The 144,179-nt window shown below is 40.8% G+C and overlaps 1 protein-coding gene across 7 annotated transcripts; it reads right to left on the bottom strand.

The window, feature by feature from the left end:
- Window positions 1-57,349: 57,349 nt before the first annotated feature.
- PIK3R1 (phosphoinositide-3-kinase regulatory subunit 1) lies at window positions 57,350-143,215 on the bottom strand. Of its 7 annotated transcripts, none has more exons than XM_069492584.1 (16): window positions 143,180-143,215; window positions 131,880-132,599; window positions 88,429-88,521; window positions 87,901-87,975; window positions 82,419-82,550; window positions 81,422-81,623; window positions 81,155-81,234; window positions 69,841-69,943; window positions 69,007-69,105; window positions 68,727-68,907; window positions 68,349-68,474; window positions 67,560-67,702; window positions 67,147-67,323; window positions 66,986-67,054; window positions 66,149-66,319; window positions 60,991-65,023 (listed from the first exon to the last, which is right to left on the bottom strand). In XM_069492584.1, the coding sequence occupies exons 2-16, from the start codon at window positions 132,211-132,213 to the stop codon at window positions 64,834-64,836; spliced, it is 2,175 nt and encodes a 724-aa protein (XP_069348685.1). In that variant the 5' UTR covers window positions 132,214-132,599; window positions 143,180-143,215; the 3' UTR covers window positions 60,991-64,833. The 7 variants fall into 7 exon arrangements, with proteins under 7 accessions (XP_069348688.1, XP_069348689.1, XP_069348690.1 ...); XM_069492583.1 differs by lacking the exon at window positions 143,180-143,215 and adding an exon at window positions 142,846-143,123; XM_069492587.1 differs by lacking the exons at window positions 81,155-81,234; window positions 81,422-81,623; window positions 82,419-82,550; ... (2 more) ...; window positions 131,880-132,599; window positions 143,180-143,215 and adding exons at window positions 57,350-57,376; window positions 71,402-71,947 and having other exon boundaries at window positions 64,852-65,023.
- Window positions 143,216-144,179: the final 964 nt, after the last annotated feature.

Genomic DNA, 144,179 nt, shown 5'->3' with positions numbered 1-144,179 from the left:
AAAACCACTTTTGATGGAGGAAGATACCCAGTCACAGGCACTTAGGAACTGAAACTGCAGCAGGACCGGTGGATACGCAACCCTAGCTTGCACACACATTAAGGCTTACACCAACCCTGGGTGGAAAGCCAGGTTCTGGGAGGAGATTTGCAGTCATTGTAAGATACAGTGTACAGAGCCCTCAGGATTAGGAAAAACATAAAATTTGCCTTTTTCAAACCTGTTGCTATGGGTTCTAACATATCGTACAAGTGGGATCAGTTTCTCACCTGGTCTCAGGGTCCTAAACCGAAGGACTAGGTCTCCTGGGAACTATCAGTTCTGACCTGTCAGAGAGGTGAGCCAGACTGGGAAGAAGGAGGTCTTTGACGTGCCAGGTACAAAATCCTCTGGCAGGTTAGCGCAACACCCAGGTCCACTCCTTTTTCTGGCCTTGATCAGATTACATGGGCAAATGTATGGTTTTCAAAAGATCTCAAACCTTGAATTTGCTGTAAAGCCTCTCGTATGTAAATGAAGTTGTCGGGTTGAGTATTTACGTTTAATTCATTGTTCTGTTCCATTTAAAAAAATGCTTATTATGAGATTCCCAGCATTTTGTCATTTGTTGTATAAAGGCGAGTATTTTATGTTTCTCTTCTAATTCACTTACCTCCCTTCTCACTGTTCTGCCATCAGATCAGTACATCTAAGGCAAAGAGGAGCCTCCCTCAAGGGACACTAATGACATCACAAAAGCTGTGGCGGTAGGAGTAGAGATAGGTAGGGATCGGCCTTGGAGGGTCAGCAAAAAGGCAATTTAACAGGATCTCAAGGAGGAATTTAGTGGGATCCCACTGGAAATCAAGGGCCATGATGTCATCGATGCTAAGGCATCGCATCAGCAAACGCAGGCTCTCCAGTGAGGTAGGGTTCCCAGACACAGGGTCCCATTGTTATCCAGCAGAAGCAGAGATCAGCCAGCAACCCAGCAGGGGAAACCACTGCAGGTGGGTGAGTTCACTCTTTGCTTGGGCCTCATTATGATGCAATTGCCCATTAATGGTGTCGGCATATGAGACAACTGCCTCTTCCTCCACAAAGGACTGGTAGAAGGATGGGCCTTGGCCTGAGCAGGAAGTAAAGTGGGGTCAGGGACTCAGGGAGCCTGCCTAGCCCTGCCTGATCTCAGAGGTTATGGGCTCCTCCTTTAAAAAGATGGGCGACCTGAATGTAAATGGTGCAGCTGCTATGAAAAATAATATGGAGGTTCCTTAAAAAATTAAAAAGAAAGACATAGGGTCCAGCAATCCTACTTCTGGGTATACATCCAAAAGAATTGAAGGCAGGATCTTAAAGAGGTATCTGCACTCTCATGTTCCTGGCAGCATTATTTACAATAGTTAAGAGGTAAAAACAATTTAAATATTCTTCAACAGATGAATGGATAAACAAAATGTGGAATATACATAGACTACAATGGAGTACTACACAGCTTTAAAAAGGAAAGAAATTCTGACACATGTTACAGTATGAGTAAACCTTGAAAACGTTACGCTAAGTGAAATAAACCAGTCAGAAAAACACAAATACTACATGAGGCACTTAGAGTAGTCAGATTCATAGAAACAGAAATGATGGTTTCCAGGGGCTGGGAGGAGGGGGAAATGGGCAGTCGTTGTTCAATGTGTACTGAGTTTCAGTTTGGAAAGATGAAAAAGTTCCAGAAACGAGATGCACAGCAATGTAAATGTACTTAGCACTACTGAAATGTACACTTAAAAATGGTTAAAATGATAAATTTTGTGTTTTTGACCACAATTAGAAATTTTTTAAATGACAAAAAATAAATTTTAAAAACATAAGAAATCAAACAGTGATAAAACAACAACAGCAAAAATCCCTAGTCTTACCAGCTTTGAGATCAACTTCCCCTTCATTTTCCCGGGAGAGAAGGCTTTTGGGAATATCAGCACATAAGTAGGATTTCTTGGAGTGCCTGCCCTGAAAGGCACTGAGTGTATTTAATCAGGTTATTCTGGAAGCCAGCCAGCATATAAGAATTACAATAGTTTAGATACAAATGCTCTGTTATGTTTCCCTCTTTAAAGAAAAATGAATGAATGACTAAATAAGCAAAAGATGACTCAAAACGCCCTAGCCTGTTTCCAGGATCAAGCCTGAGGAACTGCACTAAAGTGCCCACTCTGAGTTGCACCCCACACCTACACACTTCTTCGTTCCTGCCAGGTGCTGCCTAGGAGACTGGGAAAGTTAGTGCGTGAATGGACGATGATGGATAAATGAATCAAGCTTTCTCTTTCGCTTCAAAAGTACAGCTCCAGCTTCGTGCTCTCTAGGGAACCTGCCCTGCCCCTCTCGGGCTGCATTAGACCCTGCTGTGTGCACCTCTGTGCTTCTATGCATACTCGTATCTCAGCATCTCCCCTCCTGTATCGTTTTAATAACTCAGTATGTCTCTCTCGCCCACAAGTCTGTGAATTCCTTGAGAGCAAAGGGTTTTTGACCATTACCGTAATACCTAGAAAATGATTGATGCTTAACAAGCAAATGTCATATATTGATGACATCAGTGATTGCTCTTGCACTCTCAGGATGATGATGGCCTTTTTGCACATGGAATATCTTGGCCCCAGTGCTGTGTCCACGTTCAGAACATCTTTGAGCTTCACCTTCCATGACCAGCCTCCTTTCTCCAATCACTCATCCCCTCCCTAAATATGCATGTGTGGTTTCTGTTTGATTTGTTTTGGTGCATATGTCTTTGTTAGTCATGTGTGGGTGTTCCTATGCCTCTATTATCTCTCGATTATCTTCTGAACTTCTCAAGGACAAAGTGTCCAACACATTCTTTGCATTTTCCCAAAGCATCACACACCGAGACACCAAGGTTAAAAACCATCACTGTTAGAGGAGTGTCTGGCATGTTGAACCGCCGGGTTGACACCTCCCTGGCATGTTCTGCCAGGACCTCAAAAGGCAAACTCATCTTTTCCCCATCAACCAGGTCATTTTTCTGAATTCCTTGAGTGGTGGTTTATATGTTTTCCTTTTTTGAGAAATCGTGCTTTTCTTAACTGTGAAAAATATTTTACTTCCTACAACTTGAAACATTACTATGATCTCTGACCCTGACTTTCTTCATGCTTGCCCTGTTGTGCCCCCACCAAAAATCTAGATCCTGACTGCTATTGATAATTTTCACAAAATTTTCTGCATAGCCCCTCCCTTTTCACCTCCATTATCATTGCCCTGTAGCAACTGACACCTACACCAAGAGTTTTGCGTGGCAGTTTCTATCTGTCGGAATGGCTGTCTAGTTAGAGCAGAGTTTTGAAAAGATTTGGATGCGTTGTCTGGGATCAGCAGGAGGGACTACTTTGATCAATCAGAGATGTCGATCATGGGTATAGGGGAGAGGAGTTGTGGTCCAAATGTTGAGATTCTGTCACCTCTGGCCAAGATAAATGTAATAGTCTTGTTTTTTTCTCTGACTCCTAATTCAGTGCATCCCATATACTGACCCAAATTTGACACTTTTAATACAGCACTATGACATCTTGCCTCCTAAAGAATAAGTCATTCCCCACTGCCTGCACCAACATCTGTCAAACGTCACCCTTCTTGCCACTGGCAGGGAGGGTCTCCAGTGCCTTTCCCCTCCAGGCTCATTCGTGCCTAGGTGCTGAGTTGGTGTAGATGAAGAAGGAGATGTATCAGCTGCCTCAGCCCCTCCAGATGTGGGGCCTGGAGTTTATCTCAGCTGTCCACAGACCTGGTATCTGCTGTGCCGAGCATAAGCCCTGGGTGCCAATTTAGCCTCTAGGTCACACGATTTGTTATCTTTTTTCCACTTTCCCTTTCCCCACACCTTCAGACACCCTGGCCCACGGATGGGTCTGAGCTTCTGCCAGGTTACTGTCTGCTCTTACATTTATGCTTTAAAAATGACCCACTTATTTGGCTGTCAGGAATTTAAGAATTGTCTAGGCTGGGTTCTGGCTGTAGGTGAATAGATTGCCCAAAGTGACAATGAGGATTACAGGAATCTTCTCCTACTGGGTGGGCCACATCGAACTAATCTCCTTCATACTATTATGAAGCACAGCCCAGTCCCTGGATGAGACCGCCACACACTCTGGACACTGTGGATAGGACCACTCGGCTCAGCTTAAAGAAGCCAACCATTTCCCTACTCTCCTGGCTTACATTCCTTCCTTTTCTCAGCAGACCTAGCATATCCTGTGCTTGAGCTGAGTAATTATCAAGGTATCATTTATTGAGCACTTACTATGTGCCGGGCCATTGAATAAATACTTTGTACGCGTTACCTCATTCCACTTTCACAAGGAACCCATGAAGCAGGTACTTATTATGCCCATTTATACAGAAGGAAATCAAGGCTTGGAGAAGTTAATTTTGCTTTGAGGTCACTCTCATGGTAAGAAGAGCTGGAATTTGAACTTATACTCTCTGAATCTAGAGCTTATGCTTTTAATCACAGTTAGACATTGCAAACTAATAGCCCATGGTAAAATGTTGGTTACAGTTATTCTTGGCCACCGGAGTATTTTTTGTAATAATGGCCAATACGTAATCCGAAGATATCACATAAAAATTCAGATGTGTGAATTCTCTTTACAGTATCGGAAGGTCTGGCCACATAGTTTCCATATCCTATAAGGCAAAAATCAAATGAGCTAAAAAATGTCTGCCCTTGACATGGGGCGTGAACACACCAGTTTGCCTGTTTTCACCATTCCTTACTGCAGCAGTTCTCAGACGTTACTATCAATCAGAACCATCTGGAGACTGCTGGACCCCAGCCCAGAGTTTTTGATTTAGTAGGTCTGGATAGGGCCTGAGAATTCACCTTATTAGAGTTCAAGTGTCAGTTGCCATTTCTCATCACATTAATGCCATTGCTATTTTTTCATTGAGTCCACCCACCCAGTTCTTTTGCCTTCATGCTCTTTTAGGCATTTGAGTTTGAATCCCAGGCACTGTGTTACACTAACACCAAGGAACTCAAGGCCTTCCCATCTCCTCCTAAATAAACACTGATCTCTGACATGAATCTTAAAGCTAATCTGGATTTCTTATTGTTTTGACTACTTCTTTCAACTCTTTTAAAATGTAATGCAGCTTCTTTATTCAATTGAACAAAGGCAGTAGAAGACTTAATAAAAAGCATTAAAGCAAGCGTGTTACAATAGCTTCTTCCCCTGAGCTGGAATGGACCAGCAGAAAAGAGACATCTCGTGTATATAAAAGATAAGAACTTCTACTGACATAAACCCCTGGCAGTTTTAAAAGCCATAGAATTCAGACAGAGGCAGCCACTTCATTCATTCTGTTTTTTTCAGTAGCACCTGCCGCATAGTCTCAACAAGCTTTCTTCTCTGGTTATAGAAAGTCAATCTAACTATTTCAGGAGAAATCTATTTGAGCAGTTATTTAGGAATCACAATGCATCAATTCAAAAAATTTTCATTAGGTTTGCACTCTGCCTGGAATAGCCTACTGTAATCTTTAGGACCCATCTTGGATGCTATTTGTTCAGATGTACCCCCCCCACCACCCCCCACATTAGGTTAGGCAGATATAATCCCTTCTTCTCTCAGAACTTATATTAAATATTATGGCCATTTCCATGACACTCATCCAGTACCTTGTTGAAATATAAAATAGTTAGGTTGTTTCCATATCTCCCCTAAGAGATGATAAGCTCTTTTAGCACATAAAATGAGACCTACACAACCTACACAACCTTGCAGGCTGCACTAGGCCAAGCACAAGTGCCCTCAGGCAACACTTAGGTCAGACTGGTTATTTGGACTGGAGCACAAAGTCATAGGAGGGGCAAAGAGCAGAGCAAAAGTTCAGAGAGATTGGACCACATGAAGTTCTCAGTTGTTAATTGAGCACCTATTATGTGTCCAGCACTAACTCAGCCACTGCTAAAAATAAGAATAGAAAATAATGGTCATGGTAAAGCTTGCAAGAGAACCACACATGACAAAAGTGGGGAGCCATCTACAATGTGAATGCTAAACTACATGGTGGTAACTAAGAAATGGAGAGAGGTGCATAATCAGAGTGCACTAGAATAAAAGGAGACAAGTGTGCAGAGCAGGTCAGATATAAACATCTGAGCCAAATATTTAAATAGGGTGATGTTTCAGTTTTCTGCTGCTGAGGTCATGAAGATATTCTCTTTTGTTACGTTTTGGAAGCATCATTGTTTTACCTTTCACATTTCACATTACCCACCTGGAATTGATTTTCATATATCTTGTGTGACACATGTCAGGGTTTAGCTCTTTATGGATATGTGAATGACCAAGCATCTTTCACTGGAAAAGTTCCTCCTTTCTCCCACTATGGTGCTGTGGCCTCTTTTTAGTAAAAATGTTGCCATCTATGTATAAGTATGTTTCTGGACTCTATTCCTTTCTTCATCTATTTTTCTATCTTGCACCAATACCACGCTGTTGTTTTTGTGTTTTAAATAACTGTAGCTTTGTACTACTTTGATATTTAGTAGCTTAAGTCCTCCAACTTGCTATTTTTCAAGATTGTCTTTTGCCTTTAGTCCTTTGTATTTCCATATAAATTTTAGAATCTACTTGTCAATTTCCATAAAAAAAGCCTTCTGGATTTTATTGAAACTAAAGATTAATTTAGGGAAAATTGACAGTAGTGTAATCCAAAAGTTAGTATATCTTCATTTACTTAGATCTTCTTAGTGATGTTTGGTATTTTTCTCTGGTGATGTTGTGCATAGTTTATATTTAAATTGTTTCTATATATTTAAAATTATATCTTCCAATTGTATCTTGCTAGGATATAGAAACATAATTGAGCTTTGTATATTGATATTGTATGTAGGGGCCTTGCTAAATTAATTAATTTATTGTAATATTTTATCCTTTGCATTTTCTTTTATTTTTAGTTGACAGGTAATAATTGTACATATCTATGGACTGCAGAGTGATATTTTGATACATGTAGACAATGTATAATGAGCAAATTGAGGTAATTAGCATATCGCTTCAAACATCTATCATTTCTTTATGTTGTAAACATTCAAAATTCTGTCTTCTAGGTTTTTGAGAATATACAGTAAATTGTAGTTAATCATATTCACCCTACAGTGCTGTAGAACACCAGAAGTCTCCTCCTATCTGGCTGTAATTTTTTATCTGTTATTATGTGAGTTTTGCAAAAGATATCCTTTATGGATTTAAGGAACTTTGTTCTATTCTTGGTTTACCAATTTTTTTAAAAGAAAATCATGATGGAAGGTTAAATTTTATAAAATTCTTTTTTTTATCTAGCAAGATGATAATCACATAATTTTTCTCCTTTATTCCATTAACATGGTTAATTTTATTGATTTTCAAATTTACGTTCTTAGAACAAGCCCAACTGGTTGATGGATTTAATATGTTATTATTTTCTTTAGGATTTTTTGTTTTCTGTTTGTAAGAGAGATTTGATCATAAATTGTCCTCCTAAATTTTGGGCATGAGGCTTTGGTGGTCTCATAAAACTAGTTGGGAAATGTCACTTCTTTTTCTGTCCTTTGGGAATGTTTGTGTAATGGTGTTATTCCTTAGATATTTGGAAGAATTCATGGGTGAAGCCATGTGGGTCTGGAGTTTTCTTTGTGGAAAGATTTTTCATGACAAATACAATTGCTTTAATACATAAAAGATTTTCTATTGCTCTTGCTGTTAGTTTTGATACATTATATTTTTCAATGAATTTTTCCATTTTATCTGAATTTTCAGATGTATTGACATACCATTGTTCATACATACTTTCATCTTTCAAATATCTGTATTAATATCCCATATTTAATTTCTTTTATTGATGATTTGTGTTTTCTCTTTAATTTTTCTTGGTCAGTCTTGCTAAACAAAAGTTGATCAATTTTATCAATATTTTTGAGAAACAAGCTTTTGGCTTTTTAAATTTTTCTATTGTACATTTGTTTTCTACATCACTGATTTCTAATTTTTATTATTGCCTTCTTTCTATTTTTGGATAGTTTAATTTGCTATTCCTTTTCAAGCTTCTTGAGATAAAAACTCAGATCTTTCTTCTTTTCTAATACATGTATTTAAAGATATAAATTTCCCTCTGAGCACTACATTAACTGTGTGGTATATTACCAAAATAGCTACAGATTTTTCCCATCTTTTTCTGCATGCCCTATTTTAATAGAACTTTGCAGTTTCCTTCATTGAGAGGTGTTTAACCTTGAGTCTAGGTTTGGCCACGTGATATTAACAAATATGAAGCAGAGACTTAAAAGCCTTTTAAACACTGAAGCTTATTTTATCTTTCTGTACTTTATCTTTTTATCTTTTCACCATGTGAATGAGAGCTAGCTAGCTTGCTGGAAGATAAAAGGCCACATGGAGAACTAAGGCACCCTGACTGAAAGCCTGCTAAGTGCTAGACATGTGAGACCATCCCAGATCTTCCAGTTTCCAGTCAACCCTTCAGCTGACCCCAGACCCAAGATAGCCCAGCAGAACTCAGCCAAGTTGGAACAGAAGAACCACCCAGCTGATCCACAGAATGTTGACATAAGTAAAATGGTTGTTTTTAAGCCACTAAGTTTGAGGATGTTTGTTACATGGCAAAAGCTAGCTGAAACAAGCTATAACCCAGAAGTTTTGATATAAAATATAGTCCCATTATCATTTAATTAAAAATGCTTCCTAATTTTCATTGTGATTTTTTTATTTTGATCAATACAATATGTAAACTTTACCACTTAATTTTCTAGCACTGGACTTTTTTTTTTAAGTGATTTGTGTGTGTGGCTGATTTCTAGCTTAATTTCCCCTAAGATCAGAGAATAAAATCTGTATTTCTTTCAATTCTTTGAAATTTGTTGAGACTTTAGCCCAACATATAGTCAATTTCAGTAAATGTTCTATATTTACTTAAAGAGAGTGTTTATTCTGCACTTGTTAGGTGCAGGGTTCTCTATATGCCAATTAGGTTAAATGTACTACTATCTTGTTTTTAAAATCTATATCTTCATTGATATTTTAAACTACTAGTTCTATCTTTTTTATGAGAATTTAGGATTTGTCTATTTCTACTTTTAGTTCTATCATTTTTTGCATGTATTATATATTGCATGTTATTAGATTCATATAAATTTATGTCTTTATCTCTTATACTTCCTTCTTTAAAGTCTACTTTAACTGATATAATTATAGCTACCAGTTTATTCAGCTTGTATTAAATGGTTTATCTTTTATCCTTCATTTCTTTTGAATCTTTCTCTGTCCTTATAGTCCTTTATAAGCAAAATTTAATTATGTTTTTTATCCAGTCTTTGTCAATTACTTAGAGTATTTAGCCATTTAATGACATGTAATTATTAACAAAATTTTGTTAAAGCTGATCATCATACTCTTTGTTTTCTATTTGTTCTATCATATGTTGTTTCTTTAATCTACATTATTGTCCTTTTTGAATTAATCATTTTTATTATTTCATTTTTGTCCTTTGTTATTTTGTAGTTATACATTCTTTTTTTTCTTTTCCTCTTAGCAAGTTGTGATGTGAAGTTTACACATTCTTTTAACTTTTTTTTTAGTTATTAGCATAGAGATTATAAGAAGATATTTTGGATTATTGTAGAATAACATAAATTAGTACTTTTACTACTTCCTGGACAATATAAAACCTTCCAACCTTCCAACACACTAGCTCTGCTTACCCTCTTCTGTGCTTTTTGTGTTATTTTTGCCATGTTTTTAAATCACACAAGACACTTATTGTTTTTGCTTTAGACAATCAATATTCATTTAGATTTACCTAAGTTTTTACCTTTTAGAGAGCTCTTCATTCTTTCTTATATTACCATTCTTCCATCTGGAATCATTTTCTTCTGCCTGTAGAATTCTCTTTTGTTTATCTTTTCATATAAGAATGTGATTACTCCTGCTGGTTTTTGTTTTAAAAGTCTTTATATCATCTTAATTTTTGCAGAATATTTTTGCTGGGTATAGAATTTGAGAACAGCAGTCGTGTTTTTTAACACTAAAAATATTATATCATTATATGCTGGCTTATGTTGTTTTTGTATAAGAAACAGTTGTTAGCCTTTTTGTTGTTCCTCTGAAGATTATTCATCTTTTTCCTTTTTTCCTCCTGTTGTTTTAAGAGTCTGTCTCTCCCTATCTTTATTTCTTCCTACCTTCCTCCCTTTTGTAGTATTATTATGATATGCATAGCAATGGTTTTCTTCATAACTTCTAGTTCTCTGGTGAAATTCTCCATCTTTTCATCAATATTTTTGAATATATTAATCACAGTTATTTTAAAGGCTGTGTCTGATAACTCCAAGAGCTAGATCACCAGTGAGTCATGTCTATTGTATATTTTTTCCTTAAGTGTTTTGTCTCTTTTTCTCTGGCATATCTAATGATTTTTTGCTGGTATGTCTATTCTATTGCATCCTGGAAATTATATGTGAAAAATTGCAAGGGGTTTGGATGATGCTATCTTCCTCCAGAGAGAAATCGTTTCTCTTCTGGCAGCCAGAGGTAATCCAGAAAGATCACACTGATTCAGTCAAGGCCCAGTTTCAGGCTTTCTGAAATCTGGTAATGTAATTTGTGTTACTCTTGGGCATAGCTGTTTAAGAATCTCAATTGAAAGTGTGTGGTATCAACTGGGACCATTCCTCCTTGGCAGGCTGTGAACAACAGTTTTCCTCTTCCCTGCACTGTGAGACTGTCAAAATTTCTGCTTAGCATTTTAGCCTCCCAGAAGCTGCCTTTTGCTTGGATTCTCAGCTCTTGCCCTACAGGTGTACTTAATAATCAGCAAATGTTTCAAAAGGAGATAAAGGGAAAATATCGGGCTCACTTCTCTGTGCCTTTTCTCTAAAATCTTGGCACATACACTCTTGGTAGCCTGGAATTTCCAGATTTTTATCTCTTCAGCCCAATGAGACTGTAACAATCTTTAGGCTATAGTACTTGCTCTTCAGCAAAGGAAAAAGAGCTTCAGTGAATGACTCACTTCAATGCATTTCCCTTTTTCCTAAGACTTTGGTCTTTGAAGTCCTAGCTGCCTTGGTTGCTTTCTGGTTTCTTCAAAGAGCTGTATTTTTTGGTTTAATTTTTATGTAGGTTTATATATTCTCAAGGTAGGATTAATCTGTTACATGTTATTTTATCGTAGCTAAAAATGAAATTTTCCTATCTGTAACATTTTCATATCTTTTTAAAATATTCATATGTTCCTTATGAAATTTAAAAAGAAATTGGTAAGCATGATCTGAACAGCTTGAATGGAGCAAAAGGTGGGTATAAGGAAGTAGAGGGTATGCATTTTAAACATGCCGTGTGCCAATACATACCGGCAATATTGGCCTAGAGTTCTTCAAAATATCTTGCTTTGATACAAATGAATGAGACCATCACCTCAATCGAAGCTTTTTTTTTTTAATATTAAAACCCTTTCCATACCTTTGTTTTTTAGTTTTTGGACCATTCCACTCGGCCTTACAAAGTACATCAAATCACAGCTACCTTGAGAATGAGTCTCAACCACAGATCTCAACAGCAAGGAATGACTTTGGAATGACTTAGTGATGAAAGCCTAAGGAAATTCCTTTTGTCAAGTTGAATTTTTTTTTTTAAACCTTAAGCAGCTGGTACTATTTATGACTATTAAACTATCTGATCATTTACTTATTATGATAATTTGTAATAATTCTTTTTTGGGGGGTGGTGGGGACAGAGTCTAGCTGTGTCACCTAGGGCCAGAGGGCAGTGGTGTCATCATAGCTCACAGCAACCTCAATCTCCGGGGCTCAAGCAATCCTTTTGCCTCAGCCTCTTGAGTAGCTGGGACTACAGGGCCAAGCACCACCACACCCAGCTAATTTTTCCATTTGTAGTGGAGACCAGGTCTCACTCTTGATCAGGCTGTTCTTGAAGTTCTGAGCTCAAGCGATCCTCCCCCCTTAACCTTCCAGAGCACTAGGATTATAAGCGTGAGACACCATGCCTGGCCATGTAATAATTTTAATACTATAAGCTTTTTTTTACTTCATTTCTAAAAAAATAAGAATTCTACTACCCAGAGTGGCTAAGGGTACAGGACTATAGGCATTTTATACATTTGTAAAGCTTTTTGAATGTCATTAAAAATATATACAAAAAGCTACAGAATTTTGCTTTGAATTTATAATTTTTTATATAACAATTCTACTTTAATGTATTTACAATAAGGAAATATACATGCAGAAAACTATATAAATAGAAATAAATTTTTAGTCCCATTTCTAATAGCAACATACTGGCAATAATATTAAATAATTTTAAAACATCCAACAACACAGAGCATTGTATTATAAAAGTTTCACATCCATGGGATTGAATTATATGGTACCGTTTAAAAATATTATTCTAGAAGAATATTTAGTGACATAGCAATTTGTAAAGTAGAAAACAAATCATTTTAAAGAGCTACCTGGTGTTTGCACTGTTGGGCCAGGACTTGGGTAGGATTCCTTTTAGAGTGAGACTTTCCTACTGGTTTAGGAAAACACCTTAAAGGGCTTATTTCACTTTGCAAATTGTGGCCTTCCTCCTGGGCCTGTCCTGGAGAGAAGACATTTAGACAAAGAAGAGTTCTATCCCACTGCTTTTTTAAAAAGCAAAGAAATTTGGGGGTGGCCCTTTGCAGCGCCCTGGTAGGAGTCAGAAGGGTTTAGATGAATACAAGAAGAGCAGAGTGCGTTTGGGTGGGTGCGGTAGCTCCCTACTTGGGAGCAGGTGGGGCCCAGGGGAAAAGTTGGCCAGTGTAAATTTTCCTGTGGTGGGAGTAGCCAAGAAACTTTAGGACATGAATGTCTAATATTAAACTTTATGTTGTTTTCTATTCTGGAATGAGAACCACACACAGTTTGTTCAACTGTTAACCTAAGTATCACCAGCAAACTACAAATAAAATAATGTAGTTCTGATGGTAACCCTTGCTATCTCTCCACCAAGTGAATTGGTGAAAACCCCAAGCAAGTCTGGCTTCAAACGCTGTCTCAGCGCTGGCCTGACCAGCAGCCTTCTCTTTCATCCTTCTCGTTGTCTGACACTCTTCTTTTCTGACCCGTTTCTATTCTTCACGGCCACATGGAATTTCCTTATTCTGAGACTGTAACACCAATTGCAAAGAACTCTGTCTTTCCACCCGCAATCATTCAAGGTCCACAAAATGTAGGATTTTGCTGCAGATGATCTCTCTCTCTTTACTTTTTTTTTTTTTTCTTACTTGTGTGCATGCTCTAGCTGAGAGAGGAATTGTATCCTGTGCTTTGGCTTTTGACTGGAGGGAACAGCATTCAAGTTATATCCATCCTGAAAAGACTCTTTCAGGAGTTACTGACTCTGTGCTTCTGGTATAGCACAATCAGATATTCCCCTGGCTGCAATCCTTTGTGCAGGTCTCGTGAGCACAGAGCACGTTTTAATCCAAAATAATTTTTTGAATTAGTTGTTAAACTCTAGGCTCTCATTTCCTTTCCTATTTGGACTTCTCTATTTCTGATCGTATTTATGCTATAGTTACTACACATGCTGTTGCTGGTGAAGCCTTAGCCTCTCTTTCTTCTGGAAACGTTCAGCTGTTGCCTGGCCCTGAGAGAGAACACTGGGAAGTGTCAATGACCCATAGATAAATGCAAGAAAAGGCACTCACTTAGAAGGAATGTCACATCTTTTTTCTGTCATCCTTTGTTGTAAAATATTACAATCACACCCCACATCACCACCTTGTTTTCCAACAAGAATATTTTATTTAACATACACTGATAGTGTCCTTGCTAATTGAATTCTTTTCAATGGAAGGGAAGTTTAATTCATCACATCACCTCTATATCCGGTCCCACCATGTTCTCCCTTTCAGGATCTCACTTCTCGGGGTTTATTGCTTGTATTTTTAGCTGGATTCTGCTTTATTTCTTTTAATGATTTTATCATCAACCTCCTGATTATAATTCTGCATGCTGCCCTGCTTTTCAGCTCTCTCTCCTTAAATGTAGTTTAGACACATCCCCAAGTCCCCAAACAACAAACCAGAGTAAATATCCTGTAACTGGTAATTCACTTTGGAAAAATCAATTGTTATACAAAGGGCAATTCCGCCAGAGAACTTCATTTGAATGAGATCTGAATATGCGTTTCTGGGGATATAATGGCATCACCCCAGTAACTTAGCACATTGCCTTTGCAGCAATCCATACCCAACACTGTTGACCTGTTACTCCTTTGAGATTTTTAATAGCAGAAGCTGTCACTATCGGGCAAAGGGACGATTTGTAAAGTCTCTGTTTGCAAGGAATCCGCTGGTATTTAATGTATCAAATTAGGTTTCTAAGTTTCAAGTATAATTTTTAGGCAACATGCTGCCTTTGTGCCGCTTGTCTAACATCAGAGGCTTTAAAATGCGTTATGGACCGTGGCTTGAGTACACTGCTGGTGAGGAATTAGAGAGCATATTATACATTATTAGTAATTAATGTTCTTCCAATAACAAAAAAGCATCTACTATACAATAGACACTGGGCTGGGTACGAAGGCCACAGCCAGCTACATAATTTGCAGGGCCCAGTTCAAAGTGGAATGCAGCGTTCCTCATTCAAAAATTATTAAGACTTTCAAGCTGGTGACACCAGAACTTTGAACCAAGCAAGGGGACATTCTAAGCACTGGGCCCATGTGACTGCACAGGTCACTCGCCCCTGAAGCAGGCCCTGACTGGGGTTATGCTTGTAAAGTCCTCAAGGGATCCAGTCTGAATCAGATTAGTTCTTGCATACTAGACTGGTGAGATGCAAAGTGTTCTAGAATCCATTTAGGCAGAGCCTTTAGGCAGCCATTTGACTGTGGAGTTTACACTTTACAATCAAAGCAGGCCCTCCCTTGTCTGTGGTTTTACTTTCCGTGGCTTCAATTACCCGTGGTACAGTACAGTAAGATGCTGTGAGAGAGAAAGACCATGCTCATATAACTTTTATTAAGTATATTGTTATATTATTCTATTGTATTAGTCATTGTTAAGCTCTTACTGTTCCTAATTTATGAATTAAACTTTATCACAGGCATGTATGTATAGGAAAAAACAAAGTATAGGGTTCTGTACCGTCTGTGGTTTCAGGTATCCACTCACTGGGGGTCTTGGAACCCATCTTCCCCATGGATAGGGGGGGACTATTGTAAGTAAATCTAAATACTAATGGATATTATCTGGGTTTTAAAACTTCCTTTTTTTTTTTTTTTTTAAGTGTTAAGCAAAAGTCATAGACTCGAAACTGCCGGAGGTGCTATTCCCACTCTCCTAGCCAGTCAAGTTAGCCTTTCTCACTCTCAGGCAATTCTTTGTACATAATGGATCCAGCTTGAGAATCTTGCTTGAAAGCCTTGAGGGTGTCATTATCTCCGTTCCTCAATTTCCTGGCCTTGGAAAGCCAGGTGGTCTCCAGGAGCTTGGGGAAGGGCAGGGATGGGTTGCCGCCTACTCCATAGGCCAGGTGTATCTGCTAATTGAGCCCTTGCTTGGCGACAAATTGTAGACAGAGTGAGTAGAGTGAAGTGTGGGTCGCCCTCCCTGACCACACAGATCAGTCCCTGGCCTCCCCTATGCTTCTCCAGGGGATTTGCCACGAGGGAAATGGGAATTGCAGGGTAAGGGCACTAGATGAGCTGCCTCTGCCACTGAATGTCACAGGAACCAGCCTCGTTATTAATCAAAGCTACCACTTATTAAATGCTTGCTCTGAGCCAGGTGTTGTGCCAACCTGTGTCACTGCAGTAACTCTTTACGAAGACTAACTGCATCCTACCCTCTCTCATCATAGCCGTTTCCACAGGGGGAAACAGGCTGAGCAAGGTGAAGTAGCCAAGCGCCTCAGCCTCAATGCCTGTATTCTTCACCACCACACGATTCTCTCTGACGACACTGGAGGGGAAGCTGGGTGTGCAGGGGTTAAATCCCCCCTGCTGCGGTGAGGCTCAGTCCCCAAAGAGACAGGAAAGCAATTTGCTTTCCCCAGTGCAGAACACACTCCGGACAAGACACTGAATAGAGAGGTGTTGGCTGTCACAGCTCCCTGAGGTGAGAGTTCACTGCGCTGGGCTTCACCTGCCAAGGGAAGTACAGTCATCAGCAGAGAGCCAGGGCTCTGGACGAGGGGACGGAGAAGAGATGGCCCTGGTGGCAGAGCCTAGTGAGGGGTCCTGAGGAGCCTGCTCAGAGAGCCGGGGAAGGTGGCGTGCCTGGTGACCACGACAGCAGGATGTGAAGGTAGCAGGGCCAGCAGCCTAAGGATGTAAGGATGTGCTGAGAGCCCAGAAAGCAGGGCCAGAGAGAGGGAGAGATTGTGATGGATTCAGCTTGGGAGAACTTATCCCAAATTTGGAAGTCAGGAAGTTTAAAATGATTTTATTTCAGTGTCGGCATACATGTGGGTTTTGTGTTTGTTTTATAGTTTAGTAGAAGTTTAATAAGCATGTTTATTATGAAGTATATGGGGTATGATGGGTATTAAACTCTTATAAGCACTTGGGGCTCCAGTGGTCTTCATCTGGTCCTGAACACCCGGCAGCCCGTCCCATCCTGTCAGCCATCAGCTCACACGAAATCCCTCCTTGGACGGTCTTTGTGCCTAAAACCCCACATAGAAATCCCTCTTTGAAAGGTAAGAACTGTAGCTAGTACCTCTAGGCTGATAATTGGCTCTTCATGGTTAAACCAGTTTAGGGGATGATTGTAGACACCAAAATGTTCAAGCTACAAGCTAAGGGCCTGTGGCAGGAGGGGCCGGGCACGGCAGGAAGGTGCTGCCCCGGGCGGTAGCGGCGGGGGCCGGGCCACTGGCTGGAGCCGGCCTGCGTGCACGTGCGGTGCGTCTCCTCCTGCAGTTTAGGCGCCGTCTCCTTAGTTCCACGTACTTCACCTGCGTGCTCACCCTTCACCTGCGGGCGAAGCTCAGACCCCTCCTGAGTGCAGAGACTTGATTCCACATCTGACCTGCGGTTCCTCCCACACACCACACCCCCTCTAAGGGGGCTGTCACAGACACTGAAAGTTGTCACTTTGTGGAGGACATAGAAAACCTCTTGAGTATGATAAGGTTATGCTGAAGTGGTAATAATGTCTTTTATTTTATACTACCTTACATTAAGAACTTGACATATAATAACTCACTTAATTCTCACAAAAGTTGTATTCTTCGTACGGTGTATTTTAATTAGGATGTTGCTATAGAACATTCTTGAGGAGAAATGGGAGGGGGTGGCCCATGAATATGAAGGAGGAAGACAGGGTGGGTGCTGAGAAATCAGTTCAGCAGAGTGATTCCTTACCACCTCACCTCCACCCCAACAGTACGGGGGAATAAAACCTAATCATCTGTTGTGAAGAGCTGTTTCCAACTGCAGTGAGAAAGGCTGGCCCCCTGGGAGCAGAGAACTCTCGGGAGGATTTTACAGAATTAATGAAAAGGTATTTAAATGGGAGGATGAGGGAGATAATGAGGAAGAAGCCTCCATCAAGGTGAGCTTAAGCACTGTGTCTTGCCTCACAGAAAACCCACATATATACTTTTTGAGTTGAATTGAATCCAGTTCCTTGGTATGCATTTTCCTCTTGAACAATCTAATGCCCATTCAGAAGTCAAAAAAACAGCCTGATTTCTAAAACCTGTAGGCTTTTGCAAGACTTAAGGTCCTTCAGCCTCCTATAATTACCCTCACATTATTGCTACATACCAATTTAGTGTCCAAATTGAAAAACGGAATAAATGTTTACCAGAAACCCATTTACTTGTCAACTTCAACAATGAGTCTGGGATGAGAAACAATATTCTCTGAGCTAAGGGGTGTAATTTCACCACCCAATGCAGCTGTCAATGCTTCATCAATTGAAAATCAATAAACTTCAATCAGTTCCCTGGATCCTATTACCTTAATCTTTGGGTTCCTGAGAACTGCGGGTTTTGCCTTTTTCATATAATCAGCAAAGCTCAACCTGCTTCCTGATTGAAGAAAATTGCTCAGCAACCCCTGGCAAATGATTAGAAAGTGTTTTCCAGTTTCCAACAATGACCAGGGGAAGTGAATGCAACTGGAGGGGGCCAGGCTGTCTGCAGGCCCTTGCTGTTCTTTTCTTCTTTTTCCTGTCTTATTTTATTTTTTAAAATTTTTCGTATGCTTACTGGGTGACTTAAAGTTACCTGGGCTACTATCTCCTCCAAGGGACAGGGTGGCCCCCGATGGAAACCTGCATCAGCAAAGACCTTGCATTGCAGCCACCAAATACTCCATTGTCGCCAGCCCTGCCCCCAGCCCCTGCTGCTCCTGCTCAAGTTCAGGTGGGCTTTTCCTTGTAGCAGCTAAATCTTCTTTTTTTTTAATTCAAGATATTATGGGGGTACAAATGCAGCTAAATCTTGAGATAGTTGGTTCTTCCATCTAAGTGCTCTTATGTATGCTGTTTTGCCAAATTCTTCCCAGTTACTGGTCTAGTTGATAGCACTCTTCACTGTTTTTCAGAATAATTTTTTAACAGTACTCTAAAATATGTTTTTGGACATTTCCGTAGGAACTTGGGAGGAGAGGGAGTAGTTAAATATGCACACTCAAATTGCCATCTTAGAACGGAAGTCTTGACATCCTTTTCAAAAACAATTACTAATACAATTTATAGTCCTGTTTATGGCATAAGAGTAAAAAGCCCATGAAACTACTCGGTGCTGTAGGAAATGAATGGTTTGTTAAACTGTTGACTGTGCTCTAATCCTGGCTTCAGAATGATTAACTAACAAATCCATCATCTGGGGGAAAGCTGGCTTGGCAGAGATTAACTCTTAAACTATTCTTATTTGGGAGCATTGTCATTTGGATTTTATTTGGGAGAACTTCCAGAATTCTTAAAGAATATTGTATGTGTTTCGTTTTAAAATTAAAATAGAAAAAAAAAAACTGTGTTTTATACATGGCTATAGATATAGTCGATACATTTTAACTGATTTTGATTTTTCCTTAATAGTGAAAAGGACCAGGATTGTAACAAGAGACTCTGAAGATATTTCGTTAATACCAAAAGAGAGGGCAGGTGTTATCAGTTAGGGTTCAATTGATGGCAGGTACCAGAAGCCAACTTATATTAACTTAATATCAAAAAGGGAATTTATTTTACAGCTATGATGCGGATTGGCAGGAGAGGGAGGGAGGTCTCTGCAAACACAGGTGAGACTAGAGAAGGATCTCAGTTAAGTGTTTTCAGCTGCCAATCACAGCTACCTAGATATAGTGGACTACTACTTGTCTCAAGTAAGTCCAGAGGTAGGAAGGGCTCTGGGTTGGTTTGATTTAGTAGATCGGTGATGTTATCAAGTGTCTTCCGGCTCTCCACTTGACTCTCACAATACCTGCTTCGTCCTTGCCCTAGTTCCCACAGTCACAAGAGAGCTACTGTGGGGCCAAGGGAAAACTTCCCTTTGGCCCTCTGAAGGTTTGCCGAAAATCACTGACAAGAGGCAGATTAATAGGAGAAATGGCACACAAATTTGTTTGATCATAGTTTTACTTGACACAGGAGCCTTCGGAATGAAAACTCAAAGATACAGGGGAAATTGTCCATTTTTATGCTTAGATTCAACAAAGTATGGGCAGCCATGTAGAGAGACGATTGGACAAAAAGGGTATTGTCTAATGCTCATGGGCTGAGTGGGGAAACCCAGCAAGGCCTGTCCGTCTAGATTCTTCTTGGCCTTTCTGAGCATGTATTCCTTCCTTCTGGGTATGGGGCAGGACACTCTCTGGCATGGGGAGCTTATGACCTATAGTCAAATAAGGTAGGTTGAATAATTTCTTTACGGTCAGTTTTTACACAGAAAGATTGGGGGAAAGTTAGAATAATACTTTTAGGTTTTATGGCTGGCTTTGGGTACAGAGGATTCTGGTTTCTAGGACCTGCCCTGGGGAAGAGGGATTTGGGTTTCTATGGCTAGCCATGGAGGAGAATGGGACTGAGACACAGGAGGGCAGGAGGGCAGAGAAAAACTTTTCCTTCTGAAGCTGCTTCTGAGGCCTTCATTTTGGGATATTGTTTTCTGAGTCCTAACACGACCAACAAACTGTGAGGTTATATCTTCCTTGCCTGTCTTAGCTTGGGTTCTCAGAGTCTGAGGCAAAAACTGATTGGTTAACACTTAATTAAGGACCAGAGTGTGATTTGGGGACAAAGGAAAATGCACCCATCTGTGTGGGTGCAGGAATGGAAAGAATTTATGCATTAGAAACTTCCTGCCTTTGGTTTTCCACTAATCAGAGTCATTCCCATGGAGCCAAACTCCCTCCTGCTTTCTGGTTATGTCCCCAGGTTTCTCCAGGCAGCTGCTGGGAAAGCCAAAGACCCCACAGCAGCAGAAGAGCCAGCATATAGGCACAGTGATCTCTGCCAACCTCTCCATCTCCAGAATCTTGGGAATGGCATGACTATTACTGGAGCCTTGTTGGTCCATAAACAGATCTGGGTTGGCATATAAAAACTGAGTCCAATATATCATCCCCACCTGGGGTAGGGGATCTTTTCCAGAAGCTTCTACAAGAGTAAGAAAGCTTCTTTCCTTGAGTACCCCAACAGTTATCTCACCCTGTTTCATTGATTCTGGAGTCTGGAGCCCCCTTTCGTCTCTGAACCAACACCTGTGCCCCAGCAATAGGGTCATGATGTGCACCAGAAGCCTGAGGGTCACCTTTTGTTGAGCAACAGGGTCCACCCAATCTCAGATCACCATTGGTGGCAATAGGTAGGTTACCAGGAAGGATAATACACACACCTGCTCCTACTGCAATGTCATGGATATCAGAGTTAAAACTGAGGCAGTTCCCAAAAGAAGGAAGAATAAATGTTGAGGAGACAACCATAACATCTGCTTTAAGAAAATGCTTAGAAGCAGAACTCAGTAAAGATAAGACTTTGTGTTTCTCCCCCATAAATATTGATTTCATTTTTCTCATTCTAAAGTCAGACTTTCTTTGGTGCCCAGGGCATAAAATATGGCCTGTAATAGCATGAAAGTTTAATTGTTCCAAATCTAACCACAATCAAAAGGACTGAATCTTTTCTTTGTATTTAATTGACTTGAGTTATGTCATCTCCTAGACCAATCCAACTGCAGCCAGACAGACAGGTACACATAAAAATGCCTGAAACAGGCTCACTCCCACACAAGAGCCATGTGGATGGGAGAAGAGTCTTTATATAACAAAGTCTTTATATAACAAAATATTCATAACATTCCTCAAGAGGACCATTTTTATAAATTTTAAGGATAAATAAATTAAATTGTATATTCATCTCCAACATTGTCTAAGTATGATATCTCTGACCCTATTTAAGCTTTCCTGGGGCAAACCAATTGTGGCCAATACCACTGACCTGTCGCTGGGCAATATCTCCTCAGTTGCTGTTACCTCTCCTATTTTCATTTCATGGGTGGTGACAAAGCTTCCACCCCATTCCTGAAGATACTTAACCTCAAATTCAAGTTGTGACAGTGTCACTACCTCTTGAAGTATCCAGGAAATCATTCTCAGGCTAAGTAGGCAATTAATTGTGTAAATGCAGGCATGCCATCTTAAAAATGTATCCCACTGGCTTTAGGTACATATTCAAGTACCAATTGCCGATTGGTGTAGTTATACCACCAATACTGCAGCTGCCAACCAAACACACTGGAAGTCCTGTCATTTTCATGTTGGACTAGTATATAAATATGCTAATATAAAGAAGTAAGAGATTTATAGTTGCCTATTAAAGATACCAAGTGGAAGTAAAAAAACAGTCCTGAGGATTAATCAGAGAACAGAGAAGTGAAAAAGAAATGGGGTTCCCTTCAATGTGCCAATGGATAGACAATCTTTGATATATTCATACAATGGAGTGTTATTCAGTGATTAAGAAAAATGAGCTATCAAACCACAAAAATTTATGAAAGAAACTTAAATGCATATTGTTAAGTGAAAGAAGCCAGTCTGAAAATACTACATACTATAGGCTTCTAACTGTGATATTCTGACAAAGGTAAAACTATGGAGATAAAAAGATCAGTGGTTGCCAAGGATTTAGGGGAAGGGAAGATGAACAGGTGGAGCACAGGGGATTTTTAGGGCAGTAAAACTATTCAGTATGATACTGTAATGGCAGAGATGTGACATTACGTATTTGTCAAAACCCATGGATCTGTACAACACAAAGAGTGAACCCTAATATGAACTTTGAACTTTAGTCAATAATAGTATATCAATATTGGTTCATCAATTATAATGAGTGAAACACACTAATGTAAGATGTTAATAATAGGGCAAACTGTGTGGTGAGGGGAAGGGGTATGTGGTAGCTCTCTACTTTCTGGTTTTAATTTTCTATAAGCCTAAAACTTCCCTAAAAAATAAAGTCTGTTATTTAAACAAACAAACAAACAAAAGCAGAGTAGGGAAGATTGAAATTCCATTGGATAAACGTGAAAGAAAAGAAAAGGACCAAGCACTTCTAGCCCTTGACAACGTTCCCCCTGGATGTCCAGATGTGGTGGCTAGTTCCCTCATCTCGGGAACTGCATCCATCCCCCATCCACATGGCTGTTTGGTGAGAGAGGGCTTCTGTCATTCTGTCAGCCTCGTTCTTTATGTGACTCTGTCCCCCTGGCTGTACTTGGATTGGTCCAGAAGAGGACATATGGCTCAAGTTAGGCCAGCTAGACTCGGGGGAGAGATTTGGTCTCTTTGATTGTGGGTGAACCCTGTAATTTTATAAACAACAAGAAAATACCCCAGCCAAGAACTCTGTTAGCAGAAAATAGATCTATGCTACACTTTAAAGACCATAATTTGTTTCCTTATAGAATTTTGCCCAATCTAGTTTGGTAATAGAAGAAATATTTTAATCCAGTTCTCCAGAACATAAACTTCTTAAGGATGAGAATTCTGTCTGCACAATCAACCCTCAAAAAAATATGTGTTGTCCATGATAGCAATGATGATCACAATGATGATGATAGAGGAGGAAGGTATTCAGCAAATCTTAGACCAGTCCAGTCACCTATAAAATAACATCTTCCCCCTTTGTCTATTCATAGATGTCAAGAGGATGAATCAGGAATGTCTGTCCATTCCCCACAAAGCTTTTGCTCTGTGAGTGCAAGCCGCAGTTAATGATGTGTGCCCAAAGAAATAGGTAGGTTACCAGAAAGGATAATACACAAACCAACGTCATTGTTACACTTGCGATTGCACCTTCTCTTCCGAGGGCTGAGAGTGCTTCACAATACACAATCTCTATTCTTGGTCTTCCTGTGAGGTAGGCAGTTAGAAGAAATTGGGAAATCTTAGCACATCCGAACAATGGTAAGTCTTTCTTCATAGGGTTGCCTGAAGAGTGTTGCTTTGTGACATCAGCAGCCAGATTCGCGCCCTCCCCCACACAAGGAGGCTGAGTTTCTGTGCATGGGTGAGAAAGAATCTTATGAGCTGAACGATAATTAGGAAAACCATTGAGAAAATGGAAGTAAACGTCCTGCAAATTAAAGGCAGTCGAAATATAAAAGGAAATTAAATCTTCCCTTTTTAAAAAACAAGACAGTTTTGCTTAGCAATATTTTGACCCTTTTTTCTTTGTTTCTTCCCAATCCATGCTTCCCTTTATCTTTTCCTGGGCCCTTGTTCATTTTCTGAATGGAGTTGATATTGCTTCAAACAGTTTTGTGGTTTCTGTAGGTGTGTCATTAAAACAAGGACACGGCGTCCGGGCATCTGTGATGACTCAGCGAGTTCGAACTCTATCCACTGTGTTAATGCTGTAGATCAACTTCCTCTTGCTGAACAGAGCCTGCCAGATGTCCAGGTGCATGGTAGCGCTCTGGCTGGGCAGTCATTATTTTATTCAATCAGATATGCAAAGGATGACCAGTCACGTAGCATGGCATCATGCCGCTAGTGAACGAGGTGGGGAGGGCTGCCTTAAGAGGCTCTTCTTTCTCTGCAGTGTGGGGACAGAAAGTACCACTTAGCATAGCCCCAACTCCTATAACCCTGGGTTGTTCCTTTTGGAGCTGTGTGGTTAGACTCACCTAAAGCCTTTGTGCAGTGGCTTAGTTTGGTGATTCCTGAATATTAACATTCATATACATCACCCTGGATCTTGTTAAAATGCAGATTTGGATTCAGTAGGTGTGGGGTAGGGCTGACAGTTCTTCATTTCTAATAGGTGCTGCTGTTCCATGGAATACACCTTGAATAGCAAGAGCCTTGCTAATCATAGCTGAGCACACCATTTGATGACAGCCTGCCACCATTAGCAGATAGGAGAATAGAACTGCATGTGCTTCTGGACTTTTCCAACCTTATGGTCTCCACAACGGGGCTGGGAAATGGAACTACCACTGACGGAGCCTCTCTTATGCCCCAGACACGAGCCTGGCTGCCAGCATTTAATTCTATTATTTCAGTTGACGAGAACCTAAGCACCTTGAATAAGAAAGTGATTTATATAATCTTGGCTTGTGAATCTCTCCCCTTTCTGACATCCAGACTAGCTAGTGTTGCTAAGGCAACTCAAAATGCCCAAGATGCCAAATCAGAGAGGAGGGGATGTCAAGAGAGACTGAGAGCTTACCACACAGCACAGGAAACCCCAACTGCAAGAAAGATCTACCCAAAATAGAGGTGTGCTGATGCAAATCAGTAACCACTGCTGCTCTGGGGTGTAAGAACAGGTTGGAAACCTCTCTGGTGACTCATCAGCCTCCAAAGTTGCCAGGAGTTATCTCTAGCCCTAGTCAGGCAGCCTGTCCCTACCTGGCAGAGGGAAAGCTCCCTGTAAGCTTTTTGTCAAGAACATTCTGGATCTGAGAAAGGAGCCAGCTTGAGCTCATGCATCGGTGGCATGATGGACTACACCGCACCCCCTGGGATGGCCTTTCTGTGGGCATGAGAGCCATCCCAGCTTACTGCAGATCTCTACCCCTTCCATCCCAATCCTGTATGTTGAGGAGTGTGGGTGGTGGGCATGGGGCTCTCCAAAGCCAGGTAGAGACCCATTTCTCTGGGATTCTTTGTTTGGCCAAGTGGGCGAGGACACCCCCAACCTGAAGAGTTGCACGCTTGGCATCATTGGGCTGGTCCTATGCACCAGAGTCCCAGGTTGGGCTCTCTGTTGGAAGCAGAGGCCTTGAAAAGTTTCTCAGCTGAAAATGGCACTAGCATTCATTTGGGAAATGGTCTTCCACACCTCATCCACCCACACACAGTATTTTGCCCTTCTTGATCATTCCAATTCACAGAACTTCCTCTGCCAAGATAGGGCTCCTTCTAACTGAAGAAATTAAGAATAGGCAATTAAGAATGATTTTCAATGATGTCAGGGTTTCTGAAATGTTTACTTCTCTGGAAAGTATTCCCAAACTCCAAGCTCCTGGCCTAGAACTATTAACAGAGCAGAATGTTTCTTTGGAGGCTTGAAGGGAATAAGCATATGAGAGAATTACCAGTGTTGGCTGGTAACATATTCTGAGGATCACCGTGGGTGTGACATCATGTGAGAAGCTGTGAACAATAACAAAAATTAGATCTCAAGCCTTTATGATCTGATGTGGAATAAAAGTTGTATGTTCTGGCTTATTAAAGAATAGATTTTTTCCATAATGAGAGCTATGGAGGAAGGAAAAATTTCCCTCTATTGTTTGCGAGTTCAATAACTGAGTCTACGAAATGAACTGACAGCAGGCACATGAACAGGAGAAGAGGTATACACATGTTCATGATGTACATGGCGGCGTGGCAGGAAAGAAAAGTGAAGATCCAAACCCCCAGTGAGATCTATTAATAGAAGCTTGCATGGCCTCTTCCTAGGGGAGGGAGGATGCAGGCAACTTAGAGGAGAGTAAATGATTTGGGGGAATGATGAATGGGCAGCAGATGTGATTTGGGGTGGGGGGAGGGATTCATGACGATTCAGTTCCTTTTGGAGAGTCTGTCTTTAGGCAGGTAAGGGAAGATCTGAGAAAGCCCCTCCCTGCATTTGTTGGTCCCTGGGTGCCCTGGGTTTGAAGTCATCAGCATACCAAAGCAGCATATTTTGGCATAGTATTTCCTGAACTCCTTCAGAACAAACATGTATGGCACATTAGAGTTCATCAAGCACTTTCTATAATTTTGTCACAATCTGTGTTCTCCTAAATTAATAAGGACTACCTTGTCTTGCCAATGGATCACCTGTGCGTAGGCATTTCAGATACGGGATTGTGTTTTATTCTTCCTTATGGTTCCAACTCCTAGCAGACATTCAGGTAACAAGGGAGAACCTTAGGAAGTGTTTGATTATAATTGTCAGAAGACAAAATGAAAACAAATTTAGTCTAAAGATTTTAATTGGCTTTTATTTGCCCTTCTAGCACCAAGCAACACCTCACTCTGTAAAATAGAATGAGAGTTCCAATGAGCCAAGAGGAGAAGTTCGGTTTTATAGACAGAAAAGGGCTGAGGAAAGCAGAAACAGAAAACAAAAAGCGAATTGGTATTTTCAAAGTTACTTTCCTTGTAAAAGTTGAAGCAGAGGGGACTTACTTATCATACTGGCTAAAACTGGCTCATCTGGGATTTTGGAGATTATCTTTGTGTCTCCTGATTTCTTGGCACGTCAGATAAATGACTTCGTTTCGGCTGGTGGTGTGGAACTTCGGCAGGAGTAACTGCCTTTTGGTTTGGTCTGTTGGGCCTAGTGCAGGAGCTCAGTTCAAACCAATGGCCTTCTATAAATTTTATTTTATAGAATATAGATTTTACAGAATAATCCAGGTATTAAGAAAAAGCCTGGAAAAATTTTCTCTTTGTCAGAAAGTATCCTATCCTCCAGAATTCTCTTCTGTAGGGGGATAAAATTTGCAGAGCATGGATTGTACTCTGTCCTCGGGAATGCAGAGGCAGGGGTTCGCCACTGGGGCGTGGGGAAGGCATTCAGAGGTACGCTCTGCTACCTACCCTCCATGGAGTCTCATCCCAACCGCAGCATGGCCAATCCCATCAACCTCTGGACCAAGAGAAGATCAAGGTCGCAAATTCCCACCTGACCGCCATTCAAGAAGTGCTGGGTCTGTAGATCTGGATGGAGCCTAGCTACATTTATTTTATAGGCACCCAAGGTGATTGTGACTCAGGTGGCTCCCATGCCACAGTTTGAGACAACATTGTGTCAAACAGACATTGCATGCAGAGCTCAGGGCTCCATTCCTGTGGGGTGGGAGAAAATCTCAAACCTGAGTTGCACAGCAGCAGGCAACCAAGAGAGACATTTCTGGGTCATACAAGGACCATTCTGTGGAAATATGATGCTTCTCCTCTATCCCGGAGCCACAGCGCATGGCCTGGGACACCCCAGGCTTTCTCTAGTGTATATGAGAATGTACTCACCTCCTCTCCCACCCAATCACTCCATCACTAGCTACGAAGAACAGCATGTATTAAGTGCTTTCTGTGTGTCAGCCAGTATGTTGGGTCCTACACATGGTCCAGTGAATCCTCGTGATAACTTGATAAGATTATTTCCCCATTACAGATGACAAAACTGAGGTCCAGAGAGGTTAAGAAATTTGTCTAGCCACAATGTGAGAGTGGCTGTATTGGGATGTGCCCTCAGAAGCCTGGTTCCATGACCCTCTGTCCTCTTACCACTCTGCTGTGCTCTCTCCCATCGAAATCGAACAGGCCTGGGATCGGGGAGCAAGACGACTCAAGGAGGCGTCTCTCTACCTGAAGACATTCTTTCCTCTACCTCCATCACGTTTCCATCCTGTGATCTAGCTGGAATTTCTTCCTTGCACGTTTGTTCAAAGGACTACAATAAAGGCTAAGTGGGAAGTCTGGTGGGGAGGTTGGGAACCAGAGCATTTACCAGCAAAGTCAAATGAGCCTGCTTTTCTGCCATGAAATGTGCCTTTTGCCCTGCACCCGAACCTGACCTCGGCTGACCCAAACTTGACCAGGCTGACCAGGGCAAGGTTCAGCGGGAACACAAGCTCAGACCACCCCATGGATATGTTGGTTTTGGCAGGATCTGATCCGTGTCATCCTGTATGTAACATTTCTCTGTATCCAAGTTAAAAAAAAATTGGAGAGCAGAAATGAAGAATCAGCAGTAAATACAAGTTATTAGGAATTGGTGCAAACTCTTTGGGACAGACCCACAGGCTATCTACTTGTTCTTTAGATAAATCAGTAAATTTATAAATGAATCCAAATAAATAATTATAAATTAATAACATCTTAGTATTTTTTTCTATAAAATTCAAGACAGAGAACATGGAGTTTGGATTAGACATATCTGGATTCTTCTTCTGCCACTTCCCTGAGCAAGTTACGGAGCCTCTGGGCCTCAGTTTCTCAAGATTTAACTGTGGACAATAATATCTGCTTGAAAGAATGAGATGGGAGGGTTAGAAATACTGCAGGCACAGGGAGGCACTCAGGAAACGGTAGCTGGTACTATGATGACTACTCTAGAGCTCATTTCCAAAGTTAATGGAATGTCTGAAGATGAACATAATTGCATGAGAAGTGTAGACTTTTGGTCTTTATGATTTCAGAAACAATCATACAGAGGAGTTTTGATTTGTACATTCTTGCCCCTGTGCACTGAATACCCCCTATGTAAATAGCAACTTTGCATCTGTTACTCCATTTGATCCTTATAACTATCCTGCAGCATACAATGGGTATTATTTTCTTCATTTGAAAAATGACTATGTTAAGGATTAGCAAAGTCAAATGATTTACCTTCATAATTTACAAAGAGAAGAGCTGAGACGCATACTAGTCTTGCGAAACTAGAATTTATGCCATTCATCTTTGAAGTGCCCAATAAAAATACACACTCTTACCTTCTCTCACATTCAATTATTAGAAAAATTGTATCCCACAGATGGAAAGAAAGTTTATTCAGAGCGTATAGAAAACCAGCAAGAGGGATGGGGCTTTGTAAAAGGAGACTTTAGTAATGCATTAGGATGCCCAAGGACATTGTGAAAAGATATGGGCGCCAGTACTTGCTAGCTGTGCAACTTGGGCAAGTTAAGCTTATTAGACTGAAGTTTCTCAACTTCCCAAGTTCTGAACTGAGAATAATAGTATCAACTTCACAGTGTTGCTGTGGAGATTAAATGAGATAATAGAGGTGCAGCTGGCAGACAGATGCCGCGTAAATGTGGGTTTCCTTTACCCCTTGCCTTTGCTTGACAAATGAGCACTTGGCAGAGTCTAGTAACTGAAGCTCTGGAGTCGTGAAGCCTTCTCACGTCGACAGACCAGCTATAGTGGGTACTTGGCAGGGTGGTCAAGCATCTTTGCAGTTCTCAGCCTCGGCTTTCCAAAAGTAGAGCTGTTCCTAGCAGGGGCGCTGAGGATATGTTGGCCTCTGTGAGGAGGCTGATTCCTTTCCTAAGTGGTTGCTGGGTAGGGTGCTATTGCAATCCAAATGTTGGAGTGGTTTGCCTGCTCTGGGTGACTTAGGGATAACTAATAGGTGTGGGAGGCACTAAAGTTCAAGCTTCACATGGACACGTGCTCACCTAAGAACAAGACTGGAGCCATTAGCTCATGGTATGAAGGCTACTGTGTCTCTCTACAATGATCGCAGCACTCACTTGCTATGCTTCTCGGAGCAACGATGAGTTCCAGGGTCAGAGCCTTATGCCTCTGGCTCTATTTGTATTCTACCTGCACATGGGGGCAATTCCCAAAGGTCAGAGGGGGAATCCATTTGATGCTAAGGAGGCAAGCCTTTCCTGCTAGTGTTCACTTCTTCTTGGAAGACAAAGTCATTGAAGTGACTAAAAAGTTTCAGCTTTGTCCATCTGTGTGTGTCTGGGTATGTAGGCAAGCTCACAAAATAACCACAAAGGAATACTGTTTTCATAATTGTCTGCTTTTGTACAACCACAATATAGAACACACCAAGCACCAACTCATGTGAGGATTATTAGCAAAATCACCTTTCTCAAGTCCAGGTTCTATGCATGCCTCTCAACTTGGGCTCATTTACCAGATCTGTGGGTTTGGCTCTGACTTCTTGGGTTGTAAAGTTCGAGTTCTTACAATACCCATCCCAACTTGTCCTGGTGAGAAAATGTCCAGTTGCTTCTTTGTGTTTTGCTTTGGTTTTAGTATGTTCTAATTCAGTGTCTATATTTTCGGTGAGAATGACAGTCAGATGCTGGCTAAACTCCCGACTGCCTTGACCCCAGGGAGGACACCATGGGTCAGGAAGCTCCTTGTTCTCTAGTGCCCTTTTCATATTTGGTCTCCTTTCCCATCCCAGGAACCATGGCATCTGCCTGCCTTGTCTGGCCAGTGGCTCTTTCATCTCTGGAGGTCAGCCTAGGAGGTCAGCCTTGGAGGTCTCCACAGCCCAGTCCTCATCCTGAGGGGCTCAGTCAATCTAAACACCTCTGTCCTCTGTGCTTCCTGTTGGGGGGGGTGCTAAAAGCCTGAACCCCAGAGTATTAGTTTCCTTTTGCTGCTGTGACAAATTAAAGTAAATGTAATGGCTTAAAACAGCATAACTTTATTATTTCACAATTCTGGAGACTAGAAGTCTCACAAAGGTCTTATTGGGCTAAAATCAAGGTGTTAGCAAAGTTGTGTTCTTTCTGGAGGCTCTAAGAAAGAATCTATTTCCTTTCCTTTTCCAGCTTCTAGAGACCACCCACATGTCATGGCTCATGACCTCCCCATCTTCAAAGCCAGTAAGGTCAGGCTGAGTTCTAATGCTGCATCTGTCTGTCTGGTTCTCTCTCTTCTGTCTCCCTCTTCCACTTATGAAGACACTTGTGATTACACTGATCCCACCTGGACAGCCTAGGATACTCTTCTCATCTCAAGGTTAGCTGATTGGCCACACTAATTCCATCTGCAACCTTAATTCCCCTTTGCAATGTATCCTAACATAGTCACAGGTCCTGGGCATTATGTGGTAGACACCTTTGGGGGGCATTATTTTGCACACCACATACAGTCACCCTTTTTCCATGAGGCAGATGTTCAGGACTCTTGCTGAGAGCAGGCCTGGTCACATGCTGGACTCAGAGCAGCCTCGCCCATTGAACTGTCTCCTGCTGGTCATTGATAAACGATCATGATCTGCCTCCATTGGCAGCCTTCCCAGGCATGTGATCTGAATTGGCTTCTAGGGATCCCAGTGTCCTTTCTCTCTCCGCTGACACATGCTCTATGTCCTTAGTAATCACCCTGTGACCAGTTCATCAAACTTGACTTGGATGGAAATTTCACTTTGGGGGAAAAATTTCACTCTTTCTGAGGCTTTAAACATCTGATTGCTTAGTTTGCTCCAGGAAGAGTGTCATCCCTAGGCCTAGTCCTGGGCTTTTGGTATCTCTAAAGTAGTTGAGCTCCCCCCCGACCCCCAGTCTCAGGGACAGCACATGGCCTGGGACCAGCAGTCGAAGCATTTAATCCTCTGGCCACAGCTCTGATCTACAGATGGACATATGACTCAAGCCAAGTGTGGCAGGAGTGGTGATACTTGCCAAACATTTGAAATCCTCCCTCACATTCCTAGTCATCTTGCAGTTAGGAAGGGCTATGAGGCTAATTCTGGACAATAAAATGTAAGAGAAAATGCTACTGGTCACTTTGGGGTGGAAGCAGTGAAAAACCCAGCCCTAATTCCAGTCTTTTACTTCCTCTGCTGTAGCAATAAAGGAAATATTAAGTTCCAGATGGTGCAGCTACAAAATGGTGGTGTGTCCATCATCCTGGGTCCCTGATGTCCAGGGGCATGCATTGGACATGTAATGTGAGCAAGAAATAAACTTGAGTGTTAAGCTTTGGATTTGGGATTGTTCCCACAACACAACCAGCAATCCTGACTAACACACCAGCCCCATAAGAGGGCTTCCTGAGATGTCCCAGAGCTTTCAGGAAAGATTCTGCCTCTTTCTGACACCACAAGCAGCAAAGACATTTTGAGGTTGGAACTGCCAACAGTCATCTTGCCACCATGAGGAGAGGCCCTATCTGAAAATGAATCCATTCAGAAGCAAGTAGGACCAAGAGCTAAAGAAAAAGAACACTGTTGACCTCATCTGAATCCTTGGCTATATCTGGGCACAAAGGCTGCTTGATCTTTTGAACTCTCAGTGATGTTAGAGAGATATTTCCATTTTTGTTTAAGCTAATTTGAATTGTGTCTGTTGTTGGCGATGCTGAGTCCTCACAGTCATAGCCCTTTCTTCTGATTGACTTGTGGCAATCTAGAACTACCTTTCTTCCTCTCAGGGGCTCCTTCCCATGGAAAGCAAGACTTCTGAATATCAGAGTTGGTGCCCTCAACACATTTTTCTGTGCCCAGAGAATATAATTCTCCTATATTCTATATGCCTATCCCCTGGTTGAAGTATAAGTTCTTTCCCTTTTTCCATTTCCTGAGAGAGAAGGGTATGTTAACACCAGCAGCAGGGTCCCAAACTGTTCCTTAATTAGAATCACCAGATCACTAAAGGGAACAATTCACCAGTGATCAAAAATAAAACAAAGGGAAAATGAATATTGATGATTTTGACTTGCAGAGAAAAACAATACAGGGAAAATGGTGCCGCCCTCGTTTTGCTATAATACTCTCTCTCTAGGCATTGATTTGCCTTTAGACATTTACCAACCACTGGTTTGGGCCTTTGGGAAAAAGACCAAAGGTTTTGAGGTTTTCCCCCCAGGAGAGATGATGAGTGTGCATTGACTCATCCACAGTGTCTCTTTTGTTCCCTGTTTGAGCCAGAAAGGAGGCATGTAGGAGGCCACTGCCTGGGAAGAGGTTAGGTCTGTGGCTATGGAATTACACCAAGATAACAGGTTCACTGAGGGGTCAAATCACCAGAGTTGACCTCAGCTCCACGCTTTAACCAACTGTACAGAATTCTGACCAGCTCCCTAGGCTGGGATGAACTACATTTTGATGTGACTTGGGCTGACCACCACTCGCCACAAATCCTAGCACATGATTCCTCAGAGCTCCCTGAATGAAGCAAACAGAACCTCCACACTTAAAAATGGTCAGTGGCCTGTAGGCAGAAGATTCAGAATTTCTTCAACTTTGACTACAACTCTGAGTCAGGGAAGAAAACTGAGTCTTCCTCAAGTATCCCTCATTGGATACTAAGGAATTCAGCAACATCAATAAGGCAGATGGCATTTCATTGAGCACAGAAAGTTAGGTTCAGGTTTCAAAAAAACCCCACATTATTAACACGTTGTTTTTGTTTAGAAAGGGAGTATAAACGCACACTCCTGTGTACTGTTGACCTGGAAATCGGCCTGGGAAGAGTCTGTGAATCTCACTGCAGAATACACTGCCTGACACCAGCCTCTGGTGCAATCTTCAGGCAGTTTTCCCCAACCAGCTGACCAAAGCCAGCACCTATTTCCAAAGGATTTAGTTCTCCAAGTTATAATGTTAACAATATAACATATTTAATAGTTAACAAGATATGATGGTCCCCATGGAATTTTGCTTACAGAATTATAGAATTTTATGTGAAGGAAGTATTCAGCCTACATACTCCAACCTTCTCTGCAACAATCTCCACTAACTAGTCTTTCACCCTTTAATGAAAGGTTAGTTAGAAGGCTACTCCTAGAGGCAGCCTGTAGCAAATATTGCTAGTGTCCTGGCACATCACCTTGGCATACCTCGGATTTCAGGCACAGCCCAGACCGGACTTTCTTTGAGCTGATGGTGTCTCACATCAGCTACTGGGGTCCCCACATATTTCCACATCTGCCCAGACCTTCTCCCAAGCTGCTGACTGTGCAGGTGCAGCCCAGCAGTGGGGTGGAGCTAAAACCTGGGGGCCGACCCTCAAACAATGGAGCCCCCAAGTCAGTGTGGCAGCCTACTTTCCTCTGGATGGATGGTCCTGGGAGGCTTTCTGGAAGATTCTCAGAGGTCTCTGGATAATGCACACTTACACTGGTTCCTTACCTGGGGTCACCTCCCAAATAAATGGCCTGCATTCAAGCCCTTGCCTCAGGCTCTAACTCTGAGGGAACCCAAATGGACGTACAGTCTGTTCCACTGTGGTCAGTAAGAGCATGGCCTGGCGAAATACTCTGCCTGACACCAGCTCTGTGACCCTGGGTAAGTTTTGTAAACCTCTCTGTGCTTTAGGTTTTTTTCATCTGTAAAATGGGGATAATAATATGACCTACATTCTCGGATTATTATAGCAGCTATTGTTTAAGAGCTTTTCTTTATGGTAAAGTGAAATCTGTCACTCTGTAGGTTTCATCCTTTGGACAAAAATGGCCAAGAGCTTCAGATCACAGCCTCTCGGTTGGTTAGAGACCATTTGCTGGGAACTCATGGGTCACTTTGTAAGTCATTTCTCTGGGTCTGGCTTTGTCGTAGGCACTAAGGCCATTCGCAACAAAACATCCTTCTCCTCTTAGAGCTTTAGTGCAAAGGACAGTGATGAGGCAAATAGGTTATTTTAATAAAACCTATGAATGAATAGCAGCTAATTGTTACAAAAATACTAATGCAACTGCTATTTAATGCACTGATTTTCACCTTTTCTTTTTAGAAGCAGGGTCATAAATATCTGAATACAATATCTAGCCTCCTGACAACCTGAATGTATTACTGTAAATTTTCTTCTACTGGTAACTCCTGCCTCCCTTTGATACAGAGCCTAACATAGTTTCGATTTAGTCTGCGAGCATATAAATTAAGTTTTGAGGAAGTGATAAAAATCAGAGACTGAGAGGCCACAATGGGTATTCGTTGGGGTCATTGAGTAGCAGATGGTGTGTGTGAGAAGTAATATAGGGAAAAAATACTAAATTGAAATTTCAGGCTCCTAGGCCCTTCCCTGACTCACTCCTGCCCACACATACCGACACGTGAGTAGTAAGGCCTCTTTGCCCCAAGTGTGGCTGGTGAACAGAGTGTCAGCAACATCACGGAGCTCAGCACACCTGCACAACCTTGGGCTCAGCCTAGACCTACTGAATCTGCATCTGGACAAGATCTCCAGGTGCTTCAAAGCCGCACTCTAGCCTGAGAAGCTCGGCCCGGGGCAGGAGAACATTTGATGGCAGGGCCAGCTGCCCGGTCCCAGCTCGTTCCAACTGGGATGAATTCCCCCATGTCCCCACATCCCACCCCAGAGTGGCTGAAGGCAGAAGTTGAGAGCAGATCAGACTGCTTTTCCGTGCGGGGAATAAGGAGAGGAAGAGAACTGGTACATTAAGGGGCAACAGGACAGAGAGGAAGGGAGAGAAAAAGAGAAGAGAGGAGTGGCTGTGGTGACAAGTGGGGCTTTCAGGTGTCCCTCAGGAGAATTTTTAGAAAGTTATGGCTGCAATTGGTGTTTCATTCCTTCTTTTTAGCTTCCCTAAGAGGCCTTCGGTGAAACTTTTATTTTTTTTATTTTTGTGAAAACTAACAGAAAGTTGCAAATGATATTTCCAACATTTATGTATTTGCCACCTACAATTTGTAAATTTTAATAATCTTGCCATGTTTATTCTCAATTTTTTTAAAAAAAACAAAGCCTTACTGATAAAGCTGAAGTTCGCTGTGTTCTCCTCCCTGGGCCCATTTCCCTCCCACCTGCCTGGGTGTCAATCCCAGCTGCTTATACACTTTTACTACGTGCATATTTCTAAATAATGTAAGGCATTGTGTTACGTTTTTGAATTTACATAATTATTATATTGTACAAACTATAATATCCTATAACTTATGATTTAAAAATTTATCGATACCAAGAAATATAGATCTAGCTCATTCTTTATTTTTTTATTGTGGTAAAAGATAGATAACAGCATTTACCATTATAACCATCATTCAGTGGCAGTAAGTACATTCACACTATGTGTAACCATCATCACTGTCTCTGTCACTTCCAGAACTTTCTCAGCAACTCCCCTTTACCCCCTCTCCCCAGCCCCTGGTAACCTCTGTTTTGCTTTCTGTCTTAGCTCATTTGTTTTTAAGTGCTATATTGCATTTCTTAAAAAAAAAATTACACATATTATCCATTCCTCAATTGGGCTGAGATACTATATGTGTTTTCTATTACTGCCAGAACAAATTACTACAACCTTAGTGACTTAAACAACATGAATGTATTATCTTATAGTTCTGTAGTCTCACAGTCCAGTACAGGTTTCACTGGGCTAAAATGAAGGTATAGGTGGGGTCGTATTCCTTTCTGAAGGCTCTAGGAAAAAATTCCTTTCCTTGTTTTATCCAGCTTCTAGAGACTGTTCTCATTTCTTGGTCTGTGTTCCCCTTCCTCCATCTTCAAAGCCAACAACATGTCTCTGGCTCTGCTTCTATCGTTATATTTTTTCTCTTGCTCTCCCCTTTTGCTTCCCTGTTCACTTGTAAGGACCCTTGGGATTGCATTGGGCCTACCCAGATAATCTTCCTATTTTAAGGTCAGCTGATTAGTAGCCTTAATTCCATCTGCCACTGTATTTTCCCTTTGCCATGTAACCTGCCACATTCACAGGTTCTGGGGATTAGGATATGGACACCTTTGGGGGAGCCATTATTTTGCCTATTGCAGTTACATGTTGCAGTTGATATTCGTATATATACATTCTCTCTCACTCTCTCTCTGCTCACATGTGAGAGCTCTCTGAGCAATGCATCTACAGTGGAATTTTCTCTTCCTCCTTTGCCCTTCAAGGTTTTTTTTTGGAGTCAAATTTGTCTTCATTTTGGATACAGCCTTTGCTGAGGCTGACCCTAGGGGAGTCCAGCTTTGTTCAGGTTGCATATGGATAAGGAGTGACCTCTGCCTTTCAGACCTGGTCTTTGTATTTACTCCCTCACAAGTTCAGACTGTGGAAGCTTTGAGGTATATAGTGATGACTGAGAGGGAGGCTAGGAAGCTCCACAGAAGTCCAGGCAGGAGTTTGAAGCAGAACTGTCTACGCCATGTGCTAAGAGAAGAGCTATCTCTGGGATACAGGAAATCAGAACCATCAATGTGGGGAGGAGAGTTGGCTAGGGGCAAAGAGGGAGCCCTGACAGCGGGCTCGAAGGGAGACTAGAGATCTCAGGCGCAGGCGTGTGATGTGCAACAGATCGGGCGTGTCCAGAGTGCTCCCCTGCAGAGCTGACATATTACCAAGATGCTGCTGTTGGTCAAAATGCTTTCGGAATTTTATTAAAACCAAAACACAGCCAGGCGCAGTGGCTCATGCCTATAATCCTAGCACTCTGGGAGGCCGAGGCAGGTGGATCGCTCGAGGTCAGGAGTTCGAGACCAGCCTGAGCAAGAGCGAGACCCCGTCTCTACGAAACATAGAAAGAAATGATTTGAACAGCTAAAAATATATGTAGAAAAAAATGAGTCGAGCATGGTGGCACATGCCTGTAGTCCCAGCTACTTGGGAGGCTGAAGCAGGAGGATTGCTTGAGCCCAGAAGTTTGAGGTTGCTGTGAGCTAGGCTGACTCCATGGCACTCTAGCCCGGGCAACAGAGCAAGACTCTGTCTCAAAAAAAAAAAAAAAAAAAAAAAAATACCACCAAAACACATTCTTTTGACTCAGAGCAGGGAAGTCATCTTTTAAGAAAAGGTTTATTTTAAAGATAACCAAAGATAATTACAAGTCAAGTCTTATTTATAAAAAAGGAATTTATCAGCTGAAAAACAACATTTTTGGTCACCAAATGACTAAAACTGATTTTCTTGTGTGGCTCTGGAGCCAAGTTGGTTACCCAGCCTAGCTGCCCAGGGCTGAGTTCTTAACGGTTATGAACAGCACCCATTGTCTTTCTCAAAATTCCCAGTTTGTGTGACAAATTATGATACCCCATCCTGAAGGCAATTCTACAAAAGGGGGAACAAACATACAGCATGGACAGGATTTGGGGATTAGGCCCAACTTGCTAATGTGACTGCTTTGAAGAACATATTGCTATAAATGTATAAGTTCTGATATGTTTCCTTCGTTTGCTTTAAAAATAAATAAACTGCCCTCTACACTTGTCTTGGTTTTCTTGTAAATCCATGAACATACAGACAACAGGCATTAGAGCTATGGTGACAATGACGGGCAGCAAACCACCCTCCCCCCCTTTCACACACTGTCAAGGTACATTTTTATGACTTTCCCTCCTGCAGATTGTCCTTGATATTATTTACTGTAAGACTTATCTCAATAATAATGTGAGGAGAAAATAAAGGCGCTTATGGAGTATAATGTGTCCTGGGTCCTGAAGTCCCACAGGAATGGCCTTGGCAGGTGGCATGACTGTCCTCTGGGGACCAGGATAAAAGCAGAAGGGTGGGGTGAACCGTGACACTGTAACAAGGGAGTTGTGGGGAGAAAGTGTGAGAACTATTGTGCTAATGGGGGCAGATGACTCTTGTGCGTTGCCAACAGCGTGGTTCCGTACACACTCTATCTTCCTTCTCACATGGAGGGAAGATATACTGGCATCACTTCATAAACATGACCTTAGCCATTATCATAATATGCTTTCCCGAAAGCTGGAGAGGGCGAAAATACTTCACAGGGACTTGTGACTATTGCTGTAACATCGTAAAATTCTATTAGAAACATGAAGACATAATAATGACATTTCAGACTATTTGGGGCTAAAGAATGTAAATAGACAATGTTTCAAACAGAAATATTCCCCAACCTTCTGATATCAAAAATAACAACTTTGCAACAGGTCATATATCTGGAGGTTCTGGCAACAAAGCCTTTCAGAGTGGAATCACAAAACATAGTGATGAAATACAGAATCAAAATAACACATTTTCGGCTATTTTTGGAACTCTTTTCTTCCAAGGAGGTCAACCTAATGAAGACGTTTGATCATTTTCCCAAGCCTGGCTCTATTTGAGAAGGTAGAATAGGCAAAACCGGGTCAGAGGAGGGGTAGGAATATCAGTTAATTGACGAGCGAATATTCCTTGCGAGACCACTGTGTGCGGCACCCAGCCCAGTGACTGAGCACACAGCACATAGATCTACCAGCTGCACCACTTACTACTCTTACATGAGTGACTGACCTTTCTCCGTCCTAGTTCCCTAATCGAATCATAAGTTTGTTGTGAGAATTAGTCCATATAAAGCACTTACAACGTAAGTGGCATAGAGCAAGCACCAAAATACTATAGTAGGAGGAAACAATATATCTGCAGATAAAAATACAATTGCCCAAATAAGGCAGCATATAATTAATATGAAATAGTAACTCCGGCACATGGAAGGGGAAGGATCACTGGGAATTAGGGTGGGGGAACGTGTCACGGGGGCACTCCACTCCACTCCACTCCACTCCGCTGCACTCGAGTTTTTCCCAAGTCTTGACATACAGCGGGAGGAGGGGTGCTTGTTCAGAGCATGTCAGCAAGGCCGGATGCAAGTGCACCATGTACATGTGAGAAACGAGCCCTTCTGGCTGGAGCAGAGGCTCGAGCAGGGGAGAAGTGGGAGGAAGGGTGGTAGAGGTGGTTGGGAGTTAGTTAGCAATAAACTTAGTGTTTAACCACCGAAGGCTTTTTGGACAAGCTCACGCCTTGGTGCAAGTGGTGCTGTTGGAAGCATCATGGGGGCAGGGGACAGCCAGCTGGGAGGAAAGATGACCTGTACCATGAGGACCAACTGTACTGAGGCTTTTGTACTACGGCAGGGGTCAAGTGTGAGGGTGTGGGCTGGTGGAAGGCAGCAGAAAAAGGAACTCTTCTGTGAGTTCAGCCAGACAGGAGAGGCCCCTGCTTCACTTGTGCTAACTGACCCCAAGGGGCCTTCTGGTGCTAAGGGAAGAACAAAGGCCAAGGTCCAGCTCAGGCTGCCAGAAAGGAGAGGTCTTAGTAAAATGACCAGTACTTACACTTTCTTTTTTGTACTGAACAAAACTACCTTCAGAGTGACAATTCTTATTCATCATAAAACAATATTTGGTCCTGTGTGTGCTGGAGACATTCAGAAGAAATACAAAAACCAGTTCTCTAAGGTCCCTAAGATCTCAAAATCAGGCTAGGGGAAAGGGAGAGGTGGTGTTTGGGAAGAGGTATTTGTTCAGGAGGGGGCCAGATATGTGATTTCCAGTTGTTCAGTGAGTATCAGGTGAATCATGTGGATAAAGTGTGCTACTGAAGGCCAAAAGAGATTCCGACAGGCTGCAGTTGGTGATAGGAGGCTGATTTGGTTATTTATTTTATTATAAATCAAGATATTTCTATTTTGAGAAAGGAAAAAACCATAGCAGTTGGTTAGAGACCAAATTAGAAAAATAAAATAAGATTGAAAAATGTTATTCACATTTTTCCTCTTTTGCAAAATTCCATCTGGGTCACAGATTTGAATGAGTAAAGAGATTTAATAATAATAAGTAACATTTATTGAACACTTTGTGTCAGGTACTATGGTACACTATTTACCTGTCAGCTTTTGTAATCCTTATAAACTCTGTTAAATAGGTATACTTCTATTAATATTTATTGCTATATTATATTCATTTACAAATGGGGAAAGAGAGGCTTGGGAAAAGGTTATATTTCATTCCTTAAAAGGCTGGCTTTGCTGGAAGCAGTGCCCCACGACTAGACTCTGATATGTCATTTCTTTTCTTTTTGCCACCATTTCCACCACTCTTTCGAGACTGACAGCCTATGTCTAGGTAGCTTTGATTGCTGGGCCCTCCCTTAAGCTCCAGCTGAGATGGACCTCAGAGGGGCTCACACTGCAGTTTCAATATTGAGAATGTCGTGCCAGCATAACTGTCCCAGAGTCAGTCTTCGTGTGTCGTTTGAGCACTCCTATCAGCCGCTGCTCCCAGCGCTTCCCTTCCGCTGCGTCGGTTCTAGCCTGGCCGCCAGGTCTGCCAGCGAACACCTGCGTGGCGGTCAAGCAAGCAGAGGGTTAGAAGTTAATGAGGCATTTGGGGTCTGCTTGGATCTTGTGCCTTCCTCAGCTCCTTGGTCATTGTCAAAGGGGCTGACAGCTCTTAATAGCTTAGTCACTTCCAGCTCTTCATCATACCAGCTGTGTGATCTGCATAAGTTGTTTAACTCTCCATTGGTTCCCCTACCTATAGAATCATGATAATAATGGTACCTACCTTGTAGAGTTGTGAGACTAAATAAGTAACCGTAAAGCACTTAGAATAATGCCTGACACATAGTAAGTGCTCAGTCAATGTTTGCTTATTATCATTTCCAGAACTTCTCAAGTGTTCATTAGGGACACTGGGCACGAGAGTCAAACCACAAATTAGAAATGATAAATAATTACATATAAAAACTAATTGTAACATGGTTACAGAACAAGACTGAGAAGTAACTATGTTACAAGTTAAGTACCATTAGGTCATTGAGCTGTAACCTGTTTCTTTACCCATTAGGATGTAAAGCAAAAGGAAGGACTGCCAGGGTGGCAGGGAGAGAGCCCAGCGCCCCTGATTTGCATGTGAGCAAAGTTGTCAGAAGTGTTGATAAGAGTGAAGTTTGAGGGCCACCTGCCTGGGCAGTTTTAAAAATGTAAATGCTTGGATCCTACAGATTCAGAAGCCCTGGGAATCTATTTCTTTTTCTTTCTTTTTAAAAACAAACAAAACAAAACAAAAAACAAGTACCATAGGTGATTGTTAAACGCTTGAAAGTTTGGTTACCATCCATGCAAGGATTGAGAAAGAGCATCCCACGAGGGTCAAAGTGGAGTCACAGCTGGACAAAAGCAAGCCTGGGTGTTTGAGGCTTGACAAAATGATCTGAATTCCTAGGGCTTCAGGACATCAATTGACCAGAGAGATGATAATGAACTGGCTTTGTGGGACACTGAAATTGAGTAAAGAACACTTATCTTAGGATCCAACCTTGCCTGATGCCAGCTCTGTGGGATGCCCAGTCTAAGGGATGGGCTTCCCAACGACAGAGCAGCAATGGCAAAGTCCACTTTCCTCTCAAAACTCACTCGCTTAATAGCAAGAATTACAAAAACAGCAATGACACTAGACTTCCATGACACTAGAAGCCAAATGAAACATGAAATATGAATACTAAAAGCAGCTAGAAGATTGCTCAATGACTTAACCAAACAATACAAGACAAAACTGAGAGTCTACAGAGGAAGAACTGAATTAAGCCAATTCACCTGCAGCACTCTAGAAAGGTATCAAAATTGGTGACATCAAGTATCGTAAAATATGGGTAGAGATTGGGGGCAGGGAAAGTTGGAAAAGGTGAGAGAAGGTGTGACTAAAAGCTACATAGCAATTAGGTAGACTCCCTGGGTTCTACCCCCATCCTGCACAGTCAGAAGAAATATACTTCCGGGAGAAACAACTCATCTCCCCATCTCCTTTTTCAGGGAACTATTGGATGATGTGCTAACCAAAATAGGGAATAACCTAAGAGAGAGGAAGACAGGAATTTTAGGCAACAGGACATCGCACAGGAAGAAGGTGAAGGGAAATCCCAGGATGATGGCGAAGGGAAGTCCCGGAACAACAGCTGTGCAGCGAGAATAAAGAACAGTCAGCCCACAGCGGAACAGAGCAGAGGGCTCTGGGAGTAATGTTTCCAGAAAAATGCACTGAAATTTACAGTTATCTGAAGAGTTTGAAGATGTAAGAAGATCCATAGAAAGCCATTGTACATAGCTATAGGAAGGCATGCTCTAGATTAAAAACAAACCTAAACAAATAAAAAGTTAAGTAACAACCCCAGGAAAAACAAAAGGTTATATAATATGGGAAATGTAAACAGTCTACATCACTTGGCTTAGAAGCAAATGATCATTAAAAATAATGAAAAAATTCACTAAATATGGATTTAGCCAAAAATTTTAATTATATTAAAGGAATAATTATATTAAAGGGATTAATATATTAATTAAATTAAATTATAATTATATTAAAGGAATATGAGGACTAAAATTCTCATCTACCATAAGAATAGATTATGCCAAAATTATAAACCAAGAGATATAAGTATATGAATGTTATTTAGAGTTATTGCAGTAAATACCCAAAGATACACCTCAAAGAATTGAAAGTAGGTGCCTCTGAGGGTGGGACAGTGAGGGCTGTGTGTACACTCGTGTGTGTGTTTAGAATCTGCAGCTTTTTTTTTTTTAAGACTTGAGACAATAAAGTTTTATTATAAACTTGTCAAGGAAGAATACTGTAACGTTAAGTGTCTTGATTCTGAAGAAAAACTGCCCGAGTTCGAATTCTAGTGCCAGTACTTACTTCCTGAACTTGAGAAAGTTACTACGCTCAGGGTGCCTCAGTTTTAACACTAGTACAGTGAGGACGACATGAATAGTACTTAACTCATGGGGGTGCTGAGAATTAAATGTGATAATCCTTCTAAAACATTAGCTTGGTGTCTGGCACATAGGATGCATTCAATACCTTTTGTCCCTTATCATTTTATTTTTAAAATTATGTTCATGTATTACTTTGAAAAGGAAACAAATAATTTGAAAGAAAGCTGGGTAGAGAGCCCTGACAAGGGAGCTTTTGGGAGGCTTCCTACCCACACCGACACCAAGCCCAAAGCTGCATCCTGCTTCACCATGCCCAGAAAAGGACACTGAGTTAGTTGTAGTTCCTGTGAACTGAGAGGGAAGGAAGCAGTGTGTGTGTGTGTGTGTGTGTGTGTGTGTGTATGTGCGTGAGAGAGAGAGAGAGAGAGAGAGAGAGAGACTGAAGCTTCCTGATTAACGTTGCTTTTAAAAAACAGGCTTATTTACTAATGTTATTAGTTTTCCTTTAAGTTTTCCCATGTATGGAAGTATTCCTCTTCCAGCCCTGTTTCTTTGAGAGTAGGAAAGAGGACAGTCTGAGGATTGCTCCTGATGACCCCGGCAGACCTCGGCGTGGTCCTCTCTCTGCCTTTCTGGCGGGGCAGATGCATTCACAGGCTTGAGGATGCTGAGGTTTTCCGCAGTCCTGTCTCTCCACTCGTCTAGTTGAGGAAAATGACAAGACTGGAGAAAGGCTGAGCTCACTCAGGTTGCTTCCCCGACTGCTGCTAAATCCAAACAGCTAATTGGTACCCTTTCCAGCTCACTGTAGGTGCAATTGGCTGAAAATCAACCATAATAGCTGATACAGCTGGAACTTGATTTCGTTTCTCCTCGAGAGGTCTGTCTGCAGGGCTCCTATTAGCAACAAATCGCATCTGCTGACTCATTCTGCTCTGAAGCTTCTCAGGCCAGCACCCCCATAAACGCTGCCCTCCTGCGGACCCACTCAACTCTAGGTAGCTGGAGTACAACTTCTCTTACCACCTTCCAGGAAGAAGTTCATTGATGGCCCCGACCTCAGAGGTAGAGCGGTCCCAGAAATGCCACCCCCTTCACAAAACTATAGCCAGCATGACCACTGGAGTGTAGATGAGTTCCTTACTTCTTCCTGTCTGGACTTGGAACTTTTCAGTCCTCCTCCCTCCTTCCCCACCCCAGCTGTTCCCTTAGCCTGGCTCCCCACCCTTTGTGCACTTACCTGTGACCTAAATGGGCAAATTCTTTCTTGTCTATTCACCATTTAATGTTTATTTTAGGCTCAGTGACCTATCTTGTCCATGTCTTACATTGCGAACGCCCAAGGGTCAAGGGTAGCATTTCTTTATAATTCTCTTGTTGCAGCAATTGATACAGCGATACAATGGTCTGACTGTTTGTGTTCCTACAAAATTTGTATTGAAACCAAATCCCCATTGTGGTGGTATTAAGAGGTGGGGTCTTTAGGAGGTGATTAAGTCATGAGGGGCCACACTTGTGAATGGGATTAGTCCCCTTATAAAAGAGGCTGGAGGGAGTCTGTTTTCACTTTCTGCTATGTGAGGGCACGTGGAAGGTGCTGTCTGTGAGGAACGGGAGATCATCTGATACTGAATCTAGTGGTGTCTTGATCTTGGACTTCCAAGTCTCCAGAACTGTGAGTAATAAATTTATACCATCTATAAATTACCCAGTCTAAGATATTGTGTTATAGCAGCCCAAACGGACTAAGACAAGCAAATAGCTCTTTCCGTAGCTGCTTTTGTAAGTGAAGGGGAAGACTTTTAAGGTCTAATAGTGTTTGGAAATGTAGAGAAATGCCTGAATTTGGACAAAAGAACAAGATGGTCAGCTTCAGGGACCATGCAGCATTTTGTAGTTCGTCCTCTGCAGAGTGAAGTCTGTGTGGAGAGTGACTCATTATATAGAGTCCAGGGCTGCTGAACTTCTTGGGAGGATGAGTGAGGCTCACTTGCTGACCTTTGGTGAGTCACCTGTCCCTAGTCTTTTGGTTTCCTCATTTAAAAATGACAAGAATAATAGTAAACTATAGAGGGGTGAGATAAGGCTGAGAAATGCTTTGAGAGTCTCCAAAAAATGAAGGTTTAAACCTTGGTACTGGAGTAACCCTTTGGTAACCGTGAGAGGTCATCAGAGGTAGGGTGGCATTTACTGGTTCAACCTGGAAGCTGTAACACCTAAGCCAGAGGAGAGGTTAGAGGGAATAGAGGAGTCAAGACTTCTGCTTTAAACTATAGAAAGCCAAAAAATGAGACTTTTCACAAGAAGCAGCTTTTTAGATCACTACTGTATTCTTTCCCCCAGTGTATGTTTTTGTCTGTTTTGTCAAAGATCAGATGGCAATATGAGGATGGTTTTATATCTGGGTTCTCAGTTCCTATCAGGTCTGTGTTTCTGTTCTCGTGCCAGTACCATGCTGTTTTGGTTACTATAGCCTTGTAGTACAGCTTGAAGTCTGGTAAAGCAATGCCTCCCAATTTGTTCTTTTTGCTTGAGGTTGCTTTGGCTATTTGAGGTCTTTTCTGGTTTCATATAAAGCATAGAATTATTTTTCCTAGATCTGTGAAAAAATGATATTGCATTGAATCTGTAAATCACTTTGGGTAGTACAGACACTTTAACAAGGTTGATTCTGCCAATCCATGAGCATGATATGTTTTTTCATTGTTTTCTCCTCTGTAATTTCCTTCCTCAGTGTTTTGTATTAATAGTTCTCTCTGTAGAAGTCTCTCACCTCCTTGGTTAAATACCTATATTCCTAGTTATTTTATTTTCTTTTTTTCTCTTGTGAAAGGTATTGAGTCTTTGACTGGATTCTCAGCTTGACTGTTGCTGGCGTATAGGATCGATTCTAAAAATCTCCCCAGATTGGGCTCATGTGAATTCTGTGAATCACTGGCGTGGAGCCTCACCACTCAACATGAGGTCAGAGACCAGAGCATAGGCAACACGTGGGAGCTTGAGGGATCGTCAGGTCTCAGGCCCCTAGACTTGCTGAATTAAATCCTGAAGATTAACAAGCTCTTAGGTGCTTTGTATCCACATTAAAGTTTGAGGAGCATTGATCCTTCGAGGGCACTGCTCTTTCAGGTGGAGCGGTGGTTCTCAAACTTTGGCCAAGTACCAGAATCACCTGGATGGTTTGTTATAACATAGATTGCTGGGTCCCACCCCAGAGTTTCTGATTTGGTAGGTTTCAGAGTCCAGGAATTTGACTTTCTTACAAGTTCCCAGGGAACCACAGCTTGAACATTAGAGAACAGGAGAGAATTTTGAAGTAGCATCAGTCCTGTCAGAGCAAACCACTCCATACTGCTAGTGTATCCATTGCACTGAGCCCATTGGTCTTCCAAGCAATCCCCAAACTCTTCAGGACCACCTTAAAAATAGTTGCTTTTAGCCAGGCAAGGAGATTATCTTGAGGGCAAGGACGCAAAATGCATCTTGAGCAGAATCGATCAACTTGGCCACCTCTCTAAAGTCTTTTAGGATGCCCCACTCTTTGGGAGGCTTTCCTGGGAACAGAAAGCCAATGCCTATTTCTTCTGAGGTTGGAGAGAGTGGGAATGAAGTCCACTGACATGTGAAGTTATCTTAGCCTTTTAAAATTTTTTTCTCTTCCTTCCCCTCTCCCTCCTCCCTTGGAGAGTCCTAGGTGAATCACTGATGGCTGACATTTAACTAACACCTGTTATCCTGAGGCAATTTCTCTTAACAGTTCGCTGACCCATACTCCCACCCTGGGATACCAGCAGGGTAGGGTTTTATTAACTGCATTTTATGGATGTGGCATCTGAAGGTAACTCGCCTGCCAAAGTTACTTAGCAAGGTGGTGCTAAGACCTGATCACTACCCACAAATGTCCCTGGGGCTTTTCAACAAAAAGCCGTCTATTTAGTGTTTCTTGCTTCAGCTATTCTCTTGGGAGAAAGTGCTACTGAGGTAAGTGGAGGTGGGTGAGCCTGGAGTGTGGCTTGCAGCAGGGGACAGGGAGGAATGGGAGGCTTCCTCACCCCCTCTTCCCGCCAGGCCCCACCGCTGCACAGGGCGAGGTCTGACAGCCCAGTGGAAGACGGCGTGGTTACGCCCAGGCTGAAAGAGAGTGGGGAAACCCCAGGGCCCAGGGCCTGCCTCAGCCCTGCACCTGCTTTGAAGGGAGTGCTGGTAATAGGTGGGTAGCCCAGAGATTTCACTGACCACGCAGTCTGCGTATCTCCTCCATCTCTTCCTTGGTCACGAAAGAGCTGACCTAGGCCTGCTTTCTCCGGGAATTTGGGAGATTAAAGGACTGGGTTTTTTTTTCCTCCTCCTCTACAGATGCACAGGAGAGTTAAATGTAACATGTGGGCCTGGTTCTCCTTTTCTTTTTCCTATCTTGTTCACTTTTGTCCTCCTTCCTTTTCCCACTTGCTGGCTTTTTCTTCTATCCTCCCCTAAAAATGACCTCTATTCTTCTCCCGTTGGCCTGATGCAGCCATTTCATAATGTCAGGTGGCCAGCATGACTTTTGATAAGGGCTTCACTTTCGAGGGATGGAAGCCAATAAAAGGCAGTATGGAGCGGTTTGCCCTGGAAGAACTGATGCTTCCTCAGAACTCTCTCCTGCTCGCTCATGTTCTACACTAGTGCTTCTCAAAGTGTGGTTCCCTGGGAACTTGTAAGAAAGTCAAATTCTTAGACTCTACTGAGACCTACCAAATCTGAAATTCTGGGCTGTGACCCAGCAATCTAGGTTATAACAAGTAATTCAGGTGATTCTGGTGCTTGGCCAAAGTTTGAAAACTACTTCACCTGAAAGACCCTTGCCCTCCTGAAAGAACGCTTTCCTTCATGGTGAAGGTTATTACTCTCCAGGAAGTTTTCTCTGATTATCCTTAGTGATGGCTAACATTTACTCAAGGTTTTCTGCACGTCAGTCTCTTTACATAGATTCTTTTTTTCATTTAGTCCTCTTAATAGCTCATGAAACACATATTATGCCCATTTTATAGATGAAGAAATTGAGTCAAAGAGAGGTTAAGTGAGAGTTTATAGTAAATGTGTTGTGTTCCAGAATGCTATAACTGATTATCATTAAGGAGGTCCCAAGGCAGGTCATTCCCAAACACCCAATGGGGTCAATCCCTAAACCAATCTTCAGGTAGAGTGTTGGAAGAGGAGAAAGGGTTCTGAATTATCTGTTAGCAAGGGGAGTAGGTTACAGGTGAGGCTGTGTGATGTCTGGGGAAGGAGCACAAGAAACAAAGCTACAGTCCTGGCTCTGCCATCAACCCTGGGTGCTTCTTTTTAGCCTTTAGTCCTGGGTTTCTTCATCTGTAGAATGCAATAGTTGAGCTATATTACTTCTAAGGACTTTTCTGACTATGACAGCCTATAATTATCCAAGGGCAATGTGCTTTAGAAAAGCTGAAGCCCCATTTGGTCCTAGACATCTGTTCCTGTTCTATATGTGTAAATATGAAACCGAGCCTGCCTGTTGGACCAGTGGGGGACTTGACCTGGTGTGGTCCAGCAGGCTTGGGCTGGGTATTCCCTACCACGATGTCAGATCTCAGCGGTGGGAAGGTGGTCGAAGTGGTTTAATGGTTTGCTATCATCCATATGCCAACTAAATTCATGTCTTATTGTCCTGCAGACACGGGCTGCTCCAAGCTCTTGTGTCTGTGCTCCTTCTCTCCTTGACGTGGTCTGTGCTGGGTAAACATGCTCTACATACAAAACCTGGAGAGCTGCCCTCTAACTAGGGATTTATAAAGTGTGGACATAATTAGTGGCCACACAGTGGTATTTCTTATCTTCTGAAACTAGAGATCCTCTGGAAGTGGAGGTGGTATTAGAACAAAAGCTATGATGGGGAGAAGATGGCAGGAGAAGTCATGGAAAGCATGGGAGGTTTTTATTTAATCCAAAACTTTTACTCCAAATACCTGGGAAGCTCTTGAACTATGTAAGGGTGACCTACCAAAAATGTGACTGTGGACTAAGACCAAACATCTAGAGTCATCATTTTCCCCTTGTTACTTCAAAATCCTCTTTGGAGAGAAATAGATGGTCAGAGGAAGACTGAGGTTTGTTTAAAGAGGGAGGAGGAAGATAATTTTTGTTTAGAGCAATCATGTGTATTTCCCTCACCCCGATCAAGGAGCATGGCTCCCGAGCTGGGTGGGAAGCTGAATGTCTTTAGAAGCTGGAGATCTAAGCTGGTACCAACTTGAATACAACTTAGTCTAGCAGTGAAGCCAGTGATTCCATTACTCTGGGACAGGGAGTGAAGTGAGGACTCTGTCACTTTCCGTATACCCCACTGGTAGAGCAGAGGGCCACAGTAGAAAATATCCCAAACTCAGAATCAGATGACCCGGCTAGGCCCCGACATGTATTGGCAACGTGATCCTGACCGAGTCGCATCGTCTCTTTGAGGCTATGTGTGTTCGTCTGTGGAGTGTGGATTGTTACACCTGTTCTTTCCACTTCATATAGGGCAGTGATGAGGATCAACTGTGAGATCACGAGCATATTAGTGGCTTAAAATAACAAATATTTATTTTCTCACACAGTTTCAGAAGGTCAGGGATTTGGGGGCAGTTTAGCTGAGTGGTTCAGGTTCAAGGACTCTCATGAGATTGCAGTCAGGATGGCTGCCAGGGCTGCAGCCAGCTGAAGGCTTGACTGGGGCTGGAGGTCCGCACACTCACGTGGCTGGCAAGCAGATGCTGTCTTCTGGCAGGAGGCCTCAGTTCTTCACCCTGTGGACCTCTCTGTGGGGCTGCATTAGTGTTCTCATGACTTAGAGCAGGCCTTCCCTTGGCCATAAGTCAGCCCTACACAGTGCAGCATGAGTAGCTGGAGTCAGAATCATCAGGGGCCATCTCTGAGGCCATTCTGTAAGCTGCCACCGCGGGTGTCGTTAGATTTATTCTACCTGGAATGTTGCTGTAATTTGGAAATACTTCTAGCTTGGGTGATGACATTGGCTAAAAATCAGGCTGTCTTTCAGCCCAGCAGTTCTTTCTGGTCTCTGAACACATGACTCTGAAATGCATTTTTCCAAAGGCCATTTGGGAAGCATGGGTGGGTAGGGATGAGTGTAGATGGTAGGAGTGAGAAGGCAAGGAAGTGCCATGGATACTTAAAGAGCAGCGAGCAAGGATAGGCAAAGAGGCTCAGGAAAGCTTTGGGAATGCCAAGCCAGCCGTGTCGTGGTCAGCCCTCATTGTGCCTGTTATAAGGCAGAGGCAGTAACACAGTCTGCTTTATCTAATAGTTTCAAATTTCCACCCTCGCAGCCCTTCAATCAGGTTTGCCAACAAAAAGCAAATGCAAGCTTGGCTTCCTGTGCCTTTTCCTGCTCGGCCTCTGTCAGGGGTCAGCCGTCATGGAAAGGGACAGAAAAGGTGGACAAAACAAAAAGCATCAGGCTCAGCAGCCAGACTGCTTTCTGCTCCATGTATTGTATTTTTTTTTAACAGTAATGAAATCAAATTTTGACATAATTTCCAAGGTTTTCTTTCTCTTTGTGTGTCTCAATCAAGATTTTATCAAAGTATCAAAAAACCCCACTCCTTATATTTCTAGTGTATGTGTTTTATATTTAATGAATTCAACTTTATAGGTATTTATCCAATACCACCAACGTGCCCCCAAACTCTGTAATAATGATGAGAGTGGGGAGGGGCACAGTGAAGAGTCTATTTGGGGTGACAAGGCTTAAAGAGCTGAAAGATACTGCAGTGACAGAATGGCAGACACCGTTGACTGGTTGGCCCGGCAGCCGTTCCGGTCCCTGCTCCCTGTCCGTCTCCCACTCTGGTTGCAGAGGAAGTGAGGCATTTGCTCTCCTGGCCTCATTGGAAGCCAGGGCTGGCTGCATAACCCAGTCCTGGCCAACGAAGTGTAAAGTGTTCTGGAGGCTTTTGGGAAAGTTGCCTTTTCCTTCGAAAAGAGACAGCTGTGAGAGCAGAGCTTATTGGCACTGCCCCTTCCTCTGCTTCCTGCCTTGAGCATGAATGTGATGGCTGGAGTGGGACAGTCACCTTGTGACCATGAAGCAGCGAACATTAGACTGAAAATCCCATATGTAGGGCAACGCGTACAAGGAACCTCAGTCTTGGATGGCGTTGTTGCACTTCCAAACCAATTTCAGCAACTTCCCACCTTCAGACTTCTAGTAGCCATTCAAATCACTTTCAGGTGGCTTTTCTTTTATTTACAGATTGTTCCTAATGGATGTTGAAGATAAACTTTAAGGCCAAATGAGGGTGTTGGAGAATAAATGCACTGAAGGATTAGTGAGGTGAATTTAGTGAGAGCTGGAGAGGGCAGGGGAGGGCTGGTTGGAGGAGTCCAGGTCAGAGGGAATTGCTTGAATTGATGGAAATGTACCAGGTGGGATGAAGAATGGCATTCTAGAGTGGATGCACCAAGAACCTCTATTGCTGTCACTGAATTCTTATCTCTAAAGATAAGGTTGGTGCGGGTCCCTGTTCCCTAAGATGTGACACGTGGCCAGGGGCATGTTGTGTAATGGTGGGCAGCACAGTGTCATCTGTCAGAGCCAAGGCTCTAGCACTGTGTAGACATGGCCTGGGCCCCAGCTTTCCCACAAACTAGCTGTATGATTTTGAGCACTCTGCATAACCACCTTAAGCTTCAGCATCCTCACCTGTATGTTGGGGGCACTAAAAAACATAACATGTAAAGCACTTACAGTGTTTGATACAAAATAAGAATCCAATAGCATGTGTGGTAGCTATTACCATCATTATTGTGATCAGATACTAATCATCTTGTCCATCTCTACATGCCACCAGAGGGATGCCGGCTTAACTCTAGAATCCAATTATTGCGTCTATCTTATGGGAATGCTATGCCTCAAAGGTATATTAAATGTTAATGAGGATCCTTGAGAAATTTTCACTGAAGCCAGTTTTCCTGGAGTCTGTAAATAACTCATAGCATTTTGTTTTTTTAAGTACGTTACATAGACTTTCAAGCTAAAAATCACTATGTGAGTGGTTTTTTCCCCCAGCAGAAGATACAAGAATTATGTAAGGCAAGAAGGTGAAAACTTTAAGCAATGACCTTTAGACTCAGTGAAGATTTCAGGGTTGCCATTGTCTGGAGTAAACTGGCTTCTACTTGCACAAGTTCTAAAGAAGTTTGGACCTCGAGGCACTCTGGAAAATTCAACAGCATGAAACTATCTCTTTTGGTAAAACTTTTTATAGTGCACTCGGTCTTCACTATCAGCAAAGGATTTGGGGCTAGATGGAAAGGCTGAGGTAGGGCAAAGATACAGCATCAGGAAGAAACTTGGAAGCTGTTGTCTGAATGTGCTTTTGGACTCTAAAATTCCCCCACAGTAACCCAGGTAGTGGGGCCATCATCAGACCCCTCCGAGCCTGCTGTGAGCAGAAGCACACACCTCCACACCTTCCTTCCTGCTTCAGTCTGGGTCCCTTTCAAAACTCTCTCCTTTATTCACGATATCATAAAAGACTTTCTGATAGTCCCAGTTAAAATTTACCACTCCTACGCTCCCTTAGGCATTTGCTTTTAACTCTTCAAAATTCCCTAAGTGTTCCATGCTCACTGAGGGGGAAAGATTAGACACACACATACAAAGTCAAACATGTAATTTCAATAACTAAACATAACCCAATAGTCTTCTAGGATTTTTTTTTTTTAGCAAACTATACTTCATAAATATCTCTAGATAAGATATAGATGCATATATACATGTTGAATACAATGGTATTATATTTTTGTTAGACTAAAAGTATATAAATATTGTGAATATATAAATATGAATATCTTTATACACCAATGAATAGGACACAAATATATAGCTCTTAAATTGCTGATTTCCTTCTGATGTATACCATACATACTTAATAAATTATTGGTCATTTAGTTTAACTCTATTTATTAAAAGAAATGCATCAAACATCCTTGCTCATATGTATTTATACACTGTCTCAGTTATCTATTCTCTCCCCCAACTCTCAGTATTATTGGAACAATTTGAACTTTCAGATCCATATTCTTTTAAACCTTAATTTATGTCTGTATACATTCTCTTTTAATAATTATTTTGTCTTTATTTTTCATAACAGTGTTAACTATTTGGATATTGGCTCTGTTGTTACTTCTATCACTGTTCTCTACATTTTTTTCAAGACAATTTCCCCATATGTGTGCTTTCTTTTGATTTACTTTTTATTTGGCTGGAAGATTTGTTTCTAGTAATTTTTTTCAGAAAAGGTAAATAGTGGTCACTCTTAGGCATTATGTCTTAAATTCCTCTTGCCTTCAAACAAGGACAATTATTTGGCTTATTATATAGCTGTGTCCAATCTTTTCAGTCATTAAGTGCTATAAAAGAAAGTCATTTTCAACCTTATTTTAAAAAATATTTTTCTATTTTTTAGATATGGGGGGCTCACTATGTTGCCCAGGCTGAACATGAACTCTTGGGCTCAAGTAATCCTCCTGCCTCAGCCTCCCAAATAGCTGAGAATATAGATGTAAGCCACTGCTTAAAATAAATAAATAAAGCAGCCTGTTTTTGTTTGGTTATTTGTAAAAAATATGTTTTTTGAGCCCCAAAAGTTACCAGGTAATTTGAGGCTCTTATTACTTTACATTACTTAGTGGGCCCTTGGTATGTTCAGGCTCAATCCTTATTCGGCTCAAAGAAATTTTCTATCACTTCTTTCATTAGGACTTTATCTGGTCTGTTCTCTCCTGGAATTCCTAGTATATATGTATTAGATCTCCATCAGTTCTCTAAGTCTCCTAGCCTTTTCACTTATCATGGTCATCTCTTTTCTCTTTTTCTCTGAATTCTGAGAGGATATCTTGAATTATTCTTCTAATTTACTCATTTATTTCTATAGCATCCAATTTTTTTTTTCTTTAACCACTCCATTTTTAAGTTTGCTAATGGTATGTTTCATTTGATAGCAATTAGACCTGAGTTCAAATTGTTACCTTTGTATAAATACAAGCTTCTCTCAAGTTTCAAAGAAATTGATTTAGTTTTTTTCCTGTGTTCTGGAGTCAATTTGTTTTATGTGGGAGACATTTGCTCTAACCCTACAGAAATGTCCCCTTCATTTTAATTACTAGAATATTTCACATACCCTGTGAATGGCTGTAGAATTTCTACAGCAGGAAGGTTGTGTGATTCAGTATCTGGAGTACATAAGGATTTTTCCTGAGATTATATAGGTCTCTGTTCAAATCTTTTAATCCCAGATATGGTGGGGGATGGGGAATTAAGAGTATAGTTTTAATGATTTAAAGCTTTTAATTTTGAAAGATATTAAAACTTTGAAAATTTTTTTTTCTAGATTAGGAAACCATTTTTCTATGTTGGGCTAAGGCAGACCTTCTGATAAAAACAGTCACGGCTCCGACTTGTTTCCCATGTTTATTGTGACAGCCCTAAATGCCAGGACACAGTCTGCTCCTCCTAATTTTGTTAGGAGCCTGGTGTGGAGCTACATCTGCTTTTCTTAGCGACCTTCCTTCCAAGCAGAAGCTGGATGTGAGGTCCACAGCCAGTTGGTGTATGTCAACATCCGATGCATCTCCCAAAGCATCCTTAATTTTAAGATTTGGCCCTTTCCAACTGCCAGGGTGTGCTGGAGCTGACTCAAATCAGCTGGGAAGAGCCAAAGGCTGCATTTTCAGGTATCTTGTGAGCTAGTTGTTATAGATAGCTGTTACTAAAAATTAAATGATACAAACTTCAAAATCATAAATTATACACCAGAATTAAAAATTAAATCATAAACTTACTATCAAATACCCCAAACTCATCACTTTCTAAAAGCTTTACTACATTTTGTTATCAGTACTCCTGAGGTTTTCACCTATTGCATCTGTATGGTGGCGATACTACATATTGGTGTGCTGCTGTGCACCTCTTCCCAACTCTGCGTTCAGCAATGTGCAGAAAAGCTGCTGGTTGAAAGTTTTCCAGCTCACCCTTACCTTGAGCCTCAATTTCCCTAAAATGGAGAAAGTAGGGTGATGTGCCGTAGTTCTGCTAAGGATTTATTGTCACTTACTTCCCAGAGACACTGTCCCTTCAAATATCTTAAATCATAGGCTGATTCAAACTTCCTTCATCCTATCCTGTGCTCAGATTTTTGCATGAGTTTCTCAAAAGATCCATGTACTTTTTATTAGTCCTCCCTTTTTAAATTCAGAATATTATGGGGGCACAAACATTTTGGTTACATGAAATGCATTTCCCTCGCCCAAGCCAGGGCTATAAGTATGTCCTTCCACCATACAATGTGAAGATCCATGTGTTGATGACAACCTCTCCCCTTAGAAAAAAAGCCAGAAAACTTGGACTTCCAGTTTCATGGGTGTTATTAAAATGTATCATTGAAATTTATTTTGGGAAGATGAAATGTTAAAAAAAGAGAAAAAAAAAAAAAAAACCAGAGCTAGTATATTTCATAAGAAAATGATGAACAAAATGTAATGCCACATTAAGTCAGGCTCCCAACCAAGCCGATGTCTAGATAACAGAGTGTGGTGTCCAATCTTCCATGGCTCTGAGACTTGGCACTGCCCAAGATGTCACAAGGACTAGAAAAGAGATTCGCCGCTGAGCTGCTGGCCTGGAACAGTCTAACACATAAGCAGCTGTCCTGATTTTGTTGGCCTTTCCTCCTGCCGAACTTGCAGAGCAACTTTCTCAGACATGAAGTGGGTGCAGCCCAAGGAGTGCTAGGAAATGGACAAGATGCAACTCAAGCAGGGTTCTAGAGCCAAGCCACAGAACCTCCTTTCTAGAACAATATTAGATTTCCACCACAGGGTGAGTAAGAAAGCACCATATGGAGAAGATATCTGAAAAAAAAAATTTTAAATCGAGAACATTGTGTAAGAGGTACTATCATTTACAAAGATCCCTTTGATAGAGTCCTCTCAAATACCAGGGCAAGAGAAATTATTAGCTCACACTAACAAGTTTGTCCTATTAGAGCATTAGGACTATGAAACCATTGTGTGGTCCTTTTTTGCCTGGCTGAGAGAAAGCTCTGTTTTCCTTTAATTATTGAAGCTTTCCTTAGACACAATTTGTTTTTATTTTTGATAACTTCTCCTTTCTCCTCACATACTACTTGTTTTGCATCTATTTTATATGGGTCATTTTTAAATCTTGTCATACCTGTATTTAATAAAATGCTATACACTATTTTTTTATGGAATAATAAATAGAATAGCTAACCATGCATGGATCAATGATTTTAGTGTGTTGGATTATGAGTAATCCAATGCTGTGGACCTAAGAGCCAATAAAAGTAAAATAAAATATTTTCTGGAAGAAAGTAAAGATATGAATAAGTATAAATATTTTTATGTAAAATATATAACATTTTAAAAGTTAAGTAAATACATTTTGATTGGTCTACCGTATGTCCATCCCTATACTAAGAACTACAGCAATTCAAAAGTTGCAGAGACAGTCCTTGGGAACATAGTCTTAATATATAGGCAGGTCTTACCTACAGCCATATTTATTGGGTTCCATGTATTAGATGCCAGTCACATTCCAGGTGCATTCTATACATCTTATTTAATCCTCACCCCCAGAGACTCCAGTCCAATAGGTTAGGTTTCCTATTAAATCGATAGCCAAGTGATTCTAATGTGCAGAGAAGGTTGAGAATTCTCATCTAAAATAAAAGGAAAAGGTGCAACTGCGCACAGATCACATCTAATGTGCCAAGGAGATGAGCCAAGTGAGGTCCTGGCATCTGTCCCTGAATAGGGAGAACAGCGGCCTGCCTGGGGCTGAGGGGTGTGATGTCAGCTGTCTGAACCACCTGCAGCATGGGAACCACAGATGGGGACATGCAATTCCAGGGGAGAACTTATAATGGAGATTATCCTTTTGATGGTACTTGAAAAACCAAACACTTCACCTGCAAAGGGATGGCATTAAAGACTCACAATGGTCTAACCTCAACAACACGAGCTCACACGAAGCCTGCGAAGGAGCAAGCAGCAGGAGTATATGGACTGGGAAACATTTGAGGTGTCCTCATCTCTCTGAAGCTCTGCCCAACTCCTCCCTCTGGCCTCTTGATGTTTAGAGTTCATTTCTCTCTACCGTATGTCTTGTACTAGAGGGCAGTTGTTTCAGAGTTTGCCTTTAACAAATTGCAATCTTTGATTTCTCCTGTCATGTTTATCATTGGACCTCCAGAAGCGAAGTACAGTGTCCAGCACATAGTAGGTGCTCAAAGCTTTGAATGAATCAGTAAATTGAATGTCTCATCCTCACAGCCCCAAAGAAACAGATCATCACCACTGTCAACAAAACTAAAGCTCCAAGCCAATTGGCACAGGGCCTCTGTTAGATGACAGTAAATATGCAATCCAGTGACCAGCACACTTTCTCCATTGTGATGAAGTTATCCGTATTTTTTGGTTTGTGCGGGCTTGGACTATAAATCACCCAGCTCTGAAATGAGAGCTCCATAAATAAATTGGTTCCAGTGGGTTAGTCATGCAACGTATGGTGTATCTTCCAGTCAAAACCATAATTCTAATGAGCAGTCCCGGTGATGAATGGAGCTCTCTTTTAACTTTGTCCTCAACATGATGAGTGGTGGTAGAGGTTGACTGTCCTGTTCTCGTGTTATAGGCCAAACCTTTGCATGTGTCAGGACAAGGATAGCTTTAGAATTTTTTTATTTAACAAGTGAAGCCTGAGGTGGTGCTACAGAAAGAAGGCAATTTCTACATTTCCTTCTGGAAAGCAAAATGCAGATAAGCATGTTGGTGGTTACTCATTTATCTTGTTTTTTTTTTTTTTCTAAAGCATCTCAGCAGTTTTCTGTTGAGCTGATTTATGACATCAGTACCAAGCTGGAGATTACAAAGTGCTATCTTTTGAGAAGATTATCTGAAGTTTGGATAGTGAACAATCAATTATATCTATTTACACTTGAGATATTGCAACAGATTCTTATTTTTAGGTAGACACTTTAAGGGATAAGTTCAGGAAAAAAAGGTTTTTTAAATGGTATGACACTATCGGGTCTTAACAGAGTATACTTACCCACCTCCCACCATGTCCCAGAGATTTCGGTAGGCCACGTTCTGTTAGTGCCTCGTGCTTTGGACAGATGTGCAGAATGTCCTTTCCAAGTGTATTCCCCTCCACACTGGTAAGAACTAGGCTGACAATTTTGATTTACTTGAAGTGTAGCCTTTAAGATGTCAGCAAGAGACGTGGGCTCTGATTCTGTGAATGCTTTGACTCGGACATTGTCCCTGGCGGCCCACAGGGCCACCAGTTGTGTTGTGGGTTACAACTGTGGCCAAATTGTCTGTGGAGAATTGGGGAACTGAGTAGTTTCATTGAGCACACCAAATCACAGCTTATGTGCTAGAAGGAATCCCAGAGATCGTCCAGACCTACACCTTTATTTCACAGATAAGAAGTTAGAGGCCTCAAAGGTGCCCTGAGTTTGCCACATTCCCAAGCTGGTTAAACACAGAGATAAGACCAAGGCCGGATCTCCTAAACTACAAATCAGTCTATTTTCTTTTCTTTTTTTTTAATAGAGTCTATACTGTGCGCATAAATTTTATCAAAGTAACATATTGCTCATTAATGGTAATGGTTTTTAATTGAAATACTAGAAGTACTGTTTCAATAATCAGGTGATCTAAAACTTTAGTATGCATTAAAGTCACTCAGAGCTTGTTGAAACAGATTGCCAGCCCCACTGTGTGTAGGGCAGGGCTGAGGACTGGGAATTTGGACCCCTAACAGGTTTATGAGGGATGCTGATGCTGTTAGTCTGGGGACCACACTTTGGGAACCATGAATCTAAAGCAGGCCTGTGCTATTTCTGCCATGCATCACTGGCCACCTGTGCACTAATTAAACGCTATATGGTTAGTTCCCCATCAGGAAGAATTATGAGTGAACTTTCTCTGCACTCCCTGGTGCATTTTCCACTGGAAGGCCGTTGCATTCCAGCACAAGGGTGAAGAGCTCTGCCTTGAGTCGGATCACCTATGCACTTTACCCTTCTCTAATACGCTGCGTGATCTCGAGCAAGTCACTTCATACCTACGCTTCAGTTTTCTCATCTGTAGAATGGGGATAATATCTTCCACTTACATAATTGCGGAAGGATTAAATCAAATAAGGCATAGGAAGAGCTTAGTGGATAATAATCACTTGCTATAGCAATCAGAGTCCAGTCAGGAATAAAGAAATTAGCTCTTACAGAGAGAATTGAGTAAAGAGAATTAATTACTCAGGTGGACGGAAGGGCTCAGAAACCAAACAGGGTGGTAGGGAAACCAGAGGTTTAGCACTAGAGTAAAACGGGAAGAGGCAATGGTGCCCAGGCCCTCTCCTGAGAGCTGGGGCAGGCAGGGAGGGTCAGACCTGGAAGGAAGGGTCCTCTGGCAGGAGCTGGAGCCATGGAGGAGACTTACTACCTAGAAGCCAGAAGGCAAAAGACCCAGGGAATATTGTTCTCCGCGATACCACCCAGAGCAAGGGGAAAGCAGGAAATGAATCTCAGAGCTACTGCCACAGTCAACAAACGGTAGTTATTGTTTCTATGACAGCAATTATTTGCATACCCCTTTCCTCGTTACTAGCCCATGTTTTCAGGTCTGGGACCCTCACTGTGCCTGTATGTCATGTGAGCACCATATACATGCAAGGTGGCATGGCAGTAAGTTCATTTAGCAATCAAGGCAAATGGAAGTTATTTCACAGTGAGACTTGTGTATCTTGACTAGATGATACAATGTCAAACTTGCACCTGGAGTGTAGCTTGTTCCCCGACTACAGCTCTAGTCACACCTCTACAAAATGTCGCAGCACTGTGAGTGTTCAAAACATGCAGCCCATACAATGCAAAGACAAAACTGGATACCCTAGCAAACCAGGTCCTAGAGGATGACTCTCAAGGTTGGGGGATGAATGTGGAGGAAGGGGGGGAGAGAAACTGAGGGATAGTGGGTACATCTTATGGATGTATCTATATAATAGGTGTATTATGTCTATATAATCTGGCTTTCTTATAGTAAGCACGTTCTTTGAAATAACATCACCTAGAGGAATGTCTTTTTGTAATTAAGGATACAGTGAAATTATGTAAATAACATTGAGCTGTCATTCATGTGACCACTAAATATGCTCACGGTATAAAAATGAGATAATGGGATAATGTTACAGAATGGAAGGGGGTGGGTGGGAGATGACAGCAGCAAGGGAGCCACTTTAGAAATATTTCTTAGCTGATAATTAGTATTTCAAACCAAAACTTAAGTTTCAAAACAACCTTTATTCTGTTTGGAGACCTAATACAATGCATTAAAGCAACTTAAAACAACAAGACATGGCTCCATTGAATCTATAACTTGAACAAAATGTCAAGGAGGCATACTCCCCCCACCCCCATCCCAGTTGCCTTGTAAAGGCAAAATTACAATTGACCATGACATCCTCCCTCTCGTCAAAAGACCACCTTTATTTTAACAATGTCATATAAACAGATTTGTAAAAACATTGAACAGATTGTAGCTTTAAAAAATACACAGGTATAAATGAGTTTTTTTTTTTGTTTGTTTGTTTTTTGTGGTTTTTTCTTTTTTTTTTTTTTTTCTTTTTTTTTTTTAAATAGCAGCATCCTGGGCAGCTAATGCTATCTCATGGTGACAAGTTTAATGTTACGTTGGATAGTCTGTCCAATTGACTCACTTATGCTATTTCCTCCCCACCTATAATTATAGTCTTTTACATAACTAGATTTTTAAAAAACAAGAATTTGGCATTTTGGAACTGTGTCCCATGTGAGGCATTGTGCTTTAAACTGCCCCTTTCTTTAAATGACCCTAATCTTAAACAGGGTCTGCTTTCCAATGGACTTGGATACCATGTATAGCAAAAGCACAGTTGTTAAAACCAGCAGAATTTTTCTCCCAATAAGGAACATCAGTAGGACTTCCCAAACACGTTACTAGCTCATAACCAGCTATATGACAAAGCAATTTGTTCCCCACAGTGACAGCTCACATAAACACATTTTGACTCGACACACTGAAAACAAGGATTTCCAAGTTAGTTAAGTCATCCGGACCAGCTCCCTAAAAGGAGTAACTTTTAAAAACACAAAAAAGCCAAAGAAATACGAACTTCTCACTTCACTTGCAAACAATTTTCACCTTTACAAGACAAAACAAAGCAACCTCAAAGGAAAATAAACAATCCATACACATACATAAGAATTGTACTCGACATTTGCTTGTTATGTACTTGAACTCAATGACTGTGGATCTGTTTTGGTTGAAAGGTGTACTGGAAACACAGTCCATGCACATATACATATATACATATATGAAAGGCCATGAAATTGTCAGATGTTACAAACACATGCTTTTTGCCTTTTCAGGTGGTTATGATCTCTCTTGTGTATAATATGAGGTCCCAATGCTCCCACTTCTATGCCCTACCACAGCCTCTCTGCAGCTTAGCTTCTGGCTTTAGGATGCTACGTTGGGTGGGAAAAACTGATGCATGGATAAAATTATGTATCAGGAGTGCCTCTGCTGTATCCATTCATACTCACGAGCCACTCAGATGATGTTGTTAAGAGATGACTGATTGAACCCAAAGTGCCCTGCTGGCCAAACATCTAAGAGGACAAATGCAGCGGGCATGCTACACTGCAATCAAAAAGGCATTAGGCAGAATAGGTCTGGTGTCACTCACTGTGAGATGGAACAATGAATCCTGCCTTGCTCTTCAATGAAAAATCTATTGCACGTATGCTTGTGAGATGCAAAAATAAGGCAACTGCCTAAATACCATGTCATCTTGCAAAGAGTGTTGAAGCAAAAACATTCACAAAACTGTAGCTTTGAATAAAACATTCAATCTCAGATCTTGTATTTTAGAAATTAAATGAAAACTATTTGTATTTAATAGCATACATGATGTGCTACTAAAAAAAAAAAAAACCCCACAAACCCAGTCTATAAACTACTATTAATTAACTGTTAGACTTCTTTGTAATCTGGAAGGATATCACCATCACAAGTTTTAAAGCAAAGACAGACTAAAACCAGGGAAATCATCAATTGTCTGGTGATGAGAGGGAGATGGTCAGATCAGTACAGTCAAGTTTGAGGGCTGACAGTCTGGCTGTCTGACTCTTGCTTGAGTATGAGTAGCGTCATGTAAAGAAGGAAAATAATACATTCTACATATGATTAACTCAGCTGCAAGACTGATCCTTTCAAAAGATTTTTAAAAGGAACAACATTAAACAACAACAACAAAAACCCTTCACCCTAGTACTTGAAGAGAAATACAGCTGTGGGTGAATCTGTCTAATATTGAGAAAGGGAAACTGAAATTGCAAGATTCCATTTTAATCTAGGGTAGTGACCATGATTATAATTAGTATTCATTCCTCCCAACACATGTACAATTCCTACTGAACATAACAGCTTTTGCATATGTAAATCAGGGAGAGACCTCTCACTCTTGCCCTAAATTAGAAAGATTACACTAATAATCCCCCTCTTCCTTTTCTCCATAGTGAAGTATAACACACAATTATTTGGATGAATGAAAAGGACCTCCCTTCGGATTCCTGCAATGGCCTTTAGCGCGCTCCACACAGTCTAGAGCAGTGACGGTATGATTGTGTCAATTTGCTTTATGTTCTAAACTGAATGGAAAGCGAGGGAAGTAACAAATATCCAACTAAAAATATTTTTTTCAGATCACATGCTTTTTCTAAAATGAATGTTGCTTGGTTATAATGAATAGTCTAATGTTAGAGAAAGATACTTTTTCTAAAGGCAGAGATTATACCTTTAAATCAGTGTTCTAAACAAGGCTGAGCTCTGTTCCAGGAACCCAAAATTGGTTAAGAACTGAAATACCTGACCAGCTACACTGTTAGTTACAGTAGGTCTGTAATTGTCATTAATCAATAATAACTAGCAAATCAAAGTGAGAAAAGACTGAAGTATAAGCAACTTCCCTTTGCAGTTATTCACTTCTTCTCTGTAATCATGAGAAAGTGCATACCACCTTGTCACCCCTCCCGCCACCCCACCTGTTACATCCCTTGGCTACGACCCCCCTCCCTAGATTCAAGAAGTTCACAATTCTTTATGAAACAAACATTGCCAGGTACCGTATTTTAAGAGTCTTAAAACATTGTTGGACTCAGTGATACTTTGTCATATTCATCTCTTTTTCTTTTTTTATTGAATAAAGCAGCTTTGAAGCTTATCAGGCACTGCCCAACAAAACATTTAGTCCAAAAAATCTGTTATGAACTTTTTAACCTTGGGCTAACACCCAAGTACTCTGTACAAGAAAAACTGTAAAATATTTCATAGTTTTCATTCTGAAGCCTTTTTAACTGGCATCCTGTACACATTTCTTAAAAAAAAGATAATGACAAAAATGAATATTAACAAAAATCAGGGACAATATTTTCAAGCAACAAAAATGGGGGGAAGCTTATTCTGAAGGTACATTTAAAACTGAGATAACAACCTAATGAAAATTAAGAATTGCATAGCACTGTGAATTTTAGCCTTCAGCAAAACAAAACAGAAGCTATTTGGTATTGGTACAAATCCATCTATTTGATAGTTAGTCATCCAATATTATGTACATATTTTATATACTGAATGTCCTTTAAAGTCCTGTTTTCCAAGTTCCATTTTTCTGTTGGTGGGTTGTTTTTTTTTTTTTTTGACAAGTTTAAACAAAACACTTTCCGGCACTTTGCTATGACATTATTTCTTCTGAACACACACGAACTGACGTTCTTCCAAAGTGTCCCTCGTGAGCGGAAGTGCCTTTCTGCTACATATCGTTCATTTGTTAGAAAATGAAATAATCCACAGTGCGATGTGTCTGGGCCGACCGTGCACAGCAACACCCAGGCTAAACCAGGCTGGACCCAGCATCCTCAGGCCAGGAGGGCTCTTCAGCCCTCTACACCCTCTGGTCTCCAAAGTCCCAACTTTTAGCTGGTAAAGCTTCAGAAAGCATTAACAAGCACCATGGTTAAAGGCCTCTTTGTCCCTGCACGCAGAGATTTTTGCATTTCTTTTTCTCTTTGTGGTGTTGTGGCTTTAAACAAAACAAAACCAAAAAAAAAAAAAGGAAGAAAGGAAGGATAAGCACTCCACATTAGACACGTGTGGTCATCACACAGCCCTAGGCTGCATATCTTCCCCTACTTCTTTTTTGTCAAAGAAAGCTCTAGTCCCATCTGAAGACAGACGGCTTCGTTTCTGCAGCTCAATTCACAGGTCAGGCTGGAGAGGAGCCCTGTGCTTTCCAGAGGCCTCAGGTGGTTGAACTTCAGGAGAAGGATCCCGAGGGTAAGCGCTTCATCGCCTCTGCTGTGCATATACCGGGTAGGCTAGTGTGACGTTGAGGGAGTCGTTGTGCTGCACAAGGGAGGTGTGTTGGTAATGTAGCACCAGTTCCTTCAGAGAGCTGTACAAGTTATAGGGCTCGGCAAAGCCATAGCCAGTTGCTGTCTTGTTTATGACACAATGCTTTACTTCACCATCCACCCTAAAGAAGAGAGAAAAGATAACAGCCTTTTGAGTTTGTCCAGGACAACTCACAACTCCATGGGTGTTTTCAATAAAATCATCATCATGAAAGTGTACTGTATACAGGCCAGTCTCAGCTTGGGGGGGAACAGTCCTACATCACTGCAGACCCTCAGCTTTGCCACTTATTTGGCTGAGCATCTTGGGTAGGTAAGCCAGTGTCACCGACCTGCTCTATTTTCAATTTGAAAATGGTTTAAAAGGTAGACAATAGTAACATATATAATAAGGTTACCTTGAGAACTGAAATGAGACAGTGCATGCCGTGTACTTGACTGCCTGGCATGCAGCAAATGGTAACTTCCGACCACTGTGAGTACTACCGTGAGTGCTGCGGTGCCACCAGCACTGTCACTATAGTTATCAGCACGGTCTCTTCTTTCAGGCTATCCTGGAAACGTCTACACAACTCTTCAGCTGTGCATCTCCTCTGTGTTCTCCTATTTCCTTGTCTCTACTACTTCTCTGAGCAAATGGAGATTGATCATGGAGTATAACATACTTTTAGAACCTTTCCCTAGCAAAGGACATTACTTTCTCCGAAACGGCAATGTTAGTGATCACTCACTTTTCAAAGTACTCCCTAAACTATTAAAAGAAAGAAATATGTCTTCTCTTGAGACAGTAATTCGGGTCTTTTCTCTTGCTGTTTTGATCTGTTCCTGATGGGTACTTTACCTGTGGGTGGTGTTCTCACATGAATTACCTCAGATTCTAACTGTATTAGCCTTGGGAGGCCGGAAAAAAAAAAAAACGGGGGGTGGGGGGTGGGGGTAGGCAGTGCTACTTTCATTTTAAAGATGAGAAAAAAAGACTTGAGGGCATCTCATGATTAATTAGTTGCCGAATTGGAACCCAAAGCCCAGTCTTCCAGCTGAACAGCACAGTGTTTCTTTCCATTAGACCCTATTAACAGATACATCTGGCCAGACTTTAACATGCTGTCATGTCTGTGTCAGTTCCCACCCTACGTTGTTGTACTGAGATGCTCCAAGACTAGAAGTTTTTTTAAAGAATCCTCGCCCCCCTCGAGGCCGAAAGAAGGAAACATCTCGCGAGACTTGGGCGCGCGGGAGATACGTACACTACGGAGCAGGCGTAGCAACCCTGTTTACTGCTCTCCCGAACAAGGAAAGTGCCGTCCCGTTTCCCTCGCAGCAAGTTTTCGGCTTTGTTTCGGTTGCTGCTCCCGACGTTCCACGTCTTCTCGTCATGGTGGGGCAGATCTTCATCATCTTCCACCAGTGAGTATTGGCTGAGGAGGCAGGAGAGAAGGTTTCCCAATGAAGATGCATGCGGGAGCCACCAGCCCGCCCCGCTGTGTCCCCGAAGTGGGGCCCTCCGCCTCCCCAGCAAGTTAGACCAGCCACCACGCGCCTGCCTCGGCCTGAGCTCTTCCTCAGAGCGTTCGGCCTCAAGTGCACGCTCCCCAGGACAAAGAGTGAGCCATAAGTTATACTATTTCCAAGTCAGCAACCACTCTCAGGTACCCGGGCAGAGGGGAAGGCAATTAAACAATCTTGTTTATCCAGTTTAGATCAGGAAATTGATTGACTAGGAAGGCTGCCAGTTTTCACATAATCAAACAAAGCCTATACTTAAGCTTCAAAATACACTAAATGTAATTTTTTCTTTGATTGTTCCAAAAATACTTTGGGATTTTTCAGACATACAGGGACATGATTGTGGACAATAGCAGGTCATTTCACAGCATTAGGGGTAAAAAAATAAACCCAAGTTCTTTTTAGCTGAGCTTTCCTTTTTAAAAATTCTGGATGACAGTTTATACATTTTCTCCTCTGAGTTGCTCCAAACTCAGTAAAATTCCTCACTTGTTCTAAAAACAATGCAAGTCCTACGTTTTCCTAAGATGAGAAAAATCTCGGGCCTTTAAGTATCCCCGTCTTTGGTAACTACTTACTCTTCAGTGTTTTCATTGCCCAACCACTCGTTCAGCTTCTTTTGCCGCACACCTTTTTGAGTCAACCACCTGGGAAAGTTTGGAAAAGAAAATGCATTAGTAACTCATCCTTCATGCTGGAAATTATTGTCCACGTACAGCGTCGCATCTTGAGTACTCACATCAGGTATTGGTCTCTTGTCTTTCTCAGCTGAATGAGGTCTGGTTTAATGCTGTTCATACGTTTGTCAATCTCTCGGTACTCAGCTGCCTGCTTCTTCAAGTCTTCCTCCAGTCGTCTTCTACTGTCAATAATTTCACTGATTCGAGACTTCAACTTATCATAATTATGCATAATCCTATAGGCAAGAGAAATGCATCTGTAATTACCTGGGTGTATCATGAAGAGTCCCCAAAGTTTATGAAAAGTTTCACTACTGGCTTCCCAGCAGTTTTCCTCAGGTAAAGAATGTTTTCTCTTCCTGTCATTTTAAAATTATTCAAAGCACAGAAAGCAAGATTATCTCTAAGCAGTTTTAGAGGATTTTGGTCATCTCTAGCACAAAGACAATGAAAATACTCATGGTTTACCAACCTTTGTATTTCTTTCTCATTGCCTTCACGTTTAAACTTTTCTATGTATTCTTTACTGTACCGCTCCTGGGTTTGGCACTGTTCTTCAAATATTTTTATGGTTTCATTAAATGCTTCAATAGCTGTTCTTTTCATTTGGATTTCCTGCAACACAATTTTAATAAGACAATGTCATACCTTTCATAAAACAATTTCTTACTTCAAGATACTACCCAGGACATTTGATCTGTATTATTATCTAGCATGTGTTTGCAGGCTGGGACTTGAATTAATGGGTAAAACCCATTAAAACCAGTATCACAGGAATGCACCTTTACTTTGGAGAATTTTCTCAATCTATGGAAAATGATTGTTTGGCAATATTCCTACAGTTTTTTATCTTTTTAAAAGCTATTCCAGCTTAGAAGCATACATGTTGCCTTGTACTCCCTGTGGCAGTCCCAGATACATGATGGCCCAGAGATAAGTAGCTAGGAAATGACGGAAGTAAAGGTAGCCTCTCCTTTTTATGGTAGAGATTAGAAAAGTCTGTGAAACTCCCAGTTATTATTAACTTCCAATTCTTCGATCAGGAATTATGTCAAATAACCTTAAAACTCAGTTGACCTCTTTATTTTGTGAACTTAATTTAATAGACTGACTTCATTTAAAAGGTTTAGAGATATGCTCAAATAATCCACAATGATTCCCAGAAACTGAACTTTTTTTTTTTTTTGAAGCTACATATAACATGTTAGGCTTTAATAACTAAGAGTTCTGAACTTTTAGTCCGATTTTCACGAAAACTCACCTGGGAAGTACGGGTATATTCTTCATATAATCTATCATATTCTCGACTTTTTTCTTGAAACTGAGTGTTATATTCATGTAATTTTTTCCCTACAGCTTCAATATTATCTTCTTTGACAACTTGATCCTAGAAAGATTAAAAAAATCACAGGGGAAAAAAATAAATTCAGTGGACAGGTATTTAATCAAATAATTAACAAAACTGCTGACATGGAAAAATCTTTAAAATTAGTATTTTATTTAGCAATTATAAAATTGCAACTTTGTGATCACAAGTATAAAGTTTTTCAAACTTGATTACATGTAATTCATCTGCTTCAAAATGTTTTGAAAGTATTTTGTCTAAACAATATAACGTTGATAATTCAGTTTTGATTACCTGTTGGTATTTGGATACTGGATAAAGTAATTTCACATCCAATTTGGGATTATACTGAGCTAGAGATTCATTCCGGTAGTGGTTTATTAGTTCAACCACGGAATTGAAGGTTAATGGGTCAGAGAAGCCATATTTCCCATCCCGGTGAAATATTTTGATTAATTTGTTATTTCCTCCTTTCCTGTAAATACAATATAAAAGTAATGGTATTAACATTTTCTAATAAATATGTTTAATATCAACCCAAACACTGCAATTCTGGCTATATTCCCTGACTCACCTTAGTGTAAGAGTATAATCGCCATGCATTTTAGTTGATGCATCTCGTACCAAAAAGGTCCCATCTGCTGTATCTCGAAGTTTTTCATTCACTTCTTCCCTGAAAAGAACACAAGACAATGCTCACTCCAAGGATTTAGTAATCATAGGTTTACATCGTTTTTTTAACAGGCTTTTCTTAGAGCAGTTTTAGGTTCACAGCAAAATCGAGCAGACTATACTTCCTGTACCCACAGATTTATATTTATGAATTACATTTTCAAAGCTTACCAATTTCTTGTTTATATAGAAATATTATAAACAGGTGCATAGGAGTTAAAAAAGAAAAAGTACCCACTTTCACTACTGGCATATCTGTGGTACAAAGTTTTTATTTATTTTTTAAGCAAACATTATAATCTTTCTGACAAATCACAGAAAGTCATGACCTCAAAAAGGTTTCCCCAACCCCTTACTCCTCCTCAAAAAAGCAAAGAAAACAACACCATTTTATGTTATTGTGTTTAAGACAATAACATTAATTCTTAGAGTTTGACTTAATAGAGTGCCTTTACTCTCTGTTCTTAGGCAGTGTCATTTCACCCCAGTGTTTCCCTGACATCTCTGTCAGTAACGAAACTTCCTGGGTATTTAATTTCCTGTGGCATCCAGCACCCACAGTTCTCCAGTACTCAGTGACTTTTTCTGGTCGTCTTTGGAAGAGGACCAACTATGCTTCATGCTTATGTTGGATGATATCCTAAAAATGGAACTTAGCAAGCTGGTGCTTTTCTTTCTCTTAATCTAAAACTCTCTGGATCTAGCGAAAACGAATAGTTTCTGTATGTAGCCTTACCTCGAGATATCTCCCCAGTACCATTCAGCATCTTGTAAGGACATATTGTTATTCATACCGTTGTTGGCTACAGTAGTGGGTTTTGGTGGTTTAGGAGGCAGTGCTGCAGATGAAGGAGAAAGAAGAAGTTGTTTGTAATCCCAACTACAATTGAACATTTCAAATAGGACCTACATTTCTTTAGATCAATAACATTTCTGTTTTTTTAAAAAAAGAAAAATTAGAGTAACTGAAATATACAGCAGTGATTCACAATTCCATGCAACATGGACGATAGTGTTCTTTAAAAAAAAAAAAATCTTTCAGAGGATGGCTCAAAAAGAAATGAAACTAAAAAGGAGAGAGAGAGAGAACCTTAGAAACTAACAAATTGGGCTGGCTATGTGAATAATTTCAAAGTAAATCCAGAGTCATGACATTTTCTACTTCTAGATTCTAGTTATATTAAACTTTCATGCCTGGTCAAATCCATCTAAAGTAAGAAACTATGAACATATGAGCAGCAGGAATAACATGAGTTGGCTTTAATTTCCTCTTCTTATTTAATTACGAAAGACAAATTCAGTCTCTGTCCTCCACAAATGCTGTTGCAGTAATAAAAAAGCTCATCTATAGCAGTATGTTTTAAGAGGAGGAATGGGGTTTCTCTAATCTTAGTATTTCAGGCACTGTTCTGCCGAAAGCCACTTTAAGAAACTCATCTGTGCCCTAAATCTCTTTAGTATTCCTGTTAATATTCTGTTGGATAAATTGTCTTCTCTATGCCAGGACTGATTAAAAATCATATCCCCCCCCCCAATGTCAAACCAGTATTCAGACATATGAATTGGTGACCAATAAAAGACTACACTGTTTCTGAATTTCTTAATTGGGGGGAAGGTTAATATGGGAATAAAAGAATTTGGGACCTAAATCCAGGATTTTTGGCTAAATTCTAAGTAATAAGTTTTCTTGTTACTCTTTTAATTTATGCAAAAATGATTTCAGGTGTCTATCAAGAATATTTTACAAAGATTAGCACTAGATAATGAAAGTCAACTTTCTTCATTATAATATCTTAACACAAGAGAGAGCAAGCAAAGTGTTAACATCTGATTTAGAGTAGTTTCAGGGCATAGAGAACTGAGTTGCAATCACTGCTACATTTTACATGCTTTCTAAACCACCAAGTGTTATCACTGCAAAGTACCACACTGTTCTCATCCACTGTCAACAGAGAAAAGCAGCACAAAAGATGCATCATTTTAATTACAGGGACACTATACAACACTATAACCCAACTAGGGAAGGACCACGATTAACAAAAGACACTAGTGAAAAACTGGAATTTAATTCCTATCCATTCAAGTAAGAATAAGCATGTACCACACACAGCCTGATCTGCTTGCTTCTACAGGCAGTAAAACGATCTGTTTAATTTTTAACCTACAAGCAAACTAATTTTTATCAATGAAACAAATTAATAAAAATAGAAATCTAAAGAGGATCTGTTACAGTAGCTTTCAAAAAATTAAAAAGCCACAAAATTAACTAGCTCTCTACAATAACACCGCAGTATTACCTGGTGGATCCATTTCTATATAAAACATCAAGTCTGTGCCACAATTTATATCTGTCTTGGCATATTCTAAATCCAGGTCTTCCATATTCCAAACAGTGTTGTACATTTGTGCGAGAGTTTCCTTGGCTGAGCTCAGTTATAAGAAAAGAGTCCGGCTTTCTTTGTAATGGTGTCTTGGAATTCATTTTAAAACCTATAAGGGGCTGCACTGAAACCTATTACATCACACACCCCAGCCAATCAAGTCAGAAAAATGTCACCAGACCACTCCTGCTTCATCAGTTCCCTTCTATACCAGCCTTAACACAATCCCAATCTCACTAAGAACCTACATTTAATAGAACTGCAATGTATACATGCTCATCCTTTCGAAAAGGTGTTTAATTTGTTCTCCTCCAGCAGTGAGTTTTCTAATTCTTTATTTATTACTCCTTGCAGCATGGTACGCTCCGCTGTTGGCAGGTTGACAAAAGCTGATATGCTGCAGCTCGGAGTTCCCCCCCCACCCGGTGCATCTGGATTTATAGATAGATAGCCCAGTTATTTCTTGGTTTAAAAATCTTACCAAGGCATCAAAATCGTATACCTAAGCTATATTTTGCAGTCCTTAAATATCTCCCATGTATATTAAAAGCAGAAAGGATCAACTCTAGGTATTTAATTTCAGTACCCCATAATTTACTGAAAACTCAGAATTTAAACACTGTCACAAATGCACATTAGAAAGAACAATTAAAAGAAAAGGTATAGATAAAATTTCCTCCTCTACCAAACACTGCAAAGTTAAAACTAGACTTTTCTGAATAGGAATGCAGATGCCTACTAGCAGAAATAATAAACATAATTGTCAACATTATTAATAATTTTAAGGTTAGTGTCTAACAACACTGGGCAAAGTGAGATGCTTCTTTCAAAAAGAAAAAGGCTATATATATAAATATCAGAAAGCAGAGTAGAGATATAGTTACCTTTGCAAATTATTTCACTAATAACCCCATCTTTGATGCTAATATTGCTTGAAGGGGAGGGTGATGTAATCACTTTTTTTTTTTTTTTGGCTTCCCCCCTCCCATCTCAAATGCCTTACTCTGGGGACAAACATTCCTTCTTAGTAGTATTTAATATAAAGAAATCAATTTCTCTACAAATCTAATGTCTAATTTTGGTTCTTCAAAATCATTCTGCATATAATCCTGTTACCCTTACTGGAGCCTAACATACATTCCCACTGTGAATCAATCTCTCTTTACATTCGCAATATTATCACGGGGGGAGGTTTACCCCCCTTATGTAAATGTGGCTCATCTTAAAAACTATAGTGGGCTTTGTGATCTATGTACATGTGTATGCCACATACTTGTCAATTTAAAGAACACAGAAGCCCTTGACATTCATTCTTCAACTTTCTATCAAATTTGGAATCATAAAATATTATGAAAAAAAGACAAAGGCAGGCAGGGTATTCTGTTTTCTGGGCACTGTTCACTTATGTCCCCTCTCTAGTTTAATTCATTTTCCCATTACTGGGGAAGGCAGGCTCATCAGATCCTCTCCCACCTTCTCCCACTCATGCTTTTCTATTTGCTTAAGGGTTTAGATAAACCTAAACTCAAATTCAAATAAAAATGGTAAAAAGGTGGTGGGGTAGGCTCTCAGATAAGATGCAAAAAAAATTTTTCTTAGTTTAATAAAAATGTCGACCCTCTCTCAAAAGGAAGGAGACATCCTCCAAGCAGCGGTGGCAAGTCTAACAGCCCAGAGGGCCAGGCCCTGCATTTGGGAGCCCCTGGTGCAAACCATTCCGGCTGCTGGATCTCAAGTGGCAAACTGACCCAGGAGGAGGCAGGGAGACAGGTGATTTTCCATGGTCTCTCTAAGCCCTGGCCTGAAACCAACTTCCAGCCAAGCAGATCACTTTGTAATTAGTACCTCCTTCCCGAACTTCCAACATCAACCCCACCTTTCCCTCGCTCTGTCCCCCTGGAGGACATGGGGGAGTGCCTCCCTTAATCTTCCATCTGCCCTCCCCAGGCAGCGCTTACAGGGGCGTGCGCGCGCACACACAGACACACACACCAAGCACGCACGCCCCAAGACAAACTACAGAAAGGAGCCGTTCAGATTAAAAAAAAAAAAAAAAAAAAAACCACCCCACAGGGAAGGGGCAGAGAAGTGCACAAATTCAAGGCAACTTACTTTGCAGGTTATGCATTTCAGCGGTTTCCCTTTGAAATGCCTGTCTCCGACAATGAAAAAAAAATCCAAAAAGCTGTGCTTCCATCAAGTGGACCAAGTCCTCGCGTCTCCCCCCACCCCCTTCCTGCTCCGGTGGCAGTGCGCGCGTACCCGGCAGCCGCGAGTACGCGCAGGGGTGGGGGCGCTGCAGGGCACCCGGCCACCCGCCGGCTCTCTGGGCTCTGCACCGCTGGTCCCTGCGCCCCGCCCGGCCGGCACAGCAGAGTGTCGCGGCCGCCGCTCACGGCTGGCTCCCCAACGAGAAGCCAACTGGATTTCGCTACTGTACCGGGGAGGAAAAGAGCCCGGGCGCTCGCACGTCTCCCTTAGATAAAGATCGCAGCTTCATGATTAACTTGGGCAGGTTCAAATATTTGCTGAGCTAGGGATTTCGGGAGGGGGAGGGGGAGGGGAGCCCAAGTCAAAGTCAAAGTTGTCATCGGCTGAAAAGTGGCCAATGCAAGACCAACTTGCTCATTTTCGCCGAGGAAATGAGAAGGCCATTGTGAGGGGACCCAAAATAGTCTAACTGGCCGCCGCGCGCGCTGGCTGGCTCAAGAAGCCGACAGTGAAGCGAGGCACTATGCGCAGCCAAACACAGGAAGTGGCTGAGCTAGTTCAGCAAAAATAGAATCAAAGCCTCACTTGTAAAGGCCTGAACCTCTTGGAACAGCCCAGAACACAGTGCCTCGCTCGTGTCCACCTCCTGCACCTCGGTCCCACACACTAGCACAGGCAGACCGCAGGTGTAACAGGAAAGCCCTGACCAAGCAACTCAGGCAGGGAGCAGATGACAGAAATGTTCAATGGCAGGAGGGTACCCTCAGAAAGACTGTTAGAACTCCACATGCATCCTACCCTCCATGACCACGTGAAGATTACGAAAAAATAAAACACCTGTGGCTCTTACGTGGTCAATTTCAACTCACATTTAAATGGCCATATGACCTTCTGATTAAAAGGGGTGTCTACATTAGGTTTATGTGCCAGGCACATGGGGCAAGGGATAGAAAGGTAGAGAAGGGCATACCTTTGTGGGGGATTTTGTCCTTTGTGCAGGGTGCAATGAACCACAATTAGGACTGTTGGCTACTATTTAAAGAATTAAAGTTTTACCTAAGAAAATATTCAGTTGCATCAGCATAGATGGCTTTAATGTTATCCAGAGAACACCCACCGTATAAATATCACAGAATCACCAAGCTTTAAATCAGAAAGTAATTTAGAGATCATTTCAATCAGTTCCTTCATGCTACAGAAAAAAAAAAAAAAAATCTGACCCAGAGAGGTGAAGTGGTTTGCACAAGAGTATGGTACTAGGACTAGAACCCAGCCTTCTGACGTTTGGTTCCAAATTCTCTTCTCTACCCACTGTCCTGCTCCTCACTTTCCTCTGCCAGAGAGAGTACAAACTGACAAATGAAACTGAAGGTAATTTTTAAAGCCACATGCAAAAAAACTTAACAAAACTCTGGCTTTTTCTGTTTTCTATTTTTAGCTTACTTTAACTTTTAAAAAAATCTACCTTTTCATTCCTTTTGAAGAAAATTGAGTTCTGACAATAATACCCTTATACTTTGTATAGGAAGGTCATCCAATGGTCACATAAAGTCCACACAGGCAAACAGCAGGAACCAGCTTTAGGGTTACATGAAGTATCTGGGAAGTACTGCTAAACCCGCAATGAAAGTGATTTTTACAAACTTTCCTTTGGTGCAACTAATACTGAAAAACTTACTTTCCCAATGGAAAAAATAGTCTATAAGTGAATCTGCCATCTGATCACGGGACATATGGTTAGTTCAGAGAATACCCCTGCATCCTGAGCTGCATAATCTTGCCCCACTTTTAAAAATAGCCTTTCTAAAGCTAGAAACATTGGAAACATCAGTCATCAGTCTCTTAAGCATACCTGGCTGGATTCACATGATGTTTCATGTCAAAACCATCTAAGATCAAAATGCTCTGTAAATCCAACAGTATATTATCCACTGGAAAGCAGTACACCCTCTACTTACAGAATGAAAGTCTTAAAATAGATTGGAAAACTTTGCTTCAAATACATTCCTCATAATATGTACACTCATCTACCATGGACGTTCTATTATATTACTGAAAATGTGAGCTGAATCTTTCTTTTCCCATTGAATTTTAGTCTTTGAAAAGCGATCTACAGGACGCATACTCCTTATTAGCTTAAAAAGGGAGCCCTCTGCTGGTGGAATAGAATCAGTAACTCCTGATTTGGGAGAAAACGGTCACCTTTCTGTATTATTTTGTTCCTCTCACACATGTTTCACATAAACTAATACACATAATTTTACAACTGTCACTTAAGCTAGAGGGTTCACTAACAAATAACTAGTAAATAAAAACCCACAAATTTTATAATAAATATTTTTCATGTGTCTGCTAAGCTTTTAGGAAAACTTGTATTTTAATGTCAGCATTTCTCTGGACCTCAAAGACCTAGGCACATTGGAAAACTTAACACACATAACTGCAAACTAACTTTCCCTTAGGGATTCTTTAAAACAGTATGTATCATTGTTTCTTTCCTCAAAGTTTCATAAAACTCATTTCAGAGGCAAATACAGGCCATTATTTCACTTCTCAACAGATGTAATCTAGTCAGGAAAATGTCTCTTGATCATTAAAATATGTTTGAAAGTTATAGACTGAATACGGTATCTCATGTGCAAATCACTGTCAAGTAGCAAATGTTCCACAAGCAGCTTTCAACCTGGAAATGTTTTTGTGAGCCATCATTTATGAACAAAAACCATTTTAACAAGGGCAGTGAGGAAAAAAAATTAATGAGCCAAAATCTTCATTTAAGGGTAAAATGAATACCTCCCTTCATAATTTTAACTTAAGACAACTTGGGACAGAAGGGCCTTTCAGGATGGTTCAAATTCTTTACTCCACATCCAGTACTTGTAATGATCCTGTGCTAAAATGTCCATTGAAGTTTATAAGTAAACCCAGATTCATATATGCATAAAATCGGACACATTCTACAAGGTTTCTGAAAAGGCACGCCCATTGCTTAGTGGAATAAAGAACTCCTCCCCTCCAAATCCCCCCAGATCCTGTCCCTGGAGACAAAGAGAAGACTGCACTGCGAAAACAAAAGTAAAACTGACTATACCTCTCCAATGCATGCACACTGAAATACATCTCGTTTTTAGAGTACAAATAAAATTTGCTAGTTTTTGATAAAACCTGGCGTGGCTCGCCTCTGTTTACCTCTACTCATCTATCATAAATACATCCATTTTGCTTTCAAGGTTTCATTTCTCACCTTTGAAATAACCCCCTAATGTCAGATCACATTTTAAACCTAATAAAAATTAAATCAGAGAAAAGTAAAACTCTGAAAGTCATTTCCCCCTACCTTACTGCTTGCTTTAGTCTTGGTTGAAAACCAAGCCCAGAGCATTTAAAACAAGATTTATGAATCAGGCTCTTCAGGATGAATGTTTTGCAATGTGCCAGAGGTTAAAAATTAACTTTGACAGGTGTAGAAGGGCAGGGGGGAGAAAGAGTCGTTTATTTTCCACTCTGGGCTTGAGGGTGCAGTATTAGACTTCAATTATGCTACATTAATATTTCTGAATATATCCATGAAATCTGAAATATGTAAATACACTTATAATGGGTTTCATTCAAAGGCATTCTGTGTTAAATGGACCTATTATTACCTTGGTTGTCCTATAGAAATCTCCTTTACCTACCTAAATTAATAGGGTAAACATAACATAAATAATTCAAAAAAATCTGCTGTTTGGCGTTAAATATTTTTAAGACTTTTTGTAACAAAGGGAACTGCAAACTAACAACAAAGTTCTGAGAGCTTACTCTGTGTGCTTAGCCTTTCCAAATCTTAGTTTTCCCTCCTTACCAGGGATGCTGGATGTATTAAAATGAGTTGATATGTGAACATTCTTGGGAAGTTTATGAAGGAATAAAAAAAGTTTTTTTGGGTGATTATGCTGTACTCAGTTCTGTGCTAGGAAGAGTTCAAAAGGAGAAAAAGCCTTTGTCCTTGCCCTTTAGAAATATAGTTGAGTAGATTAAAGTAATAGAAAAAAACTACAGAATAGTTAAGAGGACAAGGGGCTTAAGAGCATAAACATATCGAACAGGTCTGACTTAGCCTGCACATAAAACAGGGGGAGGACCTTCATCTGGGTGCAGATGAAGTGCATGGCACTGTTTGAGGCCGCTATGTACAGTTGTGCATTTTGTGCACTGTGAAAAGGCACCTAGGCAAGGTGACATGGGAGTGGCACTGAAATCCAGCTGCTCCACTCACCAAGCCACATGCAGAGTAAGGGTACCATTTAAAGGCACCTTCCTCCTTCCGAGCAAGGTACCCACTGGGATGGCAACTGCCCAGAGTGTCCCTTTCAGACATGCTCTGAAGCCCCTACAGGCCCCAGAGGCCCCAGCTCTGCTGGCTGGGAATGCGGGGTCAGCAGGGAGAATGGCCTGATAGGATTCAGGACTGAAGGAGTCAGACCTGCTGAATGAGGCCAGCTCCCGCAAGGCCTCAAAAGCTAGAGTACACAGTAGATAGTAGCGAGACAGGGTCATGGGTTTCAGTATTTATCAGCTCATTTAATCCTCATAAAAACCCAGGAGAGAGGCATTATCCCCATTCCACAGTCTGGAAAACAGTTTGGAAAAGCTGAGTCACTTGATGAAGAACTTGGCAAGTACACAGCAAAGAGTTGGGATTCAAATCCAGATCTGTCTGACTCAGAAGCCCACTCTGTTCTTTCTGTTGCACGTCTTGCGGAGTGATTTGGAGTCTTATCCTGAAAGCTATAAACAATGCCTTATGGCTCTTTACTATATGCGACCCATAGGAGCTCTTTTCACATATTTTTAGTTTAGTACATGATCGAAACTTCAGAAGAGTTTTTGACTGGACACTAAAATGCAGCTCCACTGCTCATGAAGTTTCTGAAAACACAGGCAGCCAGAGTTGGCAGGTAGAACAGACTGGAGTCCAGGGGAGGCTCCTGGGAAGACCCAGTTCTGGCACACACTGCTAGGGTGGCACAGGGTAAACCTCTCAGTATCTGTGGGGCTCAGTTTCTCCATGTCCTAAACGGCAAAGTTGGACAATGCTTGCCACTCGAAAATGATGCTTTTTATGATGCTATCACTTAAAATATTTACTGCTTTTTAGAAAATACCAAGGCATGATTTTTGTACTTTGCAGTTTATTGCAAATGACTGACTTATGACCATTCACTGGAGAGGTACTGGTGCTTGGTTTCCAAAGCCTTCTGGTACAGGCACGTGCTGGGGCAATGATGAAGGACTCTAGGAAACTGCTGCATTTTTGCCAGGCCCAAGAAATCATTTCTTCAACCCAGGGTGCCCTGCCAATCATCTGTACTGGAGTCATTACAAAGGTGTTCAGGATGAGGATGTTTTGTTCCTGGCGTGGAACAAAATATAATGTTTTCACAAGTGAGAGACACTGAAACATCCATCTAATTCCAAAGGGCCTATGCTCTTTTTAGAATTGTTAAAAGATATCACACAAAGGGAAAAATGGCTCAAGCTAGGGTTTAAAAATTACTTGGATTTACTTTTTGAAGAGGCCTCATGAATACTGGGATAATCTAGCAAATGTTCGAGGCTTTGTCATTTTTTTTGCAGAACTGACGGAATTAATCCACCTTTGAAACTGACGCACTAATTTCTTAGTAGAGGAACACAGGGTCCTTTGACATATCAAGCAGCTTTAAAGGTATATTATGAAAATGGTTGCAGATACATTTTTACGTTGGTGGAATTAGGCTGAGACTGATAAAGATGTTTAACCAGTTTATGCCCGTCAGACTAATCAGACTCCACCACTGATTGTAGAAATTCTCAAAAATTCCATGTGATAAATCCACGTATGGGTATCTGTCAAGCCCCGTCTGGCTTTTAGCTTCCATGTGCCTCCCCTCTCCAGAGGGGTGGCTGCTGAGAAGACCAGGACCACTCCTGAGCCCTTCACTGTAGGGAGGGCCCAGCTGTCCCTGGTCTCTAAGAGACACGTCAACACTGGTCAGGAGCAAGTGAAAGAGCTCAGCTGGGCTTATTCGTGCTACTCCTCTTCCTTCCTCACCTGTGCTATTACTCTAGGAATCGGTAGTCAACAATGGCTCAAATGCTATGTTCCATGCCACGACGCCCATTGTTTCCTACTAAGCCAAAAGAAAGCCTCTGAACACCAGCACAGAGCTCCCAAATCCATTCACAAGTGACCTGCGTAGTCACACAAAATGAAACCTTTTGGCCACCCTCTGAAGTTCTCGGCCATACCCGTTGACAATCTTCTGTGACACAAGTCACCTACAATTCTGGGCATCCTTGTTAAACATTCTGTTTGCTACAGAACATTTGGAACATCCACGCTTGCCCCATCTATTATATCTGATGCCTTTCCCACCTTTGGTACCATATTTTGGGCCTGTCTGTAGAAGCCCTTCCCAACACCTGCATCTTGAACGGTTACCTACCCCATCCTCTATTCTAGCCCTGCAGGTGGGTTTTGAGCCCAGGCCCTTGCCTTTCTCAGGCTGCCCCCATCCAGATGCAAATAACCTAGCCTGGTTATGCAGTATCCAATAAAAAAGCACAACTTAATTCTCCATTGAATGATGCTGATAACTGGTCTCCATGCCGGCTCATACAGAGATAAATACGTTAATCTACATGAGTTACCTATAATACATAATATATTCATGGTGTTTCATTTCAATTCTAGGCATTAGACTTAAGCAATACTGTCTACTGGTCCTGAAACTTCACTTTACTTATAGGATCCTAGTCACTGTTCTAAATCATCAGCCTCTATTAGCTAACTTTTAACCAGTGTACAGCATAGTGGGGTTGTTTAGACTTTCCACAGTAGATGAAAAATACATCAGTTTAAATTAAACCCACTGCTAACATGGTCCACATTTCCTGCTTTGTTAAATAGCTAATTGAACGGCAGCCTGCTTTCAAAGAAGTGTCTGGCTTGCTCTAACTTGCTGCAGTGAACACTCCGGTTTCATACTGCTTGCATTATTGAAAATGTTTATTTTGACAGACATTTCTCAGCATACTCGCTTCCAAAAAACACATTCCAAAATACTTTAAATTATATAGTAATTATAAATCCCCTACTTTATAAGTATTAGAAAAACAAAAATGTCAACAACTAAAATGAACTCCATAAATTTATTCAACAAGTAGAAGCATAAACGTTGAAGAGTACAGGAAGCTCTCCCAACTCTTACCCTAAAACCAAGACGATTTAAAATCTGCAAATGTTGAAATCCAGATAATATTTACTGTATACACTACCAGTCAGCTATTTTTTTTTTAAATCACAAGGTAACATATGACTATGGATTGTAATTCTACAAGAAACTTATGTTAACTTCCGAGGAGGTCTACAGCTGCCATTTTTAAGGCTCTCAGAAATGAAAGAGAGAATGTTCAGTGTTCAAAAAGCATTACCTGGTGCAGGTTGTCGTTCATTCCATTCAGTTGAGATTAAAATTTCTATAACTTTTATGAGGTGTTCATTATTATCAGAGCTGCAAGAAAGAGAGTTTTATTAGAAACCTTTTCCCTAAAAACAAACTCATTTGCATTTATACACATTCAAGTGGATGTATGTGATAGAAATTGGCACAAGCATCTTCAAAGTAGTATCTTTAGGATGCATTTAATTACCAATGAATTTAGGACTACCCCCAAATACGCTTCTCTTCTTTCACTTACCTGGCTGCTGGGAATCTGAAAAGCATAGGGCTGAAAATTTCAGAGAGCACTCTTGCATTCAAGAGATTTTTGCTGGAGGTTTGAGAGAGCTTGAAGAAATGTTTTAACAAATACTGAAGCGTAAGCCAATACTGATGAGGTATGTTAGGCGACCTAATGAACTTCTTCAACAGCTGGATATATTCTTCGGAGCTTTGTACTTCTACAAGTTTAAAAAAAAAGAAAAGAAAACAGACTAAGAGACTGTTTCTAGGTATTAGTGAATAAACACCTAGAAAATTTCTGTTCTTTTTTCTAGCCACAGAAGGAGTCATTTAAAAAGTTATCAGGAGAAACACACAGAACATTTGTTCTTCTCATTAGAAAATGCATTATGAGAAAGTAGAAAGCTCAAGTCAAATGGAAATGCAAGAAACTCTTCGTGTAAGAAAACCACAAGCTGTTCAGAGTGTGCTGGCAGAAACCTGCCCTCTATTGAGCAGCTTCAAGTGTGATTGGCTAACTCAGAGGAGCATCAGATAAGTACCACAGGTTTTAACTTTGAAGGTTACGAACCACAATTTCCTGTCCCCAAAGCATGTAACTGAGCCATAGCTCCTAACACTGGCAGCCCTCTTCCCTCAACACATTCTGTGATGGCTACTCAGGGAAGATGACAAGAACATCTCCAGCCACTCGGGTCCTGGTCCTGGTCCCCTGAATCTGACACTGGTATTTGAAACACCACGTCCTTCACCAATGTAGTGAACTTTGTTAAAACTGGCAGGTTAGTGATTAGCCATTCCAACATGGGGACAGTCTTAAGCAAAGGAGAATCTGGGTCTTCTATTGGATGCCCCGGTAAAGGAGGAAGTTTTGGTGCTAGTGAGGAGGAGATGTAGGTTACTGCTACGATTTTCTAACTACTATCCCTGTATATGCAGAACTTAAATAGAGTTTACAGGCACATCTGCATCTCAATATATGTTCAGTGAGGTTCTCAGAACAGAAAACAAACCTGGGGCTAAAGAAATCATTTCGCTGTAAACAGCTACCGGAATGACAGGATTTGGTAAGTCCAGCAAATAGCGTTTGAAAGCGTCTGCTAAAACGTGCACATCGATCATTTCCAAGTCCACAGAGGCCGTATCTAGGAAAGAAACATTTTAAGAAATAGTCAGACATTTATACATCAGTTTGGCCAATTTTCTGAATGTTTGACTTCAGTGTGACAAAGGAAAAGAACCAATATGAGGACAAATACAAGAGACAAAGTATTTACTAGCACTGTTTCTCATAGAGGGTGGTCCTGGCATTTTGGGGAGAACAGTTGTTCTTTGTGAAGGTCTGCCTGACAAGTTTCGAGCATCTAGCAGGCCTGGTCCTCGGACTGTGATGCTGGTAGCATACTCCCAAACTCCGGGCAACAAATAATGCCCCTGTCATGAGCTGAATTGTGAAGCCCAAACCTCAGAGAGGGACTTGACTGTATTTAGTAACAGTGCCTTTAAAGAGGTGATTAAGTTAAAATGAAGCCACTAGAGTGGACTCTAATCCAATCTACCTAATATCCTTCTACGAGGAGGAAATTAGGACACAAAGAGAGATACCAGGATGCGCTGCACAAGGAGGAAAGGCCATGTGAGGACACAGGGAGAAGGCAGTCATCTGCAAGCCGCGTGGAAAGGCCTCAAAAAATCCAAACACGTCTACACCTTGACCTTGGACTTCTAACCTCCAGAACTATGAGAAATAAATTTGTTTTGTAAGCCACCCAGTCTTCTGTGGTAGTTTGTTATAGCAGTCTGAGCAAATTAATATAGAACCCCAAACATTTCCAAACACCCTCTGAGGGGAGGTTCCGCCCTGATTGAGACGAACGAGTTCTACCCAGGGATGGTTGGTCACGTAGTGAATGTTTCCCAAAACCTCAACAAAAAAAAAATGACATATGCAAATTCCTAGATTTCTTAAAACTTGAGTTGATAAATCCTGTATCTCAGAATTAATATAAATGTAACCAATAGAGTGATTAATTAAACAGTAAGATATCACAGAATTTTAGCAAGCAATCTCAAGAATATTGATGAAAATAATTTGAACATTTTCAGAAATGTTTCTCTCTAATTCTGATTTATTAATACTAATCTAACCTGCGGGCATCAGACTATCGGAGAGAAAAGATAAGACGAGCCTATCTGTCCAGTAAATCGCTCAGCTGGAAAAGAGGTGAAGCAATTCAACAAAGGGGTGACACTAATCAAAACCACTCTGAGCACCCACTATGCACAGCGCTCTGAGTACCTGAGATAGAAAAAGGCACAATGGCCAGCAGAAAGCAGGGGTGCTGGGAACAAAGACATGGGGGCAGGAGCGGCCACGAGCATCTAGGAAAGGAGAGAGGCATCTGGCTGCTGCTGAAGGACGCGCACTAGCAACACGAAGGGTAGTTACCTGGGGACTCGGGTTCTCAATGGAGAAAAGGTGGGCTGATGGGCAAGACACTACATTTTTGTCCAGCTTTATGAATTGTAGGGTTAAGAATAAATTGGAAAGCAGTACTGCTGGAAGGAAAAATACCAGTTTTGGTCATCTGAATCAAAGTGCTGGGGTCTGAATTCTAATGCAGTTAGGAGTGTGCAAGACATTGTCAAGACCTCACATAGCTTGGTCATTGACTAGATTGGGCCATGGCCTAGGAGAGAATGAAGACGTGTCCATGTTTACTCCTAAATGTGAGCATGAGTGAGTAGGAGAACAGGTATTCTAGATACCCTTGAACTAAATATGATACCATAAATCACTCCAGGTTGAGCCTAAGACTAAAAAATTCCTTGGATACGTTATTATCATAAAGCAAACTTGCCTCACTAGGCAGGTGTTATGAAAGCTAATCACACAGCTCTAAGAAAAGCCAGTCCTGGAGTAAAATAGGAATAGGTCAGAATTAGTAAACTTAAAAGGTAAAGAGGCAAAGTGTTAAATCTCTCAAATGTCCTACAAATAACTAACCAGGGACATATCACATCTCTAACAGGTGTAGGAAAGGCAATACTAGGTCTTTGCATGAAGGATCTACATTGAAGGTAATGGGATTATGGGTGTCATTAAACACTGTCAACTAAAATGTGTTTTACTATAGGAACACTCTGTAGTCACCCACTATTTGGCAAGCTTCTGTCCCCCCATATACGTCAGCCCATATGCTTTACTTAATGTCTCTCTGCCCAGCAAATTACTATTACTTAATTTGCTCATCCTGAAAAATGTGACAAACCATTTGGTGATGCAGTATAAACGTTAAGAGGCTAAACATCCACACGTCCCTCTCTCAGGTCGGGGTCCCCTCTGTGCTCTTTGCAGTGCTGATGAGCCATCCCTCTACCAAGACACTCCCCAAAGAGTTTGGTACTTACGTGGGATTCTGTGTCTCCCCGAGCTAGACTGGGAGTACCTCAGGGCAGGGACTGTGGCTCTCCCCTGCCCTCACTCTCTAGCACATAGAATGTGTTAAATGTTGTGGACTGAACTAGAAAGTCCTTAAAGTGAGGTTAATGCACCAAAAACCTCCCCTACACATGAAATGCATTCCAAAGAACGTTTACAGTGTTTAAATAAAATTAGCTTATGCAGGTCTTTGGATATGCTTGCTTACCTTACGTCAAATTCCATAGAGTTGATGGCATAGTATGTTTTATTTCCTTTGGTAATATAACTTTGGAAGTTCCTTGGAGTTTCTGACCTCTGCTGATTCTTTTTCTGCAATAAAAGTAACCTAACATGCCCTTCCAATAGCTACACGCATCTGTCACGGGATGACTTTTGAAAAAGCTACATAATCTTTAGGTCTGGGTTGGGGGAGTTTACATCCTCTTCTACCTCACTTTTCACTGAGTCTGTCTACTCATGACAGGTAACCAGTAAACTCTCCAACACTTCACTGCTGCCTTCCACAGGAATGGTGTCCCTTCCTCACTTGATCTCTATCTAGGTTAGTGGTTCTCAGTGGGGGTTGGGGTGGGACCCCACCCCGCAAGACATCTGGCATTGTCTGAAGACATTCCCGATTGTCATAACCGGGGCAGGATGCTACCAGCACCTTGTGGGTAGAGGCTATGGATGTGTCTAAACATCCCAGAATGCACAGGACGGGCCCCTACTCTTCCAACAAAAAATTATCCAGCCTAAAACATCAATAGTGCTGAGGCTGAGAAAACCTGATTCAGGTTAAGAGAAACCAAAAATGTCAGGAGAAAATTCATATCATTCAAACTCATATGAGACAAGAAAGGAATGATTCATTTTAGGGAAAAATAACAAAAGAAAAAGAAAAAAAAGAACAAGGGCTTTTGGAGTCAGAACTATTTGGAAACAATTCACAGCTTTGCCACTCAGCTGCTGAAAAATGTGAGAGAAATTACTTATCTGAGAGTCAGCTTCCTTTTCTGGTGAGTTAAAGTAACTAAAACTTCAACTGCAAGGTTAATGTGTGGATGTAACAGAATAACTTAGTAGATGCTAATAAAAGTAGGTTATTGCCCCCTATGTCTGTCCTTTCAGACTCAGACACTGGTAATTCACAAAATTGGTTAAAAGCCATGGTTTTTCTTTTTTTTTTTTTTTTTCTCCAGGTACAGTGACTTAACTCAGAGCTTCTTCTGGAAAGTTATGATATTTTTATGTATTAAAAAATCTTTGAGCTGGAAACAGTCTTAGAAGACTCACTCCCAAGTTTGGACAATGTTTATTTTGGGAGGGGAGCACAAATTCACTTTTTAAAGCAGAGAATCCAAATGAAATCAGTTTTCTATGTATGAGTTTTGATCTCCATGGGGAAGGAAAGCTGCCTGTCCAAATGTATTGTCTGATGTGAATCTTGGTTTACCCCACCTCACAAGTACAAGAGAGGTGTGAAATTTTTTTTGGCTAAACTGCATCATTTTGTATTTGTCACGTTAAAAACCTAACCACTATGTCTCAAAGAATTTCCATTTCATCAGTTGCTGATGTCTGAACATTTCCTGTGACTTTTAACATGTTCAATTTGACCAGTTTTCTGACCAAAACATGTATCTCTATTTCAATTGGCTAAGAAAAAAATTCAGTGTTTCCTTATCACCCTGAAGCTGTTAGAAATAAAGAAAAACAAACCTTTTCACCCTGAGTTTTCTGCGAGTCTATTTCTAATGACCGACTCTGTGGGAAGTACAGAATATAGAGCAGCAAAGATGCTATGCCCTGCATGTGTATGTCTGGTTTCCACGTACAAAGGGAAAATAAAGTTGAACAATTTTTTTTAAGTTTCAAAACACTTCATCTGTACACTTCAAGTGAAAGTATTTACTGATAAAGGTATAGTCTCCTTCTTTTCCCCAAGAAACACCTTTTCTAGAAATTTTCGTAAGCTGCCTCATTTTGAAGCTGCCTCCCACTTCAAATTCTCATGTGAGCATTCTTCATACAATTACACTTCTGAAGGAGCTTCTTTCAAAACTGGGTTTCACTCTTTTTGGTTCAAACGTTCAAATTTTTGGTTCAAACATTCAACTCTGTGAGGCAGAAAATTATTTTTCTAAAAAAAAAAAGTATTGTGAGGGAATGAAGGATCTGAGAGTTTCTAGAAGTTGATATGAGAAGATGACTGTCTGGAACGATGGCAAGTAAACTGATGTGTACAGGTTTTTTTGTATGCCAAAGTGGGGAGGAAATAAATAGAAACGCCACCACTTGGCTGAACTAATTGTCATTCAACCAATGGTGTGCTGGAGATGGCTTGTATCAGCTCACAAGAGCCAACTGTCCTCAATTCTTCCCAACTCCACAGCCAGTAACATCATATCGGTTAGCCTGAAATCAACTATGGTGGGAATATTCACTCCATGAAATGGGCAAATGCTACAAACCAGGATATTTTCTTCCTAGAGAATTAGCTGATCCGCACACCACTCAATGTAACAAAATCATGATGTTACTTAACATATATATGTATGACACGAAAAACAAGCAAGCCAGAAGGAAAGGAAAGGGAAAGAAAAAAGGAAAAAAGAGGGAAAAGAAAAAGAAAGGGAAAGGGAAAATGGAAAGAAAAGTTAATAAAAAGAAGTCAGAAGAGACATTTACTAAATGACATAGGCTTGGAAATTTTTTTTTAACTGATCCAGTTGATTAGATGTAGCCAACTGCAGGGTTGAGGTGGTTTCTCTCCTCTGCAATTTCTGCAGGACCCAGGGCCTCATGCTGCAATGATAGCCAACATGCCTGCAGGCAGGCGTGCACACACTGATGCCTCAATGCAGCAGACAGACATCAAAGGTTTGCACTGGTTTGCACTGTTACCGTAAGAAGGCAGAGAGAACTGTGTGTGATTTCTAAGTGTAAAGTTTCCCTTTAAACTTAGAATGTTGCATGGATTAAATTCAATGTTTTTGTGTGTGCATTACCTGAAACAGAAAGGTAAGACCTGCCTTTCCCGTTTGTATTTCTAGCTCTGTGACACTCACCACAATCAAGAAGCTGTCGTAATTCTGCGGGGCTGCTGGAGCTCTGTGTTCTGTATAGAGTTGAACATTCCAGACCTAGGACGCAAAACAGACCATGTATGCAAAACACAGCTCTCTGGAGAACCTGCAAGCCTGTTGCCAGAGAGACATTCCCACTTCCATCCAGTATCTGTTCTAGATGTGTACCAAATATTCTTGGAAGTGACTCCCACTATTAATCTTATGTGGCATGTCAATAATTTTGGCTAAACCATCTGGCCACTAAGAAGTTAATCATGTTTATTAAATTATGGAGAATTTAATAGTTTCCACACAATGACTACATATTAATCTAGAGTTAGAAATCACAGACCAAGGTTGTTTCCCCTCCTTACACAGCCCCAAATAGCTTATGCGTCTTGCATCGTACCTGTACATAGCAGGTATTAAGAAATTAACTTAATGAGTGCCCAAGAGACAAATACAAATTATAACAGCCATGAAATAAAGGTATAACAAGTGGACGATTCCCTCTGACAGTCTGGTTACCTTTCTTTTCGATGGCTTCCACGAGCTTGATAAGAAGAGGGGGGGCAATGTCAGGAGGGGTGAACTGCTCTGCAAGATCTGGGAGAGTCAAAGCTGCAAACAAACAAAAATCCCACCATTATATTTAATTTAGGGTAGTCAAATGCATTAGACCACAATGGAGAATGTTTAAATACAAAATAATTTAATTAGATCTGATCTTAAACTCAGGCCCCAGCAAGAGGGACCATGACCCTGGGCTCGGCACTCTCAGGCCAAGGGGACATGCCTACTTCTTCTCCCCTAGGACACGCTCAGAGCACCTACCCAGAATCCCAGAACTCCCTGCCAAAAGGCCTCTCATGACCTTTCCCCTAGAGGTCCATTCTCCCCAGGGCAGATCTCCCTGCCCAGGTACACCCCTGGGCCTGGGAGCGCACTGCGGCTGGGTGGGAGGGACTCGGGGTGGGCAGTGAGAAGCTGGGACGAGCCCAGGTCCAGTTCTCCCCTCATCCCCATGCTCTGAGGCAGAACTTTCAGGAGCCCAAGAAGTCTGAATTCAAATCTGGCCTCTTGGTCATTAGGAGGAAACAGCTGCCCAGGTAAGAAGATAGGACAGATTTTGTTAACAGTTTGTTAATAACATGATTTATAACTAAAATATTTAGACGCAGGGTACCTGGGCCTCCTTTTGTACTCTTGCCTCAAGTCCCTCAGATGCCAGGGGTGGGCCGAGTGGCAGGTCTGGAAGCCGACACAGTGATCACTGCCCACTTGGCATCAAATTCAGTCCCTGTAACCAACTGCTGTCAGAGCCTTTATTTGCTTACATGGATTTAAACTGATTTTCCATGTTTTATTTACATGTTTTACCAATTGTAATGATACAAAAAAAATAATTGGATGATATTCATAAATAACTTTCTTGGACATTACATTGATAACCATATTCTTAAGAAAGAAAGACAGAAAGAAGGAAAGAAAGAAAGAGAAAGAAAGAGAGAAAGAAAGAAAGAAAAGAAAAGAAAGAAACAAACCACTGTTAAGTAAAAATATTTTTCTCAAAATATTCCAGAAGAGGGAGCTAAACATATTCATCTCAAATTTCTCAAACTGCAAAATTTAGGTAAATGACAGTCTTTATAAAACTATCGATATGTGCAACCTGTTTATTAGCCATCTATAAATAACTTTTTAGACATTTATGATTCATCACTTGCACTCTTATCTAGAAATAGTTTATATAACTTAAGAAAGATGAACTATGTACTATGTTAAACAAATTTCTAATTAAGCCCATATTTCAAGTACAAACAGTCAACATAGAACAACAAATTCATGATACAAAAGTAATGTTATTCAATTTTGACTCGAAGAGCTAAGTATGATTGAAGTCATTTTGCAAACCCTAACCCTCTGGTCTAAGACCCTTTCCGATTGCAATATCAATATGGAGTATATACATGGACATGTGATCTTGCCACCTAGCTCTAATAGCCATTGCAACTATGTAGGATAGAAAGAGAAGAGCTAAATTTTGAAGGAAAATCCTAGAGCAGCACTGTTCAACAGAACTTTTTTTGATGATGGAAATGTTCTATCTGTGCTCTTCAATGAAACAACTACCTAGCTACTAAGTAGTCAAAACGTGGCTACTTAGTGCTTAAAACACAGCCATTGCAACTTAGGAACTGAATTTATTTTAATTGATTTAAATTGAAATAGCCACTGGACTTATTTTAATCGATCTGTATTGGATAGCTATATGTGGCCAGTTCCCACGGTATTCAAGGTACAATTCTATTTGCCTGAGCAAGGGCAAATTTTGTCAATGGCAGATGAAAGATTCCTGAGTCAGCTCTGTGTTACAGAGACTTCACTATAAAGCTATCCCCGAGGACAGGGCATCTTGACACAGAGCTAACCAATATTTGAACTCAAGGCCCTGCAAAGTTTATCACTCAGTTTCTTGGGTGACTTTATCTTACTGCAGTATCTTGGACTTAAAGGCAGAACTGACTCGCTGTTAAGTTTCCAGATAGTCACGTGCAGAGGGCTGGGTGGGAACTTCATCTCTCCTGCGTGTCTCACACCTGCCACAGCCCAAGCATCACCTGGAGAACTTGCTGGGAATACCGATTCCCAGTTACCACGCTAAAGCCCCAGAATCAGAATATCCAGGAATGGGCTAGGAATCTGTTTGGGGTTAGTAATAAGTTTTAGGACATACTATTTTAATAAGAAAACTCATGTGGGTGAGCCCTTGAAAAAAAATCCAATAATGACATCTTCTAAATCTCTAAATGTTAAAATGTGAATGTATCCAAAAAACACTTACAATACAATTGCCTTCGAAGTTTCATAGTCTTTTTTAATTAAAAGCATTGTAAAATAAAAAGAAATACTATAAAATGAAAGAGCATACCATTTCATTTCCTCTGATAAATTCTAACACTTTCCTTTGCATTAAGTAGATTGTCAGCTCACAAAAGTATCCTCTCCCACAAATACCTTCTACACTGAACAAAATATCATCCTGTCAGCATATGTATTAGAAGGGAAATATAAAAGTAGAGAAATAGTGTAGACTCTGTAGAGAACTGTTATTAATTAGGATTTACTATAGTGTCTCTCCTTTGCCCTCTCAAGCTAACAAGGCCTTGGCATATCCCAAAACTCAAAAAGCTGAAGATTAAATAGTAAATATACATACACATTCACATAACTCTCACGCAACTAACATGCCAATTCCTCTTCCCCTTCCCTCGTAAATTACACAGGCTTAAAAAAAAAAACAAAAAAAAACTTTAACGCTGGCACTGAAAATGCAGTTACTTAATAAAGGTTTATCTCATCCCAGAATCTTATCAACACAATCAAATATGAAAGTTAAATTAAATAATAAAAGATTTCATCTAATTGTGATTGAAATATGCAACCAACAGTTGTTATATTGCTGGGTTGGCAAATGCTACATATACTTCCATCCCTCTCTTTCTTCACTCAGTTTGAAAAAAATTAAAAAAGCAAAACCTTCTTACTTTCCTTTGTCCTTTCAATGTTTCTTTGGCAAAAAATTTTAGTTTACCTACAGTATCCTGGGCTACAATGTATCATTTGTTTTACTCATTCAGGTGTTAGATGAAGTTTCTAGAAGGCGTTGTAATAGCTACCAGTCAGATATCTGGGAGAACACTGGAACTTTTCTCAAAATGCACACCGGATTACTTAAAAAAGGAAAAAACTATGCAAATAGTAGGAAGTATAAGTACTCCTTTTGTAAGGTATTGAGTGAATTTCCCACTGAATTTTTAATATTGATAAAAGCTCTACCGTGCAAATGTATGACTCATCACAGCTGATCAAGATTATGCAGCTGAAGTTTTAAAAGGTAAATTTTACAAGGAGAGACGATTAAAAAAAAAAAAAAAACAATTCAAGGATTTCCTGTTCCTTAGTGCAAAATGTCTATGATTCAGTCCATTTCCCCTTTAAAATACTTAGACATAGGGAATGTGAAAGCCCTACAACCTAAGAAGCTTTGAAGTTTATATCATCTACTTTGGGCAACAGTATCAATTACCACTGAAAGTCTAACAAGTATTCCAAAACGAAATATTAATTTTAACAGCAACGCTAAAATCAACTATTCCTTTAATTCTATTAAATACACAACGTCAATAATTACTTTTTCCATATGATTTCATTTTAAGACATTCCAAAAGGAAATGACAATTTGCTAGGAAGTACCAAATTTGGCAAGTTGTTCTTTGAAAAGTCCATGATAAAGTACTACATCATACAGTTTGAAAAACCAAAATATAAAACATTTTAGAAACTTACAAAAAAAAAAGATTCTAGGAGTATAGATCACATAGGGTAGGGCTACCAAGCAAAACACAAATTAACAGAGCACATGATCCTCCTAAAGTTTACATATAAATTCTCATTAAGTTTCATCTTTCAATTTTTATACCTGAACAAACAATGAGTTTTGGTTTTGAGGTCTGCTGTAGCACAGCGTACAAGGCTGGAGAACCAAGTCCACTCTTAAGAGTCTGGATAAACTTGTAGATTCCTCTACTACAATCCAACCCCAGTTTTTCACTTAGCTGAATCATTTTTCATCAAAAGAAATCAGAACTGCTTAGAAAGAAGGGAAGAAAGAATAGCAGAAAGGTCTAAAAGTGGTGAATCCAACACGCACGTTATTTCAAAAGAAAGGAGGAATCAGTCTTTGGTGTTGACAAGAACACCGATGAATTAGGTGTCCCAGGTTGTAGAAAGAATTTCTGATGACACATCCCGATGCTGCACTTTCCACTAGTTCTATTTTTCCCCCTTTGCCCTGGTGACAACCAATCACATGGAACAGAAGAGAGCCTTCTCTCCAAACTGAAGCCCTTCCCAAACCACTAACACGAACAGGCCTCAACAGTCCTTGGGCACCAGCGGTGTGTGGGAGACAGTGGCATTCTTTGCATTAAGTGGTGCCAACACTGCTATGAAGTGCAAGATGAAACCAGCACACAGCTGCACCTTTTGGAGGCGTTCTCCATAAAAAAAGATATTTTAAAGTTAGTGCCTGGCAGAGCTGAGTGGAAAGTTTAAGCTGAAACATTGGGACTCCAGAGACTGCCCAAGCCAACTATTTCATTACTGATGGAAGCAGCTTGGAAGTGTGTGAAAAACTGCAATTACCTCTAAAAATGTAATACAAATACACAGAAAAGAGAGTGTATATGCAAAATGTAGATCAATATTATATCAAGATGTTAGCCTGTCTACTAACTGCTGATGAATCAAAACTGTATTCCTATCTCTCTCACAACTTCAAATGAAAAATGTACATTCTAGTGGGCAAATCTAACTAACTCCATTTTTTTTTCTTAAACGTTTTAAGCACACTCATACGTTATGCATATAATGACTGATATCCTGAACTTTAAATTTCTTAAGCTCTATGGACAATGCCACAACAAATGTTGGCCTGTGCTCTTTGGGTAAGATAAGGAAGCTAAAAACCAAAAACAAAGCACGAAACCACTTATGAGTTCCTTAATTTTGTAACATACCTGTTTAATCAGTAATACATAAGTGATTAAAAGCACAGGTTTAAGATTAAAGAGGCCTGGGTTTTAATCCTGGCTTTTGCACTCACTGAGTGTAATCTTGGACAAGATAATTAACTAGAACCTCAGTTTCTTCATCTGGAAAATGGGAACAATTATGTGAAGAACTAAAAAAATAATACAAACAAACATGATAGGCATAGTGCCCAGTATGTAGAAAGCACAAATTAATGGGTAGTTATTGTTGGAATTATTCATGTAATTTCTGGTATTATTAATAGATTTTTAAAATTTCCAATTGCAATGACAAATTTTAAGACCAGAAACTATCATAATTAAGAAAGAGTCCTCAATACTTTCTAAAGGCAGCAAGCTAGAAGCACCTTTGGTAGATACTTGCATTTTGCTTTTCTATGTATAAACAATACTCAGTATCTTTTCAGAAGTCATACCTATCACATTATTTTCATTTTATCACAACTTTTCCCAATAAGAGCTACAATACTAATCCATTAGAGTTATTAGACTTCAATTTTCTGAATGTGAAGGAAAATAAAGTTGGAATGATTGTGTACTAAATTATATCGAGCTTGGGAGGAACAAGGACTTTTTGGGGAGGAGGAGGAGGAGACAGCAGCGGGGGAGGGGGGCAATTGAAAATGAGAATAGAAAGAGTAGATGTGAAAATAAATCTTCAGCCATAACTCCACGTTATTTTCTGAGATAACTAATAGAGAATGAAGAGTTGCCAACAGATTTAAACTGGAAGTTTGCACATCTTTTCAGATACCCTAATTAGTCTTTAATACCTTTACGTTTATCTTCTCCCACTTATCTCTTCTGCTCTACAGCTTAAAAACAAATGAAAGGGATGTGAGATCCTCTTCCCATTAGTTTTATTCCTACACAACAGACTGGTATAGGAAACAAACAGCAGGCAAAGATCTTATTAAACATAAGCAGACATTACAGTTTTGTTTCTGACAGCCTTAGCTAAAGCCGTGGAGTTAAGAGATAACTGAAATGCAAGATTACACTTAATCTTTGACAGGCTAGCCTAATTAACTGTGATTCTTATCACCTAAGTTGGCGTCTGATTCAAAGATTACAATTTACAGTGTACAGCAAATTAAAATGCTAGGTAGGAGGTAAATGGGGAAGAAGGGACCTCCCCATCTCCCCACCAAAAAAAATTTATAGTTGAGTCCATGGGATTTTAGAGGCCAATGATTTATAAGGGAAGTTGGTCTTTTGGTCTGTTGGCTTAGAAAGACTTCATACAAACTGTGACAAAGAGGCCCCTTCCCCCCCAAAAAGAAAGCATTCTTGCAGTGGGCACTTGGCTGTTTGTTGAATGAATGAGTGAAGGAATGACTATTACTGAACACCAACTAGAAGCCACATCACTTCATTAAGTATTTTACAGACATGCGTTTATTTTTCATAACAGTTCAAAGATGGATAGTCACTATAAGCCCCAATTTAACGGCAAGGAAGCTGAGACTTAGAGAAGTCATTTGGCCAATGTCACAAATCTCCTAAGTAATGCCTGAGTTCACCTTGGGCCTATCTTTCCTCTGTCAGAGTATACAAGTCCCAGGAAAGGGGAGAAACCTATAAGTTTTCCAAAATCTCTTGCCAAGGCTCCCTAATTTAAAAGATAACTGCAATAAGGGTGTTATGTGCTCGATCCCATAAGAGAATAATACTTTATGATTATGTTCAGGTTAAGCTATTTTGATAATATCAGTTTTTGCACTTCCCCCCAAAATAAGCAAATTAATACATTCTCTCTCATTATAAACTATTTTAAAATGCAGATAATTGACACTGTCAACAGAAAAGCAGTGGGAGCCCCCGTTCATAGCAGGAGAGAGAGGCAGGGGCATTCCAGATGAACCACGCTACCTCTGGCTGAGGGTGAACTTGTGGAGACGCTCACTTCTCTCCACTTACATCCAATAAGGAACTTCAGAGTCAAACTTACAAAATGTTAGAAATGCTTAAAAATAATAAAGCAGCATCTTAAAACGTAACTTGAGACGCCCCATGTCATAAGCAATTGAAGGATCCGGGATCAGGAGAGGGCTGGGATCCGGAGGGGAACTGGAGAGAAAGATATCACTGGTGAAACCAGAGACCAGAAAGCAGCACTGGATCCAGGCTGGAAACTCACTAGCGGTGCAGAAGCAGGACACTGGCTGACCAAGGAGAGAGCGAGTGGGGAGAGAGGGGAGAGGGAACTGCCAAAGAGGCCTATTTGTCCAGCTACACAGAACAGGCAGTTTTAAGAAAGCCTGGATGGAAATCAGAGGAGAAAACCAGCACCAGATTCCATTCAAATAACTACAGAGGGAGTAGGGTTTTTTTCTCTGACATTTTTCAACATACTAAAAAGTTGAAAGAATTGTTCCGTGAATGCCCATATATATTCCACCTCGATTCTACAATACATTTTATCATATTTACTTTGTTACATACTTACCCATCTATCCATCAAGTTTTTTTTTTTACATGCATTTCAAAGTAAGGTCCAGATATCAATTGCTATGGACTAAATTGCGTCCCCTCTCCCCAAATTCATACGTTGATGCCCTAACCCTTCATGTGATAGTATTTGGAGATGGAGCCTTTGGGAAGGAACTGGGTCTAGATGAGGTCATGAGGGTGGGGCCCTCAGGATGGAGTAGTGTCCTTCTATGAAAAGACACCGGAGCGCTTGCTCCCCACCCTGCCCCTCTGAGGACACAGCGGGAAGGTGGACACCTGCAAGCCAGGAAGAGAGCCCTCACCAGAACCTGGCCACGTTGGCACCCTGATCTCAGACTTCCAGCTTCCAGAACAGTGAGAAATAAATTTCTGTTGTTTAAGTCACCCAGACTATGGTGTTTTGTGTCGGTAACCTGAGTTACATCAATGCACTACACCCCAAAAAGAAGAAAGAAACCTTCGCTACAAAAAGTCAGAATCAATCACGAACTCCTTAGGTATTTAGTAAACACCCCGTGTGTGTCAGGATATCTCCAACAGCAGTGATTTAGGCAGTGCTGCCCCAACTTTCCTGTCCACATTAGTAACCTGGTTCAGGAGGTCAGGGGTGGGGCCTGGGATTCCGCATGTCCAACAAGGTCCCAGGTGATGCCCCTGCTGCTGGTCCTTGGAGATTCTGAGTAGCAAGGACTGAGGATGAGCCCACCAGCCACAGAAAGAAAACTCAAACCACTACAGGAGAAGGATCTCAATGAATAACCTTCTAAAACTTGTTACCTAAATGCCCCAGGCTGCTTGGGTTGGTCTTACACCAGACCCCAGCTGACAAACATTTAAACTTGTGTCAGGCAGAGGATGCTGACTGGAGGGTTTAGCTATCAAACTGTATTAGGTCTGATATCACATTAATACTTAATTCAATATCAAAGAGAGAGATTAGCAGCGGAGAGCTCTGCGGCTCTGTGTGTCTCTGTACTGTTGTGCAGGGAGAGATCGTGTGAGTCACAACTTCCCCAAGGTCTCACGTGAAGTCCAAGCAAAGGACTAGAACTCAGTCCTGCCGACACTCACGTCAGAGCCTTTGTCACCACGCCACATGCAAGAGAACTCAGCTCTGTAAATTTGGTGTGTGGTGCGGGGTAGAGAAAAACAGAAAATGTCAGAAAATCACAGATGACTACTACTACAACTAGTGATAGCTCCCACGTAGTGAACACTTAGCGTCTGAAACTATGCTCGGTGCTCTACCCCGTTTGATCTGTATGACCTTGTGAGGAATTATAATTGTCCCCATATTACAGATGAGGAAACCGAGATTAAGAAAAGCCAAGCAAGTTGGCTAAAGTCATGCCAGCACTAAGTGATAAAGCTACGATTTTAAAGAACAGATGGGATTTCAAAGCCAAGTGTAACTCTATGAATCTAGGTTGCCGCCTCAGGCAGGCACAGTGTATGACACCATTTGGGAGGTTACAAAGCCACGAGCAGAGGTGGAAAAATCTTTGCAGGATACCAATGGAAAAGCTCACAGCGACAATTAAAACCTTAGTGACAAGAGGTGCGTTTGTTCAACTGGAGCTTCAACGGAGCGGGCTGGCTTCTCACCATCACCTCTGCTTTATCAGGATTGAACCCTTGCCAGCCCACTCGGCCAGGCTAAATATTTTCAGGACAGCATTTATTAAATATTTTCTCAGAAGGCTAAACTAAGCACATTCTTCCCCAAGGATGTAATGGGTTTTATTCGGCTAAATATAGCTGGCTAAAGGTATAATGGACTCTTCTGGTTAATCATCAGGTGGGGAGAAGGCCCAGAAATAGTTTTTTTAAATATATATTTTGTATTTATATTTCCAAGGATCCCAGAATGACATTTTAGTAAAATAGGCTTAATAAGTACATGAAGGGAGTTAAAGTGCCCGTGATCAAAGGGGAAAAGAAAAGGAAAACAATTAAGTGTGTGTGGAATTGGGAAGAAAAGCCAAAAGAACAAAGAGCCTGAAAATATTGAACAGAAAATTCCCTATCAGCCAGTGCAGAATAAATACATAGGAAAATACGATAACATGTAGTAGGATTTTTTAATTTTAAAAAAATTTTTAATTTGGAAAGAAAAAATCACTGATACAAGATAAGCTATCCATATATAATAAAGGGTAACAATTTTGTGATAAAAGGAAACACAACCCTTAATGATTGTGTGAGGAACCAAAGTTTTAGAAATGAAGCCATATACTTTCCCTACCTCCAACAAAGGTGATTAATTCTGGTGGGCTAATAAATAAATTCCCCTATCTCATAATATATTAATACTATGACCATTAGTGAAACAGCAGGAGGCCATTTACCTCTCAGCTACAGAAATTAGTAGACTCATTCTGTTTATGATTTTAACAATTACAATTTTAGATGGGTCAATTTGGGCAGAAGTTGGACCCCATCATTAAATTCTCGAAAAATCTCAGGGTGATAAATAGTATTATGCTATGGAGAGTTATTTGTGCCAGACCAATCTACTTTTTTAAAAATGCGATACACAGAAGGCCCTACAGACAGAACCAAACTATAAAATATACATTGATTATAAAAACAGAAAAAACAAAAAAGAAAATACCCCCCAAAAAATATATACATATTGATTATAGAAAGAAGCCTGACCATGTTCCCAAAAAGATTCTCAGAAATAAGCTGACAAGTAGAGAGAGGTGATATTTGAGGAGTGTACGCGAGTCATTGCCTGAAAGTCAACAAAGAAAAGTGGTTATGTCAATATAAATTAGAGCTAACTGGTGGAAGAGGTGAAGTAATAGATTAAGCTTCACTCAGAGGGGGACTATACAATCAGTAATTTTAATCAACGCTTTAGGTTCTTGATAGGGGTATGTTGGTAACACTCTGTAGCTAGAACACAGCTGAAATGTCCTGTCCAAAAGTAGAAATGGTAAAGAAAATGTTGGTTTCCTATAATGAAAATTCCTGGGATATTGTTAATGAAAAAGTACCAGTGCTCGGGTCTGGTGATGGCCTGCAGGCACAAGCAATCATTTATCACTGCAGGGTGTTCCTCTCTGCATCATCGTCTCAGAGTTGCCTCCTTCCTGACAACCTAACAACCTATGCTCCACTTCTCTGTTGCACCATTTCTGTCTTCAGTTGAAAGGGAAGTGATAGGGCCTGAACCACGGGAGGGAGTTTTGTACATTTTGTTCTATCAGATTAGGCCTCAGTAACTTTATGAATTATGAGCTGTCAACTACTTTTTCATCTGCTATAGAATATGCTTCTTAGAAATTGTGGCTATAAATAAAACAACAGATGTTTTTTGTTGGCTCCAATAGGAGCCTGGGTACTTTTTTAAAGGGGGGCTAGGAGTTAAGTGAATTAATCTAAAAGGCTGGATTGGGTTTCCCCCTGTTGGTCACTTTTTGTATCAGCCTTCTGAAGACAGGTTCATTTTAGTCCATAAACTACTTTTGGGGGTCACTTGATGTCCCTTATTGGAGAAACTTTTAGAAAGGGGTTTCTAACACAATTACATAAAAAAATTATCATTAAATGTCTTATGGTTGTTACTATATCATATGAAAAACCATTAGAAACCTGCTGTGTAGCAGAAAAAATTAGATAATTTACATTTAATCATGAATTACTTTAAAAATAACTCTATATTCTCCTTAATTAATATGTTGTTGCAAATCTGGAAAACACAAACAGGCACCTAGAGGGTGGCTGGAGTTGCACCAAAAAAATGTTATTTCAAATATGCATGTGTGCTGGGAGGAGGAATAAATGAAATTAAATAAATGGAAGAATGGCAACCTTTAGTTATATTTCACTGGGCTACATTAATGTATAATTTTTAACCCAGGAAGGAGGAGAGTTTAAAGTAGTATTTTCAAGTTAGGTATATTTCATTTTGCCAGAATGAACAGTAAATTCAAAAGGACTAAAAAATTTCTCTGACTTCTGTATGTGGATCTAATAAAACACAACTAATTCCATGTTCTTAAATGTATTCCAAAGTCATGACTACTACAAAACAGACAATGTAACTTTAACCGGGTTCCTGTGTATCAGGATTGGGAGATCATGAAATTGAGAGTGACACGAAGGTACGTGGTCACTGCCCTAGATACTACCCTAGTCACTCAGGTCATTTCCTTGAGTCATGAACACAGCCCTGTGAAGTACAGCAGGCTCCGTATGTGGGAAAGAGACTCTGAGGTTAGGTGACGGCACCAAGGTCACTTGACTAGTGTTTGGCAAAACAGATATTACAACCTATGTCTGTCTGAACCCAAGGGCCCTTCTCTTTCCACTCCACCTTTGGTTTCTCTTTCTCCTCTTGTCCCTCTTCGGAGTTCCTGAACTAAGTCACTTGTAAATGCAATTCCCTTTGACATTTTGAGATTTTTGACCAATGTGTGCACAGCAGTGCTGGGCTCTTAGAGATGAGGGGAGGGAAGGTACACGCACAATCAGCTCGTGGTCTACACAGGCAGTGAGTACAGATGCCAGGGAGAAAACAAGGGGGTTAGTTGGAAGTCCCGACACTCAAAGGAAACTGCTCTGGTCTCTAAACCCTAGATCTTTATAAGATTATCTATTCCCTTCTAAGGGAACTTGTTGTTCATTTAATTTTTTTGAAAAATAATACGTTATCAAAAGTGTGGTAATGGGAAATAATCCCATATCAAACAAGATCAGAAATAATATCCTAAAAGCTGCCCTTAGTGTTTGAGGCTTTCATTACGAAGATGGCTAACATTTACAATGCACTTAATGTGTGCCAGGTTCTATGCTAAGTTGCTTTACTAAAATTATTTGAGAAAATATAATCTTTCACATTATAAGAAATTTTCTATCATTATCCTCATTTTACGGAGGGGAAAACTGAGGCTCAGATAAGTGATCTGTCCAGATTCACACAGCTGCACTAGTCAGACCAGGATTTAACTGATGAGCAATTATCTGATTTAGAGGACATAAAAGCAACTCCCTTCCAAGGGACCCTTATGTATGAACTGAGTGTCATCCCATGAGGCCCCATAGGGCATATGGTTTCCTTAACAACTGCACCCTTTTGTGGTGCAGCCCACTGCACTACTTTGGAAACAGACTGCCACGCTCTAGACAAGAAAGTTAGAAAGAGTTCTCTAGCCAGAGAACAGACCTGAGAAGTAGAGAGTTCAGGAATAGCCTCTCCGCGATTGGACCATTTCCCTACTTACCGTATTTTTATTTTTCAAAGGTATTCTACAGCATGTTTGGCATATCTGGTGATGCTCACCAAATGGGAATAGAATCTCCCTCATCATGGTGACAACCAAACCTCCCCACTCTTAAAAATCACGGTATGAGACCAACTGTTCTCTACCAGTTGATCATTCATTTTGGAAGCAAAGACACAGATAAACACAAACGAAACTGAACAGAATACACAAAACAGTCATTGAGTAAAGTTTCGACTAGGAATTCAGAGGAAGAATGACTTTTAATGCTCTGTAAATAGTGGGGTCAAAATATAAGCCACATATATAATTTTACATTTTCTAGTCACCACGTTATAAGTAAAAAGAAACAGGTGAAACGTAATCTTTGACTTAACTCTATATCTCCAAAATATTGTCATTTAAACATACAATCGATTGAAAAATTTTTAAGCTATCTTAGTCTTCATTTCTCTTTTATTTTATATTCATAGCACACCTCAATTCAGGGCAGCCACATTTCAGGGGCTCATTGGGGCTGGGAGATGTGGCTGGTAGCTCCTGTACCACGCAGGAGAAAATGGTCTTCAGCTTTTCCTCATTGTGAATCTTGTTATCTGGAGGATGTGTTAGCTTTGAAATCAAAATTATAAAGACATACAAAAAGGAACTATATTCCTTATATCCCAAGAGGGTCACATAAGAGTTTTGTGTTTTTCACTACTAGCATGTCATAGATAACAGTTTAACTCTACCGTGAAGGGATCTAGTTTGAGTTGACAGGGAGCGGGGAGCACCCGCAGTGTTTGTTATACACCAAGAACCTGCTGAAATACTAGAAATCAGGTATCCCGGTGTTTGTCACAGTGCATAGTGTGGAGTCAGAACATCTTCAGAAATGCCATGATTAATAAAAATTCTTTCATCTGATGGCTCTCCATCTGCCACTGGCTCCCCTTAAAATGAGCATTAAAAGTGTCTGTGTACCCTCTGTGAGAGACTGTCTGTTGACTGCAGATGACAGAAGGTTCAATTATCAGGGACAGGCTGGCACAGTTAAGCTATTAAGTCAGAAAACCTAAGGTCTGCTTAGGTTCACATCTTGACAGTATGAGCTGCAATAATTTCATTTATGAAATTAGTGGTCATTAACATGTCCCACACTGGCTACAAGACAAATGAGCAGGGCTGGAGGTAGAAATATCTACCTAGTATCAGTGGAAGAGACAGGCATCGTAGGGAGCTACTTTTCTTCCAGATACGATGGTCCAATGTGTATGTTTTTATAGCACACCATCCTCAAATTCAAAGTCTTGAATACATCCTCTTTGCAGAGGATGCAGTGTAATGAATCCATTCTTATAAAATGTGGAAACTATTTTGCAAGTGTGTTTGTTACAATATTAAAGTGCATTCTGGGCTTCAAACTTCTGCTAAAAAGGCAGCCTCGACAGGACAGAGCCGTGGAGGAGAGCAGAGCAATGTAAGTAGCCCTGCATGATGTCAGACGTCACCTCTTGCAGCAGGTGCCACGCTGCCTGCTCCCAGTCCAAAAACATGACTCTAAGTGCACGGATTGTGACGCTTCAACCCGTTCTTAATTGACACTTTTAAGAAAAAAATGAGTTTCACAGCTTAAATATCAGCTTCCAGTTTGGACCCAGAAGAGAGACCGTTTCCTTTAAAAAGTCAAGCTGCTGTTGTTTTCCCAAAGTGTAAAACGTTTTTTTGGTGGCAGAAACTGGAAGTGGCAAGCAGTTCCCAACTTAGATCATACAACAACATTATAAATAGCTAAAAACTACCAAATCAAAAATTATTATACAGGAAAGGCAACAAGAACAGGGAATTATAGACAAGGGAATCTCCTTTGGAAATGCTAGTTTCTGGGTAACAGATACTATATACAGTGAATGTCTGAAAAAGACAACAAGGAGAGAACAGGGAATTGATATTATAGACACAGAATTTTCTTTAGAAATGACAGTTCTTGGGTTAAAGATGCTATATACAGTGAATGTCTGAAAATGTTAATCTACTCTGCAAAATTTGTCTCACGAAGGAGAACATAATTTTGCAGCTTACAAGTAAAAGTATTAGCAGAACATAACACGTTCAAAGTGTAATACACCCTCCCATTCCCCATCCCACTGGCTGTCAAGACTGTATTACTCCCCTTTGGGGTCTTTGGACAGACAGTAAACAAAGGGGTAAATGGACCAACACTACATCACTAATCATCAGCCCTCAGTTAATGGGTTAGTCCTCCCTGGCTCTGTTTGCATTTCGGCAGGCTCTTAGGCAGGCAAAAGGGGATAAAATGTGTGGGTAGAGGGAACTTCATGGCTCCTCCTAAAGAAGAGGTAGCTTCTATCATCCACCTGTCCACATTTCCTTGAGTTATAAATCCCTTTACTTGCTCCTATAATTCAAAATGTTAAAGGGGGGGGGGGGAGGAATAGCAGGTGGGGGTAAGCCAGGCCTGGCTGGCCAGGGAGCTCTCACCTCTGGTCCTCCTGCCTCAGACTGGACCATGCAGCGTGCTAGGTCCCTGGTGGCACATACCACAGTAATTCTGAGGAGGCTGCCACCATGAAGCACGTCTGCCCTCTCCCTGGAGGGGCCGCACCCTGAGGGGATGCTCAGCATCACAGGACAGGTACTACTGCACCACTTCCCCACCACGTGCCAGGTCACCGAGCTACAGTGGGGCAGGGGAATGCACCAACTTTCTGCAATAGGGCCAGGACAAGGCAAAACTGCAAAATACAAGGCTCATCTTGCACATCTGTATCTCCCTTTTCCAAACTTTTTTCCTAACTTGACAATACTTTTCTTCTCCCTTATATCACTCTCTTGCCAATCCTCCTCCTCAACCATGAGGCTGCTCACTGCCTCATGGGCTCTCTGGCCTAACCCCACTCAATGCCAGCCTCTTAGAGAACAGTCTGCTGAACTCTGTCACACTGAAATGGAAATGACCAGTGAAGCTTTATGTGTTATCATCTCATAGGGATATGGTTGATTCTAACAGGGCCTCAAGCCAAACTTTTCTAATTGTGGAACTGCAGGCACAATCTTCCCTGAAAACATACACCCACATATACAGCTCTTTAGCACTTTGCTATGAATGAATCATTGGAATGGGTCTAATTAAGATCATTAAAATGCTCCAGTCACTAGCGGATTTTGCACAGCTGAGACCAGATAATCATTCTGGATACCTACCCATGCTCACTGTCGGTGCTTCAACTACAATCAGCTCTGTACTGTAACAGAGAAGCACAGCAATAAATCTAACCTTGAATTTATGCAGTGCTTAAAAGATCACAAAATGTTTTTATACCTTTTTTTGATACTCAAAAGAAAAAAAAACTAGTTCAAGAGAAAAGTAGAGCAGGGTGGTCAAAGCAGAGAAAGACCTGGGTTAATAACTAAGTTCAGGCTGTTTTCAATAAAGAACAGAAAAACATCTAGTTGGGGTATCAACATTGCTTTGAATTATGTGCTATTTCAAATAAACAGATACTTGGTTTTCAATATTTTTTGTGACTATGCCCCTATGAATTCAGTGGCCCACCTCTTGCAACCAGGTGCTTCAGAAAAAAATAAATGAAACCTCACCACAAAGGCACTCAGAGTAACTAGGCCTATAAGGCCCATGCCTCTGTGGTTTTTGAAGATATTATCAGCGTTTTAATGTGAAATGTCTAAAGCCTCAAACAATCACCACTTCTTGGGAATTTTGCATAGCATACTGTCGCAGACGACATAAGAACATTTATGACTCTGCACGTTATAATCTCTCTCCATTGCAAGAGCTATTAATGACAACAGAACTCCAGTGCTGTAGGGAGTAGCTGTTTCAGACTAACAGCCAGTATGTTTCACTTTTACCCTCTGATTTCCTCCCAAGTTAGAACGGTGGAAGACTAAAAGTATACTATATAATAGTGAAGCTGAGAATTACAATAAAATGAAGATACAGCTCAGCATAAGCAAACCTAACTGTTTTCCGCAACCCCCATTATCTTCATAAAATCACTAACCCAATTCCCCCAAGGACTATTTTGCCGGGCATGGCTTCAAATGAATGCTTGGTCCATAAAGGTCATGAAGAAGCAGCTAACAAGTGACATTTGTTTACCCCATTGCTAAAGCAGACTGTGAGGCTGAATCGGAGGCTGACCTAGATAATGCTGCTATTCGGATATAGCTTGGTCAAGAATGAATACCTCCAAAGACTCGGGAAAAGCCCTGAATTCACCATTTGTTCCTATACAACACTGATTTCCCTTTATCTGTAAGAGTGGGTTATTCCTTCCACATCCGTGGCATGGAAAAATCTTTATCTGACAAAAATTTCGAGAGGACTTTGCAAATCAGAGACTGAAACAATTCACCTTTGGTAATTTTAGAAAATTAGATACTGTTAAATTTCATCACACATTTAGAAATCTCAGAAGTTAAGCTTGAAAAAGCTCTGGAACAACCCAACGATCAACGTTCCGGGCCGTTCCAGATTTATTTCCTTTGAAGGATCTCTCCCCAGCAAGTGCAGCCTCAGAGTGGCATCTCATCCATTTGCAGAACAAATCTTGGCCTGACTCGTGTCAACCAGGGACAAAGGCAGGAGAAGGATTTGGAGGTTACCCAGTGGAAAATTTAGGATTCCAGAACCTCAGGAAACCCTGATTTAATTTAAGACCCGGCTTTGTTTGCCTTGTTAGGGGGAAAAAACTGTACTGATGCAATCTACTCTCCTGTATTACATAAAATTTTAAGACCTAAAAGAAACATGTTTATGGGTATGAGCCATAGCTAAGCATTTTCAAGGGTGTCTTCCCTTAAATCACATTAAAACTGCCAAAAGGAAGCTATAATTGGTGACTGACTAAAACACTTATCAGTCCATTCAGCCCAGCTCAAAGATAAGAAATACTTTAATATTAAAACCAATATTCCAGAAATATACAATAACCCTATCCTTAGAAACCCTGACACAGGGTCTTTTTTACTGGAGACTTTACTAAAATAAAGTCTTTGTAAAGGTACCCTTTTGGTTAGAGGCCTAAGATGAAAACGCCTTAAGATGATTCCTCCTTTAGGAAGAAATTCCAATGTCTTGGCACAACATCATTCATCGTCTTCGGACTTTTTGTTTTTATTTTTTTGGCAAGTTGGACTAGATGATTCCTATGATCCTTTTCAAATCTAAAATCCTATGACTCAAAATTCCTTTCAGTAAACTTTCAATTTTCGATACTAGTTGATGAGAGAAAAAGAGAAGGAAACTGACTCTACAAAACAATGAAATGTCTCCACAGTTTACATTTAGATGTAGGATGCAGAATCCTTCTCTCCTCAGGAAAGAGTCTCTCCCAGTCTAGCTCTATATTTGGTGACCCTGCCAGAAGAATGGGGAGTTCACAGAGCGATCAGGAGTTTGCTCCAACACTGACTGGTCAACTGATTTATACAACATTCACATGTGCAGACTCACATTTACTTGCCACGTTTATGACCAAATGGCAAACATTTAAAAATCACTCCAGATTCCGGAAAGGTTATAAAAACACAAAAACAAAAGATGGGATCCATGGGAAAATAAAAAGAAGACATTTAATAGCTCTTTCTCGGAATGGATACAGTTGGGTTTACAGCTCATTGTTTTCAGCCATCCTCCGACTAAATAAACTTTCCACCTGCTTAGTCAAGTGCTGAGAGAATATGACTACACCAAAGTATGTATGAAGCATGCGTTTCATTTACCATAAAGAACTCTAATAAGGCAAATGTGTGCAGCTGGAACTAACTTGTACCAGATTTCACCAATCCCCCCAGCTCATGGTAGATATTTGCAAACACCTCTATAAGTCCCAGCTGTTTATAATTAATAGCTGATGTTAGGAGCATCTCACCTAACTTGCTAAAATATTTTATTTAAAATAGGATTCTGAACCTTTTTTAAAAATAAGAAGTAGATCCATTTATTTTCAAGTCAAATAAATGGCCCAAAGATAAATTTAAGTTTGGCTCTTTTAAAAACAGTAATATTTCACATTGAATGTGCTCCTGAGGCCAGAGGAAATGTTCTTTCCTTTCCTAAAGTTTCTAGCCAAGTACTCACAAACCCAGTTTCTTCCCAAGAATATTTGTTTCTTATTTCTCAGAGCCTAGTTTGAAAAGGCTGGAACCTTTCACAAGTCAGAATAATTCCATTTGCTAGTTGGCTCTTTCTCCAAGTCCAGCTCGAATCTTATGGGACACATAAATCCTTGTCTGAAATGTAGGATAAGTGTCACAAAACATGCTAGGAAATTAGTAAACCACAGCTCGAAGCATAAATACAAAGATTTAAGTGAAACCTGCTTTAAAGTAAAACTATGACAGGCAGAAATACCACCAAGCATTAATTCTTTAGCCAAGGTAACAAAAACATTCAAGGTAAAAGTATACATATTAACGACTAATCTGGGGAGAAAAAACAGCAATGCAGAGAAAAATTAGTATTGCTAGAAAGAAAGGACAAAGTGGATAAATTCACATTCACCCTGAATTACTGAAGCCAGACATTTAGTCCATTTATCCCGTGTCAGGTGCCATCTGGAAAGAAACAAAGCTAGGAGCAGCAGGAAGGTGGAATCTGAGAAAGAAAAGGCAGAACAAGGCAGATTTTTCAGTTTCCATGCTGTATAGCCAATTGCCACTGGATGGCAGCGGGGCTTTACTTAGCAACGTTGCTGGAGTTAGGACGGGTCGTCCGACATTCTCCCTAGTACCGGGCCAGAATCACTCCCAGGCTCCTCTCCACAACAATGGTTGGGGACCTTCAGCCTAGACATTGCAAACCTTTGTTCTGATTATCAGTAAGTCCCTTGAAAATTACTAATTTCCTATCAGAGTCTCGAGCTAGGGATTGAAACAAACATCTAAATAACTTCTAGGATTTTGAAATCTGCAGAGCGAGCGCGCACACGCTCACAGGCGCATGCGCAGATCCCTACAGTTAACTATTGAAATATCATCATCTTGAGCCCAGTACAACAAATTGAAACCACATTTTATTCTACTTTTTCTTGTTAACTTGATGGCTTCACCACGCTTTTAAATGCTGCACACTGCCCTCCCTCTCCCTTGGCATTTGATCTTTTTTTTTTTTCTTTTTTTTGGTGAAATCAGTAATCTTACCAGCAACGAGCTTTGCTTTCAATAAGTGTATCTGCCAACTTAAACAGCATCTCCTGAGGCAACGGAATAATGAAAGACACATGTAGGTACTTGCCTGTCATCAGATGCAAGCTCACGTCTGCCTGAAATTAGGCCTGTAATTCTGCTGATCCTCGGGTTTGGGACGGCGTGGCGGAGAGTGGTCTAGAACGCAGCCCTTAGTCTAAGCAGATGAGGGATGCAGCAAAGGGCCAAACTTTTTCAGCCCTGCTGGGCTTTCAACCAGTCACCACTCTTTAGCTCAGGCGGGGGATGTGAGGGATTGCTCAAACACTTGGCACACAGGAAGGTCTTAAGACACCAAGCAGAGCGTTCTGCCTCATTCCTGCCCGTGAACTTGAGGCAGTGCTTCAAAGCCCAAAGTCATGAACCAACTAGAACATCTCCAGCATCAGTCCCTCCTCCCGCACACAGCCCAGGCTCCCCCAACCCCGACCAGGGCAAAGGTCCCGCACAACTCCTGTTCTGAGCCTCTCCGAGGATGAGAGCTGGTTGCCCCTTTCTCCCTCCTCGTAATGCAGCCAACTGTGTGCTTTCCTGTGTGGATGTAGACTCTGTTTCAAAACTTGCAAAGTCTAAAGAATGGAAAAGAATGAAAGGGCTGGAAAACTTCAAAGAAATGAATTGTAGTTCTAGTCCACAAAAAAGCTTCCTACTTTTTGCAGCTGGGTCTACCATCAGAAATCAGTAGCTGATTCATCCACGTCTACAGGAATCCCCTTTCCGCCTCCCACCTCCAGCCTGACTTATGCACTTCCTGTGTTAGTGAATGGCTTACAAATGTCCAGTGCCCTTACTTTGGCCAAACAAGTAAAAACTTGGAGGGCCATGAGAGCTCATAAAGACATACTCATTATAAAAATGATTACTTAAAAAAAAATAACAGGGTACACTGAAAAGCCAACCCAGAAACATCATTTACACTTTTTACCTTCTGAACCAAGAACCTACGAGTTATCTCAGGCACAAGGCCACCAGAGATGTGTTGTATAGATTTTCTCAAGAGTACGTTTCTAGCATACATTATTAAATTACTATTTTAAAATCAAATCTAGAACCCAGAAATTTTAAGTTCCATAATAACAAAGGTGATGTTAGCCAACATAACCACTATATCATCTACCTTAAAGAATCTTCCTGGGGAAAAAAAAAAAAATCCTACCATAGTTTAAGATTCTTATCAGAAAGCGACAGCAGTAACCCATTGTGTGCTGAATGGTTTTGAAATGTCTTCAACACCTAAGGTTTGATTATTGTATTTGGAAATTAATCATTTCCCTCACTTCCTTTCTCCCTTGGGGAGTCATAAGTATGGATCACCAGATTAATTTGAGTATATGCATAAAACGAAACACACATTCTTGTTTTAAAGGACCTTTTTTAGGGATATGAATTAAGTTTCCTTTAGCTCACCAGTACTGGCAAGCAGGTTCTGAAGTCTCACAAGTAGCCTAAAGAACTCCAAGACAGCCAACTCAAAATCAGCAAGCAATGCTGCTTTCAGATGCTAAAGACTGGGGACACACAAGACTGCTAACAAAGCTAGGGCTCTCCTAGCATGGCTGAATGCTAACAAAGGAAGTCAGCAACTTACATACGGATTGTGTTTCCAAAGCTCATTTGTAAGCTTGCTGTACAAAAGCCAAAACACACTTTCCCCCCAAATGTTGTAAATGGTGGTTAGGTCCCCAGATTAGCCGCCCACCAAAGTCTATTTCTCTCAAGTGATTTTGAATGACTGCATTGGTGATAACTGCAAATGGGCACATTTCAGTGACATAAGGGGTGGTATAAGTTTTATTAAATGAATATAGACACTTAACTCACTTATGATAGTGTCTATTTCTATGTCTAAGCACATCAAGGCCAATAGGAATAACCTAACCCTCTCCCTTTCACAACTGATTCCAGAGGCAAGGGAGCTGACAGAGCTGGGAGGATGCAAAGGGCTGGGAGTAGGGGGCAGAGGAGGAGTGGCAATGCTAGAGAGCAGCACATGTGTTTCCACTCCCTTGCCCTGCTGGGGCCTGTCACTAAGATCCCACACTCTGGGGGACGCACCCACTCCCTCCTCCTACCCCAGCAATCTGAGGAGCAGGCACTGAAGCCTCAACCTCTAGACCCCAGAGAGAAGAAAAGCATAGTGATGTGAGAGGATCAAGTGCTCAGAGTGAAGGAAGACACAAAACTCTGGGGAGCAGGTGGCTCCCTCCCGTCCCTGAAGTATGCTGCCCACCGAGCTGGGGTAGCACATTCAGCTCCTGCTCTCTGCTTCCCCCCACTGAGTTTTGAGCTTCCATCAAGGCACTGAAGATATCCTTTCCATTTTGGTGACCCCAGAATCAAGCCCAACACTTGGCACAGAGTAAGCACACAATAGATGACTATGAACAGGGGTGCTCAGGGAATTACCTCCAGTTCCCTAGGGGCTCTCAGGTGAGTATTCATCCAGTTATCCTTCGCTCACCAGTCATCGACTGTCTTCTATAGGGGAATGCTCAAATGGTTGCTCGATTGAGGAAGTTTCTGTGTTAACTTTTCTCCCCAGCAGTTTCCATTCAAAGAGTACATGAAATACTTAGTAAATGATAACCTATAAACGCTTATTAAAATGCAGCTTTAAGGGAGGTTAAATCCTTGTCATAGTAGCACAGCAGTGGGAGCTATTGGGGTAACAGAAATCTTAAAATGGCTTATTGGATTAACCTATGTCATTTGAAGAAAGAAATAGTTTAGTAATGAAATCCAACTGCCCAATACAATATTCTTTAAAAATGAACTAAATTTAAGTACTTCAGCAATGTGTGTTTAAGTACTGGCTTTTGTGACAGGACCACTTAGTGCCAGGGTAGATAATATGTCTGGGCAGTATTTTCAAAGCCCAGTATATCTGTTTTTATGGAAATATAATACAAAAAAAAAAAAAAAAAAAACAAACCCAAGGAGAGATACCACTATACATATTTGATGGTTGATAGAGTAAAAATTAAAAAGGGATAAAAGTTGGATGATTGGAAAAGGTAGAAATAAAAGAGGGATAAAAGTTTCACATGTACCTAATTGTATTCTTCTTTAGTGGTGAGAACAAAACTAACTGGAACAGGAAAGTGACTTTGAATTTTAAATAATGAGTAAGCATTATATTCCTTTTCCTAAAGGAAGAGACAAAAATAGAAGAGAAAGAAGGTATCATTACTGGTAAATGGGCAGGTCTTTACAGAAGGAAATTACACAGCCAGATTATAACAATGCATTTCAACTTTCCTACATAAAATGCTCATGTCTTAAATTCCTTGACGATATTTTCATAAAACTACCTTTTCCCCTCTACCTCGTCTTTTCAAACCAGGCTGCAACACCAGGTATTCATGCTGACATCCGTAAGAATTTGTTGGAAAACATAAACATGTTTCTCTTCCTTCAGAAAATATCTCTTCGTTTATTATGGCCTCACTCCAACCACTTTTCTGTTTGGTTTTTGCTTTTATTATGCTCTACTCATTTAAATTCATCAATATGTTGCTTTGTAACAGTTTATATATTTTTTTCACACATATATAGGTGTACTATGTAAAAATTGAAGCAAATAACATATGGGTCTCCCAATTTCTCCTTATACAACCTCTTTCTTTAACTATTATAGTGCATGGTTCCCAGGAGGGGATAAATAAATTTTGCCAAATTAATTAACTGATCATGTAATGCCAACAAAGGGTATCAAATGATTATTTGAGTAGTACTTAACATAAAAAAAGCTTAAAATTTCAAATATGAACAGATATCAAGACAAAATATACTGGAACAATGTTGGATTTATTCAAAAGTTTGTTAGGATATCTACCAACACACATGCACATAATCCCAGATAAAACACTAATCTATGCAAATGTTAATGTTCTCAAGATTCGAAGGGTGTTTAGATATTGGGAATGGGGGGTCGGGGGCTTTAAGATGATATATTACTAACAATAAAAAATTGCTACACTGGTGTTTTATATTTAAGTCCACATCATTTTAATAATTGAATTTATACATCCATCCAAAGAGTGGGGGGAAAGCCAATAAAAAGAGCATTTTCCCAGTTTGAAATTACTTGAGAATTTTCAACAAAAAACTTTTGTTTTATCACATGCACATCAAGGACGTTCAACAACTCTGGGTAGATGATGCCGTTCAGGGCAGTGATCTTTGCACAGTGCCCATGATCTATAAAAACAAATGCCAGCACCAAAGACCAATGTCACCAAGCCTGTTCCATTTCAGCTGGGCAAAAAATACTAGATTTCAGGTTAGACTGAAGGAAAACGCAAACTAACAGAGTTATAAAGATATCTTCAAAATTAATCATCAAGCCTCTAAAATTTGTCCAATTAAAGATCTGTTTATCCATTTGATATTCCAGTAAAATGGAATTCTATTAACAGTCTCAAATATATACTTTTAGAAGAAACCATGAGAGCAGCTTACCTCCTTTCCACTTATGATTTAAAGAGATTGGCTATGATAAATTCAAAGCACAGGTAAAGGCTCCTAATCAAATCATACATTTTCAAATACCTTGACCAAGAGCACTACCAAAAGAATTCTATTTTGGTCACACCTACTACCTGTGAGATTGGCCAACATCTTTTCGTTTTAGTTCTTTCTTTTTACCAGTAGGTGGCGATCTGTATTGCTAAGACTAGGCAAAAGATTCAGATGCAGAAAGACTGCTTTTCCTCTCCCCTCCCAGGGCTCATTTTTTTTTTTTTCTTTTCTTTCTTGAGAGAGTTTCAAGACTCTCTGTCACCTGGGCCAGAGTGCAGCGGCATCATCATAGCTCACTGCAACCTCAAACTCCCGGGCTGAAGCGATCCTCCTGTCACTCTCCCAAGTAGTTGGACTGCAACAGGCACATGTCACCATACCCAGCTACTTTTTTTTTTTTTTTTGGTAGAGACAGGGTCTCACTATATTGCTCAGGCTGGTCTCGAACTCCTGGCTTCAAGTGATCCCCCTGCCTTGCCTCCCAAAGTTCTATGATTACAGGCATGAGGCACCTCACCTGGTCAAGCATTTATTTTTCTTTCACTAATGAGCCACTTCATAAATGATTAGTCATAAAGCCAAAATATTTTTAATTTATTAAGCTACTATAATTTTGGATTTTGTAAAAGAAAAAGAATTCCTGGAAATCTCCTCAAAAAGAAATCCACCAAAATGAACAAAGCAAAGGAGACTCTTTGTGGGGGGGGGGGGTTGGGGATGGGGAGGCATGGTTTTGACACTAGTATGACCTCCAAACAAGGCATAAAGTATGGAATACACCCATATAGCAAACTGAAACTCTGGAATGGCTCACAGCCAAATTGTACAGGTAATGAAGACATAATGCAAAAAAATACTAGTGTTCACCAAAAAACATCTTTCAAGGGATAAGACTTATAAATGTGAATGGAAACTGTTTCAAGAAATAAAACGTTATTCCAGTGGTCTTTTTGTTTGGGGCAACACGTACACAGCTGTTCGAATTCACTGCCCCTTTCATCGAAAATGAAGGAAATATTCAAGTATGTGTTTTAGAAAGAATTGGTCAGTATAACCGCCATTACTAACTTATGTAATTCTGCTATAGAATAACTTCATTTCTTCTGTGGATAGTCACAAAGGAGCTTAGAAGAACTCATTACTACTTTCCATAAAACACTGCTTCGTATAATTTTCAACTGTTTACATTGGCTCTCGGTCTTTACTTTCTGTGGCTAAATAATTTCAATTCCTTTCCTTTTCTTAAAGTTTAAACATATCTCTTAAGTCCAAGAAGCAATTTTTTGTGTTTGTGCCAGATGTTTTTTTATTTTTGAGTGTTATCACCAAATATTTGGTTTTAAATACTCTAATTAGAGTTTGTTAGGGGTTTGGTTGTGATCATGATACCTCACAAATCCTTGGCTTGGTAGAGGGTCATCAATTCTATTTCACAGATGAGAAAATCAAGGTTAATTAAGTATGTTACTGTCTTTAGGTCACACAGCAAATTAGTCACAGCAATTAGGACTAACAGTTGGCCAAGGGCATTGTTCAAAGCTCTGAGATGCCCAGCCTGTTTGGAAGTGCTCCACGTAAGCAAGAACAATGGAAAAGGACATTGAACAAAAGTGTAATGATTTCTTTGGTGTTCCTACAACATCAGTAACAAACTCTCCTACAGATTTTCCACACGCCTGACCCAAACTTAGCATATTCAAAACTCAACCAGATTAAAGGAAAAAAACATATTTATCTAAATTCCTAAACTTTCCAAGAGGTACAACCATCATTAAATATATTCACTCATAATGCAATAAATTATAAAATATGATGAGGATTTGCTAATGTAATAAAGTAATTCAAATTTTTTTCTCCAACAAGGAGGATCTTTTGACTAGAAAATAAGAGATAGCTAGTAAGACCCATCACATGTTGCCCTGTGTTTTTTTCCAATGCTGAAACATATTTCTTCCTTTTGAAGATGGCAGCTGAGTCTCAGAGAATCAACCAGAAGCAGAGTGACTTGGATGCCTGATTTAATCCAGCTAGTAACTGAGTCACTTCACCTCTCTCTCTCTGTTTTGCCCCCTCAATAACAGAAAATGATTTCTTTTGCCACAGGGACACAGGGAGGTTGATAAAACCACATACTACTTTGAATTGCTTAGAAACTGTCTGTAAAACCCATGGGATATGTCATGCGATGGAATATTACAGAACTCAACATGATGCTAAGTTAAAGCTACAATTTCTTACCTCTAGTCCCACTAATAGCCACATGACAGCTGAGTTCAAACAAGTGTGTTTTTCTAAAACATGTTATCTTACAACTATTATTGGAAAACAAAGGAAGAAAACTTCAAATTAACAATGGATATGACCAGTTAATCATTCAGTGAACAGCAGCATTAATATATTCAGCATTATTTACAATATGGTTAACAGCTAAAACTCCTGTTTGTACCCACAGAAATTTAACTTATTATTCACTACAAAAATGCAGTTAGAAAAGTTTTCACAAAGACAACTGAGTGAACTTAATATTTCTAATTAAAATATGCATAAGTAAACCCCAAAGTCTTTAATTATGACCCATTTAGGTAAGAGACTTTCAACACATGCTTTCTGCTAAATCCCACTGAAAAAACAGAAGTTTCCATCACTAAGTCCTGTACCCATGCAAATACACTCCATACAACCGCTTCCTGCTTCAGATTCTTTTGTTTTTCTTCTATCTAACTGGGAAGTGGGGGGAAGCCAAGTTAAATTAGTTCAATTTTAAAAGGTCATTATGTATAAATAAAAAAATCACCAAGGATTGGTGGTTAACAGAATTTTGGTTTGCCATGGATAAGCACATATTGTTGCTTGTGGGCATCTGTCAAATCTGCAGGAATTTAATCTTAGTGGAGAACATAATTAATGCAGCCACAGAACACTCCAAATTAATACTTTAATTTAAACTACAGCTGTTTAATCTTCTTATTGTAAGAGACCAGAATACCTAATGCTTGATTTTAGAAGAGCAGGAAGTAAACAAGAGTGAAGAGAGGAAACTGAAGTTACTCAATTGTCCATGAAGCTTAAGGAACCATTTTACATAATCTCTATTAAGTAGCCCCCTGTCACTCTGGTCCGTTTGATTGTTTGATTGTTCAGTGGCAGACTAGTCAGAATCTGGATCCCAAAGGTAACTTGTTTCTGCCCCTGATCCACCAAAATTAACTGAGCAGCTGCATGAGCTGAAGCCCTGGGCTGGGAGCTGGTCTTGATTCTACAGTAGCTTCTTTTTGGTGAGCAAATTGAACTGCCTCTAAAGGAAAAGAAAGGCTGCAGTGGGTAATGTGTTCACCACAGTTGGTTTACACATTTTCTCCAGCAAGCATTCTGGGGAGGAAGGAAAGGTACAACTATGGGTACACATTCCTGGTCGGGGCCAGGCAACCTCTCTCCTCCCTTATGAACTGAAATCCGTGACTTCTGCAGACGTGTTTGCTACAAATCATGTGACTGCCCAGGCTCCAGAGTGAAACGGTTCATTCAGCTACAGCTGTGGTAGAACAGAACTTTCAGCTTCCTAATCCCACCCACTTTTAATTCATTGCAACTTCCCTTGAAGAATTTTCTAGGTTATGACCTCCCTAGTTGGTTCTTCCCAAAGCTGAATTTTCTCTGAGGAAAATCCTCTCCTCTAGTTGGAGCTCATAGGACAGTACACTTTTTTTTCTTTTTCAACAGGAAACAGAACATCAAATCCTTTCAAAGTTTTAAAACTAATCACAGCAGTGGAACAAATCTTTTCTTAATCAAAATTATACTTGAACAGAGAACCTGTCAGAGAGGTTAAAAAAATTAACTCTTCTGATACCAAGAACAGAAATACAAGTTAGGTTTCACATAACACAGAAGCAAAGTACTCAAGATGGGCCTTCCTCTTTCATCGTGGCCTTTGTAAAAATTGCACAGTGGACCAGTGGGAATTCTGTCTGGCAGGAAAAAAGTCCCATCAGAGGCTGGCTTTTTGTGTTTTTTTTTTTTTTAAAGGCCTTGCTTATGCAGAAAATTCTTGCTTTTTCCATTATGTGGTGTCTGGGGAGGGTGGGAAGAGGAAGGCTTCTTTCTATACTTGTAGAGCACTGTAATTTAAAATGAGTCATGCAAAACATAAATGAAAATGGTAACCTCTGAGGCGGGGGTCAGCAAATTTTATTCCCACTTAGATCCAGTTTTCTCTGGCAAACTCGACCAAACCAGGGGCTTTCCCTGGATTGTCGGTCACACTCCAACTTACCCAAACACTGAGGGCCAAGTCATTTCACAGGTGTGAATTTTTCCCCAATCACAGCTACAAGGGCATACTCTAACTCCTAAGAGGGGTGAGATGATCTGTCTTGGGGGTAAGCCATAATACAGAAGTTGACATTGCCACTTGGTCCGGCCTGGGAAAGCATTTGAGCATCTATTTACCCATAAAAGACCTTTCTTTATGCCTTGCCTTACTGGAAGTAGTACTTCAGATAAAAATCATTAAATCTGCCCAGCACCTTGGACTTTTCTTTTGACGTCATACATTATGATGTGAACTGAAGTTTGACTGCTGTGTTGGCTAAACAAGACTCAACTTGAGGCCACATGAAAAAGTTCAGATACATGATCCATGTTCTAGCCTCATGTGCTCTACATCAGAGCTGTTCTTTTCTCTAAGCAAAGATAAAACTTTTGTCTAAACTTTAATTAACCAATTAAAACACAAACATTCTTCTACCTTGGAATTGCTATAAAGGAGTATGACTCTGGGTTCCAAAACTAACAATGTTCAAATAGCATAATATTTTGCCTAAACAAAATGACTGCATTGTTTTAACCTATGATATTTCATATTCCCCTTTTATTTCAAGCAAACTTTGTTTGAAAGAGTTGATGCATTTTCTTCCAAATGTGTATATAAATTGTCTCATATGAGTCTCTGGTTTGATATATGTTTCTAGTACATGACTTTGACAGAAATGAGATATCGGCCAATCAATCATTTTTAGAGTCTACATCTTTAAGATTCTTAAATTAGCTTCAGGGTAGTGGGTATATGGGCAAAAATTACAGAAATGTGAGACCATATTTAAAAGCGTACAATTTACAGGCAATTACTTGCTAATATTTAGTTAATGCTGCAAGAGGTTCCTCTCCTCCTGCATCTCACTCCGAGGGTGGTGTGGTACAGTGTCGTGCAGAAAGCACACATTCTGCAGGGAGAGTCTGCATGCAAAGACCAGCTCCTGCACCTTCTACCAGTGTTGGACTCTAGGCAAGTTTTTTTCTTTCTAAGCCTCAACCTGTAAATAAAACCAAGTGAGATAAGGCAGGTAGAGCACACAGCACAGTGCCCGGCACAACGCAAACGCTCAATGCGCATCTGCAAACAAACAAATGGAGAGTCACGCTGAAGAAATTTCACATTTTTCATCTCAGAGGTAAAACATTTCATCTTGCATGTATTTAAGAAAGGGAAAAGGTAGCACAGTAATGCAAAAAAAAAAAATTGCAAATACAACCTTTTCAGCAAATCAAAAATTCCATTAATCAACTGCATGCCCATAAATGAAAGGTCCAGAATAAGGGAACAAAATTAATCAGAACCTGTGCTACTTCTGCCCCAAATATTAAATATCAATTCTCCTCTTTCCTCTCAAAAGATTTCCCCCCTCATTTTAAGAGGCTTTAATTACTATTAACAAACAGTAGTTACTATTAGTAACTGTTAACTATTAACCCCTGCCGTCCCCATTTCCTTCTCTTAGGAAATTATATGTTTAATGTGAGACAACATAATCTGAAAATTACTAACTACATTTGCTAGGATATAAAATTTTAAACATTTCGAAATGTGAACACAGCATTTGACGATGGTAAAACATGGTCCCTTAAGGGTTCACTGAATCAAAAGATTCTTATCATTGTCTAAGCAAAACCCTTGGCTATATTTTGAGTGAGTTCTAAAGAATGAAGTAGGGTTGCTTGGAAAGTGGAGAGGGACAGTAGTCCCTGTATTTTGGAAAAAGATCATTGTTAAACTGACCCCACCATTCTCTGCCAGAATGTATGAAAAGCAACTAGTCTCACAGCTAGATTATGACAAAACCAGGAAGGAAGGAAGATAGGAAGAAAAAAAAGTATTAAATATTGATAGTAAAGGGACCATAACAACTAAGTTAGAATTCACCAAAAATAGTTAAGGGAATAGAAACATTAACTAGTGACAGTTCACTTATCTGACTATACTCGAATAGGCAAAGAGGTCTCAGAGGTTCCTGGCAAAGAAAACATTTTTTTTTTTTTTTTAAATCTTGTGAAACTTTTCCTTAATGAGGGTCAAAGTTAGATGATTCCAATCACAGAAGAGCTGGAGAGATGTGGTCTGTCAAGAGCTGGAGTTTCAGCTAAACAACTGTGAATTTTATGCTCCAATATATTTAAACTTCCTCTAAAAGTTAAAGCTGAGTAGGTTTCTCAAGTTTCCCCTAAGGGGACGATTAGACCACAAGTGACAGTTACAATATAACTGTACATGTAACTCCAATCCAAACAATGGAGACTAGCAAAGTAGCAAGTGAGAGCTAGCTTTCAATCCTTTCTTTAGGGCTGCTTTTAGTGAAATAGCAAACCCGACTGTAAAGGTGCATTTGCACACTGTACCCAACAATGACTCTTTTCTATATGTCCTCGTGTACTATATTATGTTGTATATAATATTTAGCATTTATTATAAATACATATGATGTATTAATGTTTTATACATAAACATTAATTTATATATAGATGTATATAAATGTTGTAACATTATATAAATCTGTAATGTCATCTACAACATTGAGAAGCACTAGCCATGTGAGGGCTCAAAGGAAGGTTAGTATTTTAACCACTTAAGACCCATAGGTTCCGACATGCAGAGGGAACAAACTGTCCTTTAAGAGTAATCACCGCTTTCGAGCCAGCTGCTCTGATGAAGTTCTGTTGCTGTAAAGAAGAGTAACTTGCACATCTGCTTTATTTTCTTTAGTTTTTCTTGGGTCTATTTCCAGAGAGAGGAAAAATCTGCTTGTTTAACTTTGTCGTATCAAACCACATCACAGGCTTCTGGCAAGCCAGGGAGTCATCTGCCTTTGGCTTCAGGGCACCCTGTGGCCCATCAGGAGTAAGCAGTGTCACATCACTTATGTGAACGTTGCCCCTTTGCTCTATGGCAGAGCTTCTTAGAAGCACCGCGTACGCCTGTTTGGGGTCAAGTCTCAGCTCCTCCACTAGCTGTGTGACGTTGGGCCATCATGCACCTAAACTTTATCTTTACAACAGGTTTAATAAGAAGGCCAGTGTCATGCAATTCTTATGAAAACTAACAAGTAAAATGTAGTGAAATGTTAGCACAGCACCTGAAACGTGTGAAAACACAAATATAGATATATCCAGTTTTATGTTTATATGTGTATACACATGTATCTGTACATATGTATGTTTATGTATTTCTTTAAAGTGTTCATCCATAGTCAGCATTTTCCCCATCAATACTGTTATACTTTCTTTGTTGTCTACCTTTTGGAACATGCATTATATTTCTAGGTATATATATTTCAGTTTTATTCTTTTAGTAATTACTCTCTAAGTTAATCAAAATTACTTTTAAACTTATGCCTTTCTAATTATAAAAGCTTAAGAACGAAAAGCCAACTTTTAAGTCTTCCCATGTGACATGAGAGGTTTAGCTTATCTTTTGAGTTCTTGCTTGTCAGGATGCCTCTCAAGTGCCTGTCCACGTAAAACTAAGGAGAAAGCTCAACTGGTTCTTAAATCATCATCTCTTCTCCTCAAAACTCCATTGAAATCAACCTTCTACCGTTGTCATTTACTGCTACAGAGGAGCAGACAGACAATATTGTTCCTTGGTAGTAAATACCTTGCTCGATATTTTGGCAAGGTACTTTATTATTAGTCTTATAATTTAAAACAAAATAACAAGACACATCCAGAGGTGGCCTTTCATTGATCTCACAGGAAGAATGCAGAGAACACTTCCAAATCTGCAACACGCATGGAAGCTTATTGTAATTATGTTCTTTCACTTGATATGATTTCCTGTTTACCAACACCTGCAATTTTCATGTGAGATCTTCTGTGTACCTTCTCCCTCATTTTAAATCTTTTTCTTTCGATTCTGAAAGAGCTTTATCTGCATTTCTCCTTCACGACAGAATTTACCTTCAGCTGTGTCAATTCTGCTCTTTACTGCCCGATATGAATTTTAGTGCATAATACATTTTTAATTTCTTTAATCATTTTTAATCGTTTCGCTCCCATTTCATCCCATCCTATTGTATCTTCAGCTCATAATCACGTAACTGCGTTCTGCCCCTTTCACGAGGGCCACGTCTTTTTGAAACAAAAAATCAGTTTTGCAGGTCTACTCTTCTTTTGGATCTCCAATGTGATCTCCCCCTTTCCTTTGTGGAGAAACATTTTTCTGTAGGTTTGGTTAGGTTTTTTCTGCTTCCTTATGATAAAATAGGGAGAGATCTGCCCCGACCTGGTGTTTGCTCTGAGCCTAGCTGATCCACTTGTGTGCTGGCTGCAGACTTAAAGTTAGTTGGCAGGTTGAGATGAATCGTTCCCAGGTCAATTCCCAAAGTGTTTTTCATTTCAACATAGTTTTGCTAGCCTGAGAGAAAAATCTCCTGCCTTCACTGCCCGGCTTTCTGACGCTCTGAATGATGGTGCACCTGTAATACTAAAAACCCCTCAGTAAACACAGGTCTTTCTACTCTACCCCATCCTCCAACACCTTTGTAAGAATAAGATTCTCAGGACGTAACAGGAATAGCCCCTATCCCACCCTCCCAGCCCTGCCTGGTTATTTGCTGAGCTGCAGCCTCCCACTGAACAGAAAGGCAATGTTGGGGAGACGGGGAGAAGTGCAGTCTGGACAGCTACCTGCGCCCTCCTGAATTACGGGCAGAGAGTCAGGGAGGAGATGGTCCGCCTGGCTATCTTTAGGTGATCAAAACTTATCCTATTGTGTTTTTAAACCCAGTTCTGATGAGTTTACAATACGCATTTCTCCCCACTGGTTCTAGCTTGTGTGTGTTTAGAATGTATGTTTGTGTTTTTCTGTCTTCTTAGGGACTTCTCAAGAGGCAATGTCAGGACTCTACCAGTCAGAGGCCTTTTTAATGCAATCTTTAAAATAAGTTTCTCTTTCAATTAAAGAAAAAGCAAAAATAAAAGTATCCAAGAAGTTTTTGTTGGTGCTCACTGCCTTTGAGAGATCTCTGTGCAATGTCACGTTCTTCTTTTAAATACCTGGAAATAAAATTCACCTGTGCCTTTCATGTGCCCTCATCCACCCTTCTGTCCTTGGAATTCAAGTAACAGAAACACAATGTTTATGTTATAAACTTGGCAGTGGTCTACTTTCCTGAGGAATAAGTTTTGACATTCAAAGGAATTTAGTAATTTACTCAGTCTTTTAAAATGTCCTTTACTGCTAACCTTAACATAATTCAGGTACACGACTTTAGATTCATTTGAGTCAACTTGAGATTTCTCTACTTATGGATTTCAGGCAGCTGCCAACTGCATGCCAAAACACACAATTCTTATGCCGGATATCCTCAAGTTTTTGGCTTTTACGCAGGTAATAAGCAGTCTGTGCTCTGTGTTAATCAAAATGATATGAGTCAGAAATAAGAAAATTTAAAATGCAGGGAAACATCTAAAGCAGACAAGTAACTTCTTCAAAACTAACAGAAATGGAAAGTAAAATCCATTTGTCAATGATACTTAACTTTTGAACTATCTGATCAAGGTACATTTCTTCCTGAGGAAAATTGCATATACACACATATGCCCCAAATTTTGTCTTGGCTTCATGGCCTTATCAGTCTCTTTGTAACTCAACTCTTTAATGTATTTACCAGACCTAAGAAAATGTTGTTAGTCATATGTACAGTGAAGGTAATTTGATCTTGTAATTGTATGAATGTAATAGCTAATGAAACTTAACAGACAAAATAGACATAATAGAAGACTGCCCCCAAAGCAGAATTCAGTTACTGGTAACCTCACAAAGGACTGCTTAACAAGATCCGCACAACTGCCTGCCTTGCCCACACTGTTCTTGAATCCTGTGAATGCTCCATCAGTATGGAGTCTGCTTTATTTTTAAATATTTATACAATCATCATTTGGAAAATGGTTGTAATAATGCCATCTTTGCAGAGTAGTGAGAATCAAATGAAAAATGTCTATAAAATGTCTTGCACATTGATAGGCAAACAGTAAGTCTGCATATTTTTTAAGGTTCACTTTGAAAAGATATATGCAACATTTAAACAGATCCATAGGGAAGTGTGAGACAATAATGACAATACATCGTCTGATATGTTCTAACCAAATTCATTATATCTCATTCCTTGGTATTCAGTAGATATGCAATATTATTTAGCAATAAAGCTATCTTGTTCTAACCTCTTCAAGTACCTCTCCACCAAAAGTGGAAAACTTACTTTTTGCTACCTAAAGGAACAGGGTAAGACTTAATGATGTTGTAAAATGCTTTGAAATTAGAAATAATGACACAAACATTAAACTATGTTTCTATAGTTAGGACACATGGATAGAAATATTTCAAATAAACTAGTTACTAATAAAAAAGCAACATAGTTAAATATTGAAAATTATTTTAACAAATAGGATAAAAATAAAACCAGCAATGTTTAATGCAGAGTCACATTAAAAAGTTAACATCTTATTATAATATCTAACATCCCAAAAATCTTATGAACATTCTTAAGGAACTCTGAATATGAATATATTTTACTAAAAAGCAGTAGCAAGTTGGCGCCAATGCCCGCATGTTCTCACTGTGGCACTGGTTCCACGTGCTGGGTCTGAGAGCATTATGCCAGCTTTCCTCTTTCGGGAGAAGCCTAGAGGATGAGGACAACCACCCCATACAGTCACTCTGGCTTCACAAGGCAGCCTGGCCTAATGCCTATGCTAACGTGTTACCTCTTAGGTAGACTTAAAGAGATCTGAATAAACAAACCTTTATAAACTGAACAAACAAATGTTATAACCATCATCTTCTACTTACTTTGGAAAATTTAACAAAAAATCCACTAAACAAATCGATCCCTAGGAACTCTGGGTGCATATCATGTCAACGAATTTAGTTATACTGTACACATGTAGTACAAAGGACGCAGTACACGGATATTTCTTTAATTCACCGATGTACTGCAACATGTGCAACTGGAAGAATCTCAAACCAATTTAGATGTCAGCAATAGCTGAATGCCTACCAAGAGAGGTGTAGCATAAAATTTTACACTGGTGAAATAAATCTTAAAATCATACACCATGTAGATTTCCAAAAACTTGAGACCCATATAATACGACATAACAGCTTCCAATCAATCTTGCAGTGAGATCATGTGAGCACATCTTCCCAACCATCCTAGATTGTTTCTCCACATAAGTCCTCTCATACGTTCTTTTCTTCCCATATACAGGGCTTCTGGGTTACATTAGTGGGGATACACAATTAGTGAGGACTTAAAGTTTTCCAGGTTTTATCTCTCCCAACAATTCTTATAAGTAGGAAGAGAGAGATTAAAACAAAAACATGGCCAAAACACAGAAGCAGCAGCATCTTAGCTTTTCATTTTATGAGAGCACTAGGATTAAAAGAGTTAAGAAACTCATAGGAAGCAAATCAGGGTAGAATTTCTGACTCAAATAATGTATCACAGATTTATATTTTACTTATGCTTATATTTTTTACTATCTTGGATATCAAATCTGATCAAATTACAAAGAGTCACCTACAATACACTGTAGTAAATTCACAGTTGGAACTTCAATATATATCAAACTGTGACAGGACAGAATAATCTATAGGCATTGCATAATACATGCTACCAACTGAGGATAGATAAATAGATGAATACAGACACAGTGCAAATACCCACGAGCAAAAAACAGTCCAGAGAAGGTATTCCTGAAAATCACAGCCATGCTTTCAGTTGGGAGAAAGTTCTACATACATAATTAAACAAAGGTCTACTGCTTGTTTGTTTCATTTTTAATTGCAAAGTTATATTTTAACAATGTATACTATACTATGTTTCATTTTTAATTTCAAGTTATATCTTACCATTCCTACTACTATAATTCCATGCACTATTTGTATGGTGCATGGAATTATCATACTAGAAATAAAATATCATGGTCCTTTACATAAATTGGTAAATACGAACAACACATTCACAAAGTATTCTGACAGCATTTTGTTAAACAACTTGACATTTTAGGGAAATTATACACAAGTAATTGAAATAAAGACAATTTCTAGTCCACTTTGTCCTCCTCTATTGAAAGCCTCAGGACTGCTTTGATACTGAACGCCAAAAACTCAATCCAGACCTCAAAATATTAAGATATAATCCATCATGCAATTATGCTTCTCGTTTCTCGCTATCACACCAGGTTATTTTCTCCTATCTCGGCCTTCAGACCAGCGTTACCTCCTTTCCCCACGGAAATCTGTTAGCAACAAAGACACACGTATGCACTGACTAGCTGTACTGCTAACATCTGCTTTTTTGTTTGTTTTTTACTAATCAAAACATGGATATGTAAATGATATCATGTATTTGGCATTCTTTCTTGCCATAGGTAAAAAATTCTCCCCGTTTTGGATGCTACTTAGCAGATGTAAGGCACCATTTGTTGCTGAATTTCAGAATTTCTAATGTTTATTTTCTCAAACTCAGACTTACTGAAGAAATGCTTACTAATCAGAATTCCTCCTGTTTTAGACAAAGATGCATTCACCTAGAAACCAGAAAATACTGACAACATACTTATCAAAGAATCTATTGACAATTAAGTTAAAAAGAAACACTTTTGCTTATAGAGTTCTATTTTTACGACAAAGAAAATTTTATTAGAACATCAACATTAACTTAGTTGCTAGGAAACAAAATAGGCTGCCTCCACTTAAATAACTTCTGTTCAAATCAGAGGTGTCAGGGCTTTATTTAGGCTGTACAGATATGGACATTGGACCCTTTGCCAATTTTAGAAAAAAAGGGCACAGAAAGAAACCTAAACAAAAGCATCTAAACAAATACCTCAGTTAAATAAGAAAACATAACTTGCCTAGCACAGCCCTGTGATTCTAAAGGACACAGGCAGAAAAGAACACCTGGCAAAAAGCATCTCCTCAAATAATGTCCTACTCTGTAACCCTGAACGTAACTGTCGCCATAGTTCCAGGAAAAAGACAATCAAGTCCTTCCCTGCAAATAATAGACTAGGGGGAGGGGGGGAAATGACTTCTCCTCTCTGGAAATAGCAAGGGCAGCCTCTCTACTCATGGGCCCCTCAGGTTCTGCCTATAAATTCCTAAGGTGGCCAGGTCAGCTCATGGACAGAACCCTCACGCTAAAAAGCAGAAAAGGTGAGAATTCGTCATCCTCTTGTCAATTTCCTTTCCAAATAACCATGGATATATTATACAAATTGTTAATTAGGGCTACTTTCCTTTCTCCTACACATTTCTGGGAAAGCAAAACAACTAAATTTAACAGGAAAAATGTTTTAAGAAATCAAGAAATAATAAGAATACAAACGCTGGTGCTTATGAGAGAGAGAACTGGGTTACAATATGTAACTGAATATGCAAGTAATATATTCTGTGATCACAAGAGAAGTGGTTAGGCTCATCTGATTTTGTTAAAAATAATTACCACATTTGTTTTCTGCAGACCCACTCTTTCATCAATTATACTGATTACATCTTTTAGAAATTTATTTCATTTTATACTAAAACATAGAGGGCAAACACCTAAAAATTTTTACGCCTGGGTAAAAATCTCTACAATGCTCTGATGAACCTTTCTGGTTGGTCAGAGTTAGAGACGGGGCTCAAAGGTCCCTATCTTCAAAGATCCTGCAACTGGCCCTGTTTTCTCAGGAAAGTAGATGCAGAACAGGTATTCAGCACCAAAAGTTGGATGGCTTACCCCATCATTTGGGGGTTTTAACAGGACAGTTCTCCAACTTCATAGCAAAGGCTTCCTTAAGTAGGACAGAAGGTGGAGAAAGTTATGAGAAGGCTTATTCTGAAACAACATAGAATTCATAAAGGCAGGAGTTTGTGAAGCAAAGCAAATTACTTGCATGAGTGCTATTTCAGTGGTCACAAGGAGACAGCCATAGGTTATGGCTGCAGGGCTCAGCAAAGGTGTGTAATTTGGGATAGGGTCGCCATTTTCTATGACCTCTGTACGGTGTAGTCAATTTATGTGATTTATTACAGCCTTGCTTTCTAGACAGAGAGCAAAAATCATGGAGGGACACTCAAAAATGCTGAGTGTGAAAAATGTAAAAATAATATGCCTCAGGAAACCCTGAAAACAAACACCCATCGCAGGCTTTCCCCCCCCCCCCCATTTAGGGATTTTGATCAAGATTTAAAATAGGCCAAGCCAAATGCGTGCTTTATGTTTTACATTCGAAACCAGCTGGGACCCATTGTCAGAGTCCCTGACGGGAGCATAGGGAAGAGTGTGTGGGTCCTGGATGGAGGGGCTCACAAGTGGTCTCTCAAGTTAGCAGATTTTAACATTCTACACAAACATGGGCACAGAATCTCACTAGTCTAAATACTCTGCATTAGCATGACTTTAAATAAAGGATCTCAAAGTACGTGTCAAATCTACTGTCTGGAGAAATAGCCAGCCTTCTTGTGAAAGAGAGAAATACATTTTTAATCCCCTATCCCTAAATCCCCACCTTCAATCAACTCATTTCCTTGTGTACAGGAGAAAATACAGGACCCTAGTTGGATGGGGCTGTAAGGGGATGGAATGCCAGCATCCGAGTAGCCCAAGGCAGAAACAGCCAGAAGACTGACTTTCCACGGCTGCCTCTCCTAAGGGCGTGTGACACTCACCTTGCATGCCCAACGCACCCTTCTCCTGAGCAAGATGTGAAAGAGGTTCTCTCCTCAGAACATAAAACGTGGCTCTACTGGGTTGTGGGAAAATGAGATAAAATGTGATCCTCATATTGGCAATTTTAGCCCCCACTGCAAAGGGAAGGAAATAAAGGAGGGGAGAAAGGGCACGAAATCTGTGACACTTGCTGATCATGACACACCTACTCACTTGGCGTGAGTGACTGAAGGCAGTAATCAGTTTAACCCACTTCCCCACCAGCAGAACGACTGTCCCAAACACTGGGGCAGAACATAAGAGCTCTGGAGACCCAGCAGGCAATGGTTAAAGCTGAGGCAGGATGCCTTAGATGTGAATGATATGAATGACAAATAAGCTGTGATTTTCAAAAGCAGGATGGGCTGTTAAGCCTTGTATGCCTGCCCATGACACACAAAGCATGTGGCTAATTTCAAACGCCATGCAGAAAGTGAAATGGCCAGACGATGAGCTGAAAAAGTGCACTCGCTTGCTGGAAACCTACTGCACCCTCCTAGATACTTGGGATAATGGGGCACCACAAAGATCCCTCCTGGCATGGAGCTTACAATCTAACAGAGGGAACAGACAATAAGTAATAAGCATAGTAAGTAAACTATATAGTAGGTTAAGTAATAAATGCTTTGCAAAATCAGGGGGTCAGGTTGAAGCATGAAATAGAGTGAGCAGAGCTAAGGCCAGTGAGAAGACAGACTGAGCAGAGTGGTGAGAGTGGGTCACCCAAGCAGCCATCTGTGGAGGAGCTGTCCAAGCAGAGGGGACAAAGCACAGCCCTAAGGTGGGAAAGTAGCATGAGCGGGAGACAGAGGGCATGCTGGCTGGCTGGAGCTTGATTTCATCTTTTATCTCTGCTTTCTAGCACAAAATAGGGACTCAGTTCACGCTTACTAAATGAATTTAGTAAAACAAATCCAAGACTATCCAATAAATAAATTCATTCAATCCATAAGTCAGGGCTTCCTAAAAAAAAAAAAAAAAAAAAAAAAAAACTGTATGCAGAATGTAGTGGTGGAGAGTGCATGCTTCTGAGAAGAGCTGTATATGAGATTTTCTGACAGGTTTTTGACTCTCTTGCCCCCTAAAAGTTAAACTTCACAGCTTTATTTCAATAGATAATGAAAGTGGAAAAGTGGTTTCTATTATGTAGGGAGGAAACTCTCACACAGGGTCTACTTTTAGCCAGAGTCTAATGATGATGAGTTTCTTTTAAAAACAGAGGTCTTGAGGCTCAGCAAGATGCAAGGGACATACAATCAGCATGCAGGCACCCCAGCACGCTCTATGCACCCTGATGCCTATTAACAGGCTACACCACCTCCACAAAAGAGGACTGCATGTGGTTCTTAGTCCTGAGTTAAAGGAGGGGCTGGGAGTAACCTTCTAAATGAAGACAGCCAAACACAACAAATAGGCTAAGTCAGGTGGGGGGAGTCAAAAGGAAAAAAAAAGAAAAGGCAAAGAATTCAATTACAGTAAAAAAAGAACTACCCTTTCTTGCTTTCACACAATTTGTCACTATAAAAACTTTTCAAATAAATATAAACTCAGGCAAAAGAAACCAGTCTCATAGTTCCAACACACAAGATTTGTCCTTACAACTATTTTCTGTATCAATTTAACATGCAACTCGTAGGAGCTATTGAATCCTCACAAATTTAAATAGGAATACAAGAATAAAATTTCTAAAAACAATCGGTTGTTTAGTATTATGCTGCCCACATAACCCCCCTACACTGCCTTTTCAACCTTTCAGTTATTCCTAATTTCTCATTTATATTCAGGCTCTAACATTTTCACACACATTATCATAGGTCTCTTCCTTGAATTCTGCTAAAATTTTTCATTTTATTACACATTTTCATGCATTAAAAAGAAAAATGAAAAAGCTGTTAAAAATCTCAATTTTCACCACCCCAAATGAGAAAGAAAGCATTATAAAATAAGGATATAAAAAGAGAAAACCATTTTTTCTATAAGACTTGCTCTTCTGTATACTATATTATCCAAATAAACTTACACCTGATGGCAGTTACCAAATGCAATTTTGTTTAGAAATTATTTTTACAAAATCTTTTTGTCACTAATCTTGACAAGGTGCCCTTATTCTACCTTTCAAATCATCTATTCTAATTCAAAATTGAGATTATTTTTATGATTCTGTAACCTTTTGTATTATGGGACAAATTAAATCATTTTTTTTTTTTTAGTTAGACTTAAGAAAGTTTTTAACTTAAAATAAAAAGTTAAATTAAGAGTATGTAATTTGGTGGAGAAAAACAATTATGCATGTGTGTGCATGTATACACCTTCAATCTGCTAAGTGAAACTGCATTCAGTGCAATAGATGACAAAATTATATATGTGTGTGTGTGTGTGTGTGTGTCTGCAGAGTCAAGGTTTTTTGACTCACTTGCAAAGAAAAATTAACTTTTGCTTTTGAATTCCATAGTAAAATATATTACTTGAACATTATTTATAAAGTACAGTATAATGTTTAGGAAATAAATAAGTACCCCTTTTGGGCAGGTGAGGGAGAGAAAAGAGTTTCCTTTCAGGTATCCTTAGGAAATTTCTTGACTTTTACACAATATTCCCAGTCCTATTTTTATCCAATGCCAAAGGCTGCTCTTACCCTTGCACTCTGCTTCTTTATCCTCATTATGTCATTCATTTGTGCTAGAATAAGCCAACTTTAAAGAAGGCATAAGACATTACTAATGGTATCAGAATCTCTTCCAGAAATATCCCGGGACACCAGTCAGGCCCATTCAATATATAACCACTGCAGCTGGGCCCACCCGTTTTAAACATACCTTCCCATGCCTTTCTTAGTCCTTAAAAAAAAAAGACTACACGAGAAAAAAAATGCTTTGAGATTTACTAGTGAGGAAACCGATATTTGACAAGGCTGATAACGGCAAAGCTAAGCATAAAGTTTGTCTCTGTGTAAAACTCCAACAGAAGGAAAACGTTAAAGGGACAGCTGTGCCCACAGCTCAAGTGTGGGCCATCTCCAACAAGCAATAAGTGGTTCTAAATGAAGGTGGTTTCCATTTAGGAAAGGAATTCAGTAAAATTTTTTCCCCTCATGAAGGCCAAGCAGACTATAGGCATTAATTAATGCTACAAATGACACCACCCACAAGGGAAAAGAAATCTCTTTACTTTCCTATTAACTATAGGATTGGGTTTCAACTTCAGCCACAGTGTTCCTGGAGAGGAAACCAAGAGGTAGATACCGGGTTATGAAAACAATGGTTTCTTCTCTGCTGAGTTCTGCGGTCATTTTATTACTCTCTAAATTTTTCCATACAAATCACATTAATGTTGAATATACTTATATTAGACTTACCCTCTACTTTCCCAAAATGATTATTTAGATATATACAGGTTGAGTATCCCTTATCTAAAATGCTTGGGACTAGGAGCGTTTTGTATTTTTTTCCTAACTTTGGAACATTTGTATTATACCACTTAAGCATCCTTACTCTGGAATCTGAAATGGTTCAAGGAGAATTTCCTTTGAGCATCAAATAGTTTTGGATTTGAAAGCATTTTGGATTTTCAGATTAGGAATAGTCACCTGTAATATTAATTACAAGAATAAGAATATAATAGGTGTTTAATTAAATGGCAACTAATAGTGTTTAAAGACACTCACTAAACAGGTTCTCAGATACTATCTCCCTATTTTTATAACAACGTCCAACCCCACAAACACAAATTTCTAGCTGTATAATGATTGACCAAGCTTTTATATACCATATATCAATTCAGGTGCGGTTGCCAAGATAAGTTTGGGTTGGGCTGTTATGCACTGGCCAGAAGTTAAGACTTTTCCTAAAAAAAAAAAAAAAAAAAGCAAGAAAGAAAGAGACAGTGTCATTAAGCAATCATTCATCAATACTGACCTTGTTGCTCAATGTCTGCTTCAGTTTTCGAAGAACCTGGTGCAACAGGAAGGGGCCGAGGTGGCCGGGGCTTTGGTGTGGGAGGTGAAATTTTCTTCCTTCCAATGTATTCTACATAAGTTCCTGGAAAGTCCCCCCTCTCCCCTGTGGTTTCATTATAGCCACTTAACCAGCCAATTTCTTCAGGCCTGGCTTCCTGTCCATCACTGAATCCAAGAGCTACTAAGGACCCTTTATTCACAGTCAATATATCACCCAAATGCAAGTCAATATCTTCTTCTCTTTCCTTTTTATAATCATATAGCGCTCTGTACTGGTACCCCTCGGCACTCATGTTTGCAGATCTATCACCATGCAACGGTTGAGTCTGGTTGTATAGTGCCGTCAAATTTTACGTTTTTATGAAAAGCGAATTCAGAGAGTGTGTTAAAATTCCTAATATGTGTCCAGCAGAGGACAAAGGACCACTCTCCAAAGGTTTAAGAGGAGAGGTGACTGGCCATCCGGCCATCCATCTGTCCTCCATCAATGGTGTGACTGCAGACAAGGCTCCACTTCCTCTTCGTGCCACAGTCCTCCCACTGGCTTCCTTTTCAGCAACTTGTCAGCGCTCGGAATCCAGGCTGGCTCTCACAGCGAGGCCCGATCCTTTCTGATGCTCTTGTCACACTGTCCATCTGTCGTCTGATTTTACTGTGGCACTCCACACTCGAGCTCCACCTAGCAAAGGAAAAACAAGGCTTATGAATGAACATCACACTTTGCCATCTGTGTGAATTGGAATTTCTACTTCCATGCAACAAGTTACTTAATCAATTTGGCAGACATATGCAGGCCAGTGTGATATTGCTTGACACAGTATACACAACAAAGGTTAGTAAGACAGTTCTTGCCTTCTAAGAACACTGGGTGGGGGAAGGAGAGCTGGCATGTGGCAACGTCTCAGAGATAAGACTGGAACACGAGGAACAAAACACAAGGTGTGTACCACAAGAAAGGCAGTAACTAAACGCTATGGGGTTCAAATGAGGGAGAGAGCACATCTAACTGTAGGAATCTGAAGACAGAATGGAATGTGTGGCATGATCCTGTGTACAGACGTGACTAAGCAAATGTCATATTCTGGGAAGAGCTAGAACAGGCAGTCCGATCTACCTGAAGCCAAAGAAGGAACAGCGGGATCCAGGTTAGAGAGATAGGCGGGGGCCCTAGGACATCATGCATGCCGGTGTCAGGTTTGTGAATCATGCAGCTCACGGTGTGGAGCACTGAAAGGGCCTGGAGAGAGGAGAGAGGCGCGCAAGAGGATCAGAGCCGCACTTGGGGAATCCCAGTCAACCACAGTATACGAGAGAGGTGCGCTGCAGAAGTCTGGGCACGCGGCCACGAGGGCACGAACCAAGGTGGCAGCAAAGCGTGGAAAGGGGAGGCCAGAAGCAGGAGACACTGCAGACAAAGAACGTGTGGGATGTGGCACATGCTTAAACATAGAAAGAGAAAGAAAGGAGCAAAGTGCTGGATCCCGCATTAAGAAGAATTTTGTACCAATCTCAGGCAAAGAGGAGCCAGGAGACCTGATGGGCTGACAGTGACACTGGGCATACACAGGCAAGTGTGCTAGTAGCTGGCTGAAAACCTGGCCTGTGATTCAGGAGGGGAACATACTAGAGATTTGGTAATCAGCCACAAATTAGGCAAGGCTGAACTTGATGGAAGGAGGGGCTCACAGGGAAAAAAAAATAAAAGAATAAAAGTTAAAAAGAATGACCTAAGGGCCAAATGTTGAGGTTTAATGAATGCAACTATGGAGGGAAAGTCAAGGTTTAGAGACAACACAATGTCCCAGAGAAGATTCAGGTAGGAGAAGCTGATCCCTAAGACTGAAGCCTATACAGGCATCCAGATGAGATGAATCAGGGCTAAATAATTTGGGGCTCTACCCATCATGGAATCCTGACTTGTAAGAAAGTAGATTCCAGTTCAGTAGTGAGAACTGTTACTTCATCTTAAGGAGTTAAGAAATCAGAGGAAGTAGAGATGGTTGCTGCAGATCACTCTATAAAGACAGCTTCGTGGAGAGGGAAGTGGGTCATGGAAGTGATTTTTTTTTTTCTTTCTTTTTTATTTTTAAACATCGTGGAGGCAGAGGAATTACAGTCAATGACTCTTTAAGTTAGAGTTAGTAAGTCAGAGTAGATGGCTGATAGAACAGCATGCACATGTATACACTTTGCACTCCTGTCATTTCTCAATGTTATCTTTATTATAAAGAGTAAAGGCAACCTAGAGCTTTCAGTTAAGCTGGCTGCACAATAAAGCAATAAAAATAATAGCCACACAATTTCAGTGGGCTATATCAAAGAGAGCTTTCATAAGTTTTGAACAGTAGAACACTTTAGAAGTTTAATATTATAGACACTCTTCAGTGTATGTATCTTAGGAAGCAAAATCTAATCAGACTGTTATGCTGGCATTCAAAAGTGTAAAGTATTCAACTTTACATGGTTAAAGCCTCTTAGCTGTAATACAATAACACACTTAGGAGTGTTACATATTAAAAGAAGCAAAAACAAACACTGGAAGCCTTTGTGTAGCAAGAATATTAATTTGGGATAGTACTCTACTTTGCATTTCAGTCGTCAGAGAAAAAAAATTAAAGCAACCAGCAGAGCATATCAGAAAAATAAGCTATATTATTTGTTTGAAGAAAGCCTCTCCTTTTGAAAGATCCAGAATCAAATTAAACATTCATTGCATAAATTCACACAAAAATGTAGAACTAGCAAATCTCATTTTTAGTACTAATGTACTCTGTACAAAAGACACAGAACTCTAAAGAACATGAAAATTTACATATCCCTAAATGCTTAGAAACCAGGCAATATGCCTAAGAATAATTTAATTCCTCTAAATCTGCCTTGAAATTTTTGTTAGCTTTTCCTGGCAATGTATGTCTTTTTTTGGGGGGGGGGGGGGATCCTCAACCAGTAGGCTGGGTAGATCTTTATGCCAGCTGCTGCCTAACACTTCCTCTATTTCAACCACACAGTGGGCCAGTTTGGTGGGATTCTTAACAAAATGGGAAGTACAGTGAACGAACTGTCTTCCCTCTACCCTCCAATAACCATCAAGTAAGCCCTGCTCACAGCATGCCTCTGAGGCTGTGCAGGCTCCTTGACAGGGGGGCCCCATAATCAGAAAAGGCTCCGTGTCTTGCCAAGGTTTGACAAACCTGAAAACTGTGATTGTGTCTGCCTGAGGCTAAATCTGCGCAAAGGGAAAAAGAATCTCGAGGAACCCAATGACTTTTAAGAGGCTAGAAGACCCTAGAGAGGCAATCCCTGCCAGAAGTGCCAGAGAACTAAAGGTCTACAAATTTTCTCTCCCTCGCCACTTGCAAGAAGAACCCTGTGCAGAACTCTGGGTCTTCATCTGGTAAAAGGAATCTCAGATCTTCTCTGACTCTAGGATCATAAGTAGAACACACCATTTCTTTCTTCTGAGACTCCACAATCGAGGTCAGGAAGATGGATGCAGACAGGACAGGTTAAACAATTCAAGGTCAATCATGATTCAGAGTCAGGTGATTTTAGAGCAATGTTGTAAAAGAAAAAGGAGAGCAGACAGGTCATCTGTGCGAGGACTGGATCTTGTGATGGCAAGGTTCAGAGAGGCCTTGGCTAGGCAGAGGAGGCAGGCACCTCTACCCTACTGCACCTTGTACACTTTCTCCTGACTGCCATGTCCATTTTAGTGATTCATTGTCATCGTCATCATCATCATCTAATACTTATTGGGAGTCATATGTGTATTAACCCATTCGATCCTCAAGATAACCATATAAAGTAGGTACTATCAATATTCCCACTTTACATATGAGGAAACTGAGGGGCAGAGAGTTTAGCACCTTGGCCATGATAACCCTCAGTAATTGAGAGGTGGAGCCAGAATTCAGATCCCGGCAGTTTGTCTCCATTACCTCCACTTCTAACACCACTAGAACCTACTGCCAAACTCAACTTGCTTTGACGCCCAAGGGCAGCCCAGATATGTCAGTGGTATCAACAACACAGATTCCTTGCCTTACAAGCTAATGTCTCAGATTAACCTTGAATGTTTGCCTTTTACCCTCTGGGACAATGCCTTACTGACAGTGTATGTGGCTCTTTCACACACCTGCACAAAAAGAACCCATTATAACTCAGCGGTAGTTCCACTGAGTCCAGGACCCAGCATCTCAGCCATGCAAATTGTCTTCTAAAGAGACTTCATTAAAATGCATCCTTGCCAAAGAAGTCCATAAACTAGTGAATAAAAGAATACTGGGCACACCACTTCTGGAAGGCTGCCCACTTCTGGAATCCTGCCCATTTCTGCTGTACAAGCTTAGCTTCTGCCACCTGTATCCCTCTTGGCATCTCCACTCCCTGCCCCAATCCCAGGCCCCTCAACGCACAATTTCCGTCAACTCAGCTCCTCCTTGGGGGATATGTGAAACACCGATCCATAGTCAAAAGGACTGTCACATCTAGAGGACTGGCAAATTATTCTCTCTTACCCTCAAATTCTCCCCAGAACCGTAGAAGACCCAGCAGCCTGAAGCATTTGGCAGTACTTGTGTAACCCTCCTGAGATCAATCTGGAGCCCAAACTGTCCAAATCAACAAGATATATCTTCCCTAGATTCACAATATTATGCCTTCATTTTCTTTGGCTACATACACCTGCCCGTTGAATTACTTCCACCCAAATTTGACATAATTGTTCACATAATAAAGGTTTTTATATGTGGATATTATCTACAACTTAATATTTTCAAATATCAAAAAAGGCAGTTTTGTGATATAAACTCCAAGCTAGTGCATGCATAAGTTACTCAAAGAAAAGGTATAAAGGAATCCTATGAACAAATAACAAATTTACTCTTATATATCATATGTAACAGTTTAAAATTTTGTAAAAGGGAATTATTTTGCTCCAGTCTTTCAAGCCTTTTAATAACTGCCTGCAAGCCCATTAATCAGAAGCACATTTTCTCTCTCCACTAAGATACAGAGCAATTCTCATTCTGTTCCTGAAAATAAAATTGCTTCTGATGCTCAACAAATAGCAATCTATAACTGCTTAATGTACAACTGCTTGGAAGTAGATTTTCAGTTTAACTCTCTAACCTGCAGGCATTTTGGCAAAGGACCAACTAAAAGAAAACCCTCTGACTTTGTTGACTTACTCCATTCCCCTTTTACAAAGGAAAAGAATTTGGAAAACTTGATGGGGGGGCGTGGGCAGGAATAAAATCACATTAAATAATGAAATTAAATAAGTCAAGAATATATCCCAGTCATATAGTTCTATCCTGCAAGGAAAGCAGCAGTTTGGCACTGGGTGGCAGCATGAAATGGGTCTTCAAACAAGGTGTGAAGGTGGGGAAGGGTTCCCCGGGGTCTCTACATTCCATCTCTCCCATTTAATGTGCTAGCTCAGAGTCTAGGGCAAGCTCCCGTAGCTGAATTCATATAGTTAAAAAACAGTTATTCAAAAACCTTTCTACCTTTCAAATTGTGGTATCCTAGAAATCATGAAAATCAAACTGAACAAAGTTAAAATATCCCAATGTCTTAGTCTTTTGCGTTATTGTAACAGAATACCTGAAACTAATTTATAAATAATAGTTTATTTGGCTCATGGCTCTGGAGGCTGGGAAGTCCAAGAGCACAGCAGTAGCATCTGGTGAGGACCTTTATCCTGTGTCATCCTGCAGGGGTAAGATAGCAAGAGGGGGCTGAACTTGCTTTTATAAGAAGCCCACTCTCAAGATAACTGACCCATTCCTGTAATAACAACATTAATCCACTCATGATGGCAAAGCCTCCTATTAGGCCCCACTCTCAACATTGTTGCATTGGGGATTAAGTTTCCAACACATGAATCTGGGAGGACACATTCAAATCACAGCACTTAGTAAACATAATGAATTACCTTCAATTTAACATGATGGGCTCGGGGTGAAGTTTATCTCAAAATAAAACGAAAACAATGGGCTCAGATTAAGCCCAAAGTCATAGACACAAAATATCCTTAATTATTAATAGTTTTCAAACCAGGCTGGGCATAGTAGCTCATTCCTGTAATCCCAAATACTCTGGGAGGCTGAAGTAGGAGGATCCCTTGAGACCAGGAGTTGGAGAGCAGCCTGGACAACATAGTTAGACCTGATCTCTATAAAAAATAGTTTTTAAAAATCAAAAATAATTTTGAAACCAATCAACTAGAATGTGTTGCACGCTGCCACACACAGGGCTGGGTGTGTGCTGTTAGTAAGGAGGATGTACAGGCTGCAATTCCTGCCCACAAGCCCTTTAGAGGTGTTGTGTGCTTGGGGGAAGGGGGAGGCCCAGGAGGGAACAGCACAAGCCCAAGTGAAAAGACAAGGAGACAGGGCTCCTCAGAAAGCAGTCACCGCCAGGCAACAGCACCTGCGCACTGTAGAAGCAGAGGAGAGCATGACCCTGGTCCACCTGACAGCAGCTCTTAGATGTTCTGTGGTCACCACAGGGAGGCTGGGAGAAATGGTGATGTGGCTTCCAGGACCTGAGGAACAGATCCTATCACTCAGAAAAGGCCGTGAGGCTGATCATTCAGGTTCTCTGCATTGTCACGGTAAAGAAGACCTGAGGGGAAGGCCATGGAATGAGAGGACTGAAGGAGATGATCTGCTCTTGTGAAAAGACAATGCTATTCTATAAAATTCTTGACAGGGTAGTATGAGCATTGAGCTTCGGATTCAAGCAGCTGCCCCATCAGTGTCTAGATATGCTACCTTGGGCCAGTGACTTAAACCTCTCTGTGAGACAGATACAGGCAAGCCTATGCCTTATGGGGTCATTATGAGGATTAACAAAATCACATCTATAAAGCACTTAGCTCCATACTTGATAAGAGCTTAGTATAATTAACACCAACAGAGTGCTTACTATGTGCCAGGCACAGTTCTTAAAGCTTTACATGTATCAACTTATTTAACTCTTACAACCATCCTGGGTTCAATTATTATCCCCATTTTACAGATGAGAAAAGCTAAATTGTTTGCCTAAAGTTACACAGCTAGTGAATTGCAGCTATGGGATTATTACTATTATTATTGAATGTCACTTATTGCCATTTATCTGATTCAGATTTAAAACAGGAATAGACATTTGCCAGCAATTTTCTTTGGCATTGTCTTTACATGCTGCAAACAGTTCTAAATGAATTCTGAATCTAGCTAGAACAAGCTCCCTGGTGTCTTAATTCCTTTTCAGAGAAAATAGATTAGATAAAGGCTACATGGGGACTTTGCCCATCTAGTTCTCTACCTACCTGGGGTAGAGGATGGCTCTACAGAGATCAGGGCAAAGGAAGCCTGGGAGGGGCGTGGGGTGTGTGGTGTGAAGCAGGGGGTGGGAGTCAGCTCCAAACTCCTCTCCAGGGTTTGGAGCTAAGCAAGCTTAACGGGACTACGCCCCGGGCAGGGACACTGGAGCATCCAGGGACGAAAGCAACAGGCAAGGCATCGCTAGCCCAGCCACCTTGGCTTTATTAACTCACTACACCCACTGGTGGAGTCTCCTCACACTCTGGCCAGACTCCTGCAACTGCAGTAGTCTCTGGGGTGATCATTAACCTGAAAACTATTTTGACTACAGGTGCCTGTAGGTACATATTTGATGTACTTTACGGAAAACAATGCTGGCAGAATAAAAATCTCCAAAGACATTTTTATAGTAGACTCTTTCAGTATAGTAGATTTTTTTAGTACTGCATTCACTCTACTCTTTTAAAAAAATTAAAAATAAGACCGAAGATAAATCAAACAAACAAGTTTATGAGTAATTACATAGTCTATTTTTCAGCTCATTCGGCTTAGTGTACATGAAAATGGCCTTTAATTGCCACTGTTTTAGGTAATTCCAATAGAGTATTGGCAGAATCACAGCAAGTAATCCTATTCACATTAAGGTGTAGGAGAAGGAGGCATGGAAAAATATGGGATAAATAATATGAAATTAATTGTAACCTAGGTTCTTGATAAAAAGCTGTGATATAATTTATATTATGCCTTTTAAAGTAAAAAAAAAAAAAAAAAAAAAGTAAGTTGCTAATCCCTTCCCTTAAGGGTAACTTTCTAGTCTTCCAGGGCTTCATTGAGATGCTTAGTTCTCTTGCCTTCACTGGCAAAGCCCTGTACCCTGCAAGAGGGAGAGCTGTAGGGAACCTGTCTAAAACACCCAGTATACTGATATTTGAGCACTTCTCATTTCTTCTGCATCATGTATGCCTCAAACATGAGAAAACTGAAAGCAAAAACCCAAACATTATCTCAGCTTGCTAAAATCTACTTGACCATAAAATCAATTTTTTTCAGCCTGCTCAGTAACTAACTCTTTATTCAATAAAACATTTTGCAAGTCACAAAATGCAAACACGGTAAAAGCTGAATTAGAATTTAGAACTGTTCCTGTTTTAATGACCACGTGGACAATCTTTCCGAGTGGATGCCTTTTTACAACACTCCCCTGAACTACCGTAAGAGGAAAAAAAAGATATTTCAATCAACATACCAACCTAAAAATTACATGACATACGTGGAAAAATTTAAAGAAATGGCCAACACTTGACAGTACAAAATTTATGTTAGTTTAAGTTTGCATTTAAGATTCCAAGCCCTTTAAAAATCATCTTAGGTGCAACTGACATTTCCAGAAGATAAATGCATACCATCACCATCACTGTCAATCAAAATATGTACTCCTATAAGTTTTCATACTGCTTCTGTTTCCCAAAACTAACTTTACACTGTGGGGAATTCCTGTGCTTAACACATTTAAACTCAAGAAACACCTAAAGAAAAACAGTATTTTTCATCAACGGGAAGTAAAATGCTTTTTAACATCACAGATGTGGAGACACATTGATACCATTTTTAAAAAGCAGATAGCAGTGTGTACTTTGCAGAGTTCTGTTATGTAACAGAAAACAGGTCCCAAATCAAGATAAAAGTTAAAAGTAAATGCACATAACCCTTTGAAAGCCAGTAACAGATAATTTGAACTTTTTTCCAATCATAAAAATCTATACATTTCTCGAGAAAAAGTAGTATGACCCTGTAGTACCTACCTGCAGCTGGCACATAAAAGCCAAGGAGGCCAGCAGTGACTGCGAAGTAGGGAGCCTTCCCCACTGGTCTTTCCAATTTGAACCTTGACTCTGAACCAACATAACTTTCCAAACTTTAGTGGCATGCGCTCATGCACGAACACACACGCGCGCGCGCACCCCCCCCCCCCCAGAGTATTTTCTTTGTAATGAGCAGATCACTTGAGTCTCAAAGTTTAAGCAACTTTTGCACGTAAGAAAACTATCATCTGGTTGCTTTTAAATGGTTTTTCAAGAGCAATCTGTCAAAAAGTTGAAGCCAGTGAGGTGCTTTTTTTCCCTTTTCCACTATAAAGGATGCCTGTGTCCTTCTCCTGTGCAGAAGTCACCAAATTCCTAATGATTTACACTGTGAAGATCTATTACTTTAATAGCCTGCATAAGAAATGAACCTGTCTGCCTACTCCAACCTTTCCTAGCTAATACCTAACCATCTTTAAGGTTGCCAAAACGCAACGCAAACCAATGAAATATTAAAATATAATTTCACGTCAAGCCTTGGTCAATAAGTTTTGTGACTATTCCGCCTAACTAAAACTTGAACCTCATCACACTGAAATGACAATCTTATGCTGCATTCAAAACCCGGAACTGCTTTATCCATTCGTAGTTCGTACTGACCGACAGAGAGGAAAAGAGCAGAAAAAACCCTAAAGTATCACGTAACCCCCAAATAAAGAGCAAACTCCCTCGGACACCAACAGCGCTGCAGCTCCGCCCGGGATTAACGGTGGAAGTGAGACCTTTTCGCTAGTAACAGCGCCCCGAAAAGCAGAATTATTCCCCCAAATCCAGCTGACACACATTCTGCATTCAACCTGTAACAGCCATTCTGCTCACAGGCTTGCATTTCACGCTCGAATTCTGGTTACCAAAGTATATTTCTGCACAAGGGGGCCTGGCCGGAGCTTTTCTGTTCTTTGTCTTGTGATCCGAGAGGGCAGTTTCTGCCCTTGGGAAGTGAGTGTTAGAGCTGTGGTTTCCAGACAATTGCCCACGATATTTTAGCTCCGGCTTGCACGCTCCCTTGCTCTCCCCAGCCGGCTCCATATTGCTGGGCAGATCCCTCCAGACTCGCCCCACGTTACAAAAAGCTGGATTTCTGGGCGGCTCCGAGACCCCACTAAATGCCTCCAACAACCTGCCCAAGCTTGGCCGGCACCAGACCAGAGTTAGGGCCCCAGAGACCAACCGCCCCGAGGCAGGCGCACTTCCCCCACCCCGGAAGAGGAGGGCGGCAAACTTCGGAGGGCGGGGGCTGGGGGGCGAGCTCCCGGGACCTTTGCTAGCCCACTCGCCCGCCCGGGGGAAGCGCCCGGGCAGCGACCCTGGCTGCAGCTGGGAGGGCCGCAGGGGACGGGAGCGCTCCTTCCCGTTAAGGCAAACGCGGCAGTCAGGACGCTCTCCTCCGGTGAAGGGCCCCGGAAAAACTGCAGCAAGGCGACAGCGGGGACCCTCGGGAGGATTGGAGAAGAGCCCAAGCTCGCCGGCAACTCCGGGGACGAACGCGCCCGGCGGCGTGCAGAACCGGCTCTGAGAAGGACGCGGGAAACGGGAGCCAGGAGGTGGCCGCGATCACGCGGGACGCCGGCCGCGAGCGGGGGAATGCTGCCCGGAGGCCGGGGGATGCCGCGGAGGGGAGCGCCGGCGGGGCTCTGTAGAAGGAGAAGCGACTGCTGGTGACAGGAAGAGAGCGGCGGCAGCCGCGCACGCATGCACCGCCTCCCCCTCCCGGCCACACACACCCGGAGCCGCCGCCGCCGCCGCCTACCTCCGCCGCCGGCCGGCTTCCTTCCTCCCTTTCCCGGGCCCGCGCTGCAGCGGCGGCCTCCTGCGCGCCTCCGGCCCGGCTGCGACCCACCGGCCGTTCCCAATCCGTGCTCGCCGTCTCCGACCGCTCGCCAGCCACCCTCGCCGCGGCCGCCGCTTCCTCCAACTCCGCTCCAGCTGCTCGCGACTCCTCTCCGTGCTCCTCAGCTCCAGCGCCCCGAGCCGGCTCCGCCCCTGGTCCGGCCCCGCGCTCCCCGCCCCCGAGCCCGCACCAACCAGCGCCCGCGCCTCCGCCCCTCTCCGCCCGCGCCGCGCCCTCCGCCGCTGCCACTCACCGCTCCAGCCTCGGAGCCGGCGGCCGGGGGGTGGGGGAGCGGAGCTCCGGCCCTGCCGACCCTTCCTGCCGCCGCCCTCGCCTTCCGCCCCCAGCCGCGGGGATGCCCTGGGCAGCCGCTGCCTCCGCTGCGGAGCGCCCCGCTCTGGCTCTGTGCGCCCGGGGCCCGCCCGGCTGCTGGGCGTCTCCCGGACCAGAAGCGGAGGGGCCGGGGGAGCCCGAGGACAAGTTCAGACCTCCCTGGAGGCTGGCTGCGTCTCTAATCCGAGTGTCTTACAACCAACCCCAACAGAGTGGCTGGGTTCGGAAGGACTCGGATTCCAGGGCTCGCCAAAGCGGGGAGGCCCTGCAATTCCTGTCCTCGCCAGCACAGCTTCCCGAGTGGGCGGAAGAACCGCGCCACCCCTCTTGGCGCTCCAGGGGTGAAGGAGGGGTGAAAGGGTGAACCGGAGGGACGAGCGCCCGCAACCTGCCGCTACCTAACTCCGGGAGCCTGGCACCGCCGCCTCCGGAACCAAGCGGGTCCGCGAGCAGGGAATTGAGTTTTATGAGGAGGGCGTGCGCTGGCTGATGCCTTCCAGTCTTGAGATGACAGAGCAGACGGAGGTCATTCAGACAGACCACTGGCCCCTCATTACTCGTGGGGTTGGGTGGGGGAAATTCAGGTGTATTATATTGTCTTTTAAATGGGTTTTCAAGTGCAGATTCTTCGAGTAATAATTACTTAACTTGCTCAAGAAAAATTTGATGTTGGTTCAAACCTTCCACTGATGGTAAGATGGAATGCCAGCACCTCGTGTTCCGCTCGTTTTCATTAAAGCCTGTAAGAGTCTGCTTCTTAAAAGCTCTTCCCATATTCCCCTTTTTGCATTTTAGAAACCTGCATCCGCCCACCCTGCTTGCCCTAAAGCCCTTTTTACAACTCTTTCCCAGTTTCCTTTCCTTACTGTTCCAAAAGTAAAAACAAAATTACTTTTTTTTTTTAACCAAGACTTTTGTAA

The sequence above is a fragment of the Eulemur rufifrons genome, chromosome 17 (genome assembly GCF_041146395.1).
Source record: "Eulemur rufifrons isolate Redbay chromosome 17, OSU_ERuf_1, whole genome shotgun sequence".
NCBI lineage: Eukaryota > Metazoa > Chordata > Mammalia > Primates > Lemuridae > Eulemur > Eulemur rufifrons.
This window is presented reverse-complemented; position numbering and strand designations above follow the sequence as displayed.

Bases quoted from the DNA above. Each gene is read 5' to 3' on its own strand.
- PIK3R1 (XM_069492584.1), bottom strand. From the start codon at position 132,213: ATGAGTGCCGAGGGGTACCAGTACAGAGCGCTATATGATTATAAAAAG. The intron at 67,703-68,348 runs GTGAGTTTTCGT...ATTGTGTTGCAG, and splicing joins AATATACCCGTACTTCCCAG to GAAATCCAAATGAAAAGAAC. The intron at 66,320-66,985 runs GTAAGTAGTTAC...CTGCCTCCTCAG, and splicing joins GGCAATGAAAACACTGAAGA to CCAATACTCACTGGTGGAAG.